Raw genomic sequence first — 144179 nt, forward strand, 5'->3', positions numbered from 1 at the left:
GGCTAAATATTATTCAGAGATCGTTAAAAAAAAGGAACAGTGAAGAATATATTTAATTATATCGCAGTATCCAGTGCAGGAAAATACACTTGCATCTGCATATTATACAGCTTTCATATTTGTTCCATTTTGCAACAATAGACACACACACACACACACACACACGACGACCTCAAGCAATTAGGGCTCATGTCCACGGGGAAAAGAAGAATTAAAATCCGCAGCGGATTTTAACTCTTCTCCCGCGCGCGGATCCGCACCCCATAGGGATGCATTGACCACCCGCGGGTAGATAAATACCCGCGGATCGTCAATAAAAGTGATTTAAAAAAAAATGGAGCATGAAAAAATCTGGACCATGCTCCATTTTCATGCGGGTCTCCCGCGGGGACGGCTCCCGCGGGCTTCTATTGAAGCCTATGGAAGCCGTCCGGATCCGCGGGACACAAAAATCATATTTTACTTACCCGCTCCGTTTCTTCTCTTCGGCGCCGCGCCATCCTCTCTCAGCCGCGGCCGGATCATTTTGCTTCGGCCCGGCGCATGCGCGGGGCACGTCACCGACGTCATCGTGCACATCCGCCGAGCCGAAGAATGAAGATCCGGCCGCGACGAGAGAAGATGACGCCGCCGCGAAGAGAAGAAACGGAGCGGATCGGAGGTAAGTTTATTCTCATTTATTCTCCTTTTCGGCGCTCATGTCCGCGGGGCAGGAGGGACCCGCTGCAGATTCTACATGTAGAATCCGTAGCGGGCCCGATTTTCCCCGTGGACATGAGGCCTTAGTCCATGTCTCATACAATTATTAGCAGTCTTCACAAATCAACAATATGCTGAATAAAAGTATTTTTGTGCATTCCATTAATAGTGTCTTTGTATACGTGACATCTAATTCACTGATAGTTCAGGTTCTGTATAGGGCAAGCCCCCCGGGTGACTGGTCTGATGTTCTAAGAACTTAGAATAGTCCCTGAAGTTTTTCCTGCATGCCATGCACTTAAAACACTCTGTTCTGTGAGTCCTTGTGTGTCGGACCAGTGAAGACTTCAGTCCAAACCTCTTGCCGCACTCTGTGCACATGAAGAGCTTCTCTCCGGTATGTATTCTCTGGTGTACAATAAGAGACGACTTCCGAGTGAAGTTTTTCCCACACTCTGAGCACAAAAAGCACTTTTCTCTGGACTGAGATCTCCTTAGTATATGATCAGATCCACCCAAAACGCCTCTTCCTAAAATGTGAGTTTTCATCACATCTAACATGGGTTGCTCTGAATAGTTTTTTGTTGTAAGCCTTTTTCCAGAACATTCTTCAATGAAAGATTCTGAAATGTTAGTCTTATTTCTCCCATAAACAGTAGAAGGATCTGTGCATGCATGTTCATTCTTCTGGCTGCTAGTGGGCTCACCATCTACAAAACAAAAAACAGTTCATATGATTGTAAATCACTATACAATCTAGTGCTAAATCCTGAAAGCAAATTACTTATTTGGGCATTTATAACATATATAAAAATATACAGCCTTAGCATTAATGTACGATTACAATATTGATTCTATTTTAATAGTGAACTTTACCAAATGCCATTTCTATTGTGCCAAAAATTGAGACCATTGTCCTTTATGGCAAAGCACTGCAGTTAAACAAGAAGTATGTTTTTTAAGAAACTGAAGAACATTCAGGTTTCAGATGAGGCCGGACTTGCTCTGCAATGGGTTATCTGGGCAGAAGTATAATGTTTGACATCAGCTCAGAATTCTGCATAAACATAAAAGACAACATATTCCCCATCACCCAATCCCTCCTGTTCCACCGATGCCTGGTCCTACACTGCTATGTACTTCCGACTGCAGAGAGCCAGCAATAACATTACCGGCACCAGGAAACATGACCACTGTAGCCAATCTTCAGCTCACTCTGGGCAGTTACTAGATTCAGCTGTCACACGTCCCCATGTCGGGCGTCATCGCTACTGCAGCCGGCAGTGAAGAGAAGCACCGATGGAACAGGAGCAGCAGAGGGAATCAGGTGCGTTGAGCAGGTCTTCTTTTATGTTTCTTCAGAACTCTGAGCCAATTTCCAAGATTTTATTTTTCTGCCTGAATAATCCCTCTAAAGTGTAAGTCCGTGTTCAGTCTCTCAACACCGTACAGGTTTTAACTAGAGATGAGCGAGCATTGCCCTTAGCGAGTACCTGCCCGCTCGGGAGCAAAGATTCGGCTGCCGGCGGCGGGAGGGAGCTGCGGGGAGGAACGGAGGGGAGATCTCTCTCTCCCTCTCTCCCCCCCCGCTCACTGCCACAACTCACCTGTCACCCGCACCGGCAGCCGAACCTTTTCTCCCAAGCGGGGAGATACTCGCTAAGGACAATGCTCGCTCGAGTAATTGTCCTTAGCGAGTATGCTCGCTCATCTCTAGTATTAACAGTTACTCACCTGCAGAGAGATTTTCAGAAGTCTCTTCTTTTATATTCAGCGTCTCTTGCTGTATTTTATCTTCATGATGTGGATCAGAACAATCATTTCTGGATGATGCAATCGGCAGTACATATCCGGTATCACGAGATCGGCCTGACTCTTCTTCATTTATTAAAGGCTCTGTCACAACACCTTTTTGTGCATTCAGAGATTCATCTCTCATCTTCATCTTTGACAATTCATTGTGAGTAAACTGCAATTCACCTAAAAATTATGAAGATAAAGATAGCTTGTTAATTAAGAAGACAACACCTGTGATATAATCTGGAAGGTGGAGAACTGTGTGTATGTCTTGTGCGGCTGCAGAAGACTCCCTTATTGTTAGGCCTCATGTCCACGGGGAAAATCGGGCCCGCTACGGATTCTACATGTAGAATCTGCAGCGGGTCCCTCCTGCCCCGCGGACATGAGCGCTGAAAATACAAATAAATGAGAATAAACTCACCTCCCATCCGCTCCGTTTCTTCTCTTCGCGGCGGCGTCATCTTCTCTCGTCGCGGCCGGATCTTCATTCTTCGGCTCGGCGGATGTGCATGATGACGTCGGTGACGTGCCCCGCGCATGCGCCGGGCCGAAGCAAAATGATCCGGCCGCGTCGGAGAGAAGATGGCGCGGCGCCGAAGAGAAGAACCGGAGCGTGTAAGTAAAATATGATTTTTGTGTCCCGCGGATCCGGACGGCTTCCATAGGCTTCAATAGAAGCCCGCGGGAGCCGTCCCCGCGGGAGACCCGCATGAAAATGGAGCATGGTCCAGATTTTTTCATGCTCCATTTTTTTTAAATCACTTTTATTGACGATCCGCTGGTATTTATCTACCCGCGGGTGGTCAATGCATCCCTATGGGGTGCGGATCCGCGCGCGGGAGAAGAGTTAAAATCCGCTGCGGATTTTAATTCTTATTTTCCCCGTGGACATGAGCCCTTAGGGTGGTTATCCAGGCAGCGACCACCGGGATACATGAGGGTCAGAGCAGAAGAATCGTTCCAACCCATGTAGCGTCCGGCACTCGAGATTGCAAGCACAGCTATCTTTGAAATGAATGGAGGCTGTGCTTGAGGCTGGAGTCTCATTGATTTGAATGAAAGCTGTGCCTGCAATTACAAGCGCCACCCACTAAGAAGGGGTAGCAGCAGTGCTTCTGCTCCGACCCCAGTGTATGGCCTGCATAACACCTTTAAGTGGCCATATATAGTAGATGCAAGACATCTGGACTCGTCAATTTTCGTGAAATCAGAAAATTGTGTATGGGGGTGTCTTGCGTAATGGGGGGGTCTAACAGTTGCTTATTTTCCTTTCCCCATAGAAAGACATACATGCATGGCCGAGCATACATGTCTATGGGATGAACTATTTTCAACCAAATGAACATTTAGCCAAGAGGTATCTAAAGTTTATTGCCACAGTAAGACATCACCTTCACAGACACATAGGGACATAAAGATGTACTACAGGCAAGTCTGTAGGACAGGACTCTGGGTTCTCCCTCCAACAACCCTTCTGTGGCTGATGGATGGAGACCTCACTGTTCCATCTAGCCTTTTTAAATTAGCTGACTCCAAAACTAGTAGATTAGCCAATTTACTCATTTACCATCATCTACTCTTTCAAGCCCTCTTACACCAACTCTTCCAAATTCTCAATTACCTGCAAACGCCCTCAGAACACATATCTTAAGCCAAATAGGAACGATTGTCTCCGTATGGTATTATTTACAAGTTAACATATAGTAACAAGGCTTAAAAAAGACAAAAAAATGGCAGTCATGGGAAAATGACATGCCCTTCCTATCAGTGCACGGTCGCAGTGAGTCTGCATTGGATTTAGGATGTTGGAATTAATATTTATTATGTAAAGTTATGTATATCATATTATCAGTCCTGTTTTGCTTGAAAGACGTGTCCGCTGTTGAACTATTAAAAGGGGAAATGGTTTTTATATATGCTGTGACCATACAAACACACAGGACCTAGTAAAGCAGCTAATAAAGACCAACCCAATAAGAATTCTGCTGCTTGGCCCACAACAAACTGGAGAGACATAGGATGCCGACATCATGCAGCTTAGGGAAATACAGCATGGTCCAAAGACCATTCTGTGTGGGGCATGTTGATAAGGAGAAGGGGTCAAATCTGAGAAGGGTTGGTGCCCATGTTAAAAGCTGCCATTGTGGAACGGAGTCAATATTTTGAAATAGGAAGGGGTGCATGTGATTATATATATGAGAGAATGTGATGAGAAATCCAAATCTGTGCTTAAATACCATGTACTTTTATTTCTGCCAGAGCTATTAACAATTTTTCCGTCACATGGAACATGACAACAATCCACTACAGGGTATGCTTAATGTGCTCCTCGTTTTTTTTTATCGCCAAGGCTATCCTCTTCTCACGGAGAGCAACATCTCAGTACAGGCGTCTGGCTTTTCACTGCGTAAACCCTGGACTTGATATCATCCCACAGGTAGAAGTCCTAGGGAGTGAGAATCGGCGAATGCTGGGGCCACTTCACTGAGCCAAGACACCCACTCCACTTCCTCGGAAACTGCTGATCCAAAAGCACCTGGACATCATGTCCATATTGTGGTGGTGGTGGGGGATGGGGGGGCACCATCCTACTGATAGAACACAGGGAATGTGCCATCTTCGTTGCACAGTGATGGGAACACCTCATCACGTAACAATTGCAGATACTTGGAGGCAGTAAGGGTAAAGTCGATCAAAAATGGGCCAACTATCTTCGTACCGCAGACACTGCACCATAACATTCTGTGTTCCGGTCATTTTAGAGGGATCTATGTGATTGTGACAGACCAGCAGCGAAGGTGTTTTGGTTTTTTTAATTCATTCATACAGAAGTTTTCTCCATGAATGAACAATACGGTCTCTGTGAAATGTGGGTCTCATTGCAATTGCTGTGACACCCATTCCACAAATAGAACTAAGTGATCAGGATCATCCTCATTAAGATGCAGCAGCAACTGAATTTTGTACAGGTGCCATTTGGGCGTAGCCAGTATCCACCTGATCGACTCACCCTGCTCTCCTGTGACAGACACCATGTGGGCTCTTGCAGAACAGCCATTGTTACTGCTTCATCTATAACAGTTTTGTTGTGTCCACTTTTTGGTAAGTCCAACACAAAAGCTTTTTGGCGAAATTCGACAAGCAATTTGCCAACTGTGCTATGGTAGATGGGTGGTCTGTGCCAACTGTTGAAATCTACTGCAATGACCCAGGTGCTACACAATTTCTGTACTCTCCTCGTGTGTTAACTTCACAGCCATATCTGTGTCTATAACCATGAAAAAATTAATAATAACGTTGTCAGGAATAGAGGTATTTAAACACCAATTTGGATTCTTCATTAAAAGGTCTATCAGATGCATATGTAACATGCACCCCTTCCATTTCAAAAATATGGACTTTGGTCCAAGATGGCGACTTCCAAATTTGCTGCCGTGTTGAAAACTGTATCTCACAGATTTGTCCTCTTCCCCTTAGGAACATGCCACACACAGAATGGCGTTCCCAACCACAGTTTTTAATTTATTCAGGTGGACCACCCTGCATAACATCATGAAAGGCAGAGATTGTGTACACACTGACTGCAGATCTGAGAGCTGTGTGACTGAAGGGAAAATGAGCCTGTCAAGATAGCTGTTGGGGAGATGCTAAGAAACTTCCTAAGAACCTACTTGCTGGAAGCTGAATGACTAACAGACAGTTGATTGCACTTCAACCTTGATTTACATCAGTAAAATAAAACAAAAAAAAAACAATTATAAAAGGGTTCTTTTAGAATTTTAAGTTATTCCCCCTCCATACGATTGTGAATAACTTACTGATCAGTGGGGGTCTCAGCTGAGACCCCATCAATCTGAAGAATGGGACTCCTATGTCCGGCTTTCCTGTCACTGCGGGGTCATCACTGTGAATGGAGTGCTGGCCACACATGTGCGATCGGTGCTTCATTCATTTCAATGGGGCTGACAGAAGTACCCGAGCAGCTGATGCTCATGTATCTCAGCAGTCCCACTGAAAGTGAGCAAAGAGCTGGTGCACTTGCTCAAGGAGTAATTTATTCAGCCTCCTCCTCACTGTGGGGGGGTGCAGTAACCTTGTAGTGAGGTGGACTGGGACACAGGATCCACGTTCTTGAGATCTGTGGATAGGGGATAACTTGTAATTGTGGTACAACCCCTTTAATTAAAGTACATTACAAAACTGATAAGACACACACAGGCTATTAAAAAAGGCATAGGTTGTCGGAAAAGGGACTGTAATTACTAGGGACTTTTAAAGGTGTAACAGGGTTAGGTACCCCTGATGTAAGGACAGGTGCTCCGTCATTTATCAGGGAATATAGGGATATAATCAAGGGGTGTTTATTGCTTCCCCTATCCCTATACTCATTATAAGTCAATCCCCTATTTATTCTTTTCATTTGTGCCTTTCTCCCTCCCGTTTACACCCCTCTCAGCTTTCGTATATTCCCCTTTTGGGTGGCTTGACTGAGCAGTTACTTTTTGATATAATTAATTGATTAAAGTTATGTTTTAGGTCTGGCTGTTTTCAGCGATAGGTAGATCAATGTATATTTTCTAGGCGTGATAGTTGGTACATCCTTTAACCTTTTACTGACTTTGTGCCGCTAGATCTCAGCGGGTGTCCATTACATTATTGGGATAGAGATTTAAAAGTGTCTTTAATCTTTCTGCCTTTGCCAGTGATCTCACTGTTTAGCACTCTAGGTACCTATTATTATCCTGTACGTCTGGTTATGACATATTAATTCCTTTATCCTACGTATGTTGTGACACCGACACCCACTAATTTGGCTGATTATGTCTGCTCTGCATATTCACTACAATTCTCAGCCTGTTCAGGCACCCCGCAGCAGTCCGGGCTCCCATCAATCTGTGACTGTGGACAGGTCTTACTGCTGTTCCACGTCTGTGTGTGGAAGGAGTACACCATCACAAGCCAATTCCTTCATGTCACCCTTCCTCCCTAATTCAATTCCCCACCATTTATACTCTCCACGCTAGGGGCTCACTTGCGTGGCTGTATGTGTCGCACGTATTTGTCACGCGTAAGGGCTCTCTCACACAACAGTATTGTAATTGCGTATTACCCGTGCATAATACGCTGTAGCAAGCGGCCATAAACTTACATTGTGCTTCTCACACATATTGCGAGAAATACGCGTGCAAGACAAATCGCAGCATGTTCTATCTTGTCGCACTATGTGGGCATATACACCATGATAATTCATGAGATTGGCTGCCTGCAGCAAGCACGCAATGCTCATTGCATACTTGCTGCATATGTGAAACTCGCGGGCAGTGCACAGCAAATTACGGCCATCTGAGCCAGGCCTAAAATACACAGTACACAGCAAATGCGCATGTATTCATATTTGCTGCATATGCTATATCGCCATTGCCTATATTGGTGCCTATTATGCAACAAAATAGGACAGGCTGCATTTTTTTCACGCATGTAATACACGGGTGTGAGTAGCCCAATAGAAGTCAATGGACTTTTAGCACCGCGTAATACGCCCGTGTGAGTGAGCCCTAAAAGAAATACCCTTTTCTAACCTGCTGTACCACATAATGGTCACTTACCCACATGATTCTCTAAGTGTAGTAGCAGATCACAGTATCGACTAAAATATATGCCACATTCCGAGCAGATATTGAACATCTTCCCAGTGTGGGTCCTCAGATGTCGGACCAGAGAGGACTTAAAGCCAAACCTTTTCCCACATTCTGTACATGTAAAGAGTTTCTCCCCAGTGTGAATACTCTGATGGACGATAAGAGAGGACTTGCGAGTAAAGTTTTTCCCGCACTGGATACAGTGGTAGGACCGTCTGCTGCTGGACAATCTCGGCTTACAAATGGAGTTATCTAGTGCACAATCGCGTTTCACCGTTTTCTCAGATTCCGTGTCTGTGGACACCACATTACATTGGTCTTGTGACTTGACGTTTTTCATATCGACTTCTGCTAGAGATTTGCAATGGCTTTCTGCTTGTAAATGTGGAATATTAGAATCTGCATTGTGCTTCGGATCTGCAAAACTGGAAGATTCACTGTTATCTGAAAAGTAAGCACAAAATTCTCCATTAATTCTTTGCTTCCATAAAATACAGATGACTACGCATACACTTGATGGACATGACCACACCGACAACTAGCATCACCTTTTACCATGTCCCTGTATTTACAGAACAGCTGATCGCTGGGCCAGCTTCATTTATAAAAAAGGTTTCCAGAAGTTTCAAAAGCCAGCTCCTCAAATCCCCTGCGAACACTAGCTGCTATGGTTCAAGTCCCCTACAGCGATATAAATAGTGTAAAAAATATATAAAAAACGTGTAAAAAGAAATCATGTTAAGAAAATAAAAAAATACAAATAACAACCAGTTTTCCACTCTTTTCCCTATTTGTATATTAAAAAAAAGGAAAATCTCACATATTTGGTATCATTGTATCTGTAACTACCAGTATAATAAATGGAACACACTTTTATTCTGCACAGCAAAAAATGTAAACAAAAAAGAAAAAAGCTTGAAAAACAGAGGCAAAATGCTTATTTTCTTTATTTTGTCTCCCAAAAAAAAGAAAGAGTGATCAAAAAAGCTGTATATATTCAAAAATGGTATCAATAAAAACTACAGCTCTACACAAAAAAACAAGTTCTAACAGAGCTGCGTCCGTGGAAAATTTTTTAAAAAATTATAGGAATTTTAATGAAGCGATGTAGAAAAACAATAACTTCTAAAGAGAAGGGTTTTTATTGTATAAAAGTGGAATAACCTAAAAAAAATAAGAAGAATTTTGGTATCTTCATAAACGAAGTGACCCACAGAAAAAAATGTATCATGTAATTTATGCTGCATGATTAATGCTGTAAAAAAACAACTAAAGAAACAGTAGCAGAATCGATGTGCTTGCTCTCCCTGCTCTCAAAAAAAAAAAAGAATTACTAAGTTTTACAATATAGTCTATGTACCCAAAAATGATACCAATAAAAATTACAGTTCGCAACGCAAAAATTAAGCCCTTATATGGCCGTGTTGACAGAAAAATTAAAAAGTTGTGGCTTTTGAAAAGTGATGATGAAAATTCCCCCAAAAATCGTTGCGTCCTTATGGCCAAAATGGGCCATGTCCTTAAGGGGTTAAAGGAGCTTTCCTATGAAGAATACTGTTGTTAGTTAAAGTGAGATCCGGGAAAATAAAGCTTCTGTAGAGAGCGCCAAGTTGGCATAGGGAGAGGCTCCCTGAGAAAAAACTGTGCCAACAGCAGATGGAAAATTACCTCCAGAGTGCCACCTACTGGAAGGAGGCTTCCCTATAATCCAAAGTCTCGCTTTTCAAATTCTGAAAATCTTCTGTATTTGAAGGCATTAACAAAATGATTCAATCACAAGAAATTAAAAATACTAAAAACTTAGTAAAGCGCTAACTACTGCCTCCACTTTTGTAAATGTGGGCACCCACGGGCTGTTTCATCAGCATCTCGTCTCATTGGCGGAGGGATCACTATTCTGGTCAGCAGGCAGCTCTGAGGTTGTAGCGTGTTCTCTGCTTGTCAGAGGAGATACTAAGCAGGCGCAATGGCAAGAAACCGCATGGAGCTGTCAGCGGGATGGACATGCTGCATAAGCAGGGGTTGAGGAGGTCTGATTATTTGCAGCTTGAGGGAGAGATACTATTAAGTGGCACGGTGCTGCGTCATGCCTAAACTACAGCAACGACGCCAAGAAACCGACTGAAAGAAATTATTATGTTTTTAATTACAAGCATTAAACTCCGTTGAATAACCCCTTTGACACTACCCAATAAATGAAGGCTATTTTGTCCACCACGCTACATCCGCACTCACCTACATGTGCTATCTGGTGTCTGATCATTAGATGTCGTTCCGTGAAGCGGTTCCCACATTCCACTCCTCCATGAGGCTCTTCTACACGGTTGTCTATTACATAGTAGTTGACTTTGTGTTGGCCATCAGTATCTTCTCGGGGCTCTGACTTGGGATAGGACTGCTCTACCTGATGTGTCCTCTGATGAAAGAAGAGTTGTGAAGCTTGAGAGAAGCTCCTCTCACACAGAGGACATTTATAGGGTTTCTGCCTCCTGTGGACCTTCTGGTGCTGGAAGAAGCTGGAGTAGCGACTGAAGCACTTGCCACATTCTGTGCAGATATTGAGGATCTTTGGGGAGTGAGTCCTGGTGTGTCTGACCAGCGAAGACTTCAGGCTAAACCTCTTACCACAATCTGCGCACATGAACAGCTTCTCCCCGGTGTGTATTCTCTGATGTACAATAAGGGAGGACTTCCGCGTGAAGCATTTTCCACAGTCCATACACAAGACGTTTTTTGCCTCTTGGCTGCTTTTCCAGTCTGTATTATCTCCAAACTTAATAACAATATAACTCTTCTTTGGATTTACTTGCTGTGTGACATCAGGTTGTACTTTCTTGGGTGCTTCGGTGCCATCTTTATATACTGCTTCAGACGTGCTACAGTTTGTTCCAGATTCAGTGTCCGGGTGAAAAATACTATTCTGCGTATTAACTAAACAACTATTACCTAATGGGGCAGAAAAAAAAACATAGAGTTTAGTAAATGCTAGCCAAGATCACATAAGTATATATACATAAGTACATAATACATGTGAGAGATATGCCATATTTTTGAAAAATGTAAAGCTCCATTAAAGGGGTTGTCTCGCGAAATCAAGTGGGGTTATACATTTCTGTATGGCCATATTAATGCACTTTGTAATATACATCGTGCATTAAATATGAGCCATACAGAAGTTATTCACTTACCTGCTCCGTTGCTAGCGTCCCCGTTGCCATGGTTCCGTCTAACTTCGGTGTCTTCTTGCTTTTTTAGACGCGCTTACGCAGATGGATCTTCTCCCTTCGGCTGGTCTTGGAAGCATCGGCGTTTTGGCTCCGCCCCCTTGTACGCGTCATCGCGTAGCTCCGCCCCCATGACGTGTCCCGGTTCCAGCCTCCTGATTGGCTGGAATCGGCACGTGATGGGGCGGAGCTACGCGATGACGCGTAGAAGGGCGTCGGAGCCAAAACGCCGATGCTTCCAAGACCAGCCGAAGGGAGAAGATCCATCTGCGTAAGCGCGTCTAAAAAAGCAAGAAGACACCGAAGTTAGACGGAACCATGGAGACGAGGACGCTAGCAACGGAGCAGGTAAGTGAATAACTTCTGTATGGCTCATATTTAATGCACGATGTATATTACAAAGTGCATTAATATGGCCATACAGAAGTGTATAGACCCACTTGCTTTCGCGAGACAACCCCTTTAACTGTTTGTTGAGTACAGTATATCATGGTGAAAAAAGGAAAGTTTGGCGTGAGCAAAAGCAGTCAACATTTAGTAACACTACCTCTCGAAAATTGCAGCCTTCAAAAGTTTTTTGTTGCCATCTAACAGCCTTTAGGAATAGGGGATCAGTATCCCCTGAGAGGAGAGACTCTACATTTCGGCAAGACGAAAAAAAAAAAAAAGAGAGAAAAAGGGAGGAGGCTGAGGAACGATTCTCTAAGGTACTAGACCTAAAAAAAGGATATTCAGCTATTGTCTAAGGGGCACTTTACATGGAACGATTATTATGAGGATCGGATGAACAGATGAAAGCGCAAGATCACGGAATTGGTGAAAAAAAAAGACACCTTCCCTGCCACAGCTGGCAAGTCACAGAAAGCCCGGACGTGGACCAGGCTGTCGGCCAGGTCATGCCCACAGGCCGTGGCATGAAAGCCCTGATTGGCTAAAGAGAAATAGCTGGCCTAGGAGATCAGGGGGGCCAAGAAGCCCTTGAGACAAGGCAAAACAGAAAGGTACAACGGTCACCAAGGCTACAAGAAATTTGGAGGAGGGCGAATGCAGACAAACCCAGGACACCCAGAAAAGCCAGTAAGGGAGGTTGAGACCACACAGAATATTGCCCAAGGAAGATCCAGGGAGAACAGAAGACCCCAGGGAAGGAGCAGCATACTTATCTAATGCACATACAAAGAGGAAGAAATAAAATAAGAAAGGACAGAAGATCCGCAGAGCAGGAGGTCTGCCTCTTATGGACAGTAAACTAATGGCAACAGATATACCTGGTCTTGCAGTGTTCCCCACTGACACAGACAAGAAAATAAGTTTAACACAAAAAATTGATTTAATATACAAGGTTATCCACCGTATAGGAGATAACTTGCTGATCATGGGGCTGAGACCCCTGCCGTTCTCTAGAATGGGGGTGCCATGTCCCTCATGCTCCCCACTGTTAGGTTACTGCACCCCCATCAGTGAGGAAGACACTGAATGGAGTGCACCATTAACTTTCAATAGGGCTGCCGAATACCCGAGCAGAAACCCGCTCCTCAGGTAATTCCTTCATTACCATTGAAATGCATGGAGCGCTGACTGTGCTTGATTGGCCTGCTCTTCATTTAGAGTGACGGCCCATATTTGCATTCAGTGACATCACTGCAGGGGAAGAAGTGACCTCCACAGTGACAGGAGAGCAGGGCATGGGCATACCATTCTCCAGATCAGCAGAGGTTTCAGCAGTGAGATCCACCAATCCTGTGGATAGGGGATAACTTGATATTCTGGTCCAACCCCTTTAAGGCAGTACAGATGTGCTGCTTAGAGTTGTATCTATTCCTGGGCCACTGCCTGGTATCTTCCTAAGAAAAAGTTCCTCTGTGTGATCCTGTACTATCAGGCAGAAAGAGTCATTCTTGTGCGTACGTTCACATGGCCAACGAGATGGCTGTTCAGTTTTGCTTGGATAAGAGAGAATGACAGATTTCTCTGCTGTATAAGAAACCAGAAAAGAGGAACTTTAATCCTTTCCAATCCACTGTCTGACGTCTAAAGACATTTTGACTGAAGGCTGTACAGCTTCCAATGTCGGAAGACGTCCGGAGGTGGCGACATTGTATAATGGCAGAAAGAGAAAAAAACCCTAGGAAACCCTGAATCCAAAATTGGATTGCAAAGGGTTAAAGGGGTTGTCCCGCGCCGAAACGGGATTTTTTTTTTTCAATAGCCCCCCCGTTCGGCGCGAGACAAACCCGATGCAGGGATAAAAAAAACAAAACGGGTAGTACTTACCCGAATCCCCGCGCTCCGGTGACTTCTTACTTACCTTGTGAAGATGGCCGCCGGGATCTTCACCCTCGGTGGACCGCAGGTCTTCTGTGCGTTCCATTGCCGATTCCAGCCTCCTGATTGGCTGGAATCGGCACACGTGACGGGGCGGAGCCACGAGGAGCAGCTCTCCAGCACGAGCGCCCCATTCAACACAGAGAAGACCGGACTGCGCAAGCGCGTCTAATCGGGAGATTAGACGCTGAAAATTAGACGGCACCATGGAGACGAGGACGCCAGCAACGGAACAGGTAAGTGAATAACTTCTGTATGGCTCATATTTAATGCACGATGTACATTACAAAGTGCATTAATATGGCCATACAGAAGTGTATAACCCCACTTGCTGCCGCGGGACAACCCCTTTAAGGGGCAAGAAAATGGATTAACTCTGGCTAAGAGTCGCTTAAATTCACTCATAGGATATATATATATAAAATAAACATTTCATTTACTAGATTATGATCAAATACTTAACCTTTATGTATACGCTGGTGACTTTTAAGTGCAGTTTGCCGTGTGAAGCACTTTCCACATTCAAGACACATATGGGATTTTTCAGCATTTTTATCTTCATAACGGTCATTCTCTTTACCTAGAAGGTTGGAGTCTTCAGGTTCTGATTTTGGGTAAAATGTTTCTATTTTGTGGTTTTTCTCATGAACTATAAGTTGTGAAGGCCGGGAGAAGCTCTTCTGACACTGAGGGCATTTATAGGGTTTCTCCCTCCTGTGGAGCTTTTGGTGTTTGGCAAGTATTTTTGGAGTGTGAGTCCTCATGTGTCGGACCATAGAAGACTTCAGTCCAAACCTCTTGCCGCACTCTGAGCACATGAACAGCTTCTCCCCGGTGTGTATTCTCTGATGCACAATTAGGGATGATTTCCGTGTGAAGCTTTTTCCGCAGTCCATACACAGAACACGTTTCTCTACTTCACAAGTTTTTTTCCCAGCATAAAATGTCCCATCTCTCATTTGGTCTAAACGGTTTGTGGGTTGCAAAGCTTGTGGCACATTACAATCCTTGTTTAACAGGGTGTTGTGGGCATCATTGACGCTATTGGGGGCAGTTGTAGTAGATTCTGCTGCAAAAAGAGAGAGGAGGAAATAAGTAAAAATATCTAAAAGACAACATATAAGGCAAAAAAGTCACACAATCTAGACAACTTCCGTAGAACTTTACAAACCATACATAACTCAAAGCTGGTTTTGAAGTGGACTTTCTTCTAGGAGAGTACACAAAGCACCGACCTCTGAATTTCAGCATTAGAGGAGTTCTTTAAAGCGACCCTCTGGTTTTGGGACATATATATTCGCTCCAATCCCGGGAAATAAATCTCCCGCTATTGTTTTTCTCTGCCGTACCTCCAATCCATTGGTTCAGGATCCTGTTTTCAGCTGTCCAAGATCGCACTTGCAATTTTCTAGTTATCTAATGCATGGCTCTCCGACTAGCCAGCACTGGTCACGTGAGCAGTGCTGGCCAATCAGAGAGCTGGTATAGTGGACTTGTAGTCTAACACTACTGTGAAGATTGGGTAGTCGGAAGATTGTGTCAGCTATCCTGGATGGCTAAAAATGGGACCCAGAACCAGAAGACCAGTGGGTGTCAGTACTAAAGTCCAACAAGAGGTAGTATAACTGCCTCCTCCAGTCCCAGGACAAGCTTTGGATTAAAATTGAAGGGTCGCTTTAATAATTTTTGCTCTATAAGCAGATTAGGCGACACTTAGATACAATGGCATAATCAAACTAACAACGACAACCTGTCTGTGTGTAAGTGGATTTGTGAGTGACTTACATGCTCCGCCCCGATCACATGACCGTGACATCATCAAAGTTTCTTTATCCCCAGTGAGAGAGTTACATGCTCCACCCCATATCACATGACGGTGACATCATCACAGGTCCTGTAAGCACACAGTTGCTGTCCGGTTAGGTGTTCATTAGTATTCCATATTAACTGAGGCCGCAGGGGGTTTGTAGTCCGCCCGTAATCTGCACAAGGATGCAGGACCTTTGATGGCATCACCATCATGTGATAGGGGGTGGAGCATGTAATTCCCTCACTGACAATGAAAGACCTTTGATAACGTTCCCGTCATGTGATCAGGGGCGAAGCATGTAAGTCATTCCCTCAGGATGAGTGTCACCATCATGTGATCAGGGGGAAGAGCATGATGATGAAGTTATCACAGGTCCTTCATCTCCAGTGCTATGCTGCTTCTGATCCCTGTTGTATGTAGCAGAGCTGTGTGTGTGACGTGCATGTATCAGAGCTGTGCGGCACATTTCACCACTAGAAACACTGGTACTATAATTTTCTAATAATTACTAGTGAGATCATGCTGGTGTGTCAAAGGCTGTTTAGGATGCAATCTGAAGTAATGTATTATCTTTCCTTACCTTTGTGCATTCTCTGATGTCTCATTAGAGATGTAGGACCTCTAAAATGTTCCCCACACTCCGAGCATACAATATTCTGAGAGGTGCGTTTGTCCAGGTTTTTCATGCTTTCCTCACATTCTGCCCTTTGAAGCAGTGGCCTTCGTTTATGAATTCTTTGATGAACTACTAATTGCGATGCCCGAGTAAAGCTTTTCTCACAGTATGGACATCTATAAGGTCTGTCCTTTCTATGAACTTTCTGGTGCTGGAAAAGACTAGAACAGCGATTGAAACATTTGCCACAGTCCGGGCAGATTTTTAGCGTCTTTGGAGTGTGAGTCCTCATGTGTCGGACCATAGAAGACTTGAGACCAAACCTCTTCCCACACTCTGTGCACATGAAGAGCTTCTCCCCGGTGTGTATTCTCTGGTGTACAATAAGGGAGGACTTCCGTGTGAAGCTTTTCCCACAGTCCATACAGTGACATAGTTTGGGCACAGTGTACGTTTTCTTACCATTCTCAATAGTTCGCTGCCTAGTGTCAACATTTGCTTCTGGCTCTTGTACAATATCAGTCGTAGCTTTATCCATTTCCAGCCGCTCGTAGTACTTCTACTTACAGTTGTGAGCACGTGACTTCCCGTTCCCGGTACTTTACTCCTACGCTGTTCATTCTCTTTACCTTTGTCTGCAGACTATTCTTCTGTTTAAAGATTACACAAAAATAATTATTAGAATGAGAATAATCAAACAAAATCTGACGACTATAAATCTCAGTCTCATACCATGTATATGATGGATGAGTAGACTCAGCAAACACAAAGGCGCTGCTCATAGGTGTCCAGTAAAGTCCACTATGAAGGACTTTAAGAAAAAATATAACTATACGTTTGACCCCAGATTGGAGTCTTCATCAGACAAACAAATACATGGATAAAAACACTCTTTATATATTAGTACACAATATGTATGTAGGAGTGAGGATTGGTGATAGAAGTCTGCTAAGTGGGGAACTCACTGCTGAGACCCTGAATGATCCTGAGAATGGGGAGTCCCTTATCCCTTCTCTAACTTACTGCACCCCTTTTTGCAGTGAAGAGGAAATTTAATGGAACGGTAGTTGAGCATGCACAATGCTGCTCCATTCACTTTCAATGAGACAGACAGAAATATCTGAGCGGTCTTTTACTCGGCCATTTCCGTCAGACCCATTGAAATGAATAGAACAGCCCCATACATGTGCAACACCTGCTTCATTCACTGGGGGATACAATGGGGAGAAGAACGGGACATGGGAACCCTGCTTTCAGGATTGGTTGGGGACTCAGTGGTGAGACCTCCACCAATCAGGCTTAGATAGGTGATAAAGAGGTTGTACGAAAACCAATTTTAAGTGTTAACTGAATTGTTAATGGCCACACAGTTTAAAGGTACGTTCAGGCACAAAGCAGAATTAATGAAGATTTTCCACAGTGAATGTGGGTTTTGACGTGGATCCACAGCATACGCCATTGTTTAATTGAAGGCAAAAAATCTGCTGTAAATCCATATCAAAATATATCCACTCTGCCAAAAAAGAAATCACGCATCTGGAGGGAGTTGTCGTTTTGCTGCAAACTCAGCATGCAGTTCCATCTCTGGCAGATATGCAAATGATTAGAGTTGTGGTGTGATTAGAGGAACGCTCTTGTCACCTGAGGCACTAATAGTGACCACCCTTGGCCTATAAAGGCTCTCAAGGGGCTGATTGTAATAGTATAGTAAGAACCAGAGCTGCAGGTGGGGCGAGTAGAATTCCTGCTAGGTTTGAGGCATGGCCGGTCGGCCACATAAAATGCTTTTTTTTCCCTACTGCGATTCAAAAGTGCAGCAAAAGAGCCAAGTTGAGGACGCAGCCTCAGGCCAAACATGTGGCTACATGGTTAGCACAACTCATCTGCAAGCCACACTGGCACAGGGCTTGCAGCCGCATCTCTGTTGCATGGTGGCCACTATCTGAGACCCTACCCCTCTACCCCTGCAAGACCCACACAAATACTCGGGACATGTGATATATCAACATGCCTTTAAGAACTGTACATACAAGTAACAAGGTGAAATACAGAGCCAGAATATTATATACCCAGGTTATTCCCAGTATACTTGTACTGCTAAAACTGAAGATTTCCCTCTGATCTTGGGGCGGACTAACACAGGACGACGGCTGGACGCACAGGTGCCTGACAGTCGTCCAACGCTAACTGCTCCTCTGCTTTCACACAGGGATAGTGGTTCAGTGAATGGCGGTGGAGCGCCGCTGATCTCTACTGGCCAGCGGCCTCCATTCACAGTGAACAGGCAGCCGGTCATAGACGAGTGCCTCCCTGTTCACACTGTGCAGGAAGCCGTTCATTAGTCACTTCGTTCAGTGAGATCAAACAAAGCAACTAATGAGTGATCTCTCGCCTAGCACCCTGCTGGGAGAACTATTACTGGACATGGCGTGTTTCAATGATTTTTCAGCCACTAGTTGCCCAGTGTTAGTGGCAGGCAGTACATGAAGGGGTCATCCTCAGAATACGTCATCAGTAGTTAAATGCCAGGGGCGCACCACTTGGGATCCCGGGGGTGAGCTGATGGTCTGGTCAGTACAGCTGGCTGGATGTATGCAATACGGGACAGGAGAGGAAGCCCTCTGGCTGGCCTCACTGCCATTGGAATCAATAGGAGCTGAAGCCGCTATTGCACTTCTGCCTCCGACACCCATGTGATAGCAGCGCAGCAGCACCCCCACCCCTGGTAATGAACTACTGATGTCCTATGCTGAGGTTAGGTCTTCTGTGGAGTTTGCCTGGAAACCCCCTTTACTCTCGCTGATCAGTCCTCTCCTCTCAGCCCTTACAGTATGCAGCCTGTCTCCCTCCATACATGTTGTCCACCAGGGCAGTACTACTGCAGTACACCTACAGAGAGAAGGGAGGCGCTGCACTATTACAGGTGGTGTGTCCTGCCGGAACACGTCAGTGCTCTGTGCACGCATACCCTTATAATATGATTTACCACAAACCTTCACGTCTCCTACAGCAGCACCCATGGCCGGATGTTTCTCTTCCGGGTGTTACCCCAAGGCCTGCTGGGAGATGTAGTTTAGTAACACATACAGGCAGCAGGGACTCCGCAGGCCAACACATTACGTGTACAACTACAGCGTGGTGCTGTAGAGGGCAGTCGAGAGCCGCGCTATCCTGTTACTAGGTAACAGCAAGGACTCGCTGTGAGAAGCTTCCGGGGCGTGTCATGCTATCCACTAATCATAACGCTGCATCTCTAGTGGAGCACGTGAGCGGAAGTGTGGTCATGTGACCGCTGATAGCGCCTGCTTCTCACCCCGTCACTACTGTCGTCGCGATAGACCGCAGCACTATGATAGCGGTGACCGCCAGGATGTCTGTGTCGCGGAGACTCGGCGCAGCGCTGCGACAGGTCAGTAACTGGCGGCACCGCTCCATAGTACCTGCTATCAGTCACCCGGTGCCCAGCATACCACAGCCCCCTCTGAGGCCCGCTCACCAGCGCCAATGTCCGCTCGCATAACGGCGCCGGTACATGATTGTCATTGTTCAGCTCACAGCTGCGTATATTTATTGGTGTGGTCCGCAGGTAAACCCCCCCCCCCCCCTTCCAAAAAAAAAACAAGGCAGCGTGTTCGAGTATCCCTGTGGAGCGCCTATTCATGCTGGGTATGTCGGAAGGGCAGTGTGTGCGCGGCTCCATGGCGTAGGGTGACATGTATCTTATGTGTATGCTGCCAGGAGACATGAGAAGGAAACCAGGAAGACCGAGCGCAGGTGAAGTATGGCGTACCTCTGCAGGCACATGTGCGGAAAAGGGGGTTCCATACGCCAGTACCACGCTGCGATTTATATACAAAGTATTGCTGTACGGCCGCGTGAGCCGCCTGAGGGTGCGTTTACACGCAGTGAGAAATCCTTCGCCTGCGCAAACCATATACTGGCGCACTCGGGGGTCAGGTTAAGCACGAAGATTAATTGTTTTGGCTTTTTTACCGTCTGGTTGAGTTCATGGCTGCACAGGTGCCTGAGAGCGGCTGAGCGATGGCTGTTTACACCGGAGGATCAGCCAGCGGCATGAGCCAAGTTCAAACAATCTGGAGCTTTGGGTTTTTTTATGGTAATTGATCCATGTTAAAGCCCCCATATTCCATCTGCAGCAGCTGGCCGCCCCGCGGGGGTCACCCACACACCTGTGTCACTCCTCCCTGCTTCTTCACTTCGTTGTGAGGCTCCCGCCCGTCTTCTAGCGGGTTTATGCCTGGGCTATGCCGAACGTAAGACCTCCTCACCCACTGTTGTCTACGTTTGTGCTGAAGAAAGATGCGCCGCACTTATAAACAGCCGCCCGCCTTTTAACCCTTTCCAATAGAATTTGTATCCTGCTTTTCCTAGGCGGCTTACACTTTTTTTGCTGTTATGGCGCTATTTGCTGGCTAAACCCAGTACTGCATGAGGTGACACATTGGATAGGCTCTGACAGCAGCGAGGCTGGCAATATACAGTAAGAGAACCCGGACGGACGTCTTTCAACATCGGAGCTGTACAGCCTTAAATCATAATGTCTTAAGACGTCAGACAGTGGATTCGAAAGGGTTAATAAATTTGTCGTATTCAACATCAGTTTGTCCACAATAAACCAAATCTGCGTTGTCTAGGAGCTGCCGTAGATTTACGCCGTTATTTGCAACAGTTTCTGCAATAATCGGGTCGTCTCACCAAAGATGAGGGCAAGAATGCAGCTCCAATGTGGAGGTAGTCACAGATGTGATTATAAACCTCTGTGCACAACCGCGGAGCTCTCTGATTGGCTGCAGTAGGCTGACTGCAGTGCTGCGGCACTAGAGCTGCAGGGACCCGGGAGAGGGGAGTATGGTGGCTTCTATTATGCTTGAGATGGGGAATATGGATTTTTTTTTACTTGGCCCTTTAAAGTGTTTGTCCAGAGAGGCTGAATGCTTACATGATTTTACTGCATCAGAACTCCCAGTCTGGTTCTGACCCAGAATCGCATGGTTTGCCTCCGTTCTCCGTGCACATCATGAATATGGGGGCCGAGTGTTAGGCCTCATGTCCATGGGGAAATTATATTTAGCAAATCCGCATCCCATAGGAAAGCATTGACCAGCTGCAGTTAATTAAATAGCCACGGATGGTATTTTAAGTGATTTGCGGATTTCACGCACGCTCCATTTTAGTGTGGATCACGCGTGCCGGAGCTCAGAGAGGTCATATCTCAATTGATCTCCCGCATGAAAAAAAAGAGAATTACATAGTGTATCCGCAGCAGAAATCCATGCAGGCCTGATTTTCCCTGTGAACATGAGGCCTTAGGCTCATCTTATTAACCAATCCGGATTTATCTGCATTGGCTGTAATTAGTACAAGCGCTCGGCAATCTCTGACAGATGAAGGGAGCATTGCCGCACATGTGCGACCTCAGAGACCGCCAGCATGCTTGTTCTTGGTATCGGTGGGATTCCCATCAGTCAGAACACCTCTCTACACATATTCCGTAGTTGGGTACAAAACTATTTGGACAGTGGTGCCATTTCCATAATTCGTCCTCTGTACATCACAACATCGGATTTTAAATAAAGCTAGCGAGATATGATTGAAGTGTAGACTGCCAGCCTAAAGGGGTTGTCTGGTTACCGGCCAGCATTTCAGTGACTTGTCAGACTGGCGTAAAATACCAAACAGAGCTGTACTTGCCCGTCCTCAGCCTCGATGTTGCCTCACCGTCTGCCTGGTGATTGTCATGGAAGATGGTGTCAGCAGAAGTCATGTGACCGCTGTAGCACCTCTGTTCTGAACCTTCGGCATTGTGGTGCCCAGGATGTTGGCACTGATGCCAGAAGAACGAGTGGTGGCGCTGCAGCGGTCACCTGACTACTGCTGACATCAGCTTTCACAACAATCACCAGGCGGACAGCAGGGCAGCATCACTGGACTCCTGTGGCTGAGGACGGGTACAGCTCAGCTTATTACACCAATTGGGCCTATTGCTGAAATGCTGTCCGGTAACCGGAACACCCATCTAATCCAACAATTAACGGTTTAGGAATAACAGGCATTTCTCTTACAGGAGTGCCTCCCTTTTTACAGACTCAAAGTAATTGAATAAATTATTATAATTTATAAGGATTATTTATAACACCTCGATGCAAATACGTTATAGTCAATAACCGGCTGAAGCCTAGAACTGGAACAGAGGAGTGTGATTAGAGTGGTGCTCACGCTGTACTTCACTATGTTCATCATCCAATAGACTTTGAGTAGAGCAGCGGGGGGCATGTGTGACCCCCACTCCTTTCATATACCTCCAGAATGGTGGCGGACCCAGCAGTGAGGCCCACAGCAATCCTACGTTTATAACCTATGGGTTGTTGATGGATATGGTTCATGGGTTAACCAATAAAATGATGGTGTTCTCTGTACACGTAGAGGAGCCGCTGACGGGTCTCTTAAATGCTCTGTTAGACCTGGTGTGCCTGTATGGGCAGCAGTATAATGCCAGCACTTTACTAATGACGCTCTTCTATTTGACAGGTCAGCTCTTTGCCAAACTATTCTTACCCTAAAGAGGTGAAAATTGTGGAAGTGGGACCTAGGGACGGACTGCAGAATGAAAAGGTATTTGCCGTGTCCTTCATGCTTCATTATTTTTTCTTATGTGGTGCGGATCTTTAAATCACATCATGTCAAATTCTGCTGTGGATTTTGACAATGGATTTCACTCGTTTTAGTGTGGAAGGATGAAATCTGCATGTTTGGTGCTAATTTGCCATGAAATCCACGTCATGTGCATCCACCCGTAGGCCACTCTCACACGGGGGCTTGTAAAACGTTGCTTTTACAGCATGTTAGAAAGGCGTTTTCAAATGCGTTCTACGGCGGTTTTAACGCACCCTATCATTGCAATGGGTGACGTGGTGCGTTAAAAAGTGCTGCAATGTACTGAAATAGATCAGACAGCATCTCTTTAGCGCGGCATTAGAAGCGCTATACTAAAGCGCTCGTCTGGGAAGCCCCATTGAAATCAATAGAGGTTCAGTACAGCGTTTTTAGCGGGTGTTTCAAATGCCCACTAAAACGCTGTAAAAGGCGCCTGTGTGAGAGCGGCCTTAGACTTCAGCGGATATTTGTTCATATTTTGCAGAATATTGTTCCAGCAGAAGTTAAAATCCAGCTGATTAACATGTTATCAGAGTCTGGGCTACAAGCAATAGAAGCTACCAGCTTCGTGTCACCAAAATGGGTTCCACAGGTATGTAGAAAAGGTAATCAAGAGAGCATCTCAACTCCTGTGTGGTACCATGGGAGCTATTTGTCCCCAGCCTTGTTTATTGCAGGCCTGCACTTTGAAGCTGGTGCCACACGAGGGCTAAAGGGATCCTCTCTGGAGTAGTCCCTCCAATAACTAGCTGGCATAGTGAAATCATTGGATGTGTATGTATTCCACGGATGGCATTTATCATCCAGAGTGAAAGCAGATGTTTGAGACAACCCGAAGATTTCCGTTATCCCCAACCTTATAACCGTATCTCTTAATGGTAAGATAAAGAAGATATTTTGCTTCACCGTCATGTGACTTTACCGGACAACCTGAAGTGCATTACAATGTTGTTGCAACATAAATAAAAATAATTTATTTTTGTTCATGTATTTTTTTTTCTTTTCTCTTTGTGTTTAAAGAAAAAAAAAAACTTGCAACCCTCCCCTCCAACATGCACCTCTGTACCCTAATAATGCAAACATGCCATTACATTCCAGCACCAATAAAGCCGCAAGTCTTCCTAGTCTCAAGCAGTAAGAAAGTAAAGAAAATTATTATGAATTGGTCAAAAATAAATCTAATTTTATGGAACCACCACATTCTATGGGCTGAAAACAGATTATGGCATCAGAACAGTGCCTTAAGTCTCAAATGTAGGAGATATTTAAAATAGTGATGATATCACACTCGCCTGGTGCACGGTGGGAAGTCCCACATGGAGTGCGAGCCCACCTGCACCTTGTGTCCTAGTTCCCCCTGTCACAGAATCCCCGTCCGGTATCCAAAATCACTGGAGAGACGTCTCGGCGTAAAAAGCCCTCTGGGTTTTAGAGAACTTCAAGTGTGGAACCAAATATAGGGGGAAAAAAACTCCACGCTTCAAGGATCGGGGGTTGTAATTAATATGATCCAATGGCCCGATGGTTATGATGACCGTTTTTTATTTAATCTCATAACACTTTTTCAAGTATTAAATCTAAAAGCACACTTTGACATATATATAGAAATAGATGTACACTCACTTTCGGAAAGTTTTTACGTGGATAAAAAATATTTTTTGGACTATAAAATGTGGTTATTTGCTAGAATAAAAAACCTGCTAAAAAGTCGTCATTTTGAAGCGGTCTAACCACTTCCTTAATAAACAGGGAAAGCACTGACAGTGCTGTGGCTGATCCTCAGGGCTGTAGGGGGTTAGTGATGACTGGGTGTGAGCAGGAAGGGTACTGCCACTTCCCCGAGGCTGAGGGCTGTCAGCTGGGTAGCAGGAGCCACTGGATCTGCAGGGATTATCTATACAGACACCATGAAAGACACCCTGCAGAGTGTTCTTCTAAGTTGGTGCTAATGAATGTAATAGAAGATTAGTTGGCTTCAGTGTGTAACCAGCATGCATCCTCCTAGCAATAGGAAAAAGAATACCACTCCAATACTAACATACTGACCAGGAGATCAATCAACAGCAGCAGTTATTCTCAGTGTGAGCAGCGTGCTTTCAACACCGCATTAGGCGCTGCAGCCCAACTCCGTGTTCCTCTGATTACTAAGCGTCATACAAAACACTATGATCACAGCTACATAGCACCGAAGTAAGAGCAATATCTCACTGATCATTGGGTCAGTCTTTATCGAAACTTGGGTTCATCTTGTAGTTTGAAAAATACATTGAAAGGGTTTTCCAATTTATTTTTTTTATCCCTTTAAACATTTCCTGCCCAAAACAATTTATTTACCAATTAATGCATCACATCATGGGACCCATGATGTAACTGGATCACCTGACCCTAGATAGATAGATATAGTTATAAGGAGTGAGCCCAGAACACAGGAGCAGATGATCCGCCTGTTAGGTGGTTTGTTGTCGTTTACATACTATGAGGTAAGCGGGATATATGGGTCATTCTAGGACAAAACACTGAAGGGGTAACACCCCACTGTTTCTGATTTTTATGAAACTTGGCACATTTTTTTTAGTTACTAGAATGTATATAAAATACCAATTTTTAGATCCATCAGCTCATGAGGCCACTCCAGTGAGAAAGATGCAAACTATTAATATATAATTATATATATAATATTTTATGCACCCCATGCACTGAAGTTTCTTATCACAAAGCTTCAGGAAGGTGGTGTTTGTAGCTTTTGAGAAAAAAAAATTCTTGCTGGTGACCAAGTCTATAATGACAATCATTTTAGTGGTATCAGATATGGCCAAATACACCTGAATATGCTTCATATCATGAACTGGGAGAGAAATCTGATTTTTGGACTTACAGTTCGTTCAGCTAAACAATCATTAATTAAATAGAAATTATGTTAATGTAATTTCTAATCTTTAATATAATTCAATATCTTATTCTTCTGCTTTCTCTATGGAGTGGCTCAGTTCCAAAAAGAATTTGAACATTTTCAGTGTTCCTAATATGTAGTTTTATAACCTATTTTTCCTAAGAGAATGACACTTTGCACATTACCAGAAACTATGGTTCTCAGTGACCTTCAAAAATAGACCCCCTGTATTTCTTGACCCCATGGGTCTGAAAATTGAGATTTTTATATACATTTTAGTTGTGAACAAATATGCAAAGTTTTGTAAAAATCGGAGATGGTGGCGTGTTACCACTTGGGCGATTTGTTATGGAATGACCCATTTCAATATGAGAGTATCAGATGAAAAAATTAAAGGCACCACTATTGTCACCCACCTGTGGTACATCTTCTAAGACAGTTAGCTGAACCTGGTAAAATCAAGTGACAGGCTTCCTTTTAATGGGCTGGTGCAGGGGGAAAAAACGGCTAATAGCAGTGAATGTGATAAAATAGATAACCAGTTCTCCCCTCTTCAATCCCCCATTGCTCTGGAGGTCCACCCTGGTCTTGGTTTACTTTTCTGCAGAGATGATGCGCCAAACGTTCTACTTGACTGCTGCAGCTAATCACTGGCCTCAGCAGTCTCATGTATATGGGCAAGAATCACCGCAGAGGACAGTCATTGGCTGCAGCAGTTATGTGGGTGAACGGCACCAAAATAAAATCTATTGGGGGTGACGTCACTGAAATGGTGGCATTTACAGGTGGGTAATTGTTTTCAATTTTATTTACTACTGTTAGCCAAACTATTTTAATATCGCAGGCAACAATTAACTGTGTCTGGGCAGCACAGTGACCTAACCATTAGCACTGTTTTCTTGTGGCTCTGGGTTCCTGGGGTGAATCCGATGGAGATAAACCACTGCATGTAGTATATCTGCTCTGACTGTGTTTGTGTGGGGATCTCTAGGTACTCCAGGTTCCTCCAAAAACCATGATGAGTTCAGATGGAACTTAGATTGTGAGCCCCAATCAGGGACTGATGTGAGTGACAATAAGCTCTGCAGTGCACTGCGGAATGTATATAATATACCATAAAATCATCGTACAGTTGTATTAAGTTATTCTCTTCTTTCCCACTTAGATGGCAGATCACATCAATGTAATGCATGGAATAAAGAGGTTCCCCAATGTCAGCTACCCTGTGTTAGCCCCAAATCTCACAGGATTCCAGAAGGCGGTAAGTTGCTGGGTTGAACAGACTAGCATTAGAGCTAGACCTTGTTGCTGGAGTAAAATGACCGTGTGCACCAGATGGACATACAGAATGTTGTTAGAGCCCTATCCACAACAGCCTGAAATTCTTGTGCTTCTAATTCTAACTGAAAATGTATGTTTTAGACATATCAGGACCTGATGGGTGGCACTTGGCATGGGCATTTTGGCTTGCCATGCAGAAAGATGGTTAGACAGGCTCTTGTCACTTTTTTGATAAATTGGTAATTCTGATATGTATGAATGCATTGGCTGGGAAACAGCTTTCAGGCGACACCTGCCTGGAATAAGCTTAAGCTCTCATATTAACGAAGTCCGTAATACAGAAGGAGTAAACCCTGTTGAAATACATTCAGGTATACAGACAAGCATATTTTTTTCACACAACTTTGGGTAGCGCAATTAAACTCGCAGCATGTCCTATTTTTGTGTGTGTTCACATACCAAAAGCTTCGGTTAAAGCCTGTCAGATCATGTACATACACAGCAAAGGCACAGTTGCATGTGTACTGACTGCATTTTTACGCATGTTGGCAGGAGACGTTGTTTAACGCTCGAGGATGTACATTTTTGTCACAGAGGTTCGGGGTCTTTATGGAGGTTGAATTGAAGGTCAATCCTGCTCCATACAATGCGGGTGCCAGCTGTTTCTTCTAGCTGACACAACAGCTTCTGTCAACACCACTGCTGATCGCAACTGTCAATCGTTTAAATGCCACTGTCAATTCTGAGAGCTTCATTTAAATGCACCATTCAATGTTTGAAGCCCCAAACAGCCCCCCTCACCCCAGATTGCCGTGGCAACTTGACTGCCATTGCAGATTGTCTGTGCTGTGGCTTGATAGATTGACTTGTCAGATTGTAGTGTAATGTAATGCGATTGTATTACATTATGTTGCTTGAGTGAGCAAACCATCGCAAGTTCATTTTCCCTATGGGCACCAAAAAAAAAAATGTATATATCAGTTTTTGTATCACTCCATTCATTTTGGTATTGCTCCATCGATAAAAGTAACGCGTTATTTACCTCGCACAATAAACGCCGTCAGAATTGGGGGGAAAAAACAAACAGAATTGCCCTTTTTTGGTCACCCAGTCTCCAGGAAATAACGAAATAAAATAAGTCATATGTACTGCAAAATGGTACCAATAGAAACTACAGGACATCCCCCCCAAAAAATGAATCCCCAGAATATGGCAGAAGAAAATCATTTTCTTTTTTTCCAAAGATATATTACATTTTGAAAGTCTAGCAAAAAAAAAAACTATTATAAACTTGATATCATGATTATCATACCGACCCACTGACTAAAGTTACATCATTATTGCTGCAGACCACTTCTCCTTCCTCTTTCTCTTTCCAAAGATGCTGGAATTTTCAGTACATTATACGGTACATTAAATAGTACCATTGAAAAATACAACTCGTCCTGCAAAAAGCAAGCCCTCCCACATCTACGTTAAGAATTATGATTTTTTTTTTTTAATTGGGGAGGAAAAATCGAAAGTGTGTGTGTGGGGAAGGGGGGGATCAAAACGTCCTTATCGTGAAATCAATTGGGTCTTGCGTTTGGTTTTTCTGCAGACTTAAAAACCCTCAGTGCATATGCAGGAAACGTGCGCAAAAATATGCATGCACAGCAAATATGCTGCAAAAACAGTACACTGGAAGTAAATACACAGTGTTTCAGTGACCGAATACGCATACACCGTATGAGTGAGCGCTAACCATGGGTGTGATAATGCTGATGCTGTAATGCTATTCATCACTTATGATCATAACTGCTTATACAGCAGTTATATATTCTAGTATACAGTAAATCCTGGCCAATTACCCCATATAATATTTGTGTAAGATCTGCTCACACTTGGATAAATAAGCTAGATTCAGGATTAGTTTAGCATTAGCAGATAAACCAGAGGCATGCATACTTCTTTTCCTGACTCACTAAGACCTAACCTCTCCAGATTGAGACGTAGAATTAAGTCTTCGCATGTGTACGATATATTACTTTCTAGTTTATTATCATCCTTCTTTTTCAGGTTGAATGTGGTGCCAAAGAAGTAGCCATATTTGGTGCAGCTTCTGAGCTTTTCAGTAAAAAAAATATTAACTGCACCATAGAAGAAAGTCTACAGAGGTTTAAGGAAGTTACAGAGGCCGCTAAAGAAGCAAATATACCTGTGCGAGGGTAAGTCTTAAAACACGTGGGGGAAGATTTCTTAAAGAGTAGTTGTTTCCATTATTCTTTCCTCAGATGTTCAGAATAGGTAACTCTAAACCTGTTTTATCAGCCTATTCTGTACATTTATTGTACAAAACCCCTATTCAGCTATGCAGCTGCTGTAGGTCAAGACAGTGCTGAGAAATCCATCCAGCTCACTGCATAGCTGGACAGTGAGCTCCAGCTGTGCCTACATTGTTCTCTTTGGTGCAGGCATTAAAATCATCATAGGATCGTTCGCTAATCGTTCAGTTCTTAAATGCAGATCATTCAGTCATTCTCCTACACTGGTTCAGTGAATATGAAAGATTTAGCAAGCAAACTATTTATCTGCCTGTATGAACAGGTTGCACGAGCTAGCTCTGACACTTGCTTGTGCAAATGATAAATTGCTACATTTAAAAGTATCCTAAGGCCCAATGTACACAGACGGACTTTTGCTGCGTAAACCGGAGTGGGCGTTCGCCTCTGGATTTTCAGAAATAATCCTCCATAGCATGCAATGCAAAAGAGATTCTTCATGCATACGAGTGGAAACAAATTGCAGTTTCCACTCATGAATGAAAAATCGCAGCATGCTCTCTTTTCCTGCAGTTCCTGCATGGACTGCTTCCATTGAATGTCAATTATGGATGGGCCGTGGGAAATGCAGGAGTTTAAAAAAATATATAAAAAATCTGTACTGCGCATGCCCGACAGCGAGGCGTGCCGACCATCGCAGTACAGAGAACCCGCAAGAAGAGAGCTCCGTGCGGATGCCGCCGCCTGCACACGCAGGTATGCACTGTCACCCACTGCGGTCACGGCGGGATTCCCCACTCAGAATCCGTGCGTGCCATGTGCATGAGGCCTTACAAAGATAAACTTTGTTTTGGCTATAAAGCAACTGATACGAACTTTCACGAGAGGGGACATGAAGGCTAAAAACCAAGCAGTTAATGGAGCTCACTGTGAGATCTGAAGTATATACAGCAGTATGTAGAAGCTGCATAACTCAAACCGTAAAAAAGTTTTAATTAAACCCTATTGCAAAAAAAATTTTCAGCCGAAGGTCCGTGCATTTAAGTAGAAGAAAAAAATTCTTGTTCGTACCATTGGGGAACACAGCTGAAGACCGTGGATATATGTTTTGCTGCAAGGAGGAAGACTTAGGTTCTGATATAGCTTTAGAGTAAGACAATATGGAAGGTCTAACAATAGTTTATTCAAATTAAGTGAGAATAGAGCATAGTGATGAATAATTGTCCTTCTTTTGTAAATTATCTAAAAATGATAAAAGTTGAACTTGCATCACCTGACAAAGTATAAAAAGTGCAAATTTAATCACATTATCTATATATAAAAGTTACATCACATCATTGGGGAGGTAGCATCATCTGACTTGACAGAGAACCTTTACCAGGAACTTGCATCACATTTCTGGGAGGCAGCATCATCTAACTATCTAACTTGTATAACAGCAGCTGGGAAGCCCACTTTCTAACAGAGACAAGACAGAGAACCTTTCTCTGGGAAACTGGACCAACAGGTAGCGCATCCACTCACTTGTCTGAATGGCTTCTGACTTCGCTCCGGAATGTAAAACACTTATACTATGTTAGCACAGTATGCCTACGTGTCGATTTCCTTGTGCTCATGACAGCATGACACTAGCATATTCTGTAATGAGACAGAAAAAAAAAAGTATTGTGTGCAAACCTACTTAAACATACAGCTACATCTTATTGTACAACCATTAATGCTAATCCTCCTCCTAGATGCACAATACTTTGTGTGCAATCTTTATCTAAAACCTACACAGCTGATCTTCCTCCCAGACGCATGATATCATGACTCTTCATTTTGTGCTAACTTATGTCCTAGTTACACGGGACAACAGACATCTAAACGACTGCACGAGTGCTGATGTAGCCGCTTAGGCCGCTAGCGCTCGTGCAGAGCGTTTAGGCAGGCGACTTCACCGCTGGATTGTGGGCTTCTCACTCTGCGCTTCACTTCTATTTTGAATTGGGAACTGTTTGCACGGAATGAGAAGGCCGTGATCCATCAATAGTTTCTATGCTGACTGAAAGTCAGCAATAACTTGCATTTACACTGGACGATTATCACTCAAATTTGTTCATATAAACGAATTTTGAGTGATAGTCGTCCCGTGTAAGTGGCCCTTTACCCATATGCATCTACACTTTATTATACAACCATAAATACCTCTTCCCAGACATACCATAAGTATGGACTTTAGTTCTCTGTCCAGGACAGAAGATAACTCAAAGTTCATACATGGCTGAGGGATGCTAAATGAAGTCTAAATAATCACACAATCAGCATATTCCTCACAGTATAGCCACAGCCATTAGGAGGTGGACACTAAGCAAAAAAAAAACGTTAATTCCTCCTACTAGCTATATCTTCCCTGCAGGCACCAAGCTAACCAGTTTTAGCTTTGTGTCTGTAGGAGGCAGATCTGTTTTTCATTGCCAGTCTTTCAGTAACACATGGACTCAGGGAATACAGGGAGGCAGGACTCTCGCTTGTACCCCACCAAGGAGGGTGAATAAATCAGAGTTAACCAGTCTGTTGTCTGCCCCAACCTTGGAAGAAAAGAAAGCAAGTTCAAGCGTTAACTTAATCGTAATCTGCCAGTCGTAGTGTCTGTCTTCCTCCTTAAAGGCTGGGTGAGTTCAGGGGCATAAAGTGCTGGAGTTATGGAGCCCCCATTTTTGTCTTGGGAAAAGGGTAAGTATATCCTACAAAGATAAGTGTTTATCTTCCACTACATTTCCCTTAGCAGGAGCAGGACTAAATTCCTGCTCCAAGAGGATTCCCTACGGTGTTTTAGCCCTATTTCCTGGTACTGAGGCCAGCAGGAGACTGCTGTTCAGACTTGCGTGGTGACTGCCACACGGCCTGCAATGTGCCTGTATGCAGTTTCTTTATCCCATAGCCTGTCCTTCCTACGGGAGAGTCTGGATATCTGCTTGAGCCCTGGTTTCCTGAAATATCAAGTATCCATACTTTTCCTACGACCACCGTCCTCTAAGTCAGCCATCCGTAATTTTCTACAAGGGGTCACCCACACTGCCCTTCCATACCATTCTCCTGTCCCCTTAAACTCTCGTACTAGATGCGCTGCAGTCTAATCCCGTTGAAAAGTTGAGTGAGATTCCAGCTCACCTTTTGATCTGGAAGGTGTCAGTTTTGTTAGCAGTCACCTCAATCCACCAGGTTCCATGCTTGCAGCTTTGTCGGTTGAACCTCCGATCGCTGCTTTTTTTATCAGAACAAGTTTGTCCTACATCTTGTCCACTTTTTTCTTACTAAGGCGGTGTTGACAAAATGTGCCCTTCATAAACTGGATCTAGTGCGCGTTTTATCGACTTGTCTCTCTCAGATGGACTTTTTCAGATGCTCTGACTATGTTCATAATCCCCGATGGCCCAATACGTGGCCGTATAGCTTCCAATGTTGTGGTATCTCACTGGATCCATGCAACAGTGGTAAAGCTGTACCGGGCCAAGCGAAAACTGCCTCCATTTCATGTTGCGGCTCATTCTACTCCGGCAGTGGATACCTCGTGGGCAGTACGCAATGGCCTTTCGCTATGCAGGTATGTGAGGCTGCTACATGAATCTCTTTGCACACCTTTTTCAAAGTTTTCTGGAAGCATGGCTTTGCGTCTACAGCCGCCTCACTCAGTCGGTGAGTTTTACAGTCAGCCATAAACTGACCGCATCGTTAAAATTTTCCCCACCCCTGAGGGACTTCTGGAATGCCCCACAGACTTCAACAGTGTCCCCTAATGATACAGACAAGAAAACAAGGTTTTTGTACTTGCTGTAAATACTTTTTCTCGTCTAGTTCATTGGGGGACGCAGAACCTACTACAGTCTGTTAGTATTTTCACACATAGTCCTCCTTAGTGGAGTGTTCTCTTTGCAGTTGCACATGGTGCTACTCAGTTAGTTTTAACTGTTTGCTTTTTTCATATCTTACGTCGCTGCTCTTACTGCTTGCATACAAACTGGTTACCTTGGTGCCTGCAAGAGAGATAGTTAGTAGGAGGAGCTAACACTTTTTCTGCTTAGTGTCTGCCTCCTAGTGGCAGTAGCTGTACCTGCAGGCTTCAGCTGTGTCCCCCAATGAACAAGATGAGAAAGTACAAAAATCTTATTATATGCCCCCAAACGTGTCTATAGCCGTTAAATATAACACTTTTCACTGTATGGACTCATGCACAGATTCGGTCAATATTTTGTATCAATATGTTGAAGCCAAAATCTGGAGTGGATGATGAGGAGAGGGATATAAAACTTTCTATTATATTTCCAGTGTGTTTAGGTTGTAGTTCTGATTTTAGTTTCCAAATATTGTCCAAATCTGTAGTGTGTAAATGAGGCCTAACAATCACAATGCCTTAAATTGCAACGTTTCAGAGGCAGTATTATGCTTTGTCTTGGAGAAATGAGTTTCCTAGATATCTCTCTCTAATAACCAATGGAAATGCTATGTGGTAAAGAAGGCATCTGTGATTTAATTGTTGGATCCAGTGATAAATGCAGCATCTTTTCTCACCTGATTTAGCCAACCAAGCATATTAGCCGCAGATATTAAGCCCCTTTTACATGGGACAATTATCGTGCAAATTGCTCATTAAGTCAAGCGATTTGCACAATCATTGTACAGTGTGAACGTGTGCAGTGAAAGAAGGAACAGCACTAAATCGCTGATCGGATCTTTCATGTAGACCATAAAATCATTGGTCTGCAGCTGCATAGTTCACTTTAAACAAGCCGATCATATGTGAATGACTGCCTGTTTAAACTGAACAAAGCAGCGGCAGACCCACCGTTTACTGTGAATGGAGACAGGCAGGCTTGCGTAAAAGCACAGGAGCAATCGTCAGCTGCTACAGCAACCAATAATCATCCCATTAAAAAGGGACTTGAGAGTTCACAACTTTAATTTTTAATGTTTGCTTTCATGCGCTAAGATGTATTCACCCGACACCTATTGATATTTCAGGTATGTCTCTTGTGTTCTTGGATGTCCATATGAAGGGAAAGTTTCTCCTAGTAAAGTGGCTGAGGTGAGTGGTTGCATCTCCTCACAGCTGATTAAGCTGACCTAGTATTGTAGCCGCACAGCTTGGAGCTTACCGGATGATGCTGCATCCACTGGGTATGTCATAAGTCCATTGGGTAGTGCTCCGACACCTGGGGCCCCGCTGAGAGTGCCTCTTCCCTGTCCAGAGCTCCAACCCCTGTTTTTAGAACCTCCTGATCAAAATAAACTGTAAAATTCCATCCCCAAATCCTCACCTCAGGGTGCCACAGGCTGCAGCGGTGCTCATGCATCATTTATTTGACATTGCTAGGTAAGAGCACAACAACGTGTAAATGAGGAGACTTCAGGAATCTGTTTTTATACTCTTGACTTGCTGAATGCCATACCCAGGAGACTCACTGATGCATGGCATTAACATGTTGGGCTGAATTCTCCTCTCTGAAGGTTTTGAACGTTTTCTGCAAAAGGTAGTTGGTATTAAAGATTATATGCCATGCAGTAATTTGTAGTATGGAGTTTAAAGTCTGACAGCCACTGTTTTATTTGATCTTCACATTGGTGGCTATTAAAGCTCCGCCTAATCATTATATTGGGGAACTGCATGATAAAGAATTGTTACATTGCATGTCAGTTATATGACACAATCAATTCCTTTAACAATGTGACCTATTGAAGCAGTAGTACAGGACTGCCCTCTTGGAGCAAGCAAAAGGGAAGTCACAGACTTCATTAACTGTGCCAAGATCTTTTTAAGCGTACTGAAACAGCCCTTCTGTTCTCTCCAATCACATAATCTATATTCTGCTGACTGCTTCCTCTAGCTGCCCTGCACTTTCACCAGAATCATTCCAGTTACTTAATAAGCTGTTAAGAGTAACGGCACTTTTTTAAAAAACTTTTGGCATTTCTAAACTGCATGTCGTTTAGTTTTGATCAGTGGTGGTTCAGGTGCTGAGACCCCTGCTGATCTCTAAAACGAATGAGCTGCAGTGTTCATCTGAGCGCTGTGCCCCTTCAGCTGTCTTGATTGCCTGCCTGCACCTTTTAGCAACCAAGCGAACCAAGGGCATAGATATCTATAGAAGTCTACGAGTCTACAACTGCTAAGAGGAGCCAACAGGTAAAGTAAACAGTCGAAGGGGCACATCGCTTATATATGCACTTCAGCTCCTTTATTTCAGCGATCAGCAGGCGTCTCAGTATCCAGATCCCCACTGATCCAAACTTTTGACATGTCAAAAGCTTTTAAAATGTGCAGTTACTCTTTAAAGTACATCCACTTTAGTGAGATAACATATGATATACAAAGGTCACTGGCAAATAATAAAAAATGTACCTGACACTAAGAACACAACTGCATTCTACATAACTAAAGTACTGTATTTATTTATTGTCAGGTGGCACACAAGATGTTTTTAATGGGCTGCTATGAGATCTCCTTAGGGGACACTATTGGAGTGGGGACACCAGGCAGCATGCGAGAAATGTTGACAGCGGTTCTGGATGTAATTCCTGCCAAGGCCCTAGCTGTTCACTGCCATGATACATATGGACAGGCTCTGGCAAACATACTCGTGGCTCTGCAGGTAATGTGTGCACTAAAACTGCTTAATACAGGTCAATGATATTTGCTCCTTTTTTTTGAAAAAAACGCATATTTTCTTACACATAAAAAAATGAGGAGAAACAGTTTTTGCATATTCTCCTGTGCAGAGGCGAAGTTCCATATTGTACTCAAGCACTCTATGCATTTCTGTATTTATAATAAAGACCACTACTTTAGTGATATTTAATTGTGTTCCTTCTGTAAGGGCATGCTTGAAATTATGTAGCCCTCTGTCTTGATCCACTCCACATTTATATATCAGAAATACTAAAGCACATTAAAGGAAACAAATGCAACTTGCTACTAAATTCTACTGCAATAACAGCACATGGCATTGCACAGATGTAGTAAGTTCATCAACAGCATGTTATATATTCTTTCCTTATGTCTGTTCAGCATCACACTGACTTATCTTAAAGGGGTTTCCTGTAATAATTTAAATATCCCATAGATGTCTTATTGGTGGTTGTCCAACTGCTGGCACAATGCTACAGAAGCTAGATAGCCGAATCAATGCACTCAGCTTTTTACTTCCCTCACATGGGTGTTACAGGAACAGCTGAATCAGCACTCTTGACTGTTTCCTGTTTACTGAAGAATAAACTCATGTGCAGCCAAATCTCTGCTAGAAGCAAGGGCTGCTGTAAGGTCCATGAGCGTGCCAGTGGCAGATTCCAACCAATAACACTTTATAGCATATCGCCCTCCTAACTAATGGAGCTACGCAAAAGAAATGGCAAATTTAGCTATATTTTTTATATATTTTTTTAAATTTATTTGTACTGTTTCTCATCTACTCAAGTGTTAAATGGTCAACAACATTGTGTCTCCTCTTCTCCTTTGTGACAGATGGGAGTGCGGGTGGTAGATTCCTCTATTGCTGGTTTAGGTGGGTGTCCTTATGCGCAAGGAGCTTCTGGGAATGTAGCCACAGAAGATGTCGTCTACATGCTACAAGGCCTTGGCATTCACACAGTATGTACAAGCCTCTTTGTCTGATTGTCTTATTTACAATACATGAGATGATGGCGATGTCTTGATTTGAATTCCATGTATTCTTACTTTTCTAGGGCGTTGATTTAAAGAAGCTTACAGAAGCTGGGGCCTTTATCTGCAAAGCTCTCGGAAGGAAAAGCAGTTCTAAAGTAGCTCAAGCAATGTGCAAACTGTGACATTAAACCTATGGGGGTGCACAATGTCCTCTCTAAATACCAGGACCCTTCTGGATTTCATGAGATCTGTTTCTAGTGGATCACTTGATGGCTTTCCAAAAGGATTGAACTTAACTTGGTTCAGAACTCCACGTGTGATTACAGGAGTGGTTCTTGCTCGGTTAAGGATCTGTGCTGGGACTTAGTTTCACAACAGTTAAAGGCCCACAGTATCGCTTTCATGGTACAATATGAATAAATACATGAATTAATCAGGCAGGCTCTTGACCACGATGTATATGGATTTTGTAATACGATTCAGGTTTTATTTGTTAAGTGAACTTAATAGCAAACGCTACAAAATCATGACAGATGAGGAGAAAAAAGTTAACAATGAAGCGTTGATCACACTTTTAGACATTCATACAGTGGATTAGTCCTGCTTTTGGACGGCTGCAGGAATAATCAGTTATTTTTATACCTGCTGCTCAGATTTTTAAAATGTTTCTCCAATGTTTTTCCAAGCAATACAAAGTGGAAAAGGTCGTCTGACACGAGGTTCAGTGCATAACTCTGTAAAATAAAAAATATATGATAAAGGTGGGGAATCTGAACTCCAGTACCACGTGTATTATTAAGAAGTCCCTCTCTATTAAAGCAGCAATTGTGGTCCAGAGATATATTGAGGGATTGATTTTTATGCACTTCTGCCATAGCGGTGTAGCTATACCAATAGTATTAAAAAAAAAAGCTGGTAGCATGGCCAAACACTAAAATGCATCTAAACTTGACTTTTATGAATAATTAGTATGATGAGCTTTACCTGTAGCGAGTGTGAGAGACATCCACTAGTTCTTTCTGTGTATCCAACTGTGTTCAAAGCTTCACGGGCAAATGCATCAGCAGATTTCACAAAAATGTTTGTTTTCATTTTATTGGTCATGTCCGTTGAAACAAACAAAGGCATCACACACTGTGGATGGAAAAAAGGAAGCTTGAAAAGGAGTCGTCTGGGTCTTTTACTCCTTGTACTACTGATAACATATCCTCAATGGGAGCTAAGCCTACTATTACACTTCCAGCTACAACCAAAATGAGAATGGAGCTGTCAACAGCTGGTGCGGCTGCAATGAGTGTGGGGGCTAAAAATCGGCTTATCAGAGGGGGCTCCTGAGCAGTGAACCCCTGCCAATCAACTACTGACGATCTATCCTGATGATAGGTTATCAATAGTGCAAGGGGTAGAAAGAAAGGCTGTAAATGTACATGGCCAATTTCTCTAAATTTGTCAGGTGTTTAGAAAATACCACACCACCTGTGTTATCTACTGTATGATTCTGCGACAGTATTGTATTTCCCTGACAGTTCCATTTACCATAATAATGTTTTATAATCATGTAAAAAGTCCATCTAAAAGAGACCACTATGTAGTAGTAACCTCTTGTCTCCATGTAAGCCAAATATGGCACACATTTCTGAATAAATTTCTCATCTCCAAATAATTAAGTACAGATACTACCGGTAATATCACTTCTGAGAGAGGCTTCCAAACCAATTTGAAAAAATGTAAGAAAATGACATCATAATGACCAACACATTTTAGGCCCTAAAGACAAACTGCTTTTTCGTAGTGGTCCGTTTTGAATGTGGCATCTAAGGGGATAAATGGCTGGGCTTTAAAGCAAGAGTCTGGCTGTCATCAGGCAGGCAAGAGCCCACTATTCCTGACACGTGTAGTGGCTATGCCTGGTACTGCAGCTTAGTTGCATTCACTTGAATGGAAATTTATAGGGTCCTGCTAATGTGAAATATGCAGGTTTGGTTTATGATAGTCTTCAGGTTGGAGATCAGCTCAGCCAAAGAACAAAATATATCTAACCTACTACCTAACCTATCCAACCTACTAAAATTGTGACAACATTCACAAAAGTTGCTACGAACAGGACAATGTTAGAAGAAATGCTGAAATAAAGGCGGGTTTTCTCATGAAATGAAACCCAAAACACATGAACGCTTTGCTCACAGGAACATTTTGAAAGAACTTGTATACTTTTTAGAAGAGTATTTTGTACTGTATGGGACTGAAGTAAGATTCAAACCTGCACTGTTATTCCTTGTGACTTGTATTCTGTATGCAAACCACGAGAAAAGAAATCCACAAAGACCTGGCAGAATAAATAAAAATGATATGATTATTTTGTTCTCTGTAACTCAGAGTTTCCATGTAGCAAGGGATGAGACGACCATCTGAAAATGAAAAGTGATGATAATGGTATTTCTATATAGAAAAGTTTGGAAGGAGAGTTTACTGCAACGGCGCTTCAGGCATATATATGTCCAGCTAATCATGAATGGTGTGCAAGGAGCAGCTGTATGCAACCAGCCCAGGAAATACTGAAAAAGCAGGTAATCCAGCACCCCTGTAAATTAAAATACTTCTTTATTTAATAATTAAAATAGCATAGATCAAGGTCCACATGGACAGTGAAAACAATATACCCTATAAATTCTGTTTTGGTCACTTTGTTTATATTGAGTGCAGTGGTCACGTTGTTATTTACCCACATGACCTTTGCAGCCAATAGGGACCACCTGTCCCATAATACTGCCAGGGCTTTTACATTTAAGGCAAAGTCCTACATCTGGACAAGAAAAATGAAGAAAGCACATACAGAATGGGAGGAATTGTTCTAAGCAGCAGCACATGTGAAAAAGATTTGGGTATAGCAATAGATCATAGACTGAATATGAGCCAACCATGTGATGCAGCAGCCAAAAAGACAAACACAATTCTGGGATGTATTAAGAGAAGCATAGATTCTAGATCACGAGAGGTCATTATTCCACTCTACTTTTCCTTATTCAGACCACATCTGGAATACGGTGTCCAGTTCTGGGCACCCCACTTTAAAAAAGACATAGGCAAACTGGAGCAAGTTCAGAGAAGACTTACTATGATTATGAGCGGTTTGCAAATGAATGTCCTATGAAGAACGGTTAAAGAATCTGGGAATGTTTAGCTTGCAAAAAAGAAGGCCAAGAGGAGACTTAATAGCTGTCTACAAATATCTGAAGGGCTGTCACACTGCAGAGGGATCAGTCCTATTTTCATTTGCACAAGGAAAGATGAAGCAATGGGATGAAACAAAGGGAGGAGACACAAATTAGATAATCGGAAAAAACTTTGACAGTGAGTGTAATCAATGAGTGGAACAAAGTTATTCTCTAGCTATAGGTTGGAGATAACTAGCTTATCGTACAGATTCTGAGATGCTAAGACCCCCTCTGATCCAGTAACAGAGGTCTTAAAGGTCTCCACGTAAATGGAGGGGCAGTAGAGCATGCACACCATTGCACTATTCTTTTCAGTGGGACTACCAGAGATAGCCAAGCACTTGAACTGCCCCCCTTAAGGAGACTCATCTTTGCACCCCCATGTGAGGGCAACACAAGGTAGATACAATGATATGTGTAATGTGTGGATCTGTGCAGTCGTTTTGGAGAAACTTACATTTTATAAATGGCAGCACATACATAGATGACTAAAGTAGTCCTGGATATTCATGAACTGCAGGCTAGCTACACCCACCCTGCCCTCCATTAGCCATTGTACTGTCACTGCGCTGTCAGGCACTGTGAGTACCGTGTCCTGTGTGGTCCTTCACCCCAGTGGTTCAGTTGGTTCATCTAGTGCCATGACTCTAACTATGGTCATCAGGGCTCATAGTGGTCTGCTGTGCCTGTATTACGGCCACCGCCACTACTACTCGGCTGTTGTGTCACTTTGTAGGCTCCTCTTTCACATACACTGCTCTTTCCTGCTGTGAGCTATGGCCCAGTTTTATTCACTTTTATATCTGGCCACTCAACAGTGTGCGAGACCCATCCATTCCCCACTGCAAACCAAGGGGGCTTGAATTCCCATCCTACAGCACTTCTTAATTAGCACTGACCAGTGCTGTTATTAATGCTACAGTGTGCCTCTCTGACCTTCCCTCCCCTGCACTAGCTGGCAGAGGGGCTTTACACGGCGCTGTCTGGCAAATTATGCACCATAATTCAGACGCACATCCTCTTCAGCCAGTCAGTGTGCCAATTTTCTGATATGCACCAGCTGGACTCTTCCCCTGACAGGAGTCCCTGCAGGGGGTGGAGCTTGAATGCAGTACTCGGGCCATTGTCTTGTGTAAGGGGGTGCAGGGCCCCGCTCACCCTCTTATACATGGATGATAATCATCCAAGCACATAAAATGTTTTAGTGACAGCCCAAATGTGGGTACTTTAGGATCGGTGTAGAACAGACTAATATAGTGGCCAAGGATAATTATTTTATGCTCAGGGCATTGTTTTACAGGAATGTATTAATGCCAGAGTATCTGATGGCTATGCAAAATAAGTTATCATGTAGGATGTCTACAATCTGTGTGTGTGGATTTGGGGGAGGGCTTTTTTTTCTCTCATTATGTTTATTAAATTCTTTTCAGATTGTACTATTTCTCACTATGGGGGCAAAGGTTAGCAGGAAGGGAAGACATTATCTGTGTTGGAACCCTGCCGTTAGCCTGTTAATTTACTTGGGGTGGGAAAGGTTTAATAAATCTTGTAAATTTATGGGGGTACATTTACTTGCACTGGGGCTTCATATGTCAGTGTAAATGCAAATATGTTGGAGTAAGATGCATCAAATTTATCAAGAAGCCTATACCTCTTAATAAATGTGTCACATCTTTGGCTGACCATGTACCACAAATTAAAATCTAGATCTGCTAAATTATGTAGTAAAGGAGTTGGTCCATGGGAGACTGCCCCTTTCATTAAACCCCACCCACTTCATTGACCCTTTTTAAAAGTGGCGAGAGAAGCATAAGAAAGCAAAATGTTATTACTAGGCAAATGTGGCATATGCTATAATTTGCTACTTTTAACCTCAAAATTGTGGTGAAAATTCTATAATAAACTTCCGCTATGCTATAGACCCCCAGAGATTATACTGCACGAATACTGCTGTCAGGTTGAGGCCTGATTCTTACTCTTAATACGATGTCATTCCATTTCATTATTTTACTAGCTGTTAGTCTGGCAGTTTCATTATCCCAAATAAATTAATCTCTAGTTTCTATGTTAGTAGATGTACTTTAAAGTTTCGTCTATACCTTGGAAGCACTATAGATGAGTGCCATGGGATAAGGACGATTTCCAGTTTCTGAAGAAATATTAATAACCAATCCTTTCTTCCTAAGAAATAATAGTGATATTTTGGATTAAAATGTTACATAGTTCATTAGTATTTCATGTATTATTCCTAATACCTTTTAAAAAGTTATTTCAGAGTTAGGGGCATTTAGACGAGCGTGCTAATGTGTGTACATACCTGTGCACATAATCACACCTCTATTAGAACCATTGGTCCCCTATGATGTATTCATATGTCCGTGTTTTACAGGTGTGCAAACGCACGTACCTGCAGAACATTGGACATGTGTGCACCATAGGTTCGTGGTGCACGTCAATATTCCCCGCGGGGAGTCCCTTAATCACTGAACACTGTGACAGCACTGTCACAGTGTTCAGTGACAAAGGGACTCCCTGCGGGGAGTAGAGAATCCCCTATCTGCCCCTTTGGCAGAGGATCGCAAAGCTCTCCCATTGATTTTAATGGCGGCGCCGCTGCTCGCGGCCCCATTGAAAGCAATAGGATGCCGGCACCCCCACAGTGATTTTCGGGAAGAGGCTTTAAATATAAGCCCTTCCCTGAAAATCATGCCTATCTGGTGTAAAAATATAAACTCACCTCTCCACCGCTGCCGGGGCTCAGGCGCGTCTAGCTGCTTGGGTGCTGTCACTGTAATGAAGTTCTTTCAGCAGGCGGGGATTGTAAATCCCCGCCTGCTGAAAAAGCTGTGCCTGATTGGCCTAGCGCTCAGCCATTCCTTAAATGACAGCTGAGCGCTGCCTGTGATTGGTCACAGAGCTCAGCCAATCACAGGCAGCGCTCGGCCATTCAATGAATTTATTGAAAGCAATGCTGCACGGACCTGCATTCATGCATGTTTGGGCAGGTAAGTGGGTGTACCGGTTTTGTGCGCACCTATGTATGCACCAGCACACGCTCGTCTGAATGCACCCTTAGACATTGATGGCCTATCCTTAGAATAGGTCATCAATATCAAATCTTTGTTTGTCTGACTCCCAGTACTTCTCTTGATCAGCTGTTTGAAGGGCTGCAGCATCTTACTTGGCATCGGCTATCATATTCATTGCCCATATGGCCTTTCAGGTTCAGTCCCATTCAAGTGAATGGGATTGAGCTACCATACCAGAAACAACAGTCACAAAATCTACTGCACTGTGCCTGTTATACAATGAAGAGACCACAATGTTCCCACGAAGGCCGCGCCCTTTCAAACAATTGATTAGTAGGGTGTCAGGAGTCAGACTTCCATCCATCTGATTTGATAACTTCTCCTAAGGATAGGTCATCACTATCTAAGTCCTAGAAAACCCCGTTATGTTTTTACCAATAAAAACACCAATATTTAAAATTACCTCTGTACCATTTGAGGAAGAACAATCCGAGTCATCTGAAAGAAACAAATACTTTTTTTATAAGCTGCATGGTAATCGTAGAGACATGTAGCATGTTAAAATCAGCATTGGCCATCGTACATGTTCTGAGTCAGTGTGGCCCACTAACACTAATCACATTATAGATTCCATTTTTTCAGAGCACGATAGCTGTGTATCAGATGTACTGTCTTTTGGTCCCTAAACTCCGTTCTCGGTTATCACTATTAGAAGTAAATATAATAAAGTTTTAATATAATTATATTACAAAAAACCTTAGAGCACATTTAGTTCCCAGATAAATGAGCTTTGGTTACAAGCTAATTGATCGGCTAAAAAAATTTTGAACAATCCTGGTCATTGGCCTATATAAACACATATAGCCAAACAATTGAGTTTGCTCTTGTTCACATCTTTTATGCGGCTGTAAAACTCGCTTAGCAGCACATCCACTCATGTAATCCCCTCCTGCTGTGCTGCTGCCAAAGATGCAAGCTCACAATGATCGCACCATTTAAATGGGCTAAATAAGTGCTAATCAGCACGCTTACTGTATTGTCCAATGCCAATTGTTTACAGGCAGGAAATCTGGCAATGTAAAAAGATACAATCTATTTGAAAACTCTGAACAAGGGATCCTATGACTACATAGGATGTAGTCCCATAGCAACAGCACAGATGTGCCTGTGATGTTGAGGGACACTATCCGATGCTGCATTATCCCATTGTATCACAGGCGCTACATGGGATAACAAAATAAGGATCTATGCTGTTAGTGTTTCTGGGTCCAAAGTAAAAGTTTGGAACAGTGTTAAGGCTCATTGACATAAGTGTATATGTTCAGGGCATGTCACTACCGCCATCTGATTTGTGGAAACTACAAAAAAACTATTCTGCCTGCATAGGCCAATATTCCTGCACGACAAAAGGAAGTCCCATAGGCAACTAAATGGGTGTCTCTCATAAAGTGTCCCTTCAGTGTCTACAGTGTCAGGCTACCATTTTTGGTTTGCTGTCCATTAGGCCAACAGTTTAAATTGAACACTTGGTTTCAATTGTTGAAAGCCTGCACCACATATATAAAGCATGTGCAACATTTTATATTCCTAAAAATTATTGACCAATGCCTTCTCAATGTTAGTTTAGGGCAGACATATAGTATAGAATAGGGATGTTAAACGCATTTTGGACCAAGTCAGCATTATGGTTACCTTCAAAGGGCTGATTGTAAGACTGTATAGTAATAGTGACCTCCATAGTGGCTGCAGGAATAATAGTGTCTCCCATAGTGGACCCAGTAATAATAGTGAACCCCATAGTAGCCCCAGTAGTAGTAGTGTCCCCAGTAATAATAGTGACCCCCATAGTAGCCCAGGTAATAAGTGTCCTCTATATTGGTGAACCCAATAGTAATAGTGCCCCCCACAGTGGCTCCAATAGTAATAACAACCCCCCTTCCCCTATTGGCCTCCTGGCCATCGAGGGCAGAGGTTAGGGGTCAGATTCTGCACTACAGTCACCACCAGACCAAAGCTACAGGCTGGGTGAGCGGAATGCCTGTTAGGTTGTTGCACGGCTGGTGTGTCACATAAAAAGAGGTGGTAGGCAGCATTTGACCCACAGGCCTTGTGCTATAGAAGGTATTTTCTAAAACCATTAGTTCCCATCATGCTTATTAGGACATTAGTTTCCAGATTGTGCAATGCTCTATATCTCAATTCATTTTTCAGCTGATAAGCTGTAATGCAGTACTTGCACAAGATTCAAGTTTGCATGCGTCATTTTTGTGAATATGTTGCTGCTTTGATAAAAATTCTGCCTCTTAACCCATAAAAAAAGTATAACAAATGTGTTCTGATATATATGTATAATGTAAAAGAATGCAGTCTTACAATCTAATGTCACTATTCATACAATACTGATATTTACCTGCACAGCCGACAGTATGTTGCAATTTATTGTACTGTCCAGCATCTACAAAAGACAGAAATGAATGTCACAAGTCTTACAAATTATAAGGTATTTTCAAAGCAAAAAACTGTGTACAAAAAGGAGTTTATATTTTCAGTTATATACCGGGCCATTCCAAGACATAGAACTGCTTCCCCTTAAAGCGTACCTAACTATTCAGGCAACTTATGCTTATTTAATAGCTTGTGTGTGTCTTATTGATCTTGTAATATACTTTTTAAAACATTTTTTGTTTACCACTGTAAATCAAGAACGAATTGCAGCTCCTCTGTAGTCCACTGCTTGTTGTTAGACATTCAGCTTCTGTAGTAACTGGGGCATTAGAGCATTTTCTTAGCTATGGGGCGGTGGGGCTATCTTCATAGGCTTAGCTTTCTTGCAGTCACAGAGCTCATAGACTTGAATTAGTTTGTACATAATCTTTGCCTCTTATTTACCTAACCTGTTATGTGCATTTATCTTTATGTTGTATACATTATATGTGTCTCCAGTTTGCTGTGGCCAAAGCAGCATAATTCTTATTGAACTTACTTATGGGCATACATTTAGGTTTCCTGCACACGAGCTGATTTATACTGCGGAATCAGCAGTCGGAGGATCCACAGCAAATACTTGTCAAAGCATGCTATGTAAATTCACTTTTTCCTTCACATTCGCGGAAATGAATAGCAATTTCCACCAGTGGAAGAAAATTTGCAGTATGCTCTATTTTACCGATTTTTCTATTGTTGATTGATTCATTGTTCCATTGTTTTAACCATTGTTTCATGACTGAACATGGCTAAATGATTGTTTCTTCGCTCCACTGTTCAACAATGGAACTATCATTCAATAATCAGTTTGTTCTAAAATTGTTCAACAATTGTTCCTTTGTTGACTAGTCGCTCCATTGATGAATAATTGGCCCATTGTTCCATGGTTGAACAATTGTTCCACTGCTGAAAGATTGTTCTGTGTTTTAACAGTTGAAAGATTGTCCCATGTCTCCATTAGGTAATGATCGATCCATTGTTGAACCATTGTCAAATGATTGTTCCTTTGTCCCATTGGAGACCCATTGTTAAGTAATTGCTCGATTCTTCAACAATTGTTTCACTGTTGAATAATTACCTAATTGTTGACTGATTTCACCATTGTTAAACCAATGGAACAATAGCTTAAGAATGGAACACTGGAACAATCCTTTATCAAAGTAACCAACATTCAACTTTGGAACTGTTGCTTAACAATCGTTCACCCAATGAACAATCAATAATCACTCAGCATTAGAAAAATGGAAGAAGCACTGAACAATGTTACGATCATTCAACAATAGAATAATGGAACAATCTTTTAGCAATTTAACAATTAATCAACAAAGGAACCATACACCAATCGTTCAACAATAGAGCATCGGAGCAATCAATTGACAATTCTTCCGCACTGGATCAATGGTTGAACAATGGAAGAATAGTTCAACAATGGAAATATCCTTCAACAGTGGACCATTTGTTTTGTATCTATGGTGCATTTGGCAGCAGCACAGAAGAGGAAGTGTCAGGTTATTATTAGGGTTAGTAACCAGAGTTAAAACTGTATACTTTTTCTCCACTCCTTGTTTTGGCTCACAAAAAAATGAACCTAAAAACTGTCATGTGAAAGCGCCCTAACTCGGAGTGTAGTAAAAAAAAAAAGTGAAAACAAAGCTGAACTTCTGCATTACTAACCCTACACTCCCATTAAACTGGTGCCCAATGTCCCATCCACTTCTAGCTGCAAATGACAATGGGAGATATGAATACTGCATTAATCACTGGCCGAAGCGAGCTAGTGATTGCCTGCGGGTGATCACATCGTTGGTGTTCGTTTTGTCATTGTTGGTTTACTGAACCTAAAAGTAGAGAGCAGTGGGTGACTGGGGACAAGTAGAACAGGGGTGGCTGGGTAGCAAGGCAGGCGAGTATGACTTCTTTTAATTTGCTACAGCAATCTGAGCAACTTTGATTTCTTTTGCACTATAAAAGCTTGGTTTGAAATAATAGATCATTAAGTCTAGTGTATGAAGTGTAGTCAAAAATACAGTAGTGGTTTATATTAATCGTTGTTCTATGCACGTATGGAAGATAAATTGAGTGATATATTTTTTTCATTTCAACACCTATTGAATGGCAGGCACATGAAAGTCTGTACTTTCAGAATCAGCAGAAGATACCTTTTCAAGGTTCGGTGCATCCAAAAATTTAGAGGATATTTCCGATATTTTCATACCTACGTTGTTTACTGGAAAGACAAAAAAGTTATAATTTCAGTAGGGGTCTATACACACTACATTGGCAGTGTAGGACTCTTTGATGCTCAGTGTTTTCGTCAGGAGACCCACAGTCAGGCCGCCTACACGTGGGCGTCCGCAGCAAATACTGTCCATAGGATGCTATGGGAAATAGCACAGGAGCGTACATTGATTGCGATGTCCACCCGCGGAGGAAAAATCGCAGCATGTTCTATTTTTGCATGGACGGCTTCCACAATGACATCGTGGAAAGGTCACAGGTACCCATGTCATCACCTAGCAATGGCACAGCAAAAATAAACATTTGTAAAAAAAAAAAAAAAAATCAGTACAGCGCATGTCTGACAGCAAGCCACCGGGTCTAGCCACAGTACAGATGAAGAGAGAAAATACAGGTATGGGGGGTGGGTCGCTGGCTGCGGTCAGAGACAGAATCCATATTATGGAGCTGTTGTAGTTCATATCCTATATGTTCATATATTAACAGTATATGATGAAGAAATCAGGCCCGTAATAAACTATTTTAACTCCAAATTTGCCCAGGCGTATACCCCAGAAATAAATATAGCTGTAGATGAGGCCCTGGTACACTTCAAAGGGAGGCTAAAATTCCGCCAGTAGCTGCCCAGTAAGCGGGCATGGTATGGCGTGAAATTGTACAAGCTGTGCGAAAGTACATCGGGGTTCTGCATTTATGAGGGGACGGACACTAAAACAGCCCCCAAAATGCCCCCCCCCCCCCCCACCGTGCTGGGAGTAACAGGGAAAATTGTGTGGGAACTGGTGCACCCACTATTAGACCAGGGTTACCATGTGTACCTGGATAACATTTATACCAGTGTCCCCCTGTTTCAGTGCCTCGCTTCCAGAGGAACAGTGGCATGTGGCACTGTTCGGAAAAATCAGAAAAGCCTCCCTAAGACGCTGCTTGGGCAACTGCTTAGAAGGGGTGAGAACTGGGCCCAATGCAGCGACAATGTATTGTGTGTCAAGTATAAGGACAAGAGGGATGTCCTTATATTGACCACAATACATGGCCACAGCAGTGCCCCCTGCCCAGTACGAGGTACTAGTGCAGAGACCCCCAAACCAGACTGCGTCCTCGACTATAATAAGTACATGAGAGGGGTTGATCTATCAGACCAGGTACTGGAGCCGTATACTGCCATGCCGAAAACACAAGTGTGGTACAAAAAACTGTCCGTGCACCTCGTACAGATGGCACTGTATAATGCCTACGTGCTGTTCCGAGGTGCAGGCCAGAGGGGGACATTCCTTGAATTTTAGGAAGAAGTAATCAAGGACCTAATATTTTGGGACCAGGAGGTGGGGGGCAGCCCAGTACTTCTGGAAGCGAGGCCACGAGGATTGTACCAGGGCAGCATTTTCCCAGTGAAATTCCCTCCACTGCGACGAAGGGAAGGACCCAAAAGAGGTGCAGAGTCTGCTATAAACAGGGGATAAGAAAGGACACCATATACGACTGTGAAACGTGCCCCACACAAGCCGGCCTGTGCATAAATAATTGTTTTAAAATCTACCACACGTCCCCGAAATTTTTGCTTTATTATTGCTCTGACGTTTTACCCTGATGTACTTCGCACAGCTTGTACATAACCCACATGCCAAGTCCTTCCCTTCTGAGCCCTGTGGCCAAACAACAGTTTTCACCCATATATGGGGAATTTCCGTGTTGGGTAACACATCATGGGGTACTTTATCTCCTTTGGCCCTGGTAAAAAAATAAATATCTAGGCCTAAAGCTAAGCATTATTGGTAAAATGTGAATTTTTCTTTCTCAACTGAAATTGTTAAAAAAATTCCTAAAACACCTGTGGGTTTAAAATGCTCACAACACCCCTTAACAAAATTCCTTGAGAGGTCTAGTTTCCAAAATGGGGTCAGTTGTTGGGGGTCTCAAATGCACTGGTACCTCAGTGGCACTGCAAACACTACACGGGGTCTGAAAATTATTCCAGCAAAATCTGCATTCAAAAATTGCTCCTTTCCTTCTGAGCCCTGCCATGTGCCCAAACAACAGTTTACGTCCACATATGGGGCATTTCCCAGCTCGAGAGCAATTAAGTAACACATCATGGGGTAGGTTTTCTCCTTCTGCCCCTGGTAAAAAAAAAAATTAAAATCTGGGCCTAAAGCTAAACCTTATTGAAAAAATTAGAATTTTTCTTTCTCAACTCAAATTGTTAAAAAAATTCCTCAAACACCTGTGGGTTTAAACCGCTCACAACACCCCTTAATAAATTCCCTGAGAGGTCTAGTTTCCAAAATGGGGTCAGTTGTTGGGGGTTTCAAATGTACTGGCACCTCAGGAGCTGCAAACACTACATGGGGTCTAAAAATTATTCCAGCAAAATCTGCATTCGAAAAGCCAAGAAGCGCTCCTTTCCTTCTGAGTCCTGCCATGTGCCCATACAACAGTTTACGTCCACATATGGGGCATTTCTAAAAACTACGGAATCTGAGTAATACATTCCAAGTTTTGTTTCCTTGCTAACTTCTGCTGTTTTATAGAAAAAAATGGTTTTATATTGAAAATCTGTAAAAAAAATTGTACTGTTCTAATTTTTGATGCACTTTCCTTTAATTTCTGTAAAACATCTAAAGGGTTAATAAACTTTCTAAATGTCATTTTGAATACTTTGAAGGGTGCAGATTTTAAAATGGGGCAAGACTTTCTGTCTTACAAAGAGAAAAATTCAAAGTTTGGAAATTTTCAGTAAATTTGGATTTTTTTTCCTAACAAAGACAAAATTGATTGATACACTTTTTACACTAATATGGAGTACAATATGTCATGAAAAACAATCTCAGAATGACATCAATAAGTAAAAGGATTCAAAAGTTATTACCACATAATGTGACAGATGTCAGATTTGAAAAATAAGGCTTGCTCCTTAAGCCCAAAATAGGCCATGTCCTTAAGGGGTTAAAGGAGTTCTCTCACAAAAACATTGTTTATGGTTATAAACTTTTTTTGTATTTACACTCATTAAAAACGTTTCTATCCCAATACATCCCAGAACTAATATTAAAAGAGCGCCACCTGCTGTTTGTGTTGAAGAGCCTTTGTGTCCAGTCCGCCTCAGTAATGGCTCATGTCCACGACCGTGCATTATGCGTGCGTTGCAAGGCCACATGATATGCAGTGAATGAAGTCAATAAAAGTAAATGGGCTTTCACTGATCCATGCACACCGGCTTGTGTAGACACTGTGCATCGATACACATGAGAAATAGATCGCAGCATGCTCTATTTCTCTGCTTACCACGCAGCATGAGTTCTACACATTTGTATAGGCTGTGTATGAATTGCTGTTCATACGCAATACATTGTGTATGGGCAGTGTTTTTATTTAAAAAAAAAAAAAAGAATGACACTGTGCATGACTGTGCATCACACGTGCTCAGTGGTATTTCTCTACAGTAATGCTGTCTCACGCTGTCATCATTTGCTCAGCATCTCTTCTCACATCAGAGAAGATGCAGCAACTTCAGAAGCAGTCGCTCACCACCCCAGGGATCCCCCTACATACCCAGTGGAGCAAAGAAAGAAGCAAGACTGAGCATGTGTGACCACCTTGGCGCAATTACTGAAGTGGATACAGAATAGAAACAGCAGGTGGCGCTATTCTAACATAAGTACTGAAATATCTGGAGCTGGAAACATTTTTTTTATACATGTAAAAGCAAAAAGGTTTGTAATTATCAGTTGGATTTAACTAGAAACAATATTTGGGGTACTTGTGGGTTACCTGTCCCCACTTTTTAAATTAATTTTAGAAATGTTACACCAATACATATGCGTGGGAAAAAAACAAACCGCTATTTATTTCTTATACTCTTTTTATTTCTCCAAAACATAAATATTTTATAATATTACTCAGGTGTAGAGATGAGCGAGTACCAAAATGCTCGGGTGCTCGTTACTCGAGTCGCACTTCCCGCGATGCTCGAGGATTCGTTTCGAGTAACGAATCCCATTGAAGTCAATGGGTGACTCGAGCATTTTTGTATATCGCCGATGCTCGGTAAGGTTTTCATTTGTGAAAATCTGGGAAATTCAAGAAAGTGATGGGAACGACACAGAAACGGATAGGGCAGGCGAGTGGCTACATGTTGGGCTGCATCTCAAGTTCCCAGGTCCCACAATTAAGCCACAATAGCGGCAAGAGTGCCCCCCCCCCCACTAAGCTAAGCACCACACTACCTCCAACAAAGCACAATCACTGCCTGCATGACACTCCGCTGCCACTTCTCCTGGGTTACATGCTGCCCAACCCCCCCCCCCCCCCCCCGCAGGACCCAGTGTCCACAGCACACACCAAAGTGTCCCTGCGCAGCCTTCAGCTGCCCTCATGCCACACGCTGGCTTCATAGCCACACCACCCTCATGTCTATTTATAAGTGCGTCTGCCATGAGGAGGAACCGGAGGCACACACTGCAGAGGGTTGGCAGGGCCAGGCAGCGACCCTCTTTAAAAGGAGCGGGGCGATAGCCCACAATGCTGTACAGAAGCAATGAGAACTCCAATCCTGTGCCACCTCCGTCAGGAGCTGCAAACGTGGGCATAGCAATGGGGAATCCATGTGCCACACAGTATTCATTCTGTCAAGGTGTCGCATAGCTCAATCCACACTGCAAGGGGAAAGCCGTCAGTGCTCTGCCCTCTACCCAAGTCAGTCAGTGCCTTCGTGCCAGACAGGTCAAACACTGCAATGGGAACAAAGTTTGCACCAACAGCATAGGTGAGTCCTAGGAAACCCAAGACATGAACAAAAAATTGATCTGAGCGGCCAAACGTGGCAGACTTGCACCGCGCCCACAGCATAGGCCTCGGCCCGCAGATTCAGCAATCCTAGGCTGGAAGCAGACTTTCACTGCACCCAGGACATAGGCCTCTGCACAAACCCTTAGCAATCGCGTGCCTACAGCGGACTCCAATGCTAGCGTAGCTGTGCACGTCTCATTCGCGCTGTATTGCTCCTGTAGTTTGTCCCAATGCAGTGCCCCGGATAGTAGAACTAACGTCAGATTAAATACAGGTGGGCTTCGGCCCACACTGCATGCCACAGTCAGACTGGGGTTCTTTATAAGTAGACACAGGCAGATACAACTCCGTGTGGACCGACAGCATGGGTGGGTCCCAGGAAGCCACCGGCGTTACATAAATAAATCCCATTGCATAGCCCAGCATGGCTGAGGTAACGTCAGATTAAACGCAGGTGGGCTTCGGCCCACACTGCATGCCCCTCAGACTGTTTTTTTTTTATAAGTAGACACAGGCAGGTACAACTCCCTAATGTGAAGTCCGTGTGGACCCAAAGCATGAGTGGCTCCCTGGAACCCACCGGCGGTACATAAACAAATCCCATTGCAGTACCCAGCACAGCTGAGGTAACGTCAGATTTAATGCAGGTGGGCTTCGGCCCACACTGCATGCCCCAGTCTGACCGGGGTTTTTAATACATAGACACTGGCAGGTACAAATCCGTAATGTGAAGTCCCTGTGGACCTACAGCATGGGTGGCTCCCTGGAACCCTTCGGCGGTACATAAATGTATCCCATTGCAGTGCCCTGCTCAGCAGAGCTAACGTCAGATACAATACAGGTGGGCTTCAGGCCACAGTGCATGCCCCAGTCAGACTGGTAATATGTACCTTAACAGTAACCGCGTTGGTGGGAATGTGGTCGCGACTGTGGACCTAGTAGCGCGGTTTTATTTAGTTGGTTTTCGGAATGTGGCAATGATTAAGTGGGCCGTGGCGGAGGGATGGTGGGGGGGCTCTCTTGTTGTGTCGTTAAAGGTGAAATTCTTGGACTGCCATCAGATGGACCAATGCAAAGGTATTTGCCAAGAATGTTTTCATTGTTGGAGGAGGAGGGGGATGTTTTTGAGGCACTACGTGTCCTCTCCACGTGTCCGTGGTTATATGCACCTTAACAGTAACCGCGTTGGTGGGAAATGGCCTCGCCGCCATCATGTCTTTTTGAAGCCTCCGTTTCCACACCCCAGTGACATAGCATTAGCAGCGGTATAGTCAGAGCCCAGAATTAGTATCATTTCAGCGGTAGCATTAGGGACAGGCCCCAGTAACATATCACTAGCAGCAGTATAGGGGGAGCACAGTATTAGTTCCATTTCAGTAATAGTAGCAGTCAAGACAGGCCCCAGTAACATATCACTAGCAGCAGTATAGGGGGAGCACAGTATTAGTTCCATTTCAGTAGTAGTAGCAGTCAAGACAGGACCCAGTAACAATTCCGAAGCAGCAGTATAGGGGGAGCACAGTCTTAGTTCCATTTCAGTAGTAGTAGCAGTCTGGACAGGCCCCAGTAACAATTTCGAAGCAGCAGTATAGGGGGAGCACAGTATTGGTTCCATTTCAGTAGTAGTAGCAGTCAAGACAGGCCCCAGTAACATATCACTAGCAGCAGTATAGGGGGAGCACAGTATTAGTTCCATTTCAGTAGTAGTAGCAGTCAAGACAGGCCCCAGTAACATATCACTAGATGTAGTATAGGGGTAGCACAGTCTTAGTTCCATTTCAGTAGTAGTAGCAGTCAAGACAGGCCACAGTAACATTCCCGTTGCAGCAGTTTAGGGAGATAACAGTCTCTTTCACATTTCAGTAGTTGCAGTATAGACAAGGCCCCAGTTACATTTATGTAGCAAAAGTGTAGGCCAACCCCACACACCTTGCTGTACCATGAGTGCAGGCGAAGCCCATAAAAATTACTAGGATTACACTGTAGGCGATGGCCCCAAAAAATTGGTGTACCAACAGTACTAATGTACCTCAGAAAAATTGCCCATGCCCAACCAAGAGGGCAGGTGAAACCCATTAATCGCTTTGGTTACTGTGGCTTAATTTGTAACTAGGCCTGGAGGCAGCCCAGTTAAAATAAAAATTGGTTCAGGTGCAAGTTTCAACGCTTTAATGAGAATTGAAACGTAAAAACATTGTTTACAAAATTAATATGACTGAGCCTTGTGGGCCTAAGAAAAATTGCCTGTTCGGCGTGATTATGTGAGGTTTCAGGAGGAGGAGCAGGAGGAGTAGGATGAATATAATACACAGATTGATGAAGCTAAAAGGTCCCCGTTTTTGATGGTGATAGAGAACGATGCTTCCATCCGCGGGTGCAGCCTATGCATTGTTTAGGTACCGCTGCTGTCCGCTGGTGGAGAAGAGAAGTCTGGGGAAATCCAGGCTTTGTTCATCTTTATGAGTGTAAGCCTGTCGGCACTGTCAGTTGACAGGCGGGTACGCTTATCCGTGAGGATTCCCCCAGCCGCACTAAACACCCTCTCTGACAAGACGCTAGCCGCAGGACAAGCAAGCACCTCCAGGGCATACAGCGCGAGTTCAGGCCACGTGTCCAGCTTCGACACTCAGTAGTTGTAGGGAGCAGAGGCGTCACGGAGGACGGTCGTGCGATTGGCTACGTACTCCCTCACCATCCTTTTACAGTGCTCCCGCCGACTCAGCCTTGACTGGGGAGCGGTGACACAGTCTTGCTGGGGAGCCATAAAGCTGGCAAAGGCCTTGGAGAGTGTTCCGTTCCCCTGCCTGCGCTATACATGCTGCCTGATCTCCGCGCCTCCCCTGCTACCTGGCCCTCGGAACTGCGCCTTCTGCCACTAGCGCTGTCGGATGGGAATTTTACCATCAGTTTGTCCACCAGGATCCTGTGGTATAGCATCACTCTCGAACCCCTTTCCTCTTTGGGTATGAGAGTGGAAAGGTTCTCCTTATACCGTGGGTCGAGCAGTGTGTACACCCAGTAATCCGTAGTGGCCAGAATGCGTGTAACGCGAGGGTCACGAGAAAGGCATCCTAACATGATGTCCACCATGTGTGCCAAGGTACCTGTACGCAACATATGGCTGTCCTCACTAGGAAGATCACTTTCAGGATCCTCCTCCTCCTCAGGCCATACACGCTGAAAGGATGACAGGCAAGCAGCATGGGTACCCTCAGCAGTGGGCCAAGCTGTCTCTTCCCCCTCCTCCTCATGCTCCTCCCCCTCCTCCTCCTCCAAAACGCGCTGAGATATAGACATGAGGGTGCTCTGACTATCCAGTGACATACTGTCTTCCCCCGCCTCCGTTTCCGAGCGCAAAGCGTCTTCCTTTATGCTTTGCAGGGAACTTCTCAAGAGGCATAGCAGAGGAATGGTGACGCTTATGATTGCAGCATCGCCGCTCACCATCTGGGTAGACTCCTCAAAGTTTCCAAGGACCTGACAGATGTCTGCAAACCAGGCCCACTCTTCTGTAAAGAATTGAGGAGGCTGACTCCCACTACGCCGCCCATGTTGGAGTTGGTATTCCACTATAGCTCTACGCTGCTCATAGAGCCTGGCCAACATGTGGAGCGTAGAGTTCCACCGTGTGGGCACGTCGCACAGCAGTCGGTGCACTGGCAGATTAAACCGATGTTGCAGGGTCCGCAGGGTGGCAGCGTCCGTGTTGGACTTGCGGAAATGTGCGCTGAGCCGGCGCACTTTTCCGAGCAGGTCTGACAAGCGTGGGTAGCTTTTCAGAAACCGCTGAACCACCAAATTAAAGACATGGGCCAGGCATGGCACGTGCGTGAGGTTGCCGAGCTGCAGAGCCGCCACCAGGTTACGGCCGCTGTCACACACGACCATGCCCGGTTGGAGGCTCAGCGGCGCAAGCCAGCGGTCGGTCTGCTCTGTCAGACCCTGCAGCAGTTCGTGGGCCGTGTGCCTCTTCTCTCTTAAGCTGAGTAGTTTCAGCACGGCCTGCTGACGCTTGGCCACCGCTGTGCTGCCACGCCGTGCGACACCGACTGCTGGAGACGTGCTGCTGCTGACACATCTTGATTGCGAGACAGAGGTTGCGTAGGAGGAGGAGGAGGAGGAGTAGAGTGGTTTAGTGGAGGAAGCATACACCGCCGCAGATACCAGCACCGAGCTGGGGCCCGCAATTCTGGGGGTGGGTAGGACGTGAGCGGACCCAGGCTCTGACTCGGTCCCAGCCTCCACTAAATTCACCCAATGTGCCGTCAGGGAGATATAGTGGCCCTGCCCGCCTGTGCTTGTCGACGTGTCCGTTGTTAAGTGGACCTTGCCAGTAACCGCGTTGGTGAGGGTGCGTACAATGTTGCGGGAGACGTGGTCGTGCAGGGCTGGGACGGCACATCAGGAAAAGTAGTGGTGACTGGGAAGCGAGTAGCGCGGGGCCGCCGCCGCCATCATGCTTTTGAAAGCCTCCGTTTCCACAAGCCTATACGGCAGCATCTCTAGGCTGATCAATTTGGCTATGTGCACGTTTAACACTTGAGCGTGCAGGAGCGTGGTGGCGTACTTGCGCTTGCACTCAAACAGTTGCGCTAGCGACGGCTGGACGCTGCGCTAAGAGACATTGCTGGATGGGGCCGAGGACAGCGGAGGTGAGCGTGTGGGTGCAGGCCGGGAGACGGTCGTGCCTGCGTCCTGAGAGGGGGGTTGGATCTCAGTGGCAGGTTGGGGCACAGGGGGAGAGGCAGTGGTGCAAACCGGAGGCGGTGAACGGCCTTCGTCCCACCATGTGGGGTGCTTGGCCATCATATGCCTGCGCATGCTGGTGGTGGTGAGGCTGGTGGTGGTGGCTCCCCGGCTGATCTTGGCGCGACAAACCTTGCACACCACAGTTCGTCAGTCGTCTGCACTCTCAGTGAAAAACTGCCACACCTTTGAGCACTTCGGCCTCTGTAGGGTGGCATGGCGCGAGGGGGCGCTTTGGGAAAGAGTTGGTGGATTATTCGGTCTGGCCCTGCCTCTACCCCTGGCCACCGCACTGCCTCTTCCAACCTGCCCTGCTGCTGCAGTTGCCTCCCCCTCTGAAGACCTGTCCTCAGTAGGCTTAGCAAACCAGGTGGGGTCAGTCACCTCATCGTCCAGCTGCTCTTCCTCCGAATCCTCTGTGCGCTCCTCCCTCGGACTTACTGCCCTTACTACTACCTCACTGATAGACAACTGTGTCTCATCGTCATCGTCCTCCTCACCCACTGAAAGCTCTTGAGACAGTTGCCGGAAGTCCCCAGCCTCATCCCCCGGACCCCAGAAACTTTCCAAAGGTTGGGCATCGGTCACGACAAACTCCTCCGGTGGGAGAGGAACCATTGCTGTCCAATCTCGGCAGGGGCCCGAGAACTGTTCCTGGGACTCTGCCTGCTCCTCAGAATGTGTCATTTTCATGGAGTGAGGAGGCTGGGAGGAAGGAGGAGCAGCAGCCAGAGGATTCAGAGTTGCAGCTGTGGACGGCGTAGAAGACTGGGTGGTCGATAGATTGCTGGATGCACTTTCTGCCATCCACAACAGGACCTGCTCACACTGCTCAGTTTCTAATAAAGGTCTACCGCGTGGACCCATTAATTGTGAGATGAATCTGGGGACCCCAGAAACTTGCCTCTCTCCTAATCCCGCAGCAGTCAGCTGCGATACACCTGGACCAGGAGCTCGGCCTGTGCCCACACCCTGACTTGGGCCTCCGCGTCCTCGCCCGCGTCCACGTCCTCTAGGCCTACCCCTACTTCTCAGCATGGTGTATTACGTGTAGAGCAGAAACTGAATGCTGTAATTAAATGTGCCGCTTATTGGCCTGTGGTTGGAGGCTGACTTCGCTTACGGAACGCACAGCAGAGCCAGGAAAAAATTATGCGCAAGGCTGGGTATTAATGAGCGACTACTAGTACCCCCAGCAGACACGCAGTAAACTGAAGACGGTCACAGGCAGCCCAAATATAGTATTTTTTTCCCACTTTTGGGGAAAAAGCCTACTGCCTATATAGTCTGTATATGGATTTCCCTGTTGGAGGATGACTGTGGTTATTGAAAGCACAGTGCAGCCAGAAAAAATTGGGTATTAATGAGCAACTACTAGTACCCCCAGCAGACACGCAGTAAACTGAAGACGGTCACAGGCAGCCCAAATATAGTATTTTTTTACAATTTTTGGGAAAAAGCCCACTGCCTGTGATATAGCCTGTATATGGATTTCCCTGTTGGAGGATGACTGTGGTTATTGAAAGCACAGTGCAGCCAGAAAAAATTATGCGCAAGGCTGGGTATTAATGAGCGACTACTAGTACCCCCAGCAGACACGCAGTGAACTGAAGACGGTCACAGGCAGCCCAAATGTAGTATTTTTTTTCCCAATTTTGGGGAAAAAGCCCACTGCCTATATAGCCTGTATATGGTTTTCCCTGTTGGAGGATGACTGTGGTTATTGAAAGCACAGTGCAGCCAGAAAAAATTATGCGCAAGGCTGGGTATTAATGAGCGACTACTAGTACCCCCAGCAGACACGCAGTAAACTGAAGACGGTCACACGCAGGCAAATATAGTATTTTTTTCCCCAATTTAGGGGAAAAAGCCCACTGCCTATATAGCCAGTATATCTTTTTCCCTGTACCACTGTCCCTGCCTCACCAGTACTGCCCCTATACTCTGTAAAATGACTGCAGACTGAGGACGCTATGGTCTGCACGCCCAATATACAAAAAAAAAATTGCGCAAAACTGCTAAAAGCAGCCTCAACAGTACTGCACACGGTCAGATGTGGCCCTAAGAAGGACCGTTGGGGTTCTTGAAGACTAAAATAACACCTAACACTCTCCCTATAGCAGCTACACCAGCAACAGCACTTTCCCTGATCTCTCTTAGCTTGTGTCTGTGGCGAGCCGCGGGCGGGGCAGATTTAAATACTCAGGTGTCACCTGATCTCCCCAGCCACTCACTGCAGGGGGGTGGGATAGGGCTGGAATGTCACAGGAGGAAGTTGTAATGCCTTCCCTGTGTTTCTATTGGCCAGAAAAGCGCGCAAATTTCTCAGAGAAGGAAATGTAATGGAGTCGCTCTTCTCGAGTAACGAGCATCTCGAACACCCTAAGGCTGGGGTCACACAGGGCGGATTTGCCGCGGTTTTGCCGCAGCAGATCCGCCCGCGGCAAAACTGCCCGCGGCCGCTAAGCCCGGGATTAGCCAGCCATGTGGACGAGGTTTCTCCGAAACCTCGTGCACACGGGACGGCTAATCCGCTGCGGTAAATCCGGGTGAAACCGCGGCTCCTCTATGGGAGCGCCGGCCGCAACGGAAGAGCAAGCGGCCGGACCGCTTCAAAGCCGCCGCGGCTTAAACCGCGGCGGCTCTGCCGGCGGAGATCTCGCGGTTTTTGCTGCGGCCAAACCGTGAGATTTCCGACGGCAATCCGCCCCGTGTGACCCTAGGCTAATACTTGAACGAGTATCAAGCTCGGACGAGTACGCTCGCTCATTTCTACTCAGGTGGTATAAACAAAGCAATAGCCTGCAAGATGGCGTTGAATGGTATATATTAAAAAAGTGGTGACAGATAACCCACAAGTACCCTTGTTTGCTATTCTGAGGAGGCTGGACTGTTTATGCTATACCTCAAGTAAAGTTGAAGGGGTTTTCCAGTTACATAAAGTTGCTGTCAAATTATGCTAAGAAAATGTTATTAAAGTTTGCAATGTCATTCTGCTTTGGATTTTGTGGCTGTAGGTCTATAAACCATCACATTCTCCTGGCACTTCAGAAGTGTTTATTTATTGGTTGCCATGGATACGACCTGTAGATATTCCAGCGCTACAGGTCGGCCATGCTCAGTGGGAATGATAAGGGATTCAACTCTCAGGGCCGGATTACTGACCAATAGCAGGGCAGTGCTTAATGGGGACAGGAAGGAAGTACAGAGTGGGAAATTGGGGTAAATGTAGTTTCAAGCAGTATGCCAGTGGAGATGCAGGGGGCATCTTAGAAAATAAAAATGTGAGGAAACATCAGAAATGGAAGGCAGGATAAGAGATAAATAGATGTACGTAAACATGTCATATCTGGAATTTTTGAAAATTCGTTTCACAACCGGAACACCCCATAAACTTGTTGTAAGTCAACTGTGTCTGTACCACTTTGTACCAGTGATTCCACTGCACCACACTACATACTATGCTTAAGAAAAATCCCCCTCTTGGCCAGGATCTTACACACACAGCCCTGGTGATTCCAGCATTTTCCACTACACAGCCACAATGATCCTTTAAATTAATAATTTGGTATCTGCAGTTAAAGTGTCTGCTAGGCTATCACATTATAATGTAGTGAGCATGCCAATTACCTAGAACTCCAATGTCCAAGCCTTTCAGTTCCTCTTGAACCTTACGGTAGATATGTGATCCATTTGTAAAGTCTGCTTGAATACATTTAATCTTGCATCCAGACTCTTTCTCTGCAAATAAATATTATAACATTGTATAGAAAAATATTAACAACAGTAATATCTGCATGACATAGGTATGCTGTAATGGGAGAAGCAGGCAATCGGTCACTGACACACAGAACATGGAAGCAGAAAGTTAGCAGCAGCACGAAAATACACTATATGTATATCAGGAACCAAAGCCTAGTTTTTCCAACGGGTTGGTGACTGACCTACTAACCAAAAAGAATTGTATCACAAATTGCACCAGAAATGGAGTACAGGGCATGTGTAAAACATCCATTTGTTTTTGATACTTTTAAACCTATCTATAGGCTGCCTGCACATGGGCGGATTTTTGCTTCGTCCGCACCGCAGATCCGCTGCAAATACCGTCCATAACATGCTATGGGAAATTGATTCTTTCTGCACATGAACGGAAATCAATTGTGACTTCTGCTCGCGGAGGAAAAATCATAGCATTTTTGCATGGCTTCCACACGGACGGCTTCCATTGAAATCAATGGAAGCTGTCCGACCCACGGTCCGTCCGCAAATAACATTGCAGACAGGTCACGGATACCACGTCATCGCCTAGTGACTGAGCAAAAAAAAAAAAAAACATTTGAAAAAGAAATCTGTACCGTGCATGACTGACGGCGGCTCGCCGCGACCATCCGCAGTACAGATGAAGAGAGAAAATACAGGTAAGTGGGTTCGTTGGCCGCAGTCAGAGCCAGAACCCACTGCGGATTCTGGCTCTGCCATGTGCAGGCAGCCTGAGAGTTTGAAAAAGTGTTGAAAAAAGGCTATGGCTAATCTGAGTTGTAAAATGCAAAAATGATGTGTGTATATGTACACCAGCTCTGAGGGGGTGAAAGATGAAAAAATATGTCTAAGGCCGCCTTCTGCTAGCGCAATCACAGCGTAAATTCCACAGCGTTTACATTATAAGCCATGTGGAAAGGATTTTAAAAATCCCCTTCACTTAGTGTTAATTCCCGTAACGAATTCTAATTCCCCAACATGACTATTTCTGCTGCAGAGTTTAACCCTTCAAATACAATGGTTGAATTCCACAGCTGTTCCACAAGTAAAAACAGGGCCACTGCTGAATTCTTGTGGAATTACAACAGATATTCCAGTGTTTAATGCTCACAGCGATTCCAGCACGTGATCGAGTGAGTTGTGCTAAGTGTAAAATGTGCTCCATGTTAAACTCTAAATTTACCTATCTCAGCCGCCACTCTTTCCAGTTTCTCCATGGTTCTACTTATCAGGACAACATCCATGCCTCGCTTTGCAAGCTGAAAATTAAACCAGTCATTGTTAATAAAGAAGATAAATATTTATGGCCACACTATACATGTGATAGTTCATTTTTATCACACACTCGGTGAAATGATTGATTTGAGTCAAGAGAATACGAGGATGTCATGGACAGATAACTAAATGGATCCCATTTTTCTACACTTACAATGTTCACAGGTGGATCAAGGAATACATGGGCGTCCGCATATGAATTAAAGCATGCGGATTTGTTTTGCGGACCTTTCGGTCCAGAAAACAAATTGCAGAATGCTCCATTTCAGTGCAGTTCTCGCAGGGATGGCTTCCATTGAAGTCAATGGAAGCCGTCCTATCTGCGGCCCATCTGCAATTGAATTGCGGACAGCACAGGGTTCCGTGGGAAGCAGAAATTTAAAAACTCTACTGCGCATGTCCGGCGCCGCTCTGGATGGCGCTTCCGCATTTATCCACAGTGAAGAAAATAGAAGACCTGGACAGGCACACAGAAGACCTGATTGGTAAGCAGGGTCCTCGGCCGCAGGCATGGTCTGATTATGCTGCAGGCTCCCGTATGCAGAATCCAATCCGCCCGTGAACAAGAGGCCTTAAAAAAATAAATGTTATAGAGATTATGCCCCATTAAAAAGGTCTTCTGGGACTTGCATATTAATGACCTATCCTCAGGTTAAGATTATCAATATCATATTGGCAGGTCTCCACTGCTCAGGAGCCTTGTCAATCACCTAATTGAAGTGAGTGCCGCAGTGAAGTGACTGCAGCATTCATCCAAGCGCCATGGCCACTTCAAACCGTTGGTCAGCAGGGATCCTGAGTGGCAGACACCTGCCGATCAGATATTGATCACCTAACCAGAGAATAGGTCATTAATAAACTAGTTCTAGTAATCCCCTGGCAGATTGAATTTCGATATGTAGAGTGCTGCAGAGTATATTAGCACTTTACACTAAATGATCACTGCATTAGCATTGCTGTATATTAGTGAATTACACTAAATGATCACTGCATTAGCATTGCTGTATATTAGTGCATTACACTGAATGATCACAACATTGGCATTGCTGTATATTAGTGCTTTACACTGAATGATCACTGCATTAGCATTGCTGTATATTAGTGCTTTACACTAAATGATCATTGCATTAGCATTGCTGTATATTAGTGCTTTACACTGAATGATCACTGCATTAACATTGCTGTATATTAGTGCTTTACACTGAATGATCACTGCATTAACATTGCTGTATATTAGTGCTTTACACTGAATGATCACTGCATTAGCATTGCTGTATATTAGTGCTTTACCCTGAATGATCACTGTATTAGCATTGCTGTATATTAGTGCTTTACCCTGAATGATCACTGTATTAGCATTGCTGTATATTAGTGCTTTACCCTGAATGATCACTGTATTAGCATTGCTGTATATTAGTGCTTTACACTGAATGATCACTGCATTGGCATTGCTGTATATTAGTGCTTTACACTGAATGATCACTGCATTAGCATTGCTGTATATTAGTGCTTTACACTGAATGATCACTGCATTAGCATTGCTGTATATTAGTGCTTTACACTGAATGATCACAACATTAGCATTGCTGTATATTAGTGCTTTACACTGAATGATCACTGGATTGCCATTGCTGTATATTAGTGCTTTACACTGAATGATCACTGCATTAGCATTGCTGTATATTAGTGCTTTACACTGAATGATCACTGCATTAGCATTGCTGTATATTAGTGCTTTACACTGAATGATCACTGCATTAGCATTGCTGTATATTAGTGCTTTACACTGAATGATCACTGCATTAACATTGCTGTATGTTAGTGCTTTACACTGAATGATCACCGCATTAGCATTGCTGTATATTAGTGCTTTACACTGAATGATCACTGCATTGGCATTGCTGTATATTAGTGCTTTACACTGAATGATCACAACATTAGCATTGCTGTATATTAGTGCTTTACACTGAATGATCACTGCATTAGCATTGCTGTATATTAGTGCTTTACACTGAATGATCACCGCATTAGCATTGCTGTATATTAGTGCTTTACACTGAATGATCACTGGATTGGCATTGCTGTATATTAGTGCTTTACACTGAATAATCACTGCATTGGCATTGCTGTATATTAGTGCTTTACACTGAATGATCACAACATTAGCATTGCTGTATATTAGTGCTTTACACTGAATGATCACTGCATTAGCATTGCTGTATATTAGTGCTTTACACTGAATGATCACTGCATTAGCATTGCTGTATATTAGTGCTTTACACTGAATGATCACTGCATTAGCATTGCTGTATATTAGTGCTTTACACTGAATGATCACTGCATTAGCATTGCTGTATATTAGTGCTTTACACTGAATGATCACTGCATTAACATTGCTGTATGTTAGTGCTTTACACTGAATGATCACCGCATTAGCATTGCTGTATATTAGTGCTTTACACTGAATGATCACTGCATTGGCATTGCTGTATATTAGTGCTTTACACTGAATGATCACTGCATTGGCATTGCTGTATATTAGTGCTTTACACTGAATGATCACTGCATTAGCATTGCTGTATATTAGTGCTTTACCCTGAATGATCACTGCATTAGCATTGCTGTATATTAGTGCTTTACACTGAATGATCACTGCATTAGCATTGCTGTATATTAGTGCTTTACACTGAATGATCACTGTATTAGCATTGCTGTATATTAGTGCTTTACCCTGAATGATCACTGCATTAGCATTGCTGTATATTAGTGCTTTACACTGAATGATCACTGCATTAGCATTGCTGTATATTAGTGCTTTACACTGAATGATCACTGCATTAGCATTGCAGATCTCACAGCCTTTTCGTGCACATCCCAAACATGTTCATTGGGTTACAGCCCAGTGAGTTTGGGGGCCAATGCAGTGTGGAGAATTCATTGTCATGTTCTTCCAACCACTACCTAATGACCCGAGCTCAATGACACCAAGCGCTGTCATGGCTTCAGATTGTTTTGTTGTTTGTTGCCTTTTTGCTTTAGTTTTTTTATATTCTCACAGTGCTGGCAAGGGGGTAAAGACTCTGTCGTCTATTTTGAGCCCTATAGGCTAAGCTTATGGGCTCAAAGTAACTGACCAGCTGAGTCCAGGGATGTAAGTTTTATATTTACCCTCCTTACTGTTCAGTGCTGAAAGCTGCCACTGAATGCATTGAGCAGCACACGAAGTAGTCCTCCCAAGTTTACAATAGAATGACTACTTAGTATAAAATGTACATTACCAGACTCAACAAGACAGCTGCTTTGAGTTCATAGGCTTAGCTTTATGGCTCAAATTAACTGACAGATTCCCATTGGGTTCTTGTACTACGCTAAATCTCATACCAGTGGTAACTTCCTTCAGTGACAACCAATCACTGCTTACACTTTTTGGTGACATATACATATACTTGTTGTAGTAATGATATTTGTATGCTATATATCATTCATTATCTTGTCATGTGTTTCTTATATCAGCTTAGGTATATATATATATATATATATTTATTGTTATATCCACTCTTTTACTGCTTAGGTAGCAGTTAAACGGTTAAACGTGTTCATATACAAACTTCTTCAGAATGTCTTAGGCCCTTGCATCTTCCTCCCCCTCATGTTTCTCACAGAGTAGTTGTACATTCTGATTGGATAAGCTTCTCATTTACTGATAACGCTATATGCTTTCTCCAAATTTCTTTCACTTTTGATACTTAACTAACGTGTGAATTATCCTATCCTGGCTTCATACAGAGCATTGTGTCAATCTGTTACCTTTTGTGCACAAAACTTCTCAATATCAATTTGGCCCATGCAGTGAACGTAAGAGGAGTTCTATTGGCTCCCATAACATACTGTATATACTTGGTTTCTTTTTTTTCTCTTTCCTTTTTTTCTCCACTCCTCCTGTGAGTCACTGGGAGAGTATCTCATAATGATCATGATTGCATGAAGTACCACAAGCCAATGCAACTGAGAATACAGTATGTGATTTGCACTTTTACTAGTTATCACACTGGCTGTAATACAAGCCTGTTTGTTAGTGCCAATTAAATCCTGATGTCACTTGTATTGTAGTAAGGACATTTTGCATTGTGATTCTGTTGTGTCCTGTTCTCCATGTTTCATTTCCCTCCTTGTTTCTATTGATGAAGGTCAATGAAACAAAATATATATCGCCACATGTACCATTATAATTTAATGCCCAATGAAGACTTATTTGAGACCAAAACCCATTGCATCTCTTCACAGTCTGTACACATTTTTTATAGTTCAAATAAACTTAACGGTTTGCATCCAGTTTGTTTTGAACTGTAGTCTGAAAAAGGTGTAATACCTCGGGGTAGTTTTCTATTCCTTTATGTTTTGCCTTACAACGATAAATGCCCCACCTATATTATCAGTTCTTGCAACTCGGATTCTGTTACCAGAACCAATAGGCTGTAGGTTAGGGTTCCTTCACATGGACGTATTGCTACAGCATATTGTGTGCTCGGGTTTTGAGCGTGGAGTATGCTGCATTAGTATGCCATAGGTTCCCATGCTCCCAATCACACACATTGCATGAAATACACGCACCATAAAGATTGCAGCATGTTGTATCTTGACGTGTATTACGTGCGCAAACATGCCAAGATGGTGTATGAGAATTGGCGCCTCACAGCAAGTACGCAGTGTCATTGCATACTTGCTATACTTGCTGTTAGATTGAATTGCTGTGATTGGTTCATCGAGCACTGACATTGATTGGCTGAGGCGGTGTTCCTGAACCAATCAGAGCAATCGCTTGCTGGAGCTGGGGTATTCAAGAGAAAATAAGACCCCGTGCCTCTTTTGAGGCAAAAATTAATACAACAGGGTCTTATTTTTAATGGAAACAAGGTACCTCAATCACTTACCTCTAAAGCATAGGCTTTCCCTATCCCATCAGTAGCACCCGTCACTACTGCAAAACAAAAGGTGGAAATGAGACAGTGAACACAACCTTAAATTATGTCACTCCTATCATTCTGTGGTGGAAGTCCAGTATTCCTATATTTTGGATCGGTGGGCCTTGGCAGTAGACAGTTGTCAATTTAACATTCTGTATACATATTCTGCTTTCTGTCTTGCTACAAATATAGTTCATGACAGTTGTGCAATAAGTACTTCCTACATATGAAAGTATCTGTTTTATAACTCTGCTGACATGAAACTTCTGTACTCAAAACGCTGACAAGATAATATATAGTATAAACACGTTACATTTTCCATCTGTTTCGCAATTTTGGAGGACAGTTAACTCAGACATGGACAACCGCAGCTACCGCAGAAATTACCCAAGCAATTTTACTGGAAACGTATGCAAATAACATGGGAGGTTTGTGCAATTTATAGTTCATGATGTACCATCCAATCATATCGAAGGAACCCCACGTGGCTCCAAGACAACCCACTCATTTCATCCACCACCTGATGGCCAATCACAGATGACCGGAGGATGGAAGAATTGCAAGATGCTTATCCAATAATTAAACAATACGTTGTATCTATGTAATCTTTGACCTGCCCAGATGGGCAGATGTGTTAAACTCTTAAAATAGGCTACACGCCGATCATTAAAGTTAGAATTGAGGAAGCTATGCATGCTGAACTTCGTGTCAGTGTGGGAACTTCTTATGCGCATTATCAATTCAGAAATAATATGGAAGGGTGTAAACATTCCAAATTGAGTAAGCCGTGATTCCGCAAAGGAATTCTACGACAGTGGCGCCCAACGTGGGGCTGTGATCGATAGGCTCCGAAGAAATCGGACACAAGGCACGGACATGGACAACCTTGGACTTGGCGGGCCCACCAAATACACGGTAAGATAAATTAATTATCTATACCTGTGTGGCTAACTCCGGGCTTGCCTATGTGCCGTGCCAGGCCGATAGATTTGGAGACGCACGACGACAGGTACTTCTTTAAGTCTCGATCACATGATAAGAACCTGTCATAAGATATAAAGGAATGTTTACATGCCTGTTGTGTTGAGAGTACTGGTCGAGTGGCGAGGTCAGTAGCTGCCTTAAGGGGGGGTTGACCCTGCGCAGGTGTCCCGATTACTCGGTCCAGGTTTGGTTACAAAACCTAAGAGTAAGGGACCTGTGAGGGTAGTTTGACTAAAAGGCTGTCCTGCTCTGGTCTGGTTTGGTTACAAAGCCTAAGAGTAAGGAAGCCGTCAAACGTCTGGGCAGGTATCGCTACTTCGGTAAAGTCTGGTAAAAGGCTTCCGAAGAAAGGGAACTGACAGACCGGATCCCGAGGGGCAGTAAGACTAAAGCCAGCCGTACTGGTGCTCTGTCTATTTGTGTGTGTCCACAAATATTTGTTTATTGTTTAAATGTCCACGAGTAGATCCCTCCGTCTGAGGGTAGATTGATAAACTGTGTAGCGACAGAAATGCTAGAGACTCTAGGGCGGGGCATACTGTGTCCGGCGTCTGAGGAGACTTCTATAATCATGAATTTGGCAGCCATGATTGAAATTGAAAGGCAGCAAACAATGAGCCAAGGTTAATTCTTACACCCTCCAGAAAAGTGTGGAAGGGGTGGAGAGTCAAGTTATCATTGATTAATCAAGCAATCTTTCTGTGTGTCCTATCGGTCTTTTATATAAAGTTAGTGTGCTTGTTTGTTGTGTAGAGCTAATCCTGCTGAGTTGTTATATAGAATTAGTATCAGTCCTGCTCAACTGTAAGAAGGGATTGTTCATTGGCTGGGTTGTAGCCAAGATAATGCACCGTACACAGCGGCGCGCTGTGGGTTTGGACTTTATAGGTTAGGTTGCATTATTGGATCCCTTCTAGTAAAAGACAGACTACTAAACTATATTGCCTTTGAATTGTTAAACGTTAATAATAGCATAGAAGTATAGGCTTGTGCCCGTAAGTGTGTTTGGAGGAAGAAAAAAAAAGCGGAGCAATTCTTGTGCTGTAACATTTGTTAGTTATTTAACTAATATTGGATGTTAAAACTACTAGTATGTCTTGTTATGTAATCTAATCTAATCTTTGTCATACGCCCGTCATAAATGTAAAAAGTTATATGCCACTCACATCCTGAGGGGGCTCTTAAGAATACAGACTGCGTAGCCCACCATGCCCACAAGAAAATACATCTATGTTTGCCAAGTCCCCAACAGCGTACATGTTAGCAGTCCCCAATTCAATTGTAACCACATACAATGTTAGGTGGTCACCGATGTGACAGTAAAGTTACAACATAAGATTTATGCATTAGACGTTAGAATTTCCCTGAGTGTCAGAAAAGAGGAAGTTACTTGCCCTGTAGTCCCAGCACAAGTAACGTATATTCACAGACAATATAAAATAAATAAATAAACTACAGGGAGAAAGAGAGACGGTAGAGAAGCCAAGGAATAGGAAACAAGCAGGTAACGATAAGGCCAGGTATCCACAGGAGGAACGGGGCAGATTGACCCGTAATTTGTAAAATGTAAATTGTGTGGTGCATAAGACTTTATCTTTATTGAGTTGTGATGTGTACCCAAGGACTGCCAAACATTGAATGAGAGAATAAGGAAGTAAGTGATTAGCCACACTCAGAGGGGTGGAGCTAGATGATGCAAGAACACGTCTCTTGTCCAAGGAGGGGGTAAGAATCATAGATAGCCAGAAGAAAAAGTTTTGTTTTTTTCTCCTGTCCCAAACTCAGCTTTCCACGGTTCCTGACAAATTATGGGACACCTACAAGACAGGCATAGGGAAATTGAATGTATCGACCATGATAATATATACGAGACCCAGATACACACCCCTGGGTCAAACAGACCCCCAGTATCCCCCTAGTTAAAAAAAAAAAAAGGGGTGAAGGGTCAGCCACACATGTTAGGTGCTGTGTGCTGATGCTTTGGAAAAACTGCCAACCGGCCACAATTTCACTGTTAATTTCTCTTGCAGAAGGCTGTAAGGCCTGGAGGCCTCCAAGGACTAACCAAGTTCTGCAGGCCATACCTGTACATACACCCGTTGCCAAATTCCGCACCTTTCTGGACCTTGTTTCATACTGCCGCCTATACGACAGTATTGACACAAAAGCACGGAGGACAAACACAGCAATGAGGTTAGATCCAGGGACTTGAGGAGCTCCCTCATCTGCTTTTGCGGTGGCAGCAGTACAGGCAATGGTTGACAAATCTTCTAAGTTGGTATTGGACTACCCCCTAGTGGTCCACACCCCAAATGACACCCAGAGCATACTCATGCAAGTGCAACCCGAGCACTTATCTCTGGCCTATTAGATCCGACTACAATGTGCTCTTTCCATGCCTCCCCCAATATTTCTTCCCAATGTTGTAATACCTTGAATCCGGCTACTCTTCTTTTAATCAGGTATTCCTGGGGGGAGGGGAGGCATAGGTGATTTGAGTATGGCGGATCGGCTATTTTTTAAATAGCATTATTGTAGTGATGTACACACTGTTAATGATGCATATTTTGAGTTTTCTTTTGTAGATGGTATCAGGGTGAGGATTGATGATTCCGAACCAGATATGCAGAGGTCACACAACAAGATGTCCTAAACGCAGAAGCTCTGCCTCCGCATGTCTCAGGGCAAGAAGCGGAACCGGAGGCCCTCACTGGGGCGTGTGGAGTGGTAGAAGGTAAGTCGGCAACTTTTTACACTGACTCCTGGAATGCATTTGGCATAGCTCATGATTATGGCCCAATATGGAAGGCCAGACAGCTTGTTATCTCAGTAGGACAGCCAATTAAGAATGGTGCAGCGGTGCAGAGTCTCATGGAAACCCTACTACTACTACCTGGCAATGGAGAATCCACACCGATTTCTACAACGGAGAAGCGAGAGATGACACCCTCGCCGACAACACAGCAAAGGCAGCGGCCCTCAAGCCGTGGAAGAAAGAAGAATAGATACTGACAGCATGAGTCAGTGATAAGACTTTGGACTTTGATAAAACCTTTGGACTTTGATAAGACTTTGGACTTTGATATGTCAAGGACTTTACAGTTACAAGTCAACGAGGAAAGAAAGCAGATGGGCTAAAATACGGGAGCGACAGCACAGGACGGCGTATGGCGAACAATCAACAGAACTTGCCTACAGAGGTCCCTGTTCCCCATGATGGCCCAGCTGGTACACAGAATCAAAAGCAGCAATGACGGCGACACTGAACAAGAATGGGTGACACCTGGGTTCTCTGTAGCTGCTGCATCATTTGTCCAGTTAGCATGATCTTTGCCATATGCGAGTCCGGACAGAAGTAAGGTGGCCATATAACACTTGTCTTGACCACTCTACCCATTTCAGGGATTGCCAATTTGACCACATTCAGCTCACACCTGTTGGGGAGTATGAATATGTGCTTGTTGTTGCTCGAGTCTTTTTCAGGTTAGAGGCCCACCCGGATACTAAGGTAAATGAGCAGATAACCACACAGAAGCTCATGAATGAGGTAATCTGCAGATACAGGGTACCGGAAGGGAATGAGGTAAACGAAGGTACACAGGTGTTCTCTTCCAGACTCAGAGGCAGACACTGGGACACATATCTTGTAGCCTGGGGATTGGGTGCGCATCAAGAAGTTCCCCAGGAAGCACCCTCCTGAGCCCCGATTTGATGGCCCCTACCAGGTGCTTCTGACTACTGCCACAGCTGTGAAACTAGCCGAAAGACTTACATGGATCCATCCATGCTTCATACTGTAAGAAAGCTTCAGATCCGGGAGACCAGTCTTAGTTGTGCCAAGGACATTACTCTGGATAGGGCTAGTGAGAGAGGAGGGTGGCAACTGGAATCCTTAGTCGGAAGGATATGGGAGTATGGTTACCTTCTAGTATAACTCGTTCAATGCTCAAGTAGCCGCATATTCCTTCGACTATTGTACTGTGGTCCCGTGTCTTGAACTTAGAATGTTGCTTGGTTTTAATGCGGTTTTTACATTAACCATGGGAGATCCAAGCCCGGGGGACGGGGGGACTTACAGTCTGGGGACATACCGGCACGGGAGGACAGGTCCCTTAGGGAAGTTAAAAATAAGGGGTATGGTAGATGCAGCCGAATGGAAGCCTTCACTTAGTCCCATGCCCATAATTAACCCCCTCCGCCGTAAGATAAAGACCTTGACGAACATGATGATCATAGCCGACCCTACCTTTTGAGGACACCTTGACAGTAGCAACTGGCTACTCTGACCAGAATCTCTGGTTGGAGTTGATGAGGTACAATGCTAACAGGAGCAACAAGTCTAACTGTTGCGTGTGCGGTAGTGCCCGACTACACTCGGGGATGGTCCCCCTAGATCTCCCTGTAGATGCTGAAGAGTGGTTTATTAGTCTCTTCACGAACATTTCCGCTAATTACACTGTCCGTGAGAAATGGAAGAAGGAATACTCTATAACTACTTAAGTGTTTTGCACCGGAGAGAGTATTACTGACTACCCTGGAAACTACACCTGCCAGGCAATTAGGCAGGGTAGAGGGAGATTTTTGGGGAACTCATCAATATTTCCCTTGTTTAAAAAAGATGAAGAGCCAGTTCCGATAATGCCAACCACATACGCTACCAAAGAAAAGGAGAAATGTACTAGTACTGTGCCTGCCCCGATCTCCTAAGATGGATTGTCAGTGGAATTCCCATTTGCCAAGGGATAGTGCAGAAGACCTTAGGTTCCGGCGAGGGCACACCCTGTGGGGTGTTAACTTGTACAGATAGAGGGTATGGATGCCCGGAAATGAGCCCAGGGAATCCATGGCCTCCCTCTGAGGTGAGGTAGGGATCCCCCCTCCTAGGAGTAGGGACTTACGGGCAGTGGGAAAACCCTGACGCAAGGGTGAGGCGACCTGGACGTGTTCACCATTAGGACTATCTCCAGGAGGGACATTGGTGTGGGTGAAGACTAGGGAGTCCCACGCCGTGCGTACCTGTGCACGCTACTAGTATTGTAACATTATGCTAGAGCGAAAAGAGAGGCTCCTGGTGATAGTTTTGACCCACACATGTACGTTGACGTCATAAGACAGCCAAGGGGGGTACCTGACGAGTTTTTTAAAATTTTCCTGATTCATTATGGTAAATAAAATGTTGACCAGATTAATTATGTTTATTATAATTAACAGCGGTTTATAAATTATACTAGAGACGCCTTATAGGGACTAGTCGACCAATAGGACCTACCTCGACTATGACTTTTCAAAATAGAATGGCACTAGGTACGATTTTAGCCAAAAAAGGGAGTGTCTGCAAGATGATAGGGGAGAGTTGTACCTACATTCCAAACAAAACGTGACCCGCAGGTAAAAACGCAGTTGCCATTAAGAAGCTGACCGCACTAACTAAAAAGAGCTAACCTTAGTCTGGTTTCCTCAGTAAGGTACCTAACAGGAGAAGGGAAAAATATATGTAAAATAAGTTTTGAAGCATTGTGTATTTAGAACACTGTGATAGGTTTTTGCTAAGATTTTGCTTTATTTTATCTGCAGTGCACTCTGCTTATGTCCACGCAACATGCCGGTGTTACAACGCCCCTGGTCCTGTTACCTTGCCGCCTCTGGAAAAGGGAAGTGGGAATAATCAGCTTGTAGCTCTTTCCTTCCAGACTAATATATATGATCATGCACTTACTAATGAGACAGGGATTCAGTCATGTTGATCAGTCATTAGATAGTCCTGACTTTGCACTCTTGTTGATGAATCGAGGTAACGTCAAGAAGGCGGGGTTCTATACAAGTTATGCAGTGGTTACCTGAAATAGTGAAAAGTCGCACCTCTCCTAACCTAATTATGTTTGTCACCTTTATAGTCATCCTAATTTCTGTTTGTTGTTGCATACAGTGTATTCCGACCCTGATGACTGCCTGGTCCACCTGTCCCACTACGACGTCCAACAAAAAGCCCACTGTCAGCGCAACCATCGTCATCATGGATCCAGAATGTGATGATGTCGAACCATCCTATACCCCCATGGCAGTAGTAGGCCCAGTCGTCTACAACACAATGCGAGTCTAGGGTCAGCGGTGGGGGATTGGGGTGGGACGGAGCAGGGCGAGTTTAGTGAAACAGATAGTTTCAAGGGGGGTCTGTGGTGGAAGTCCAGTATTCCTATATTTTGGATCGGTGGGCCTTGGCAGTAGACAGTTGTCAATTTAACATTCTGTATACATATTCTGCTTTCTGTCTTGCTACAAATATAGTTCATGACAGTTGTGCAATAAGTACTTCCTACATATGAAAGTATCTGTTTTATAACTCTGCTGACATGAAACTTCTGTACTCAAAACGCTGACAAGATAATATATAGTATAAACACGTTACATTTTCCATCTGTTTCGCAATTTTGGAGGACAGTTAACTCAGACATGGACAACCGCAGCTACCGCAGAAATTACCCAAGCAATTTTACTGGAAACGTATGCAAATAACATGGGAGGTTTGTGCAATTTATAGTTCATGATGTACCATCCAATCATATCGAAGGAACCCCATGTGGCTCCAAGACAACCCACTCATTTCATCCACCACCTGATGGCCAATCACAGATGACCGGAGGATGGAAGAATTGCAAGATGCTTATCCAATAATTAAACAATACGTTGTATCTATGTAATCTTTGACCTGCCCAGATGGGCGGATGTGTTAAACTCTTAAAATAGGCTACACGCCGATCATTAAAGTTAGAATTGAGGAAGCTATGCATGCTGAACTTCGTGTCAGTGTGGGAACTTCTTATGCGCATTATCAATTCAGAAATAATATGGAAGGGTGTAAACATTCCAAATTGAGTAAGCCGTGATTCCGCAAAGGAATTCTACGACAATTCAGTCTAGTGACAGAACAATGGAGGCAGATACTGATGTAGAGACGATTGAGGTCTGTGCACTGGGTATCATTTCATCAAGCTTTATGGCTACAGACATGGTAATAACTGATGAAATAGATTTCATTGTGACAGTATTTAACCAATAAAAGAAAGCCCAAACCATAGCCTTCCTTTGGGCTGGTTTCACTGGCAAGTGCGATACTGGGCCGATAAACTCAGCCCGATATCACTCTTATCAAAGTGCGTTTTACCGGTGGAATCAATGCCTCACATTGTTTCTGAGAAATTCTGATCCTATTGTGCATGCTTCACGCTGCATAGAGGATTGGAAGTGTTTCCCTTTGATTTCCATGGGAAACCTCGCATCACACTCGCATGCCATGTGATGTATTAAAGGTCCCATTGAAATCAATCAGAGGAACGTGAAAAAGCATGCAGTGATTTTTTTTCCCCTCGTATGTATGACTCCATTCAAAAGAATAGAGGTCATATTTGTGTGAGTTTTGTGCATCTCGCAACGCACAAAACCCATGCGAGATTTATGCTCATATGAAAGTAGCCTCCATTTTATTTTGTATAAAAAGGTTATTCATTTCATTCATTTTTACAAGCTTTTTAACATGCCTTTTTTCATTAGTTTTTCCAGGCTTAAAGAAGCCTAAGGGAAAAATGCGTGGAAAAAATGCCTCACCTACAGTAAGCCATGTTTTGGAAAAATATTAATTCACCCCCCAAAAAAAATTAGGGCTTCTTTATATGGGCGCTGCAATTTTCAGCTGGCTGCGTCACGGCTGAAAATCGCATGAACGAGAAGCAGCTGTCACCAAGTCACGGCTGCATCTCCCATTTATGTGCTCATTCAGACAGACGAGGTGTGGCGAGTATATGCTGCACCCAATATACCCTTGGGGTGGGGCAAAAGAGTTTAGCTCTGCTAAACTCCTTCCCCCTTCCCTCCCTCTCTCCACCCCTTGCTGTCTGTCAGCAATGGGAGGGGGCATGACAGGGCAGTAGCTAGTGTGCTAATTTCCCGCCCCGTGCCATTCCCAAAAGCTGGCTGTTACGTGTGCTGCTGAGACATGTTGTACTATTGTGATTCCAGCAGCACAGCACTCTCAGGGTTAATGATTGAGCTGGCTGGGTGTGGTACTGTCTGCTAGCCAATCCCCTGGATCTGTGCTCACATATAAATCCAGCCCCTGGTCAGTCTGTATGGCCCCTCAGGTGAGCAGTCATGAATGCTTGTCTGGTGGAGTTTGCAGTGTGATCTGGTTTATGACCGTTTGCACATTTAAATTCTGTCAGTTTTGTGTCAACGTGCTGTGTGTCCTGCAATCTGTGTCCTGTCCTGTTGCAGTGTGCGGTGTGAATGGTGTCCGGTTCTGCTGGACTCCTGGTTAGTGTAGGGACTAGCAGTATAACCAGGAGCCATGAAGTGGCCTGCTAGCTTTCAACATATTGTACAACATGTCAACTAATACCTGGTATTTATATTCAGCTTCCAATCTGTTACTAGTCGTTGCATGTTGTATGCAGTGTATTCTGGGTTTGTCATGTGGCATGTGAATGCATCCTGTTCTGGTGCGTGGCTCCTAGGATCAGCTAGGGCCCAGATCCGAAGACCGCTGGGCTGCCCTTATTGGGGCAATGTCCCCTCTCAGGTAGGGCCACTCTCATTCCTCCTTGTAGCACAGGGTCAGTTGCCTGAAACCGGTGTGAGTCCCGTGTGACCCTGGTGATACCCGTGTGCATCCCCTTTGGTCACGATTGTGTACGTCCTGTGCTTTGCCTGCCCACACGATCGTAACACCGGCAAGGGGAGGATAGGGGGAGGGAGTTTAGCAGAGACTAAAGAGTTTAGGAGTCTATGGGACCGGCTGTCGTATTTTGGACAAAGAGATTGGTCCATAAGTATCTTTTCCAGCTGGTGTAAAAACAGCCGGCTGGAATGCGCACCGTATGCACTATCTTTTCCGGCTGGCCGTTTTTATGCACCGGAAAACCAGCCATCTGAACTGATGCATTGGAATCCAATGCATCAGATGGTCGCAAATATCAACCGGCTGTGAAAACGCGGCCAATATAGACTCGCGTGAATAAGCCCTTAAAGTGACGAAAAATGTCAAAAAAATGCATAGCTTGTAGTATGCTTTATATTTCCGAGTTTCCTTACAGTAGGGATCCCCTACCTTTTGTATCTTCAGAAGCCACATTCAACTGAGTGATGCTCAATAGCCATATTTAATTCAAGAAAAGGGGGGAGACATTTTTAGGTTATGGCAACTTTGACTGTGACACACCTCCTACAGCTTTAGGGCTTATTCACATGGCCGTATTTATGCAGGTATTTCTGCTCGTTAAAAAAAAAAACACCTAATATACGACCATGCAAAGCATTGGATTTCATTGGCTTCATTCAGGCAAATAGTTTTTTCTGCGTAAAATATATGCGCATGAAAAAGATAGGTCATATGCAACCATTTTCGGCCATATATTTTATATGGCGCGTTAAAAGATAGGTCTTTACCTATCTTTTCCCGTGTAATATACATGTATATGCTTTTTTTTAATCTCCCATGCATCTCCGTTTTATCACACCACAACGCAACAAGCAAGTCCCATTGACTTTTGCTATATAAAAACATGCAATTTTAGTGCGAACGGCAGCAATGCGATGCGAGATTATTCTCTAAAAAAGCATTGCTGACGCTCAAAAAACCTGGTGAACAAAGACGTGATTTTGCCAGCAAAACGCCAGTATGGATTTAGCCCAAATGTAATAACACTTTAGCATGCTGCATTTTTTTTGCGAGACTAAAACGCGTAGTTAATACATGCATGTGAACAAACCCATTTAAATCAATTGGTTCTATTCACTGCGTACTGCAAATACACACTCAAATACGCCCGTGTGAAGCCGGCATTTGACTCCTGGCTCTAGCGTAGCCTGCACCAAGTCAACTGCGGTGTCTAGTCATCTTAGGTGAGAAAAATTAAAATGCAGCTCGTGCATCCATACAGAATTCACAGAGGCAGAGGGAACTGATTTACGTAAAAGCCCAATTCACAGAAGATCCCTTAAAGGCTAATATTTTATTTGAACATTCTAAAAAACATACACACGTTGGGCTTCACCATCAACCGATGAAAAGACAAAAGACAAGACAACGGATAGAACACACACATGTACGTGCTCGTGTGGGACAGAATGCAGCCGTCCACCGGAGATTTCAAATCGCAGCTAGATTAATATAGAATATTGCTGCATGAATCTCCAGGTGTAAAGAGTGGATATTTTTGCTTATTCCACATATATAGCTGGGGTGACTTAGATGTAGTGATTTATGGTTATGTCTTATCACCCTATCTCATACCAATCTCTTTACTTTTCCGAGCACTGTAGATTTTCTTTTCATTGCTTTATTGGTTCAACTTATGGAATTATTTAATCGATCAACGACTAGATCAGATTAAAATATAAGGTATAGGGTTCGATGCATTTCTGTCGGACCTGCGACTTTTCAAGAACCTTATGGTCAATAGTCTGATAAACATAAATATGTCTGTCTGTATATATACCCAACAGACATATAACTGATACCATCAAAAAAAGATTGAAATAACCAGTTGATCTTTGAGTGAACCGCAAACACTAGCTAGTATCGCCTGGTTTTGTATTAATGAGAGATTAAAGAATGCGATACTAGATAGTGATAGTAACTCCCTCACTTAGTGGTAACCAGCCAGACAAGTTATTAAAGTAGCCCTTTGCAAGCAAGGGTTAACTTAGCTGCCCAAGTTGCCTTGATAATAAAGTATATCACTTGCAAAGTTCAGCATAAGAAGAGGATAATACCCCTTAATCTAAATCTCAGTTGATACAGACACTCTTATCTAGGTGCCCATATTCAGAGTATAGAAGCTGAATGAACAGCGTTTCTATTTAGGCTAAAGGTTGAACAGGGCAGGAGGCTATATAACTCTCTCTCTCTGTTCAACCTTTAGCCTAAACAGAAACGCTGTTCATTCAGCTTCTATACTCTGAATATGGGCACCTTTATAATGGACTACAAGGGTACAAAGGTTCAAACAGTTAGGCTGCTCTCCCACGTGCATTCAAAAAACGCTGCGTTTGAAATCGTGGCATTTTACTGCAATTTTGAGCTGCGTTTTCGAGCGCATCTCATAGCTTTTGACAGCGTTTTTTAACACACTCCATCATTGTGATGGGTGATGAGATGCGTTAAAAAATGCGAAGACGCACAAACATAGAACAGACAGCTCTTTAAATTGCGGCGTTGGAGCGCTGGTCTGCGAGGCCCCATTGAAATCAGTGTGTGTGAGAGCACCCTTAAAGGGGTTGTCCCGAGGCAGCAAGTGGGTCTATACACTTCTGTATGGCCATAATAATGCACTTTGTAATGTACATTGTGCATTAATTATGAGCCATACAGAAGTTATAAAAAGTTTTATACTTACCTGCTCCGTTGCTGGCGTCCTCGTCTCCATGGTGCCGACTAATTTTCGCCCTCCGATGGCCAAATTAGCCGCGCTTGCGCAGTCCGGGTCTTCTCCTCTTCTCTATGGGGCTCCGTGTAGCTCCGTGTAGCTCCGCCCCGTCACGTGCCGATTCCAGCCAATCAGGAGGCTGGAATCGGCAATGGACCGCACAGAAGCCCTGCGGTCCATGAAGACAGAGGATCCCGGCGGCCATCTTCAGCAGGTGAGTATGAAGACGCCGGACCGCCGGGATTCAGGTAAGCGCTGTGCGAGTGGGTTTTTTAACCCCTGCATCGGGGTTGTCTCGCGCCGAACGGGGGGGGGGGTTTAAAAAAAAAAAAAAAAACGTTTCGGCGCGGGACATCTCCTTTAAATGTAGCAGCCTACAGTGTAGCTGGTTGTATTACTGTTATTAGAAAGCTCTATAGAAGAAGGACAAGTGATACATTTGTAATAACAGAATGTTACACCAACTACTCCACACACTGCAAGCAAACTCTAGCATGCTTCCGGATCAAAGAATCTACCATAAACTAGATACATACAAAACCACAGGTCATCACCAAATAACTGCCATGTACCCCCGAGTGACAGACTACAGCAACTGCTCATTACCTGCCCACTGTCCATACTGTGTGACGTCCGTTCTCCACCACCGGGATAGAAGGTGGCACCTCAGCCCCCGTATCGCCCTCCATGCCTGTGTTATTACTATATAACTTGCTGCCAGTACCCCAAACAGGGTGAAACCCTCCGTGCCCAGACAGAACTCCTCTCCTGCCATGCTGCCAGCGACTGTACGGAAGAGACAGGCTGGTAAATGTGGGCTGTGTTCTCTCTCTCTCTGTACTAAGCACTACATTACACAGCGATCTGAAATCTCTGTCATTGCACAATATTATATCACATTCTAGACCAATATACCCCACACAGACACCTCCAGGCACAAGGTGCATGATGCATATAATTAGGGGTATACTTAGATGTTAATCACATGGTGGTTAGAATGGAACACCACATGCGTTCCAAGTCCAAGTTAGGGCTCCTTTCCACTGGCGAGATAATCGCGCGTTTTCGCTGCGATGCGAGAGTGCGAGCTCTCACAGGAAAGTCCTGCACATGTTGTTCTATGACAACCTTTCCACTAGTGATGTTTAAGGGCAAGCTGCGATGCGAGGATTAAAAATCGCAGCAGGGGGATTGTTTCAGCGATTTGCATTTTTCTGTCGCCCATACAGTGTAATGGCAAAAAAGATTCTCGCATCGCAACGCAAAAGCTTGCGATTTTTCCAGCGTTGCGATGCGATTTAAACGTCGCGATTTTCTCGCAGCGATATTGCTATCGCCAGTGGAAAGGAGCCCTTACAGTTGTGAGAGGAGCGCACTGTGCGCTTCAGGATTGCGGGAGGACTACAGAGAATAAAAACTTCAATCATACAGTGCTAGTGATAATAAAAAACCCTCTATCCTTTACTCTTATTTGAATAATTCATTTTTGATTACATGTGTGTATAGTATTACGGGTGGTAGGTATTCATTATGTTTTTTCACGCAATATTGCTGCGTTTTTTCAAGCGATTGTCAATGGGATTTTTTAATGTTAAAAACGCATCACAAGTTGGTGCTTTGCAGTTTTTGTGCGATGCGTTTTTAACAGTAGACAATCGCGTGAAAAAAAGGCAGCGATATCCCGTGAAAAAACGCACAAGAAAAACGCAAGTGTGCAGGAGCCCTTAATCCCACTCAGAGCTGGTGGTTGCATGCTTGTTTGAAGTGTCTCTCGGTATTAGTGTATCTTGTTGCCATCGGAAGTAGGGTTTGACAGGAGTAATGCCCCTCTCACATCCCCAGCTCTCGATTGGCGCAAGTATGGAAAGTCCTATCAGCCTGTATGCAGGCAAAGGATACTGATAGGAGCTTGCTTGCCAGCAGTGTTACGCTATCTGCCCTGGAGGATTGAATTCCCCAGAGCGAACACTTTTTCCAGGACCTCGGCCTTCCAGGCATCTGTGTCGCGTAACATCATGGCTCTATTCCTTGCGATGCAGACAGCGTGGTCTGCTGCAGCACACCCCTCAGCTGAAAGCGCCTTCCCCCGCAGCCGGCCCAGAACAGGTTCCCCCGCTGCCTTTTACCACGGAGGGGTGTCGGCAGCAGGGAGAAGACAGTAGCATGAAGCGACTTCCCCGGCGCCGGACGAAACCCGCGCCACACCCTCCCCCCCCAATGCAATGCAGGAGGACACTGTGGACCCAGGGGGGGGGGGGGGCATGCACAGTCACATGAGCAGCGGGGGGCAGCTTCCTTGAGGGCCGGGAGTCGGTAGTGCAGGGAGCCCATACTGCAGCAATACAGTAGCCAGCCAGCAACCAACACCGGGAACAGCAGCGGGGAAGGGCCACTGATAATTACAGCAGCTGCGGGGATACTTTCATCAGCGGCGCGAGCAGCAACATCACAAGAATAGTGGGCTGCCAGGACCTGGAGAGGAGCGTTGTCTGCAGCCAATCAGGTACAGGAGGTGTCACTCCCCTGTCAGTCTTGTCTCCACCAGGAGTTCCTGGTGGCGTCAAGATACACTAATACCGTGTCCCTCTCCTCCCCAGAAGATGGTCTGGCCATCTGCTGTCCCTCCCCTCCTTGCAGGTTTTGGGGTGCGTACACTCTGTAGTGTGTGGTACTTGGACCACACAGGTGCAGGCGAGCTGCAGGTTCTCCCTATCCCTGGGCAGGTGCAGCCCCCAGACGTCTAATGTCCTATGTGTGTGTGAGATGGGTGATGCCTGACACTGTTTCCTATGTCAGCACAGTTGCTGACTCTCTCTATTTCCCTGGTGTGAGGACACTTGGACTGCTTTGGTTTGCCATCGGTATGCATGTGAACTCTGGGTGGGGTCCGTGTTGTATGCGCTACCTGTTGTATGTTGGTGTGAACAGTAACTTGTGTTTGTATGTCTGTGCAAGTGGCCAGACATGAGGTGTGTACAGTCCTGTACTATGTGGTATACTGTATGTTGGTGTGAACAGTGACGTATGTTAGGTCTGTGCAGAGGGCCAGAAGTGCTTTATGTGCAGTCCTGTTCTGTGTACAGTGTGTGTTTGAACAGTGCAGTGTCCTGTGTGTTTAGTGCATCTCTCCAGCTCCCTAATCAGGGATAGCTAGGCCCTAGAAGACCGTGGGGCCGACCCTAGCAGGACGATGACCTTACTTTTAGGCAGGGGTACCCCACTTTCTCTGGTTGGTAAGGGACAGGGGTCCTCCCAGGAGTAATTGGTCTATACAACACATGAGAATATTTGCAGGTTTTAAATGGACACGCTTGCTTCCATTCTGTGGAGTGGTGCTTTTGTGCACCAAGCGGACGTAACACTAATGTTCTAAAATTTAACGGTAGTAAAAAAAAATACACAGGTAATAAAATTATGTATATAGAGTGGGAAAACAAATTAATTAATCATGGGGTATATATCCATTAGAATAGATAGTAAAAGTTATAAATATACAGTATTATAAATAGGTTTATCCTGCTAAAATATATACAAGTGGAGTGAAATGGAAAAAAAATGAAATTCCGCCATCTCTGGGTGCGTCTAGTTTCTATGGCGTACAGCTGCAACAAAAATGACTGGATAACTTTATTCTGTGGGTCAATGTGATTACTATGATATCCAATTTATATAGTTTGTTTTTTTTCAAAGATATTTCATTTTTTTAAAAATTATTTTCTGCTGCTATTTTATGACAGCCAAAACTCTTATTTTTCAATCGACATAGTTGTGTAAGGGCTCATTTTTTGCAGGATGTCCTGTAGTTTCTATTGGTACCATCTTGGAATACATATTACTTTTTGATCGCTTTTTATTGCATTTTTTTCTTGGAGACAAGGTGATCAAAAATTCTGTCTTCATTATTTTCTTTTCTCTGACGTTGTTCATCATGTAGAGTAAATAATGCCTTACTTTAATAGATGAGACTTTTATGGACGTAGGGATACCAAATATGTATTTTTGTTTTAAAAATTGGATTGATAGGCACTCTGCAATGGCACCCTTGGGTCTTTTCAGAAGGCTCCTGGCAGCCATGACAACCACAGAGCAACCCAAGATCTCATTGCAGAGTCCGTACGGGGCCCCTAAACATCGGTCGGGGCATTTAGATGCCACTGTCAGAATTGACAACGGCATTAAAAGGGTTAACAGCTCTGATGAGTGGCATGGCTTATCATAACTGTTGCGGGCAGGTGTCGGCTGTAAGAAACAGCTGGCACCTGCATTGCATGGAGCGGAATCAACCTGCGATCCTCCTCCATACATACACCAAAGCTGCAGGATGTAACTTATGTCCTGTAGCATTTAGGTCTCATGTCCATTGCCATACCGGTAAAACGCTGGTCCCCCCCCCCCCCCCCCCCCCGCAGCGTTTTACAGGTATTTGTAAATAACAGCTCTGTCGGCAGATAGCCGGTAGAGACCGCCTATCACCACGAGAATGGAATCTGATCCCACTCCATAAATGGCGGGGCTGGCTGTCTTCGACAGCTTACACCAGCCTGCAACAGCTGCGATCAGCGCTCAATAAATTGTTACATTCCACCTCCCCTTTGCTTTAATTCGTATGAAACACCCAAAGGGCTATGCACTTGTGAGATAACAAGAGTAGTTACAGTACATGAGTTCTGGGGTGTAGCTAAAGGCCCATGGGCACGGGTGCCAAAAGTTCAGCTTGGCCTCATGTCCCTACTGCTCTTTTTGACTAGTGGCTGTGGTCTGCTGAAAGATTCTGCTACATCACTGGGTCTCTGCCACGTTTTAAAAGATTAGTCCCTTAAGCATAAAAGAAGCACAAGTACACCCACTGGGTGGATTCAGACTACTGTATATCGGCTCGGTTTTCACGCCGAGCCGATAAACGGTGTCATCATCTGCAGGTGGGGGAGATGGAACAGCCAGGAGCAGGAACTGAGCTCCCACCCCCTCTCTGCCTCCTCTCTGCCCCTCTGCACTATTTGCAATGAAAGGAGGTGGGACAGGGGCAGGGCTAAGTTCTATGAATTAGCCCCGCCCCCTGTCCCGCCTCTCCCCAGGCTCTTCCAGGCTCCCCCTCTGCACAGAGAGATGACGTATATCGTCTGAATCCAGCCTCTGGGTGTAAGATTTGTATGAAGCGAGAATGGAATCTGATCCCATGCCATACATGGCGGGGCTGGCTGTCCTTGACAGCTTACACCAGTCTGCAACAGCTGCGATCAGCGCTCATGCTGATTGTGGCTATTAACCATTTAAATGATGGCGTCAATTTTGAGAGTGGCACTTAAATGTGTCAATCATATTTTAATACTTGCCCCTTTTGTACCCTCTCATTCTAATAGTGGCCCTCTCTGTGTCCTCATTAATCACCGAGGCAGAAAATTCTTCAAATCATTTCAAACGATTCTCTGAGGAAGAATGTATTATTAAAACCAACTAACTTTATTAGAAAATGTATTAAAAAATTGACAGAACAAAAACATATAGCAAAAAAATGGGAACTACTGGGTATGAAGTATTCCTTCGTTCCTCACAGAAAACCCAAAGTCACACAGGGGGCAGCCAAAAGTCTCCGAAAACTATTAAACCCTATCACAGAGGGGACTTAAAATAAAAAATAAACTTTATTGAATAATTTATTTAAAAAGATTTCACACTAGGGGACAACAAATAACACAAAAAACAAAAATAGCGTGTGTCGCAACCACCGCGGCACATCCAATTATTTTAGGACAGACATTGATTGAGCATTTGCCTTTGTAGTGTAGGTGTTCTGTTATGTGAACACAGGATGTTTTCATTTAATTGTTCTAGAGTAACCGTACTCCTACTAGTCGGTCCGCTTAATGGATATAAGAAAAAGGGCTTAGATTGCCAGATGGCAGTAAGTCCTTACTTGGGCTGCGGATCTTTGTTCGAAAGGTTGTGTCTTAGTCAATTGATAAACTACTGGTTGGTCTGTGGTGTTATATTTTCTACACCATCAGAGGTATTGAGCTACACAACCGATCGATTTATGTAGTGCTTATCATTGCACTTTTTATAATACATGGTTCAGACAACTCTTCAGTTATTGTCATTAGTACTAGATTCTTCAAAACTCAACGCATTTCACCACTCCATTGAGTGGATTCTCAGTAGTATTATAGTACTTAAGTTAGACTCTCTAGGAGTATGCCTCAATTTTGGACTGGTTATTGCCAAGATGGAATTAGTCCAAAAAGCATAAAACAACTACGCTTCCAAGCGCAAGGAGAGTGATAAGGATAAATCAAATGCTCATGTGTGTGCAGAGGGTATGTTAGAACTCATTTGTTCTTAGAGTTATTTCTATTTGCCGGCTTAACCTGGGAAACCAAGTGGGTCCCGGGTTAATTTTTAAACCTCACAAGTTTATCTAGATGGTAACTAGATCAGAGGTATTCCGGTTACTAAGCTGATTAAATAGTTTGTAGCTTCACTATGAGGTGTGGCGATTAAGCCCAGATAGTAGAAGCCAAGCCCCAAGAGGTTATGACAGGCAAGGTTGGAGCCAATCCTCCTATATCTCGCCTGCCTATTTTACAAGGGACTCTGTCAGATGTCCCGGAGCATATCTGATAACAGCTTAGTCAGTTTGTCTAGATGGTAGCTAGATCAAAGATTCGCTGGTTACTAAGCTGATTAGATGGTTATGGCTTCACTATAAAGTATGGCGATTAAGCCAAAAATAGTGGAAGCCAAGCTCAAGGGTTTATGTCAGGCCCAAGATATTAGGAGCCAAGGCCAAAGGGTTATATCAGGCAGGGATGGAGCCAATCCTCCTATATCTCGCCTGCCTGTTCTGCAAGGGACTCTGTTAAGTGTCCCAGAGCATATCTAATAGCAGCTTAGTCCATAGAAATAAACCCAAAGGTTCCCCCTTAGTTGCTAAATAGTTTCAACAGAGCATTAAATAAAAAATGGTGTCCATAGCCCGGATGGTAGGCTACAAAGGGTTAACTGCTTCATTAGTGATCACTACTGGAATTCCGCCAGCTATCATGACCGCTCCCGATTCGCATTCCATCCTGATGAAGCAGTTAACCCTTTGTTAATCTGCAGAAACGCGTCGATAGGGATGCAGTAATTAGTGAGATAAATTTATCTTCTTAGTCAGTCAGACTTAGTGTTAGCCGGCTGCCCGGTGCCATCCGCCGTGCGGCTACATCGATGCCGAGACAGCCGACCACCTTATAACAGTGTTCATTACTGTTTGGGACAGTTAGGACTCTTACACCATAGAGATCAGCAATCTGGGGGAAGTCTGGAGGGTAATAGAAGTGATGAGAAACTGCTAGCACAAGCGCAGGCACTCGAGAAAAATTAACCCCTGGTGTGCTACAGTTCAGCGTTATAACGCATATAGGATTGTATCCCTGGGACTGAAAGTGACATCATACAATGAGCCCCAGTGGGATCACTGGTGTGTGAGGGACACAGGTCTATGCACACACATTTAACCCTTTCAGCGCTGGAGTATTGTATAATCTCTGCTGAATAGGTATAAAGTGGGAACTTGTTAATATATTAGTGTTCCTAACAAATCCTAGTAGTACAAGTTCGTATACCCGGTCAACGTGCACACACTTAAAGGGGTGGTCTCGCGAAACCAAGTGGGGTTATACACTTCCGTATGGCCATATTAATGCACTTTGTAATATACATTGTGCATTAAATATGAGCCATACAGAAGTTATTCCACTTACCTGCTCCGTTGCTAGCGTCCTCGTCTCCATGGTTCCGTCTAAATTCGCTGGCAGCTTGCTTTTTTAGACGCGCTTGCGCAGTCCGGTCTTCTCCTTTCAGCACGAGCCGCTTCAGTGTGCTCGCCGCTACAGCTCTTCTGCGCATGCGCAGACGAGCTGTCACTGCTCGGGAGCGCACTGGAGCGGTCATTCTGTACCTTCCTCTGTTAGAGGAAGGTGCAGAGCTGCCGAGCTGTCCGGAGAAGCCGCCCAGCTGTCCCGCCGTCCAGCTGTCCTGGTAAGTGATGGGCCGGGGGGGGCTGCCGCTGCGCCGGGGGGGGCTGCCGCTGCGCCGGGGGGGGGGCTGTCGCTGCGCCGGGGGAACTAGCGCTGGGCCGGGGGGGGGGCTGTCGCTGCGCCGGGGAAACTAGCGCTGGGCCGGGGGAACTAGCGCTGGGCCGGGGGGGGGGGGCTGTCGCTGCGCCGGGGGAATTAGCGCTGGGCCGGGGGGGGCTGTCGCTGCGCCGGGGGAACTAGCGCTGGGCCGGGGGGGCTGTCGCTGCGCCGGGGGAACTAGCGCTGGGCCGGGGGGGGGCTGCCGCTGTGATGGGGGGGGGGGGGGGCTGCGCCGGTTACCTGCTGCCTGGCGGTGGGTGACTGGTCGGCCGTGTTCACTCCAGGGGTCCGGTCGGCGGCTGCGGGGCGTCGTGTTGCCATGGAGACACAGCTGGCAGCGTCTCGGGAGCGCGCACGTCGGGCTGCAGCGAGCGACGGGAAAAGAGCCGGCGGCCATCTTGGGGAAACTTTTATAAGTTGCTGAAACGCTGGAACGGTAAGTACGAACCAGCTAGAAATGTCATTTACAGGGGGGCTTAGTAATGTGTACTTAATGGGGGGGACTGGGCAAAAAAAAAAAATTCACTGCTTCCTCGAGACATCTCCTTTAACCCTTCATACGCTGGAGTGTTATATATCCTCTTATAAAGAAGGATAAAGTGGGAACTCTCTATCTTATCGGTGTTCCTGACTAATCCGATTAGTACAGGTTGATGTATTGAACATTGACCAAGTTGTGTATATTTAACCTCCTTAGCGCTGAAATACTGCATCACTTCTGAGTAATCACGGAAGTGGGCAGTCCCTACTCTGGAAAAATCAATTCAAAAGAGGTAATGAGCAGCACCAGAGGTGGTTAAATTTTCCTTTAAAAGTGCATCAGTAGATGCCTCTTTATTATGTCCAAAACATCCAGTAAAACGCACAACGTTTCGACCCGACAGAGGGTCTTTTTCAAGTGCACTTTTAAAGGAAAATTTAACCACCTCTGGCGCTGCTCATTACCTCTTTTGAATTGATGACTTCTTGAGGATCCAAGGGAGTCGGGTTCTCATATATGAGCTTTTGCGCACTACCTCTTCTCCCCTCCCATTATAGTAGTTGGATCTAACGGAGTGCTGCTGCAGTTCTGATTATTCCTACTCTGGAAAAATCCCTGCCAGCAACCCCAATCTGTCCATGACAATAAAGAAGGACTTAACCCCCTACGGTCTGAACACTGATGTTTTATAATCACTTTAAAGAAGTGAAGTGATTATTTCTCAAACATAGCACAGAGCATCATCCTGTATTTGTACACAAGTGATATCTACTTTATACGATACCCGAAAAACAAGGGTGGGGGGGGATTCTTCCTTGGGAAAGGGACAGGACTAGATGTTGAATGCTCACTTTTTATCTCCCTCTATATTTAATATCCTATAGGGGAGAACTTTGTTGATAACCCAGGGATTATATACTGGGGCGGCTGTGTACAGCAAACACATTATCTATCTGACTTTCTAAAAAAAAAAAAAAAAATTTTTCTTGTTGCAATCTAATTCCTCCACCTGCTATGGTGGATCTTTCACGAGATTGTAACAAAAAGGAACTTTCCTTCCCGAACACTGAACTACACTTGATCAATTAGTAGGAGAGCAGTATCTAACCTCCTGACTATAGGTCCCATAAGTGACTTAGTGTTTAGTATCTGCAACATTGCATGGTTCTTTTGTACGGGTTTTCTGTGAGGAACGAAGGAATACTTCATACTCAGTAGTTCCCATTTTTTTGCTATATATGTTTTTGTTCTGTCAATTTTTTAATAAATTTTCTAATAAACTCTCTGTGTCCTCACACCTAATAGTGGCTGGGCCACTATTAGGGTGTGAAGGCATAGAAGAGACCACAATTAGGAAATGAGAGCACAGAGGGGACCATTTATTCATAATAGCATGCAATTTCTTTCTTTTTGACTGTAAACTCTACCACCAGCTCAAAGGTGCAACAATAAGGAGCCTATTGTGCCTCCACTTATGCCAGCCTTTACCTGGACTGTTGAAAAGAGTTTTTTTGTGTTTTCCACGTTGGGGTAATGGTGGTCCTGGAATGTGATGTTGTGGCTTTGCTATATAAACGATGTCTTTATATTATGGTCCAGCTCAATACTATCTATTAAGGATTTTGTTAGCTTCCTCAATCAGAATAATTTAGATCTAAAGTTTTGTCACAGCTTGTCAGTTGCAATGGCGTCATGGCATGGTGGCTATGACATAGGGTCTGACCTGTCACCCTGCTACTATGCAGGGCAAGGGTTAATGCACATAGTGCAAAGATTGTTAGTTGCTCTACCTATCAGCTGGTGTGGAGAGCGTTATATTCCTACCACGCCCTCTTCCCCTTACTGTTGATTTCAGTTCACTAGAGGAGAGGTTGGAGCTGGTGAGATCCTCTAGCCTGGGTGATAGCACCCATTACAGATGAGTACTGCTTTATTCTTTTCTGCTGTTTTTGGTTACTTTTGTTGTTTGTGTTGCAGTGTCAGTCCATCTCTCCAGGGGTTCCTATAGGAATAGTTAGGTCCCAGAGGAAGACAGCAGGGCTATCCTTATCAGGACAATAACTCTGCTTGCAGACATGGACTCCTCACTTCCCTGTTTGGTAGGGACAGGTTCTTTCCATCTACCTAGAGTGGTGCTCACTGTCCCGCATTGTGTGGTGTTTTATACTTGCGTTCAATGTGAACGTCACCTTGCATCCGTGCTGTGGCAAGGTGCATAAGTAACAAGTTTACATTGGAAATTCAGGAGTCTTGTATTATCTTTCTGATATATATATATATATTAGGAGAGGTGTGAATGCTACCCTAGAGACCACTGTGTTTCGAAAGCCAACAGCGACAAGTAGTCTTTTGAGTTGGTACAGCTTCTACCCAACTACACTTAAAAGAGGGATCCCTAATGGGGTTAGGTTTGCTCAACTGGGTTACCAAGAGGAGGTTATTGAGAATATCCATAATTATGCAAATACAGTACTCAAAACAGGGCAAATCTTTTGTTTCCTTGAGCCCAGTCAACACAAATGTAAAAGATCAGAATGACTGGTACCTATGATGTGAGGGCAGCTAAAGTCTATACAATTCTAAAGCATTACTAGCACATCTTACACAGTTGTAGTGACCTAAGGAATGTTCTAGAACAGAGACCCCCTGTAACTTACAGAAGGGGTAGGAATCTGAAGGATAGGCTGGTACATAGCCATCTCGGACCTAGTCCCGGTCAGGAGATGTGGCTACATCGTGACATCTTGAAGGGCTTTTTTAAGTGTGGTGATTGTAAGGACTGTAGAAGTGTGATCAATCTATTAGTGCATCTATTGGAAGGAAATACTTTAGCAGGAAATTTAATTGCAAGTTAAGAAATATTGTTTATCTGGCAACCTGCCCTTGTACCCTCAATTACGTAGGCAAAACAGTCCAGCAGTTCAGGCAACGCATCCTGGCTCACGTAGCCAATGTTCAAAGAGGTGAAGAAACACCATTGGCCTCTCATGAGATTCACGCCCCGATATCACACTCGCCCGTGTGAAGTGATACACAGATCAGAGACTGAGTATGAGATTTCCAGTTATATGTAATGCTGTAAATGCTGGAAAGTACAACATATAATCAGCCTAAAAGACCACAACTTGAGATATAGAAATATTATTTATTTCAAAATATTGCAGCAATATAAAGAGCCCTTTGCTTTATAGAATGTGGATTGATTTACATCAATATCAAGCATTATCTGAAATATTTGCCACTTTATATCCTCTATATTACTTTCAATTTATTTTTTAGGTTGAATTGATACCCATTAATCATTTGATTATGGGGGCACTTTGCATTGATATTCATTCATATCTTTTATTATTTACATAGACAATCTGCAATCATTTTTGCGCGTGGTTTTCAACTCTGCATTTCACCTATTAAAGGGAACCTGGGACATCCCCATAGTATCATAAACTAAGTTGTGGTGCTGTTAAGGAAGGTGACAGGGAGCCTGTCGGTATATTTTTTATTCTCCTACGATCCAGTTGTCACCCCGTGAGGTTGGTGCATAGAATACAAATCTTACTCTTTTTAGAGCCTCATGCATGTGCTCTCTCAAAGTCCCATAGACTTGTACAGAAGAGCGTGTGCATGGGACTCTGAAAAGACTCAGATTTTGCATGGTGTGCAGATTTCACCGCGTGACACTGCTGGATTGCAGTAGCAGGTGAGTATAGAAAATTCTTCACCCAGCTCCCTGTCACGTTCCCTGAAACTTATGGTGCTGTGGGGACATGACAGGTTCCCTTTAAAGTAAATGGGACACAACCATAGCAAATTCCAGACAAAACCACAATGGATAGGCGATGAGGTGGTTTTACCTACAGTATTAAAGACAATAAAGAAACACCACAGCAAATGTGCAACAAAATTACAATGGATTCAGCATTCTGTACCTTAAAAAAACACACATCTTAAGAGCGTATTCAGACGAGCGTAGTTTTTCCCCCTAATGCAGTCGTGATAATCCGGGTGCGTAACGGAACAAAAGAAACCATTCATATCCATTAATTTCAGTGATTTCATTTTCACTAGCGGGATCCTTGCCTGTTAACCCTTTCCAATCCAATTGCATCCAGATTTTCCTAGGGGGCTTACTCTTTTTCTGCCGTTATACAGTGGTGCTGTCTGCTGGCTAAAGCCAGTACTGCATGAGGGGACACATTGGATAGCCTCCGACTGCAGAGAGGCTGGCAATATACAGTAAGAGAACCCCAACGGACGTCTTACAACATCGGAGCTGTACAGCCTTAAATCATAATGTCTTTAGACGTCAGACAGTGGATTGGAAAGGGTTAATTGTGCGGGTGAGAAAAGATAGGACCTGCCCTATCTTTCTGGTATGTAGTGAACACATTGTGCAGGAAAGATCGGGTGACACCTATCTTCCCGCCTCTTTTTTTCAAACTTCTGCGCTCTGGTGCGGAGTTTGCAAAAGCCAGCAAAGAGGAAGAAATCCCCCCAACAGGGGCAACTACATTCCATGCTGGAGGGGTAGTTGAACCTACAGCAGTAGTAATAAGCCCTCACAGGCATGGGGTTTTAAACTACAATGTGTGAAAGCTCTTTTTACATATTCCACAGCAGAAATAATTCAGGAAATAACACTGTATGTGAATGTAGCCTTAGGCTACAATCACACGAGTGCTAAACCTGGGCATTGTAATACTTCATTCTTTTGAATGGAGTTATACACATGAGTGATTTTAATTTTTTTTTTCCCCTTCACAGCAATGCTATGAGTTTAAAAAAAAGCATTGCATCTCTTATTTTTTTCACGGCCCTCGGAACACATCGCACATTGTTTTCAATGGGACAGTCAAACACATTGCATGCCATGTGATGTGCACGCGGATGCGATGTAATGTTTTCTACTGAAAACAATGGGAAACACTTGCTGATCCTCTGACGCGCATGAAAGTAGCGCCAGAAGATCTGAATTTCAGAGAAGTGATGTGAGGTGTTTTTGCAAGAAAAACAGAGTTGACAAGCGCAATAACGGGCAGGGTTTCTCAGCCCCGTATCACGCTCGCCCGTGTGAATGCAGCCTTACATGTCTTTTATTGTGTATTGCTGCAGCTTGCAGTTTATGTATGAAATCTATCACTTATTAGTTAACAATCCTTTGAGCATCAATAAAAAGCACATCACACAGATACAATGTAGCAATGTTCTGGCACCACATATAAGGAAGAGTTAACAGTGTTCTATTTTTACAATTATTACATTCTAGGGTTCTTCTCTTCATGCAGCAGCCTGTTATTTATACATATTTATTGTATGCTCACTTAACGGCATTAGCAGAAAGAATATTTTTTGCGTTTTTAATCTTTCTTCAGTCAGCAAACATTAATGGTTGCAAGAACAGTCCAGCAGTGCCCAGAATGCAGACCAGTACAAACACCCAGAGGAAGATGCGATCAATTACCATGGCAACATATTTCCAGTCATTTTGGATCTAGAAATGAGAGAAACGTCAAAATCATTATTACTTTATCCAAATGTACAATTTAGAAGTAACGTTTCCTGAAGGTTTTGTCCAACTCTATTATGGAGCATTCCAAGCCATCTTAATTAGTTTTTTTTTTAATATCATTTAACCCCTTGAGTGGCGGGTTTCCTACCACCCTGTCGTGCCCACCAAGGCAGGTTTTTTAAAATGGTCTAATCATTGAATTTCAACTAATTTTGCAGTTGCGTCTCAAGAGCCATAACTTTTTCATTTTTCCATTGACACAGCCATATGAGGGCTTGTTTTTTTGCGGGACAAGTTGTGATTTTTTAAACAGGGGGGAGGAAAAAAAGAAATGGGGAAAAAAGAAAAAAAGGGGCCATGTCATTAAGGGGTTAAATAATGCATTAACTTCCTTCTCTGGGTCATTACGACGCATGGATACCACATGTGTGATTGTATTTTTGATTTTTTTTTTTACAAAGTAAAGGGAGACAAGTGTTTTTATAATTTTTTTTAATAATTTTTTAACTTTTTTTTTTAAATTTTTTTTTTTTGTCCCTTTAGGGGACTTCCACAGGGACCCATCAGGACCCCTGATCACATTCCGGGGGTCCGATGGTGACAGCCCTTTACATGCTGCAGTGACAGCCCTTTACATGCTGCAGTCACATAGACTGCAGCATGTAAAGGGTTGACACAGCAGAGATCGGAGGTTTTCTCTGATCTCTGCTGTAAGAGCTAGAACCTAGCTGTCCTCTGACAGCTAACAACCAGCTCTCCCTGCCACAGAGACCATCGGCTTGCTTCTGACAAGCCGATGGTCTCTATGGCAACCTGTAAACAAACCAGGAGGTTGCCGGCATATCGGCAATATCTTCTGCTGGTTTTTCAAAGCCCTTGCTTTGTTCTCTGTGGGTCTGTGCAGGCAGAGCACACTGCCACAGCTTGTGGCATTGTGCTCTGCAGCTCCCATAGTGATACATAGCCCGGAAATCTTCTGGGCTATGTTGCTATGAGCAGTGGAGCTCGTCCCGGAAATTTTCCGGGCGTGCCACTCAAGGGGTTAAAGGGAACCTGTCAGGTCCTATGAACACTCTTGGTTTGGGAGCTTGTAGAACTGCGGCCTCCGAGGTTAGGGGTGTGTTTTTTATACTCATCTGATTCCCAATTCATGAGCCCATAAACTTAGTTAATGGTGTTCATACGACCTGACAGGTTTACTTTAATGTTATTTAGTTTGGGAAAATATATTTTAAGTGTAACCTGTTCATTACAAATTAATATATGAATGGACAGCACAACGATCTGTTCAATGGCTGATTTATACCAAGGCCTGTAACCATGGCAAGTTAGCACTCACTACATCTAGAGGGAGAAAAGAAAGTTTTATCATCATCCTAGAAGGGCTCTGGTGTTTTGTCTTCTTTTGGATCAACAGTGCTACTTAGAGCAGTTGGTTGTAGTAATAGTACTGCAATAAGTCAATCTTTGGGAAAACTAACTTTGTAGCTTCACCAATTATGTATGTTTGCATATCTCCAAATGTAGATATATGGCTCAGATATGAATCGGTAGTTTGAATTGCTCCAGAAAAAGCATAGCACGGTATATTATTGTATCTACAGTAGCTACACTATAAGCATTTATTTGCACAATTTTCTAGTGGTAGGAGATATAGTAACTATGTTTCTAAGTTTCAGTTCCTAATTAAAGGGAATTTGTGGTGTTGACCTCCTCAAGCCACTATCACTGCCATATAGGGAATATGGTGACCTTTCTGAATATATGTGTGTGTCATCAGCAATATAGCATACCTTAGAAAAAGCACTTTTAACAACTCGTGCACCACATGTAAATTAATATTCATGTGTCCATTGGGTGTTTGTTCAGCAGGCAAGTGTTAGGCCTCCTTCCCACGAACGGATTTACGCCGCGTAAATTCGCGGCAAAAATCCGCTGCGTGGCCCCCTGCTATTAGGTTCTATTGAACCTAATAGCACAATGCTCACGATGCGTAATTCCACCGCGAAATTACGCACCGCGATTTCTCCCGTCCTCACCCGCAGCATGCTCTATTTGCTGCGGGTGAGGACGGGCTGTACGCGCTGACGGCTTCCATTGCAGTCAATGGAAGCCGTCCGTTCACGCTATCTCCCGCTGTAACCAGCGGGAGATAGCGTGAAAAAACGCTTCCCCGCCTACCGCCGCAGCGTCATTTGACGCGGCCGGCGCGTCACGTGACACTGCTGGCCGCATCACGTGACGCGGTGGGCGTGTCACACGACGCGACGGCGGTGGGCGGGGAAGCGTCTTCACGCTATCGTCCGCTGGTAAGTATAGGGGCTCTGGGGGCGCCGTGACGGGCTTCACTGCGTAATATTACGCGGCGGAGCCCGTCACGCTCGTGGGAAGGAGGCCTAACTGGTCGGTGGTACTAGGGCACAGCAATGACAGGATGGAGGCAGAGGCAGCACTCAAATTTGTAAACAACAAACTTTACTTTAAGAACAATTATAAATGCTTTCACTCCACGGGAGGGTATGAAATACTTAAACCTTACGTGAACGTCACATGGTATAATCAACATAAGAATACATAGTCCTTAACTGCACCGATCAAGGCGGCAATAATTCACCTGCTCATTGTCTTCAAATGGCCGTTGGCTGTAATTAACTCTGTTCCATGAAACCTAGACCTTTTATTCCTCAGTGAACCGCACCACATCATAGACGTCAACTATAACCATGCGCCAAAGGTCTATCCACGGCTATGTCACGCTCTCTCAGCAATACAGATGGATTAGTTGTGTCCTTACATCATACATGTTAGAAACAAACACATAAACAATCCATTCCTTCCCATCGAAGGCCTGTGCATAACTTCAAAGTCATGTGGTGTGCACACTAAACTGGGGCCAAGCCTCATTTATGTTCCGATGTGACAGCAATGCCTGTAGTCAAAGAACAAGAGTAGGTCGCTGCTGTTCTGTGAGAAACTTCAAAAGCTTTTATTAACAAGATTCATTCTTGAATCGAAACCCATCCTGTGCACTGTTCTTTATGTGTCACACTTGTTAATAAAGGCTTTTGAAGTTTCTCAAAGAACAGCAGCAACCTACTCTTGTTCTTTTGTATATAACCTCTGGAATGCCGAGAAGGACTGTACAGCAAGGTTGCTGACCGGGGACTTAGCCTACGGATACAAAGGTGCCAGACGGAGTGAGGCGGTGAGCTTTTTTCTCCTTTTCCTTCTTATCTCATGCAATGCCTGTAGTCCTCTGGCAGCCTGACCCATCACCTTTGCAATGCTGCTCAAAACACTCTTGCACGCCCTTGCATCCTGGCTTGCTCTTTGGTCCCCAGTCACTTTTGTTGGACTTTAGCCCCTGGTTATTAGGCTCTTTGAGTCCTGGTTTTTCATATGCTGGGCTCTCCTGTCTGCTTCCCGCAGCACAAGGAATCAATTGCACATGTGGCTTGTGCCACTGTCAGTTCACCACGGCCTATGGACCGCTTTCCAGTCTGGGGACAAGGCCACCATCACGTTAGCCCTGCTACTCTGTCTCTAACTGCTGCTGCCACTTTATAGTACAGTGTTGCTCCAGTAGCACTTCCAGCTGTCACGTGACCTGGGGATGGGTCTTGGCCCTCGAACATAGTCCCAGCACATAGGGGTTGTTCTTTATTCCTGACATCATATATGCGGGGGGGGGGGGAGGGAGTTGGGGGCGTAACCCTTCCCAGCAGAGTAACAAAACCCTTTGAACATGGGGAGCTGTGACAAAGGGACCGAGCCCTTGAGTGCTGGATCTGAGAGACTGTCGCCAGATATACGGTCGATGTTGAGATCTTGCTTTGAGACTATTTGAAGTAATATAGTCTGGGTGTGGTTTCTGTGACACCTGCAGAAGAACGTTATGTGACTGTTCAGTAATTTCATTACATTGCAACATTGAGAAATTGTGCCGCATTGTGAGTACTGAAACCACCAAGAATTGGGACCTTATATAAGTTTTAAAACCATTAAGCATATTGTGCCTCTTAAAATAACAGTAACCAGAATGTTTTGGGTAGGATAACATTAAGGCCTCATGTCCACTCAAAAAATACAATCCGCGCAGAATCTGCCGTGGATTTCCGCAGCGGATTACGCGCGGATTTGCTTTAAATGGCATTTTATTGCATGCAGATATCCGCACACATTGCTATCAATGTGATAGCAATGTTGCCGATCCGCGCGGAATCCACGGCAAATGGAGCATGCCGTGTTTTTTCTCCTGCGCATGAAAAACGCAATTCTTTTAAAATGCCATCCGCGGGTGCAAAAATCTATTTAATGGACCCGCGGATAGCCAATGATTCTCTATGGGCAAAATCCACTGCGGATTCCGCAATTCCATTTACCCAGTGGACATGAGGCCTTAAAGTTGTTTTCAGTAAAGTTGAACTGTTTGAATTTTATTTGGTCCTTGACTCTCTTCTTTTATAGGGGGACCTCATGTCAGAGTATACCCCATGTTACATGCCAGCTGAAAAAAACCCTATTGGACACCTGGAGAATAATTTGGATGCAATGTAGGCTTTATTCAAAGTACTTTTTCTAAGCTATTCTGAATTACTGATGTCTTTAGAAAGGTTTCCATTGCCCCTATATAGTGATGATACCGGTTTTTAGTTGTCAAAACTGCTGATGGGTTCCCTTTCTGTAGATTTGTAGAGTAAAGATGCATGTGTATTTTGAGAAAATCACTCTTACCTCTTTAGCTTCATTCTGTATCCTCATGTTCCCTGCGATAAAATGTACATTTTCAATGGCCTCTTTTATTTCTGAAGATAACACTGAATTTGAGAGGAGATTGTCCACCGATTCCAAGCTGGACCCATGGGTAAGGTTGCATGCCATATCAGAAGTATATAATTTTTTCATCTGCCCACAAGGACAAGAGGTATCCTGGCAGAAGAACTGGTCAGTACAGCTTCTGATCTCAGAACTGCTGATGCTACTTATGTTGAAGCTGTCCCCAATTAGGTTAGGTTTTGTTGCATTTATATCTTCTTTCGATGGTCTAGTCATGAATATTATTTTGGGGAGTTTCTCCAAGAAGATTTTCTTGACCCATTGAGGCATCGTGTGAGTTTTGGGAGTTCTATAGTGCACATTCAGTACAAATACAGTTATAACAATAGAGAGAGTTACAAATATCATTGTAAACAGTAAATATTCACCAATCAGAGGGATCACCAAGGAGGTTGAAGGAATAATTTCAGTAATAACTAATAGAAATACAGTTAGTGATAAAAGGACAGACATGCACAATGTAACCTTTTCCCCACAATCTGATGGCAAATAGAAAACCAAGATTGTTAAGCAGGAAATGAGAAGGCAAGGGATGATCATGTAAATGGTGTAGAACAATGGCAGACGTCTGATGTATAAAGAATATGTGATATCCTGGTAGATTTCTGAACAGCAGTTGTATTTTATTTCATGCTTGTGTGCTTGGGCACTGATAATGACCCACTCGCCACTCTCCCAGAATTCTTTCAGGTTCATTTCTGTGCCAATCATAACGAGATCAATATGTGCTTTATCATATGTCCAGGAGCCAAACTTCATGGTACAATTCTGGTAGTCAAATGGGAAGTATGTTACATCTATCCAACAGGAGCTCTTAAATATACTTGGTGGTATCCATGTTATTTCTCCAGTGTGTTTTAATATTGCCTTTGCTTTATCATCCACCTGAAAGACGCCAACTGCACTGAAAGCATAAAACATTTAATCAGTGGAAATAAATTAAAGATATTTGTATATAAGTAGGCAAAGATGTCTCAATAGCTCTACACCTCGTTCTAGTGTTGTTACATAATAGACATACTTTGTATTTCAGAGTGGGACACTTATGTTTCACTCTGCGAGAGATCCATTTTCCAAGCATATCTATAAGCTTGAATAGTTTTAATTTAAATACTGAACTGGCACAAATCAATAAAATGTATACATTTTTTAAGATCAAACTTTCACCATATGATGGAATAACATGCAAATGTGAGTCTTATATATATTTAGGAAGCATATATATAGTTTATAGAGCAGTAGAGTAAGTTTTTAATGCAAATCTATTTCCCAGGCCAAAAAGGACATTTAAGAGCCAAAGAGGGATAGAGTGACTTTGGTTAAAAGTAGGGACTGTCTGTCTAAGGGCTCTTTCACACGAGCGTATATCAGCCACCGTTTTCACGGCCGGCTGATATACACTATGATCTGATGCATTGGATTTCAATGCATCAGATCACATGGCCGTATTCCCGCAGTGTAAAAGTGCCTAGCTGGGTCAATATAGCGCCAAGCACTTTTATGCCAGGCTGAAAAGATTGTCCTAAAACTATCTTTCCATCCAGAATACGTTGGCCGCTGCATGGGCTCCTATGGGAGCCAGTCACAGCAGCCGGAGAAGGGAGGTGGGAGGGAGTTTAGCAGCGTGATTGCCAAACTCCCTCCCTCTTCTCTCCCCCTCTCCCCTCCCCTCTGGCTGTTTGCAATGGGAAGGGATGGGACAGGGCGAAGCTAAGCTCCCCCTCCCATTGCTGGCTGCAGACAAAGAGCAGGGAGGGGGCGAGTACTTAGCTCTGCCCCGTCTCGCCCACTCCAATTGCAAACAGCCAGAGGGAAGAAGAGAGGAGTTGAGCCAGCGAGGGAGAGGGAAGGGGAGGCAACTGCATTGCTGCCTCGGTGTATATACGTCAGGGCTTGTGCCGTCTGAACAGGCGCACAAACATCAGGTTTGTGCACCCATTCGTGCGTTTTTAAAAACGCCTACGGCCATGTAAAAACGCCTACGGCCATGTGAAAGAGGGCTAAAAGAGAGACACTTGAGAACATTGATTTCACATTACTGACCCAACCCTCTCTCTTCACACACACACTTTTATAGAAGCAGAAAGGCAGCACATTACTTCTGTTAAAAGAAGTCTGTTACTAGATTTTGGGCAACCAACTGAATACACAGGTGCTTGTCCAATGATATGAAGAGTATAATGGTACTTTTTTATTATTCAGTATGACTCAATTCACCTGATATAACCTGATCTTTGGTCTGCTCGCTATATGCAAATGAGGGTAGCACTGTCCAATGAGCGTTCCCACTGTGCCTGCAGTCTGGCTTTATCATTGCCTATCGCAGATGAAACCCCATTTATTCAGTACTATGTGAAGTCTCCAGCTGCACCTCCTGGAGATATCATGCATTCATTATACTCTTTATATTATTAGGCAGCCACCTGAATATAAACAGGTAGTTGCCCAATGACATGGAGGGTATAAAATTGGAAAAGTGGAAATGTTACTTTTTATTGTTGATTTTGAATTTATGTCTAACTAGCTTATTACCCACGACTTCACCTACGTGGTAATTTGTATTTTGTTTTAATCTAATCTATGTTTTGCTGTATATTTTGCTGTATATTGAAATCTAAAAAGTTGAAATAGTAAAAGGAATGTAACTGCGATATGCTATGTTTACTACATTTTTGGTCTTGTCATCTTTTGCTAGGATATAAAGGTTTTGTGATCTGTATACATGTTAGCACGCCACATACAGTAGCCTATTAGAAAAACAAGTTTTTTTTTAAATGTACACCTGCTACCTTAAGTGTTTGCCCTTGAGCCTTATTGATCGTCATTGCAAATGCTTTTTTTGGATGGAATTTTGAATTGAAAAGGCAAATCTGTCAGTATTATCAAAATGCGTGGAATTAAACCTCTTTTTGCTATTCCAGTCATATGAATGGCTCTTACAATATTTTGCCCCTGGTGTTTAATTTGTAATCGTGTGCCATTGCTCAGTTTTCGCGCCTCAATATTACGCATTAATAGGACTTGAAGACCAACTTTTAACCTCAGCTTATGGAAAGGCACTCCTGACCATTTCAAAGAGCTAAGAAACTCTTCAGGGTATGAGGTGACTTGTTCAGTGTCCATAACATTATCCACCAACAGATACTCTACGATTTCTCCATTGAAATATTTTTTTCATTCATCTGTCCTACATTAGTTGTTGCCAAAATAGCCTTTTTTGACACAATCATTCTTTATTCCCCATATTAGGTTGCAGTTGAGAATAATGCCGCTTTCACACAGACGACAAAGTTGCACGATTTTTTTCATGGTGCAACAGTGCTACAAATTGCATGTATGTGAAGCCCATGCTTTCCAATGGGTTCCTTTACATTAGCGATGTTCTGTAAGCTGCTACATTGCAAGGAAAAAATCACAGCATGCTGAATATTGCCATCATTTGCAATATTTTGTAGCCCATGATTCCCTAGGGCTAGGGCTTATTTTCAGGGTGGGGCTTATATTTCAAAATATAAGCCCTATCCTTCTGAAAATTCAGGACTTTGTTGCGTAATTAAATTGTGATATCGCTGCGAGAAAACACAGCGAATTTGCACAAAAATTGCGGGAACACAGCTGCGCTATCACTGCAATTTTCTGGCGGCGATAACACTGTCGCCTATGTGAAAGAGGCCTAAATATTGCTTATCAGTTCCACTGTACTATGAACAACATTGCAGAATTTACGATTTGATGTAATCGTATACTGCTGAGGTAAAATGAAAGCTGCGCTGTGATTGGTTGCTGTGGGCAACACAGAGTTTCTTTGAAATCTCAATTCATGCTAATGTGCCTTTCGTTCAAGTTTTAATCCCGGGCAATGCCGGATTTTCCTGCTATCTTAATAATCGTATACATGTGGCAATGACATGTGCGCTCACGTGTCTGCCGTTTGTGTAGGCACAGCTTATAATGTGCGCCCCCTACCTCTTCACCTCGCCACAAGGCGCGGCGGCGGAGCAGAGGTGCGCCTCCGCATCACCAAATAAATCTGCCTTGTTGCATTTCCTAGATAACTCTACAAATTTTCGGAATAAAACGCAGCATATGTCCTTTCTCAAGATGCAAGCTATCTCCCTGCCAAATTTCATCAAAATCAGCGGTTTAGCCGTGAAAAGGTAACAAACCGGCAGACAGACAGAATTACTTATGCGTTTATAATGTTAGTATGGATGTAACTATAGTTGACATATAACTCAATGGCCATAAACAGTAACTGCACTATTAACTAACCTTTGACATGTCATAGATGACTAGATTGAGAGAGCTGCAGCGCTCACCCAAACAATGTGCCTCGTCTGATATGTTCACTCATTTTTGGCTGCTTTTGTAGTTAATCTTTAAGTCCATTTTTAACCTCTTTTTCAAACAGTGGAATTTTCCGCATTTTACACTGCAAGTCATGGTAAATTTCACACCAAAATCTGCAGGGTTAACTGGATTTTGGCGCAGATTGAAAATGGCTTAACCCTTTGCAATAAAAATTTTAGATTCAGGGTTTCCTTTCTCTTTCTGCCAATATACAATGGCGCTATCTGCTGGCTAGAGCTAGTACTGCAGTATGTGACATGCTGAAGAGGCCCCCCGACAACACAGGGGCCAGTAATCTACAGTAGGAATGCCCTGCCAGACGTCTTCCGACATCTGAGCTGTACAGCCCTCAATTAGAATGTCTTTAGATATCAGACAGTGGATTGGAAAGGGTTAAATCGGCCTTCAAATCTGCATGAAAATCTGCAGTTGGCACTCTGGATTTTGATGCAGAATTTACCGCGACTTGGAGCGTAGAATGCAGAAAATTTCGCCTGTGTTAAAGGGCCCTTAGTCGCAAACTTAAAGGGGTTGTCCCGCGCTGAAACGGGGTTTTTTTTTTTTTTTGCATAGGCCCCCCGTTCAGCGCAGGACAAACCCAAGGGATGTGTTGAAATTAAAAAAAAAAAATTTTACTTACCCGAATCCCCTCTCTGCAACTTCTTCCTTCTTTTCCTCCAAGATGGCCGCCGGGATCTTCACCCATGGTGCACCGTGGGCTCTGTGCGGTCCATTGCTGATTCCAGCCTCCTGATTGGCTGGAATCGGCACACGTGATGGGGCGGAGCTACGCAATGACGTGTAGAAGGGGGCGGAGCCAGAACGTCGCTCGTGCCCGGACAGACCAGAAGGGAGAAGACCCTTCTGCGCAAGCGCGTCTAATCGGGCGATTAGATGCTGAAATTAGACGGCACCATGGAGACGGGGACGCCAGCGCAGGGAAGGTGAGTATATAACTTCTGTATGGTTCATATTTCATGCACGATGTATATTACAAAGTGCATGTATATGGCCATACAGAAGTGTTTAACTTAACTTGTCATCGCGGGACAACCCCTTTAACTTTAGCCTTAAGAATTATTAAATTGTTTCCCCTTTATGGTCCAGCAGTCACAACTTTTTTTTTGTGAATAGGAGACCTTGTGTTTTGCAAGATGACTTCTAGTTTTTATAGGAACCAACTTCGGGTACATATGATGCATTGAATAACTTGTATTAACTTTTTGAGGGGGGCATTATATGAACTACGTGAAAAATTGCAACATGTTCTATCTTGGCACATAATACCCACATGTACATGCCAAGTACATGGCGACTGGCAGCACAAAACAAGTACGCAATATCCTATCCGTTCTTGCTGTGTGCCACGCGTGTGGTTTTTTTGTAGTCGGCACACTGAGAGATAAGCTCATGTGAGCTGGCTTTATTTTTATAGCATTCATCATGTGGTATAAGTATTATGTTAATTTTATTCTACAGGTCGATATGGTTATGAGAACACCATATTTATATAGGTTTTATTATGTTTTGCACAACATAAACACTTTTTTTTTACAAAAAGATTTGAAGACTATAACATTTATAGCAATTTTGTTTCTCTGGTGACAGAGCTGTATGAGGGCTTATTTTTTGCAGGATAACCTGTAGTTTTTATTGGTACCATTTTGAGGTATATAAGACTTTTTCATTGATTTTTATTCCTGTTTTGGGGAAGCACATTGAACAGAAAACATCTATTATGGCATTTTTTAATAGAGAATTTACCATGCTGCATAAATAAGCAATTATTTTATAGTATGGGTTGTTATGGATGTGGCGATACCAATTATGTGTACTTTTTTGGCTTTTTTATTTTCTCCATCTTTAAAGAATTGTGTAAGGGGAAATAACTTTTTAAAACATTTTTTTTCTATAAAAAGACTTGGCTATAAGGGCAATGTAGGTATGGCTACATTATATGATATTTAATGTGAGATAAAAACCGCTTACATATGTGTATTTTCATTTAAGTATAGTATTTATTGGTTTGGAAAATTAATGTTGCTGCGAATGAATAATATGTAGCCCCATCTGTTAGTGCTGTTATTCTCTAGTTCACTGATTCACAGCCAATATGCCAAAATACAACTATGAATCACAAAGCCAATCTGGATGGTAAAAAAGGTATTAAATATGTTAAGTTCTTGCAACAGAAAGTACATGTGAATAATTTAAAATAGCTGGTTATTTATAGCAACATATCATAATTTATATGTGCAGTTCCTAGCTTTGGTTGATGTTAATAGACACCAATCTAAGCCATTTTTCTAGTTAATATCCTTCCAACAATTGTGATCATACCCTGCTAAGCCTTATAAAACTACTGACGACCACTTGACCATGAGTATGTATGTTTGTGTGTGGGTGCTTCTCATGCCCCCCCCCCCCCCCCGGTGATGTCATCACTCCACCCCCTGGTGACGTCATCACAGGTCCTACAGCGTATATAAAACACAGAGCCTGACCGACAGAAGAACAGCAAAGTTAGGGCTCTTGGAAGGGGAGGACAAAAATAACAAAATGAGAATACAACTAAGCCATTATTATCTCAGACACAGTCCTGACAGAAGGACTGGCAGCATGTCAAGATGCAGAAAAATCGAAGTTTTTTATTCTCCTATTACAAAGAAAGACAGCAGCGTTTCGGCTAAAAAGCCTTCCTCAAGCTTGAGGAAGGCTTTTTAGCTGAAACGTTGCTGTCTTTCCTTGTGATGGGAGAATAAAAAACTTCAATTTTTCTGCATCTTGACATGCTGCCAGTCCTTCTTTACATGGCTGAATTTATTGGAGGCGTTAGTTTGAAGCTTCCCACTGGCGACTGCATGCAGCTCTGACCCTAAATAGGGTAATACATTGTTTTTTTTGCTGCTGATACAATTCTATTGCTGTACAGTCCTGACAGAAGACACCCACCTACCGCCATCACAGAGATCCGGTGGGCTGAAGGACCTGCGGTGACATCCCTGCTGTTGGAGGAGCCATTGTGCAGTTTGGTAAAAGAGATCAGGTGGGCTGACCTGCGTGATGGCACTGCTGTGGGAGGAGCAATTGTGCAGTTTGGTAGAAAGTACTGTATACTGGATAGCTGACAGCAGCCACCAGGACCTGGATATGCCTCCCCAGACCATCACTGACTCTTTGCCAGTTCAGTGGATGATGTTGCAGGCAGCATACTGTTCACCATTGTGTCTCCAGACTCTTTCATGTATGTTACTGGTTTTCAGTATGAATCTGCTCTCATCTGCGAAGAGAATAGGGTGCCAATTGAGGACCTGCCAATTCTGGGGCTTTCTGGCAAATACTAATCAAGCTGCATGGCTCTAGGCAGTGAGTACAGGTCCTATTACAGCATATCAGACCCTCATGTCACCCTTATGGAGTCTGTTTCTAGAAGTTTGGCCAGACACATGAGAGCTATTAGTCCACTGGAGGTCATTTTGTAGGTCTCTGACATTGCTCCTCCTGTTCCTTCTCGGACAAAGGAGCAGATCCCGGGATTGTGCCCTTCTACAGCCCTTTCCAGCTGTCCTCATGTATCAGTCCATGCCTTGGTATCTGCTCTATGTTCTGGAGACTGTGAGGATACACAAAGCAAATTTTGCAATGGAATATACAGATAGTCCCCTACTTGCGAACATTCGACTTACGAATTTCGCAAGATACAAACTATCTGTCCTGCACAGTATGATGTAATGCTATGGCATTACATCATACTGTGCAGGGACCGGGCAGGCTTCTATCAAGCCTGATAGAAGCCTGTCCGGTCAGATCGCGGGACACTATGGTTGCTAGGCAGCAGGGGGCCTTCTGAAAGGCCCTAGGGCTGTCTATGCAGAGCGCCTATCAAGCCGTGCGCTTGATGGGCACTCTGCATAGGCAGCCCTGGGGCCTTTCAGGAGGTCCCCGGCTGCCTAGCAACCACACAGCGTCCCGCGATCTCATCGTGGGACGCTGTACGGGCCCCCTGAAAGTCGGGTGCAGGCTGTTTCTTACAGCGGGCACCCAGCGGCAGCAGTTCCGACAAGCCGCGCCGCTCATCAGAACTGTTAACACTTTAAATACCGCTGTCAGAGCGGTATTTAAAGTGTTAACAGTTCTGACAAACGGCGCGGCTCGTCGGAACTGCTGCCGCCGGGTGCCCGCTGTAAGAACAGCCGCAACCCACGTTGTATGGAGCGGGATCCACCCGCGATCCCGCTCCATACTACCATTTGTTCGACTTACGAACAAAATGGACTTGCGAACAGGCTCCTGGAACGGAACCTGTGCGCAAGTCGGGGACCACCTGTATTCAATAAATACTACCCTGCAGGAGCAGGACTACCTGTGCAACCTGATTGAGCTGCAGGTACAGCCTAATGCTTCCAGTGAGGACAAGAACACTAGCAAAATAAAAAAGCAAAACTAGAGAAGAATCTGTCAGGAAGGATAAGGAGGGAGCAATTGTCTATGGGCGCCACCTGCAAAACCGTTCCCTTTTTGGAGGTTATCTTGTGCACCTGCTATCACTTTCATTTACACCAAAGCAGGTGCAATTGATTTACAGTCATTTATGCTTCCTAACTAGATAGATTGATATCACTGAAGTGTAAGTGACTTGGGGTTATACAGTGATGCCTAAATGTTCCCTTAATTTTTTTGAGCAGTGTATATATAGGAATATAAATAAAATATAAATAACAGCCCAGGGGTGTGGTGGGTTGGTGAGTTAGAGAAAGAGAGTAAGGCTAGTCTAAACCTAGACTAAGTTGAGGTGAGCTGTGGAAGGGGAATGAGAACCCCGGGAACAGAGAGTGTAGTTCAAACCCTACTGGAAAGTGCATTCCCAGATGGGGCAAGACCTCAAAAGGAAAACGGCCATTATTAACTGTGAGTAAAGACCCATTTAGACCCAACAATTATTGCTCAAAAGTCGTCTTTTGAGCAATAATCGTTGTGCCTAAATGTGCCCATCTTTCACTGTTCAGCTTAACAATGGTTTTCAGTTCTGTTGAAAACCATCATTCAGCAGAACAGCTGATAAGCAGGACCACATGCTGTGTCTGCTGTTCATGGTGCTAAATTCTCCATGGGCAGCCGGTTGCTGAGCAATGGAGCTAATTACAGAGCTCAGACCTCCTGCTGAGTTCTGTAACCGCTACCAGAAGCTCATTTGCGTGCAAATGAAGCTAATAAAGTACTAATAGCAATTAGTGCCTATTACTACTTTATGCAAAAAGATCGCTGATCTCTCAATCTTTTTAAAGATATCTGTGTGTCTAAATGGGCCTTAAGCTACCTCCGCCCAAGCAGAAGATTAGTGTCCACAGCTATGCCAGTTTAGTTCCCTCCATTCCTCCATGAATAATGCCTCCATAAAGTAGCGCATACCGGCAGTACAACATCTTTATCCCTTCGGATAGCAAGAGGAAGAATCAGCGGAGAAAGGCTGTAAAATGTTCCCTTTACCTGAGAAGTTGTAATTGCAAGTAATTTGTACAAGCACTGAAGTTTGTATGTTGCATTAAACTTATGAAAGTGCTAAAGTGTTGAGTAAACTTCATATCCGTGGTTTACTACATCATCCCCGGTTTGGATTCTTTCGTCAGTCGCTACCAGTACGCTTAACCTAAAGGATATTGGCGTCAACTTTTATTATCACTGTAACTATTACCACTGCAAGTAGCCAAGCCAGGCCGCAGCAGAGCCACTGGTGAAAACCATCTTATTCCCCGCTGTCTCCCTTGAAACGCCTGTGCTGGGCTACCCCTTCCCTCTTCATCCCACCATCAGGCCTCTGCTCCACTAACTCGACTTTGTTCTGTAGCAGCTGCAGTAGTCGTCGTTTTCCCCGTCACACATTAGTCCTAGTCAACTTGGCTCTGTATGCAGCATCACCTGACTCTTCCCCAGAGGTGATGCTGCATACAAATCTGTGTGACCAGGAATAAAGTGTATGGGGGAGGAGGACAGCTAGGGCAGATAATGCTGAACTAAGTTACAGGAGTGGAGATATTGCAGTGGGATAGGAGGCAATATTAGGTGGCAGCACTACAACTAAGTTGGCACACTTTTATATAGTGGGACTACAGAGGGGGCGCTACAACTAAGTGGGACTGCATTATTTAGAGGTGTCCTGGAGCTGAGCTGCTGTATCTGAGACTGCTGTGTTATAAAAGTTATTACATATGGGGTTTTTTGGGTGGGGGAGGGGGGCAGAGCAGACCTGCCATCAATTCTGAGTTTTCCTATGAGGCTCCACAAGTTCTATGTACACCCCTGTTGTGGCCCCTGCCATCCACAGCATGTGGGCCTATGATGACATCAGTGGAAAACATATACACTAAGACCCCAGAGCTAAAAGAACAGGATGGGATGGCGGCCTTCAGCACAGCGTGCACCTCAGCTCCCAACCCCTGGACGCTGCCACAAGCAAGAACTCACCAAGTATGGCGCGGCACTGAAGAGGGAAGGCGTGCTGAGCCTCAGTTTAATCCCTTTCTACTCAGCCTGGTCAGAGAGGTGGGTGAGAGGTCAAGGGATGGGAGGCACTACACATGGGAGGTATCAGAGGCATCGGTACAGTGAGGGGATCATAAATGGGCACTATTACTGAGGGAGTCAATAACATGCACATTAACACAGCAGTATTTGGGTCAGTATTTTGCATCAGTGATTGTAAGCTAAAACCAAGAATACAATCTACACAATAAAAGTATTGCCCTGGCACACTGCATGTGCCAGAGGACCTGCCACTTCTCATTTTTGGAAAGTTGGGAGGCATGCAGCAGCCCTATTACCAGTGCTGATTCACTGGCAACATTTCCACACTTCACTAGTTGCTGAAAATGCCAGAAGCACGCTACTGTACTGCAGTTTGGAGAGGTAGTTTACTGGGCAACCCTTATAGGACATCCATATGTCCATAACAGACATTGCACTTCCACCACTTTGCAATTATCTTTATAATAATACATAGCGAAAAATGTGCACATTTTTGAGCCATTTCCCATTTATACACAATTGACTGAATTTTTGTAAATAAATCAAATTAAAAACCACTCATGTACAACGGCAGTTAGGAAGTGATTACTTGTTATAGAGAACTATGTCTGGCCTCCAGATCTGTGCAGAAGGAACTCGAATAAATTCAATTCCTCCAAATTTTCTTGGATCCCATTTCAGTTTGTAATCATTCCATATCTGTAAAAATATAAAAAGTTGTAAAGCCATTTGTTCTAAAGAATCAGAATTTACTTTATTCTCCATGGTTAACATTTCTATTACTTAAAGGGTTAGTTCAGAACTCCAGCGCTGTAGTGCCAAATATGGGACTAGATCCTGAGATGTGCAAGAAGGAAACCTTTTGTCGTATTCAGGTCATAGGATAAGCAGGAGAGGCAGCCCCTAGTGCACATACAGTGCTACAACCATGGTGGGCACTTCCATGGGATCATTGTATTTGGCAGTGCTATGGGGGCAATCAGTATGAATCACATCCAGCCACTGCTTGTAAATAACATGTCATAATTGCTTTTAATTGTTAATAATTGCTATTATAGTCATTAAGAAATAGCTTGACATGGAGCATTTTGTGTAAAAGTTAGAGATGAGCGAACGTACTATTCCGAGCTTGATACTCGTTCGAGTATTAGCATGTTCGAGATGCTCGTTACTCGAGACGAGTACCACGCGATGTTCGAGTTACTTTCACTTTCATCTCTGAGATGTTAGCGCGCTTTTCTGGCCAATAGAAAGACAGGGAAGGCATTACAACTTCCCCCTGCGACGTTCAAGCCCTATACCACCCCCCTGCAGTGAGTGGCTGGCGAGATCAGGTGTCACCCGAGTATATAAATCGGCCCCTCCCGCGGCTGGCCACAGATGCATTCTGACATAGTTCAGGGACAGTGCTGCTGGTGCCGGAGCTGCTATAGGGAGAGCGTTAGGAGTTATTTTAGGCTTCAAGAACCCCAACGGTCCTTCTTGGGGCCACATCTAACCGTGTGCAGTAGTGTGGAGGCTGCTTTTTGCAGTGTTGCACTTTTTTTTTTTTTGTATATCGGCCGTGCAGAGCATTGCGTCCTGCAGTAATTTTACATTGTCCAGGGCCAGTAGTGGTGAGGCAGGGACAGAAGACATATTTAGTGTATATAGGCAGTGGGCCTTTCCAAAAACATTTGGGAAAAAAAATCTATTTGGGCTGCCTGTGACCGTCCTCAGTGTACTGGGTCTCTGCTGGGGGTAGTTGTCCTAATTCATACGCAGCCAGCTAAGTGTTACAGCAGGCTTGCGCAAAATTCTTTCCTACCTCTGTGTTGCCTCTTACATCACCGCTGTATTTCTGTCCACAAGTGTACTGGGTCTCTGCTGGGGGTAGTTGTCCTAATTCATACGCAGCCAGCTAAGTGTTACAGCAGGCTTGCGCAAAATTCTTTCCTGCCTCTGTGTTGCCTCTTACATCACCGCTGTATTCCTGTCCACAAGTGTACTGGGTCTCTGCTGGGGGTAGTTGTCCTAATTCATACGCAGCCAGCTAAGTGTTACAGCAGGCTTACGCAAAATTCTTTCTTGCCTCTGTGTTGCCTCTTACATCACCGCTGTATTCCTGTCCACAAGTGTACTGGGTCTCTGCTGGGGGTAGTTGTCCTAATTCATACGCAGCCAGCTAAGTGTTACAGCAGGCTTGCGCAAAATTCTTTCCTGCCTCTGTGTTGCCTCTTACATCACCGCTGTATTCCTGTCCACAAGTGTACTGGGTCTCTGCTGGGGGTAGTTGTCCTAATTCATACGCAGCCAGCTAAGTGTTACAGCAGGCTTGCGCAAAATTCTTTCCTGCCTCTGTGTTGCCTCTTACATCACCGCTGTATTCCTGTCCACAAGTGTACTGGGTCTCTGCTGGGGGTAGTTGTCCTAATTCATATGCAGCCAGCTAAGTGTTACAGCAGGCTTGCGCAAAATTCTTTCCTGCCTCTGTGTTGCCTCTTACATCACCGCTGTATTCCTGTCCACAAGTGTACTGGGTCTCTGCTGGGGGTAGTTGTCCTAATTCATACGCAGCCAGCTAAGTGTTACAGCAGGCTTGCGCAAAACTCTTTCCTGCCTCTGTGTTGCCTCTTACATCACCACTGTATTCCTGTCCACAAGTGTACTGGGTCTCTGCTGGGGGTAGTTGTCCTAATTCATACGCAGCCAGCTAAGTGTTACAGCAGGCTTGCGCAAAATTCTTTCCTGCCTCTGTGTTGCCTCTTACTTCACCGCTGTATTCCTGTCCACAAGTGTACTGGGTCTCTGCTGGGGGTAGTTGTCCAAATTCATACGCAGCCAGCTAAGTGTTACAGCAGGCTTGAGCAAAATTCTTTCCTGCCTCTGTGTTGCCTCTTACATCACCGCTGTATTCCTGTCCACAAGTGTACTGGGTCTCTGCTGGGGGTAGTTGTCCTAATTCATACGCAGCCAGCTAAGTGTTACAGCACGCTTGCGCAAAATTCTTTCCTGCCTCTGTGTTGCCTCTTACATCACCGCTGTATTCCTGTCCACAAGTGTACTGGGTCTCTGCTGGGGGTAGTTGTCCTAATTCATACGCAGCCAGCTAAGTGTTACAGCAGGCTTGCGCAAAATTCTTTCCTGCCTCTGTGTTGCCTCTTACATCACCGCTGTATTCCTGTCCACAAGTGTACTGGGTCTCTGCTGGGGGTAGTTGTCCTAATTCATACGCAGCCAGCTAAGTGTTACAGCAGGCTTACGCAAAATTCTTTCCTGCCTCTGCTGTGCGTTCCGTAAGCGAAGTCAGCCTCCAACCACAGGCCAATAAGCGGCACATTTAATTACAGCGTTCTGTTTCTGCACTACTGGTAATACACCATGTTGAGGGGTAGGGGTAGGCCTAGAGGACGCGGGCAAGGACGCGGAGGCCCAAGTCAGGGTGTGGGCACAGGCCGAGCTCCTGATCCAGGTGTATCGCAGCCGACTGCTGCGGGATTAGGAGAGACGCACGTTTCTGGCGTCCCCACATTCATCCCAAATTTATCAGCCTGAAGATGCTGCTGTATAGGGTTGTGGAAACGGAGGCTTTCAAAGGTATGATGGCGGTGGCGGCCCCGCGCTACTCAGTTCCCAGTCGCCACTACTTTTCCCGATGTGCCGTCCCAGCCCTGCACGACCACGTCTCCCGCAACATTGTACGCGCCCTCACGAACGTGGTTACTGCCAAGGTCCACTTAACACTGGACACGTGGACAAGCACAGGCGGGCAGGGCCACTATATCTCCCTGACGGCACATTGGGTGAATTTAGTGGAGGCTGGGACAGAGTCAGAGCCTGGGACCGCTCACGTCCTACCCACCCCCAGAATTGCAGGCCCCAGCTCGGTGGTGGTATCTGCGGCGGTGTATGCTTCCTCCACTAAACCACCCTCCTCCTCCTCCTACGCAACCTCTGTCTCGCAATCAAGATGTGTCAGCAGCAGCACGTCGCCAGCAGTCGGTGTCACGCGGCACGGCAGCACAGCGGTGGGCAAGCGTCAGCAGGCCGTGCTGAAACTACTCAGCTTAGGAGAGAAGAGGCACACGGCCCACGAACTGCTGCAGGGTCTGACAGAGCAGACCGACCGCTGGCTTGCGCCGCTGAGCCTCCAACCGGGCATGGTCGTGTGTGACAACAGCCGTAACCTGGTGGCGGCTCTGCAGCTCGGCAGCCTCACGCACGTGCCATGCCTGGCCCACGTCTTTAATTTGGTGGTTCAGCGCTTTCTGAAAAGCTACCCACGCTTGTCAGACCTGCTCGGAAAGGTGCGCCGGCTCTGCGCACATTTCCGCAAGTCCCACACGGACGCTGCCACCCTGCGCACCCTGCAACATCGGTTTAATCTGCCAGTGCACCGACTGCTGTGCGACGTGCCCACACGGTGGAACTCTACGCTCCACATGTTGGCCAGGCTCTATGAGCAGCGTAGAGCTATAGTGGAATACCAACTCCAACATGGGCGGCGCAGTGGGAGTCAGCCTCCTCAATTCTTTACAGAAGAGTGGGCCTGGTTGGCAGACATCTGCCAGGTCCTTGGAAACTTTGAGGAGTCTACCCAGATGGTGAGCGGCGATGCTGCAATCATTAGCGTCACCATTCCTCTGCTATGCCTCTTGAGAAGTTCCCTGCAAAGCATAAAGGCAGACGCTTTGCGCTCGGAAACAGAGCCGGGGGAAGACAGTATGTCGCTGGATAGTCAGAGCACCCTCTCTATATCTCAGCGCATTTAGGAGGAGGAGGAGCATGAGGAGGATGAGGAGGAGGGGAAGAGACAGCTTGGCCCACTGCTGAGGGTACCCATGCTGCTTGCCTGTCATCTTTTCAGCGTGTATGGCCTGAGGAGGAGGAGGAGGAGGATCCTGAAAGTGATCTTCCTAGTGAGGACAGCCATGTGTTGCGCACAGGTACCCTGGCACACATGGCTTACTTCATGTTAGGATGCCTTTCTCGTGACCCTCACGTTACACGCATTCTGGCCACTACGGATTACTGGGTGTACACACTGCTCGACCCACGGTATAAGGAGAACCTTTCCACTCTCATACCCGAAGAGGAAAGGGGTTCAAGAGTGATACTATACCACAGGACCCTGGCGGACAAACTGATGGTAAAATTCCCATCCGACAGTGCTAGTGGCCGAAGGCGCATTTCCGAGGGCCAGGTAGCAGGGGAGGCGCAGAGATCAGGCAGCATGTACAGCACAGGCAGGGGAACACTCTCTAAGGCCTTTGACAGTTTTCTGGCTCCCCAGCAAGACTGTGTCACCGCTCCCCAGTCAAGGCTGAGTCGGCGGGAGCACTGTAAAAGGATGGTGAGGGAGTACGTAGCCGATCGCACGACCGTCCTCCGTGACGCCTCTGCCCCCTACAACTACTGGGTGTCGAAGCTGGACACGTGGCCTGAACTCGCGCTGTATGCCCTGGAGGTGCTTGCTTGTCCTGCGGCTAGCGTCTTGTCAGAGAGGGTGTTTAGTGCGGCTGGGGGAATCATCACAGATAAGCGTACCCGCCTGTCAACCGACAGTGCCGACAGGCTTACACTCATCAAGATGAACAAAGCCTGGATTTCACCAGACTTCTCTTCTCCACCAGCGGACAGCAGCGATACCTAAACAATACGTAGGCTGCACCCGCGGATGGAAGCATTGTTCTCTATCACCATCAAAAACGTGGACCTTTTAGCTTCATCAATCTGTGTATAATATTCATCCTCCTCCTCCTGCTCCTCCTCCTGAAACCTAACGTAATCACGCCGAACGGGCAATTTTTCTTAGGCCCACAAGGCTCAGTCATATAATTTTTGTAAACAATTTTTATACGTTTCAATGATCATTAAAGCGTTGAAACTTTCACCTGAACCAATTTTTATTTTAACTGGGCTGCCTCCAGGCCTAGTTACAAATTAAGCCACATTAACCAAAGCGATTAATGGGTTTCACCTGCCCTCTTGGTTGGGCATGGGCAATTTTTCTGACATACATTAGTACTGTTGGTACACCAATTTTTTGGGGCCCTCGCCTACAGTGTAATCCAATTAATTTTTTGCCCACCTGCATTAAAGCTGACGTTACATCAGCTGTGCTGGGCAATGCAATGGGATATATTTATGTACCGCCGGTGGCTTCCTGGCACCCACCCATGCTGTCGGTCCACAGGGAGTTGTAACTGCATGTGTCCACTTCTAAAGAACCCCAGTGTGACTGGGGCATGCAGTGTGGGCCGAAGCCCACCTGCATTAAACATGACATTATTACCTCAGCTGTGATGGGCACTGCAATGGGATACATTTATGTACAGCCGGTGGGTTCCAGGGAGCCACCCATGCTGTGGGTGCACACGGAATTCCCATTGCGGAGTTGTACCTGCCTGTGACTATTTATAAAAAAACGCGGTCTGACTGGGGCATGCAGACACCTTGATAGAATGAATAGTGTGTGGCACATAGGTTCCCCATTGCTATGCCCACGTGTGCAGCTCCTGATGGCGGTGGCACAGGATTATATTTCTCATTGCTTCTGTACAGCATTGTGGGCTATCGCCCCGCCCCTTTTAAAGAGGGTCGCTGCCTAGCCGTGCCAACCCTCTGCAGTCTGTGCCTGCGGTTCCTCCTCATGGCAGACGCACTTATAAATAGACATGAGGGTGGTGTGGCATGAGGGCAGCTGAAGGCTGCGCAGGGAGACTATTTGGTGTGCGCTGTGGACACTGGGTCGTGCAGTGGGGGGTTGGGCAGCATGTAACCCAGGAGAAGTGGCAGCGGAGTGTCATGCAGGCAGTGATTGTGCTTTGTTGGAGGTAGTGTGGTGCTTAGCTAAGGTATGCATTGCTAATGAGGGCTTTTCAGAAGTAAAAGTTGTTGGGAGGGGGGGGGGGCCCACTCTTGCCACTATTGTGGCTTAATAGTGGGACCTGGGAACTTAAGATGCAGCCCAACATGTAGCCCCTCGCCTGCCCTATCCGTTGCTGTGTCGTTCCCATCACTTTCTTGAATTGCCCAGATTTTCACAAATAAAAACCTTAGCGAGCATCGGCGATATACAAAAATGCTCGGGTCGCCCATTGACTTCAATGGGGTTCGTTACTCGAAACGAACCCTCGAGCATCGTGATAATTTCGTCCCGAGTAACGAGCACCCGAGCATTTTGGTGCTCGCTCATCTCTAGTAAAAGTACCCTTTACAGTTTTGCTGTTGTCAGAGAAGCAAAATTGTGATTAATCTATATGTAAACAGGGATCAGCATAGGAATGTATCACCTCCCGTATCAGCCTGCAATTAATGCTATAAAGGGATAATTCATATACTTGAAAACTGACATTTGTACAATCATCTTTAAAATCACAATTTGGATCGTTGTAGAATGTTACTGTATAAATCAAGCCTTCCATTTTTCAGTTCACTACTTTCTCCTGTAGAGGGAGCCCCAGCACTGCATAGAATCAGTGGTCTCGCAGCCTTTTGGCTTTATCATAAATCGACTTGACATTCTAGAAATGGAAGATGCTGAAAGATCATTTTCTTTCATTAAATATAAAGTTTTTGAAACATGTATTTGAAATTGCATTTGACGTTTTTCAGTGCTGAAAATGTTTCTGATATGTACTCCCATTTCCCAAGCACTTCAATTTTATTACCCTTTTATTCCGAAACAAGTAATGCTTTGTAATGGAATAATGTACCAACAGATGTATCCGCCTCCTTCAGCGCATGTATAGAAACATTCTTCCTATAACTGGGCAACATTTTATCAGGAAATACACAAACAAGGGCATATTAATGTAAAAATAATGTCAATATTGTTAAAGTCTTGTCATCAATTCTTCCAAAAAAACTGAAACCTGACGGAATGGAAGCAAACACAAGCCTTTCCCTTTTTTGAAACACCATTAAAATTAACGAGGAAAAAAAAAAGATAATTTTTTTTATCCCCGTTTCATATGGTTTTTTCTCCTCCCAAAACGGAGCAGAAAGACGGAAACCCAGAACTCAGCCCTAACAGGTGTGACAGCAGCTTAACAATACCCGTATTAGCATTGTAATGAAAACTCATGAATACATGTATACGATCTACTTATTTGTGCAGTATTTTTTGCGATAGACACTTACATGTTTCAGCCAAAGGTTGGTTTCCATAATCTGATTAACTTCATCCTACAAAGATACAGAAAGCCATTTACCAGTACAGTATCAATATATGTCTATACATTATACTATTTCCTATTGAAGTGAGCATCAATACAACTCAGAAACCCTATTTAGAGGTTCAGTGTCAGCGCACCCCCACAGTTTTATCGCAAGTGTAGAAAGTGTATTATCAAAAAAAACACTGCCACATAGCCTTGTACTACTTCACCGGCCACTACACAGAGGTCGGCGCGGAGACTTCCGCTGCTTCTGCTCCGACCTCTGTGTTATTGCATTGCTGACAGCATGCGCCCGCTGAGCTGATCAGTCTGGGCCCTAAGCGATGAACCCCAGCCGATCAACTATTGATGACCGATCCTGATGATGGGTCAATAGTATTTCCCTGGAAAAACTCTTTAATTCTATTAATTTGGTATACTGTTGGATTATATCCTAATCAAATTGCATTGTACTTAGCATATATCCCCTTACTACAAATCTCAAAATGTATTTAATAAAAAATATTGTTTAAAAATAAAGTGTATTAATTTATCAAGTGTATAAAAAAAAGTGAAAAATAGCTCACCTACTGGAAATCAGTGAGCAGCTAATAAGTTGCTCATTCTCTATCCTACATGAACACAAGCAAAACCGCTCCCTGTCTGTCCCCTCTGGATCCTACTATTATTTTTAGATCCTTTAACCCTTTCAAATCCAGTTTTTGATTCAGGGTTTCCTAAAAGGCTTTCTCTTCTTGAGGTTATACAACAGTGCCATCTGCTGGCTAAAGCCAGTGTGTGTGCGCCACAGAGGCTCCGACAGCAGAGTGGCTGGCAATAGACTGTAAGAATACCCTGTTAGACGTCTTCTGACACTGGAGTGGTACAAGCTTCAATCAGAATGTAGGAAGACGTCAGACAGTGGATTGGAAAGGGTTAATGCACACATAGTAGAATAGATGGTCTGTTCACAGGTTTCCTTATAAACATAAAACATTAACATAACTGCCAATATTCAAGGCCAACCCAATGTGAATGAAGCTTTAAAATGTTTGTCTGCCCCTATAAATCAAGAAAATTGACAGGAATATGAGGCTCAGACTCATTGGGGAACATACAAAGGATAATTTGATTTAGCTACAATTCTCAATTTAGAACTAAATATGACATCTATGAATGTCAATGAATAATATATTACAGGTTAGGGTAATGCAATAATCTTTGCAGCCATGTTCTGGGCTCTTGATGCTATTATGGCACAAATGTAATACATTTCTAAGTAACCTCAGGCACACCGTTAATAACAGGGAAAATGATATAATAAGCTGCTATTTGACGTAGGAGAGAGTAATGGCAGGACTGCTGCTTCTATATTGGTTGTTTTATTTTTAAGGGGGTCATAAACATGAGTATGATTAGCTTCTTAAACTTGTTGTTACTGCATTAAAGTCAAAGAAACTAATTTCCTGCAAATTTCTTGGCCTTCTTATTCATCCACCTGGCAGTATGTTAAACAGGTGAGGGCAAATTACAGCTGAAGTCCACTCAAATCCTGCTACTGGGCAGGTTATCATACTGGAAAACTGCTTTGACTGTCCCTTTGTCTTCCTGGGAAGCTTGGGTCAAAATAGTATCACTGTAGAATGAAAAAGGCACTGTTTCCTCATCTGAGCAGAGAAAGAAAATCAAAAGTGACCACAATTTTCTACCATGTTACAAACAAAAAGGGACAGTGAAACCAGCAATATACCGGTAATATGAGGACCACAACAAATAGCTCCCCATATCTCATCTTCCTGGATGTTTAGGAATGGAAAATATTGGGATTATCCATAGAGATGAGGGAGCATACTCGATAAGGCAAATTAGTCGAGCGAGTAGTGCCTTATTCGAGTACCTGCCCGCTCGTCTCTAAAGATTCGGGTGCCGGTGGGGAGCGGTAGGGAAGAGCGGGGAGAAACGGAGGGGAGATCTTTCTCTCCCTCTCTCTCCCGCCCTGCTTCCCTCTGCTCACCGCCACAACTCACCTGTCACCGGCAGCCGAATCTTTAGAGACGAGCGGGCAGGTACTCGAATAAGGCACTACTCACTCGAGCAGTTAGCCTTAGCGAGTATACTCGCTCATCTCTAATTATCCACAATCACACTTGCATTTCTGTTAAAGTGGAGAGAAGCTCTTATTTTACTATGTGTGGCAAATTATTCAAAAATAGGAATTCTCTCTAATAGACCATTATACTCAAATAATAAAAAAAAAAACTTGTTTCTTTTTCACCAACGTGTAGTCAATAATAGTATCTTGTCATATTTTCATAGAAAGTGTCTATTGTGTATAGAAGGTCCAGGTTTGTTGGCTTGATTAATGATATTGTCTAAAAATCTCAAACCTAAAAAGGCTGCTAATGTATATGGGTGCCATATGATGTATATGGGGTCATCAAGGCAATGGCTGAATCATTTAAAGTTGGCCAGCAACTTTGTATTTGCCATGTGATTCCTATATAAAATATTCAAAGTAAATGAATTCAGCACATATAGATATAGAGAATGGTTGAAATATGAATAATAAATGACAGTGTAAAAAATAGCAGTCAATAATGTAACAAAGCTTACCACTTTAACAAGCTGAGACATTGACACTTCAAACTGTACAGTTACAGGATCAGACACGTTTTTCACTGGTCGGATATATGGATTGTAGTTGTCAAATAAAGTTTTATAGAGTTTGTGTTCTGCATTGAAGCAAATGCACTCTAGAAGTGAATCAATGGACATCATTATTACATGGGTGCGCACAAAGAGAACAAGCTAAGCTTCACCAATGATGTGTTATTTAATGTACATATAATGAAGCCCTTGACAGGCTCTATTTGTCTGATTTAAAATGGATAATAATGCAATATTAAAGAGAACAATAGCCAGCTTTCCTGGGGTTTCCAGTGAGTGATAATTCCCTGAGATTGTAGACACTGTATAGTCATCGTTACAGTTTGTTCATTTCAGAATAATTGTAATACCACTTTCCCATTTTCAATGCACAAAAGATTAGCGATAAATGCTAAACCTATTGTATATCATTGCTATATGTTGATTGTGCATACCTTATGGTGGATTATAATAGGGGTGTCTGCCCTGAGCGCGAGGCCCAAAGGGGGCACGCGGACATTCAAATTGCCTCTATTATTAATGCATCAGAATTGGTAGTGTGCTACAGTAAAAATTAAAAAATCAGCTATATTCATCTCACCTGAGTCACTCCTCCCTCACCTGAGATCTCCATTCCGTGTTACTGGTCTCTATCTGGCTTTCACGTAGATCGGTCAGCAATGGGAGGAGCCAGGACTGGGTGGCACTTAGCTCCGCCCCGGTCTCCCCGTATCCCATTGCAAAGAACGAGTGGGGAGGAGAGCAGAGGTGAGCCTGCGCGGGGCAGGGAGGGGAAAGGGGCGACAGCATGGTGACCTCGGTGTATATGCGCCAGGGCTCATGCCATGTGAACGGGCGCACAAACGTTAGATTTGTGCGCCCATTCACAAGCTTCTACGCCCCAGATGGTAGCGTATATCATCCAGCCGATATACGCTCATGAGAAAGAAGCCTTATTCAGACGTGCGTATATCGGCCGGGTTTTTACGCCCGGTGGCTGATATATGCTGCCCCTCTCTGCAGTGGGAGGATGCGGGATGGTCCGGGAGCAGTGCACTAAGCTCCCGCCCCCTCTCTACCCTTGCCATTATTTGCAATGTGAGGGTGCTGACGGGGCGGAACTTAGCTCCTCCCCATCCCGCCCCTCCCATTGTAAACAGTGGTGAGGGCCAGGAGCTCAGTGCACTGCTCCCAGCTCGGCCCGCCTCCTCCCCCTGCAGAGAGGGACAGCGTATATCTGCTGAGTTTTCACGCCTGTCTGAATAAGCCCTAAGTGCAAGTGATACCATAGCCTCATCACCTCATATGTCATTAACTCCTTAAGGCCAAGGCTCTTTTTTAAATTATTATTTATGGCTTCTCCTACCAACATTCAAAAAAATCATAGCTCTTTTATTTTCTCTTCGCTGTAACTGTCTGAGCGCTTGTTTTTTGTGGAATGAGTTGTATTTCTCAATGGTACTATTCAATGTACCATATAAAGTACTGAAAAACGCAATTCAACTATCTTTTGGAGGGGGTTGTTTTACTACTCATATACACTGCTGCAAAAATGACATGATAACTTTACTCTGTGGGTCAGTATGATTATAACAATACCAGATTTTAACATAGTAACATAGTTCGTAAGGCTGAATGAAGACAATGTCCATCTAGTCCAGCCTGTCTAGCCCCCTGTTTTGTTGATACAGAGGAAGGCAAAAAAAACCAAGAGCAGAAGCCAATTAGCCCTTTTGGGGAAAAAATTCCGTCCCGACTCCCTAATGGCAGTCAGACTGTTTCCTGGATCAACCGCTAATAGTTCCTACCTGCCTATATACCCGGATTAACAAATAATCTTAGATTTATAGCCTATAATATCCTTCCTCTCCAGAAAGACATCAAGTTCCCTTTTAAACTCCTCTAAGGATTTTGCCATCACTACGTCCTCAGGCAGAGAGTTCCACAGTCTAACTGCTCTAACAGTAAAGAATCCCTTTCTATGTTGGTGATGAAACCTGCTTTCCTCTAAACGTAACGGATGCCCTCTTGTTACCGTTGCAGTCCTGGGTATAAACAGATCCTGGGAGAGATCCTTGTATTGTCCCCTCATGTACTTATACATGGTTATTTGGTCGCCTCTTAACCTTCTTTTTTCTAGAGTAAATAATCCCAATTTTGATAGCCTCTCTGGGTATTCCAGTCCAGTCATTCCATGTATTAGTTTAGTTGCCCTTCTTTGAACCCCCTCCAGTACTGTAGCATCTTTCCTGAGCACCGGTGACCAGAACTGTACGCAGTATTCCATGTGAGGCCTGGCAAGTGCCTTATATAATGGAAGGATAATGTTCTCGTCCTTCGCCCCTATACCTTTTTTAATGCATCCCAAAACTTTATTTGCCTTTGCAGCAGCTGGCTGGCATTGGTTACTTCAGTTAAATCGACAGTCCACTAGTACCCCCAGGTCTTTTTCCATATCACTTTTCCCTAGCGGTACCCCATTAAGCGAATATTGGTAACATCCATTCTTGCTGCCCATGTGCATAACCTTACATTTATCAACATTGAACTTCATTTGCCATTTTTCTGCCCAAGCCCCCAGCTTATCTAGGTCCGTTTGTAGCTGCACATTGTCCTCCGTTGCATTAATTATATTGTATAGTTTTGTGTCATCTGCAAATATTGAAATTTTGCTGTGCAGCCCCTCTATCTGGTCGTTGATAAATATATTGAACAGAATGGGGCCCAATACTGAACCTTGTGGCACCCCACTAGTGACTGTGGCCCAATCGGAGTATGAGCCATTTATTACCACCCTCTGCTTTCTATCATTGAGCCAATTTTTAACCCAATTACACACGTTTTCACCCAATCTGAGCTGTCTCATTTTGTATATTAGCCTATTATGTGGCACGGTGTCAAACGCTTTAGAGAAGTCCAGATATACGAGATCAATAGACTCTCCCAGGTCCAGCTTGGAGCTTACTTCATCGTAGAAACTGATCAGATTTGTCTGACATGAGCGACCCTTCATGAATCCATGCTGGTGAGTTGTTATTCCCTTGTTCTCCTTGAGGTGCTCATCGATGGCGTCTCTCAGAATCCCCTTGAAAATTTTTCCCGTTACTGAAGTGAGACTTACCGGCCTGTAGTTGCCAGGCTCACTTTTGGTCCCCTTTTTATAAATTAACCACGTTGGCAATGCGCCAATCCAATGGTACAACACCGGTCTTGATAGTGTCTAGAAATATTAGGTATAGCGGCCTAGCTAATTCATCATTTAGTTCCCTTAGTATCCTTGGGTGTATTCCATCTGGGCCTGGCGATTTTATCGATTTTAATCTTCTTTAACCTGTTCCGCACTTCCTCCTGCATTAGGTATGACATATTTTGCGAGGAGTTTATTTTATTCCCCTGCATCTCGTGTGGCATTTCCTTTTCGTTTGTGAATACGCTTGAAAAGAAACTATTAAATAGATTTGCCTTCCCTCCATCATCTTCAATGATTTCCCCTGCATTATTTGTTAAAGGGCCAGTGCTCTCCCTGCAAATCCTTTTGCTGTTAATATAGTTGAAAAATAGTTTCGGGTTGTTTTTGCTCTCTTTGGCGATCAGTCTTTCCGCCTCCTCCTTGGCAATTTTGATCGTATCTTTGCATATTTTGTTTTTTTCCCTGTACGATTTTAGCGCTTCTTCACTGCCTTCTTGTTTTAGTAGTTTGAACGCTTTCTTTTTTTCGTTTATTGCCCCCCTTACCGTCTTGCTGAGCCACATTGGTTTCCTTTTAGTTGAGATTCTTTTATTTTTAAAGGGAATAAACTGTTCACATGAAGTGATTAGAATCCTTTTGAACTTTTCCCATTTGTCCTCTGTACTGTTATTTTTGAGGATGTTGTCCCATTCAATGTTACCGATAGTAGTTCTAAGCTCATCAAATTTTGCTTTACTAAAGTTTAGTTTGTTTGTCGCTCCCTGATAAGGCTTCTTATTGAATGACAGCTGGAAGTTGATTATATTGTGGTCACTGTTCCCCAAGTGCCCCTCAACCTGTACCCCCTTTATTCGGTCCGGTTTGTTAGTTAGTACTAGGTCCAGAATGGCCCTCCCTCTTGTTGGTTCCTGCACCAGTTGGTTCAAATAATTATCTTTAATTACTCTCAAGAACTTATCACCCCTGTGAGATTTGCAGGTCTCATTTTCCCATATTATATCTGGATAATTAAAGTCCCCCATTATAATTACTTCATTGCCGTTTGACACCTCTTCTATCTGCCTTAATAGTAAATTTTCAGTTTCTTCTGTTGCTTTTGGTGGTCTACAGAAGACCCCTATCAGGATTTTGTTATTTTTTCTTCCCTGTATTTCTACCCACAGAGATTCCACCTGTTCTTCTCCTACCCCTATGTCCTCCCGTAGTCTCGGATTTAAGTTCGATTTGATGTACAGACATACCCCTCCCCCTTTCTGGTTACTTCGGTCTCTTCTGAAGAGATTGTACCTCTGTAAATTCGCCGCCCAATCACACTTATCATCAAGCCATGTTTCCGTTATTCCAACTATATCATAACTCTCATTAGTCATTCTTGCTTCAAGCTCACCCACTTTACCAATCAGACTTCGTGCATTTGTGGTCATACAATTGATATCGTTATTTTTGTTTTTTAAATTCGTTTTGTTGCTATTCGTACTAATGGCTGACCTCACATTTCTAACTGTACTAACCCCCCCCCCCCGGCTCGACCCCCATTCCCATTTCTTTGACCCAGGTCGCTATCTACACTGGCTACCCCACTTTTTCTCATTTTGCCCTCCCCCCAGTCCCTAGTTGAAACACTCCTCCAGCCTTCTAGCCATCTTCTCCCCCAGCACAGCTGCACCCTCCCCATTAAGATGCAGCCCGTCCCTACCGTAGAGCCGGTAGCCGACAGCAAAGTCAGCCCAGTTCTCCAGGAACCCAAATCCCTCCTTCTTACACCAACTCCGGAGCCACTTGTTTACCTCCCTAAGATCCTGCTGCCCTTCTAGTGTGGCTTTAGGTGCAGGTAGTATTTCCGAGAAAACTACCCTGGAGGTCCGTGCCCTAAGCTTGGACCCTAGGTCCCTGAAATCATTTTTGAGGGCCCTCCATTGACCTCTAATTTGTTCATTGGTGCCAACGTGCACCATGACCGCTGGATCCTCACCAGCCCCTCCCAGTAATCTGTCAATTAAGTTTGCTGTACTATTTAAAAAAAAAAAAAAAAAAGCTTCTGCTGCTATCTTCTAACCCCCATAACTTTTTTATATTTCTATCAATATAGTTATCTCAGGGCTAATTTTTGCAGAATGTCCTGTAATTTCTATTGGTACTATTTTGGGGTGCGTAAAACTTCTTGATCACTTTGTATTAAATTTTTTCTCTTGCAGATGGGGTGACCAAAAAACTACAATTCGTTTATTCTGTATTTTTTTCTGATGACGTTCAGCTTGAGGGGTAAATAATGTGTTACTTTGATAGATTTTACAGACGTGACAATAACAAATACATTTATGTTTTTCTGTTTTGATTTTTTTTTTATTATAAATATGGAAAAAGAGTTTCTTTTAACACTTAATATTCTTTATTTTTTATAATACTTTTTTTTTCACTTATTTTTACTCTTCCTTGGTCCCCTTAGGGGACTTGAACTTGCGATTGTTTTGATTGCTTATACAGCAATCATACAGTATAATACAATACCATATCATTGCACTATACTGTATTCTGACAGGCAGTCTATCAAGACATGCCACAGGCCCGATCCTGCTCTATACAAACCTCATGCTCCTATTATGTAAATATATGCACTAAGGGGTTATATACAGCCATGAGGGGTAATGTGGCATTATTAAATAGGGTCATGAGGGGCATTATCACTTAATGGAGACCATGAGATACATTATTTCTTAATGGAGACCATGAGGTGCATTAGTATTGAGTAAAGGCATTATTACTGATTGGGGCAATTTTCCTGTGTGTGTATAGTGCACAAAAATTGGCACTTACTATGTGGGGCCTACATGGAGCACAAAATGTGAATACTATTATTTTGTGGGGCATCATGGTTGGCATTAATATTACCTTGGGCATTATGGAGTTGTTCACTTTTCTTATTCTTGTCCATCCGGCCCAGATCAACATGTCAACTTCTACTGGTCACAACTAGTCTCTGCAGAATTTTATACATAGACAGTTTTGTCTCCTCAATCTCCCAGTCACTTGACTTATATTTCAAGCGCTTCCCTGAGAATCCCTGTGGGGGTTGCCTTCATCCTATAGCTTTCAACTGGGGGGGGGGGCGGCAGCAGTGCCAGCCCCATTGAAAGCAATAGGCTATCATTGCAGTCCTCTGCCACAACTGTGACAGCTGTAGCAGTGGATTGTTTCATCCCTGCGGGGAGTCCCCTCATCACAGTGCTGTCACAGTGTTCAGTGATGAGGGGACCTTAATGGAGCAGCTGCTCCATTGAACGGGCAAAGTTTCATGCACTGCGCACATGAAACTTTACCCGTTCACACGTTTTACCCGCTTATGCGAGGAGCACATTTTTTTCGCGCATATAGGTGTGCAAAAAAAACACTCTCGTCTGATCGCGGCCTTAAGCCTCAACCTGGTTATCAGGTATTTCTTGATAAAAAATGATAACCTGCTTTATAACAGAAAGTCAGACTTAAATGACTTCTCCATATCACTTCCTTTTTCAACATAACATTAAGCGAGAGCACAGAATGACAAAAGGCTGGTAGATATCAAAGGAAGACTTCTTAGACAGGAGAATTTAAGGGGCTTTTGATGTCTATCGAAATGTTGTTCTTGATGAATTTTCAGCTTTTGCATGGAGTTATTCTTCATCAGGTTTTGAAATGAAGTAGTACTACTGCAACTCGCTACTCATCGGCCTCCCCCGCACTAGACTCGCTCCACTCCAATCCATACTAAATGCAGCAGCTAAGCTCATTTTTCTATCCAGTCGTTATTCAGATGCCTCTGCATTATGCCAGTCGCTGCATTGGCTGCCCATTCACTGCAGAACTAAATTTAAACTCCTCTACCTCACTCACAAAGCTCTGCATGGCGCTGCGGCACCATACATCGCCTCCCTGTCAGTAAACCAGCCAGCCCGCTCACTCCGATCGGCTAACACACTCAGACTAAACACCTTTGTAATACGAACCTCACATGCTCGCCTACAGGACTTCACCAGAGCAGCACCCATCCTCTGGAATGCTCTACCCCAAGGCATACGGACAATTCCCGATGCACGAAATTTCAGACGTGCCTTAAAACGCACCTCTTCAGGGAAGCATACCAACTCTCCTGACCTAGTCCCTCGCCCCTTCCTATGGTGCCCCACCCTGTTTGCTTTCTAATAAATGATCTGTACATGAAATTTCCTATTGCCTGTGTTCCCCACCCCTTGCACCTCCTGTACCACCCCCAACCCATTTGTCTAACCCAATGTATCTCATATTGTAATTGTAGTAATTGTTGTATTGTTTTGCATTTATCCATGCCTGAAAGCGCTGCGGAATAAGTTGGCGCTATACAAATAAAGATTATTATAAGTAGTAAATAGAATAAAATTAATTGTCAATAATCTATACTACAAGTCTGCTTATTTGTTAGCGTAACACCTAGGTCATACGTTCAACTTGAAATTATTACATGGTTTAGAATTCTAATTTGTTTTACATGAATAAAAATGCAATTCTGCTGCGTTGCCAAGAAGAGTTTGGAAAGGGTAGAGCATGATTGTAAAATGCATCACAATGTTTTTACCCCTGTGGCATTTTCTGATTGACCTTTTTATATGCCAAACATTTCCATGAATCAACGTGGGTTCACATATTTATAAGCATACATTATTAACATAAATATGTTTATGTTATTTTAATAATACAGTAACATCTTGTGACATAAGCTTAGTGCAAGTGCAAAGAGTTGGAGTTAGTTTTCAATTTTGGGATGCCATTATTGGCCTAGTTAGACTACAATAGATTGTGCTTTCGAGGCAAATCATTGTGTTTAATAAGGTTTCTTCTATGCTTACCTTCCTTAGATATTTATTATGAATTACAACAGTTTTAGGAATGTACCACATTTTTATTAATTTGCCACATACTTTTCATGAACTAAACCATGTCCCAAATTGAAAAAATTGTTGACAACATACAAAAAATGCTATAAGTATAGTGATATATTTCAAAAGTGTTTACACTTATTATAAATGTAACCTTATGTGTCCAGTTGTGCTTTTCTCTATGTAATGTAATGCCACTGTTCTTTGCATACTAATAACCTGCAATGCACATGGCAACAGTTAAAGTGCCCACATATATCACATGAGAGGAGAATGGAGGAAAGACAACCTGTCACATTATGGGAGTGGTATTATTGAAATAATTTCATCCAATACAGTTGGACAATGACCCCATATATATTAAAACCTTTCTAAAATTATTGCCCATTCTATGATCATTGTCATTATGCACAAGTTGATTACATGAGTAAAGTCTAAAAATTCTTGAATTATCTGACCATCTTTGGCAGGTATTTGCTGGGTATTGAATATCATGAATGATTTAAAGTGAAATTGGGTATCATTTCCAAACCACAATTGGCCAATGTGTCAAACTTTTATCTAAAAAGTATATGATCTTTCATTCATTAATAAACATGCTGTAAATATCAACCAAAATCAGTGACCCCCCCCCCCCCCTCATTAATGTACATGTTTCTACTGGCCAGTCACGCGTCTTAATTCCTATTGAGGCAGAACTGAACTGCCTAATTTTAGGTAAAACATTTGTATTTGCTAATACATATAAACTTTAGCCCTTCAGCAGCATGTGTGCAAAGTGTAATATCTAGGGGCTTTAGTTTTCATGTTTAATGGCACACTTTAAAAAAAAATGCTATTTGTAAAAGGCCAATTGCGCTCATAGCAAACAGATATAGCTTCTGATTTAGCATTTAACCAAGCTCTGAATTGCCTATTCAATAATTGATGCCACAACATCAGTTATAGATGGTTTTGACAATATAAATTTACATACATACATAGAGAACAATGAACAGGCACTCTGAAGGGGGACAAACATCATACCATAACTATAGTGATAACATGCTTTGTTAACAAATACAGGAATCATTCTCTATACATGTGGCATAGAACACATAAGGAATTTGGGTTCTGCTTTACAGAACATAGGCAGACATGGGTGTCTACAGTTAGAGCAGACACACCCTATACTGAAACTTTTCAGCATGCACATAATAATACAGAAATATCATCATTTTCGAGTGATACAATAGGGTACTTCAGTGTACAGTTTCCACTCTTTTATCTATATATCAATACACAGAAATGCAAGAATATGACAAATAAATTCCACATTTGCTGAAGCATGATCGGAGTATTATAATGTTTACTTACCATCACATAGTGCCAGGAGAGTAATGCAGAGCCATTTCATGGTTTTGGTCATACAGAAGGTTTAACTGGCGTTAGACTCTGGTAGATTGTGTGTGAGAAGGGTCTGCACTACAATATCAGACCTACTGACAATAAAACAGCTCAGCTCATAATGATCTTCTCCTCCCCCAGACAAACAGCTGTATGAGTGCAGGCGACTGGGAAATAGATATTACACTAACAACCGAAAGGCACAATTCTAAGCTATAATATAATGGCCCTCATTTATTAATACAAACTTTATCAGAGCTGTATGTTTAAATCTATCTAATCTATTAAAGTTGTCCTTATAGATTGCACTTAAGCACCAAATTTGTGTATAGTCCCAGCCTAACCTATCTCTTCATCATTACCTAAAACAGAGATATAAGTATGATTTTATGTATTATCCAAATAATCCACTGAAAAGGGGTTACATATAATGTGTTATATATATATATATACTATGACCACTGCTTCCTCTTATGACTCCATTTTGGGTAACCAGAAACTTTTAAAGGGAACGTTACCAGTTTAGATAGAAGATGCTACTGCATGCGCAGAATGGCTGCCAAAATAAAAAGTCTACCCCATGCTAACTTACATTTCTTTTCATAGGCTGCTCATAGTACAAACTGTTCCATTTGTGTGAATGAAGTCTCCAGAAATCCATGTGCTTGTCACCAACGAACCCCATTCAGATAAATGAAATTGATTTCCAGTTGCAGAAATTTCTGCAACAAATCTATCATATATGAATACTCTCTAAAAGATAAGGCTTTTTTAAGCTGACCGGCTAGGATTGTGTAGACCAATTATTTAACGGAGATACAATAACCATACCTTAGAATACAGATGTAATGCTGCTAACACACCTCACATTAGCGGATTGCAGGTGTAATAAAGTCACGGCTCAGCGTAATTTGCTGTCGCTACGCTAATTGCAAAGCATGGCTGCTGTTCAAAGTAAATGGCAGCAGCCACGCTATGCAATTAGCGTAGCATGGCTGTCAAGTGCCATTCAGTTTTTTTGTTTTTAGACTTCTTTAAATATACTCAACTCTATTATACAGGGTGTTTCTCTCAAAGCCCAATGCAGTAATTTGGCAGTATTTGTGCTCAGGACAATGATATCTGACAAGAGTGATTACTGATGCCCTCCTTGGTTCTTTGTGAACTCAGAGTCAACACAGATGTTGAAAGTGGTCGCTGCCAACTTCCGAGCACTTCTGAACTTGATTCTTAGACAGTTTTGATAAATGAACCCAATCTTTTCCAGAAAGTCAAACTGCATGCCAGCAGGTGCTGCTCTTGACAAACATATCCATGGCAGGAAACAGGATATGAGTCATCGATAAATAATAGACTCCTGAAAATTAGTTCAGTTCTATACAAATCACAAACCGAAATAAGGGTTGCACTTCGAGGGAGACACCCTGTATAAGATTAATTTGTCTTTCTGGCTTGTATGTTCCATGAAATAAAACATAATAATATAGATTTTGTAAATGTCATCATATATTAGCGGAAGTAAAAGGCACAGTTCTAAATCCATAATCTCGTTAGATAAATAATAATGGTTCCAGCCAATGAAACCTCTTGGTATCCGCTTAATATTGCATGGGAAAGCTACAGACTCCTATACAAACGTAGAATTACATAGCATTTATTGAAATAAAATGGATTGTCCCACCAAAGTAAATTATCACCTATGCATAAGGAATAACTTAGTGATTAGTGGAAATCCAACCACTGGGACCTCTACTGATCCCAAGAACAACCATTCGGAGCGTCTCTAAATGAATGGAGTGGCAATTACACATGTACACTGCAGCTCCATTCATTTCAGTTGGACCGCTGGAGGTATCTGAGGTCAGATGTTCGATGTAAGATCGTCACTCCATTCATTTAGGGATGCTATGGACTGCTGTTCTAAGGATCAGAGGGGGTCCTAGTAGTTGGACTCCTATAATAAGTGAGTTATCCCCTATCTTGTGAATAGGGCATAACTGATTTCTTTGGGAACAATTCCCTTTAAGTTTTCCTGGTATACTTTGGTTGGACAACTCCTTTAATGGGTGACCATGTTAGGCTAGGGCTACATGTCAGCACATGTCACACGACACATAGATTGCAGTTGTGCACTGTAAGTTATATACAATGGTTGTCAATGGTTTTGAGTTGCAACCTGTAATTTAATGTAACTGTGACATCAGAATCACAAAAATGCTAGGGCTACACATGACAAATATATTACAGTGTCACACTCTAAGGTTGTATACAAGAGCTGTCAATAGTGTTGTGCTGCAATCTAACGCCACTGTGACATCACAGTTGCAAAAAATCCAACTTGGTTGGATTTTCATCGCAGGTCACAATCGACTTTTTCACCATTAACATCAATGGAAGTCACAACTGCGACGTTTTTTAACAACCAAACTGCTGCTCTGAAACAGTCGCACCACAGCAAGTACAGACAGGTCACACATTTTTATGTTGCAAAATAGAGATGAGCGAGCGTACTCGTCCGAGCTTGATACTCGTTCGAGTATTAGGGTGTTCGAGATGCTCGTTACTGGAGACGAGTACCACGCGGTGTTTGAGTCACTTTCATTTTCTTCCCTGAGAAATTTGCGCGCTTTTCTGGACAATAGAAAGACAGGGAAGGCATTACAACTTCCTCCTGTGATGTTCCAGCCCTATACCACCCCCCTGCAGTGAGCGGCTGGCGAGATCAGGTGTCACCCGAGTATTAAAATCTGCCCGCCCGCGGCTCGCCACAGATGCATTCTGACAGAGATCAGGGACAGTGTTGTTGATGCCGGAGCTGCTATAGGGAGAGCGTTAGGAGTTATTTTAGGCTTCAAGAACCCCAACGGTCCTTCTTAGGCCATAGTCAGAAATCGCAGATCGCACCTATCTGCGATCTGCGATTCCTGTTCTCTTCTCTATATGCGCTCAATGGGGCCGGCGGCAGCAGCGCCGACCCCATTGAGAACATATAGAAGACAAATCATTCTTCTCTGCCACAGCTATAACAGCTGTGGCAGAGAAGAAGGATGTTTGCCCATTGAATTCAATGGAGCCGGCAATACAGCAGGTTCCACTGAAAGAAATGCAATTCATCTGGAAATGTGTTAAAATAAAAAATATATATATACTTACCTTGTCCCGGCAGACGGAGTTCAGCGCGGCCGGCAGTGGGTGTGAAGGGGGTGTGAGTCAGACCTGCCTCTGATTGGCTCAGGCTGAGCCAATCAGAGGCAAGTCTGACTCACACCCCCTTCACACCCCTTGCAGGCCGGCCGCTCTGAACTCCGTCTGCCGGGACAAGGTAAGTATATAATTTTTTTTTATTTTTACACATTTCTGGATGAATTGCAGGGAAGGGCTTCTATATTTAAGCCCTTCCTGACAATTCATCCCGCGCACGCCGGCAGCCCATTGCTTTCAGTGGAACCGGCTATAAGCATGTAACCCAGGAGAAGTGGCAGTGGAGTGTCATGCAGGCAGTGATTGTGCTTTGTTGGAGGTAGTGTGGTGCTTAGCTAAGGTATGCATTGCTAATGAGGGTTTTGCAGAAGTAAAAATTGTTGGGAGGGGGGGGGCCCACTCTTGCCGCTATTGTGGCTTAATAGTGGGACCTGGGAACTTGAGATGCAGCCCAACATGTAGCCCCTCGCCTGCTCTATCCGTTGCTGTGTCGTTCCCATCACTTTCTTGAATTGCCCAGATTTTCACAAATGAAAACCTTAGCGAGCATCGGCGATATACAAAAATGCTCAGGTCGCCCATTGACTTCAATGGGGTTTGTTACTCGAAACGAACCCTCGAGCATCGCGATAATTTCGTCCCGAGTAACGAGCACCCGAGCATTTTGGTGCTCGCTCATCTCTATTGCAAAACTTTTTTACAACTTGCTGTCACTGTGTAGGACCTACCACTAGTTGTATGTAAGACAATCTTTTCAGTGGCCCTCCAGTTTGGCTTACAGAGGGGGTCCCAAGCAGAGTTCCTTTATGACTTTAATATGCCCTAAAAGAGAATATTAATTCCTCTCTCTTAGCAGCTATCTCAATGATTCCCAAACCAGATAAAGACCCATTAGATAAGCAAAATTATCGCCCCATTTCTCTTATCAATGTGGATTTAAAATTGCTCACCAAAATCTTAGCCTCACGTCTAAATACAGCCCTCCCGTTATCACTCGAGACCAGGTCGGGTTGGTTCTGGATCGTCAAGCCTCAGATAATATTCGCTGAATTACTCATCTTACACATATCTGTCAGTCCCGGGGCATTCCTGCCATGTTACTTTCTCTGAATGTATACAAAGCCTTTGACACTTTGAATTGGTCGTATCTATTCTCAGTGCTCAAGTACTATAAGTTCCCTACTGAATTTCTTACATGGCTAAAAGTACTATATACATCCCCTAAGGCTTTGTCCGCTACAAAGGCTTTGGCTCAGATACCATAACAATCTACCGAGGAACTCGGCAGGGATGCCCTTTATCCCCTTTACTCTTCATTTTAGCTGTGCAACCCCTTGCAGTCAAAATTCGCAATAACCCGGATATTAAGAGAATTGAGATTGCATCGGTCATCAGAAGATCTGCATGTTTGCGGATGATATTCTAATGATGGTATCTGCTTCCCTCACACAATCCCTAATCTACTGGTGGAACGGTCCAGGTTCGGGTCTCTCTCTGGATTGACAATAAATAATGCAAAATCTAAAGCCTTTAATCTCCCCCTACCCCCAAATCTGGTCGCTCAACTTCAATCTCATTTTCCCTTTCAATGGTTTACGGGATCATTAGACTACCTGTGCATAAGATTAACTAATTCTTATACATCTCTGTATACCCCAAATTACATTCCTCTCCTCCATAAGCTCAGGCTGCTCCTAGAAAGTTGGAGCTGCTACCATATCTCATGGATAGGAAGAGTAAATTCTTTGAAGATCACACTCCTTCCTAAACTCCTATATTTCTTTACAACTCTTTCAGTTCATGTGCCAGGGCACATTTTGAAAACATTCCAACAAATGTCCCTTTGCTTTATTTGGAAAGACTCTATTCCTAGAGTTGCGCACTCTACCTTATATAGGCACAGACTGAAAGGAGGATTGGGTGTACTAAAGATATTCAAATATTATCAGGCAGCACAGATAGCCCAGTTAGCACTCCTTCACACAACTAATAATGCCCCACTTTGGCTGTCCTTAGAGGCAACCAAAGTCTACCCACTTACTATCGATTCAATTCTATAGACCCCAACAATACACAGACCCAATATCACCAACCCTATTACAAAACACTCCGCTAAGGTCTGGGACTCAACAAAATACTCCAGAAACCTAATCGCTCCCCATTTACCCCTCCTGCTATTTCTTCAAAACCCGTTATTTTCTCCAGGAAATGATTCACCTCAATCCTTTAAAGCCCGGGCCGACAATGGTGTCACTAAAATATATCATTTGCTTTTGCTGGAGGGCGTTACCTTGTTTCCTAGCCTTCAGAGAAAGTATAATCTGCCATCCTCTGAAATATTCCGATACCTACAATTAAAGCACTTTGTATCCTCTTACCTTAAAAATACAAAATCCCCTTTGACTTTAACCCCTTTTGAATCCTATTGCCTCAGGTACCCACAGGCCAAGGGCCTTATCTCACAGATATACTCTGGATTTATCCATTCATCATATCGTGCACAATTAACATATGTATCGTGCTGGGAAAAGAATATTGATAGCACCCAGATGAAGACTTGTACTGGATCTGTAAATCCACAAATACAAGTGCCCGTAACATACTAATGCTGGAAACCTCATTTAAAGTTTTATAACGTTGGTACTTGTTTCCCACCCGAATAGCTCATGCCGTGCCAGGCTACTCTCCAAACTGCTTTCGTGGTTGTATATCCCCAGGTGACACACTCTACATTTGGTGGTCCTGCCTCAGAGTTAAGAAACTTTGGATCAGAGTCTACTCATTAATATACACAGTAACCTACTGCAATATATATAAGAATCCCTGGGAGGCTTTACTGAATAAGCGTATTGAGAACATCCACTCAGCCTCCAGGAAACTAATATCATTTTTTTTCCTAGCTACAAAACAAATCATCGCCCAATCGTGGAAACGGGCTTCACTGGATTTCTCGGCAGTGAAACGTAGAATGAATTGGTATTTAATTAATGAAACATTAACATCAATAGTCGAAGATAGACATGAAGGGTTTCTAAAAATTTGGACCCCATGGATAAACTACACCCTCCCTTCCTAAAATAGTGGCCCCAAACACCACATAAGTTCTCATTTATAAACACAACCACATAGCCCTATACTCCTCCTCCGGAGACTGACCCCACAAGATTGTTTCTAAGGTGTACACACTGCAGCAAAATTGACATAATAACTTTATTATGGGTCAGTGATACCATGATACAATGAAACTACACTTATATACTGTAGTTTTGTTGTTTGTTTTTTTTTTTGCTGTACTGCTTTAAAAAAATAAAATATCTTTGGAAAAAATAAAATTGTTTTCTGCCACCATCTTCTTGCAGCCATAACTTTTTTTACTCTTATGTAGACAATAGCAATGCGAGGGCTTATTATTTGTGGGACATCCTATAGTTTCTATTGGTACCATTTTGGAATATATATAACTTTTTGATCGCTTTTTATTACATTTTTTCTTAGATACGAGGTGACCAAAAAGGCGCAATTCTCGTGTAATTTATTTTTTTTCTGACAACGTTCATCATGCAGGGTAAATAATGCATTACTTTGATATATCAGACTTTTATGAACACTGATACCAAATATGTTTTTTTTTATTTAGATTATTTTATTGTAAATATGGCAAAAGGGCTTTTTATAGATCACCGAGGGAACCACTAAATAATATAGTATAAAATATAACCTTTATTTTTTAAAAATTAAAATATTTTATGCAAAAGGGCGTGATAAATCTATGATATATATCGTGCCTGTCACGACCAAATGGCACCGTACCATACGTTTGATATCTAGGACCTATGTGATATTATGGTTACCATGCGATGTTGTATTTAACACTGCATTTAACACTTATTTATGACCAGATCCAGAAACGTGATTTTGAGCGGATCAATTTCGGCTGTAAAATACAATCCCAGATCATTATTGTTTAGATGGCTGACAAAAGTATGAAAGTCATCTATTTCACCAGTCCAGAGGATAAGCACATCATCGATAAACCTGACCCAAAGATCAATAAATGGGGTCCAGGTCTCATTGTTCTCACTAAATACGGTGGTCTCCTCCCACCAGCCCAGGTATAGGTTGGCATAGCTGGGGGCACACGGGCTCCCCATAGCCGTACCCCTGAGCTGGTGGAAGTACCTCCCCTCGAAGAGGAAGTAATTTTTTGTGAGAACAAAGGACAACAAGGTCATTAGCAAGTTGTTATGCTGTTTCAAATGTGTGCCCCTCTGGTTCAGATAATATTCTACGGCTTTAAGGCCCCCACTATGCGGTATTGAACTGTACAGAGCCTCTACATCGAGGCTTGCCAGTTTAGCATACCCAAAGGACAGTTAATTCGCAATAATGACCCAGATTGCATTCAGTTTCAAGGCATTGAGATAATTAGACCGAATGGAAGACGGGGCAATTTGGACAGAATGCTGCTACAAAAAGAGACACGGTGGATTCACCGATTGGATTGCTGTAGTCCTAAGGGCTTAAATGATCAGCTATCCTTTGCAGCATTTATATAATTTTGTCCTGGCGAGATAGTGATACTACCCGACAATATCATCAAGCACCAATGGAACTGATTGATACTATGGCTCTAAACGTTCATGTGCTATCTGGATGATGTTGATAGATATATATATAAAAACATATGATCATGCCTTTTATGTTGGATGTTGGACGCTATTTGAGAAAATATATGTTTATGCGTCCTAGATATACCATCATTACTGAATATCTTTGAACCATCATCTGTATATTGGGACAGCTATTAAGGATGATGGCTGCTATGTGCGCTATATATTGCCTTTAAATGTATTACTACCTTCGTTACGAGGGCAACTGCCGTATTTCTATCTATGCAGTAATCCAATTGCCCCAATACTTACTCTTTTTCCATCTTTGTAGTAAGTAACTGCCTTTACACTTACCTGTTTCCTTGCATGAGTATGTGTCTAATAACTTGGACAGAGAAATATACATTTACTTCTATTTCATCTTTATTCATTTCCCATAGTTATAATCTTTATCACACCAGTATGATTATCGCCCTGGTTTGGGCTTTATTGAGCCCCGCTTCACCTGCACATTACGTGCGCTAGGTCTGCAGAGTGCCCCGATGCCGCCGCGTCCTCCATTTCCTGGTTGGCGCTGGTTGGCATCCACGGACGCTGTGTGTGTCTGCGCATGCGCGGGATCTCAATTATCGCGAGATCTCGGTACTGGCAGTGCTGAGTGAAGGAGTGAAGCAGATTGGCTGAACGGGGACGAGCCCCTTACTCAGGGAGGTGTGGTTTGTTCTTTTTAAAGCCCTGTCATCGGGCTACTGACCATTGCTGCTCAGTTGTATACAGCCGGTCAGGCTGTTCACATCTCTATCCGTTCAATACTAGCTATTCTTACTGCACAGTCTTACATCCATGACTGTTGCAGTATTGAGCTGATTTATAGATGCAATCGCTCCATCTGGATTGCAACTAAGTTTACCATCCCTAATATTAGCTAAGTGTGCTGCACGGTCTTATATCTATGACTGCGCAGCACTTAGCAATTTTTGATGCAATCTCCTTATTTTTGCCTGCATCAATCCATACCATCCTGATGATACAGCTTTATGATTGAGCTGTTGAAACGCGTAGATGGTTCTATGTTGGTTCTATTGATGGTTCTATGTTGGTTCTATTTGAGATGGTCTCATTTGATTGAGTAATCAGTAGTGAGTCTTTTTATAGACCACTTACTGTTAGTTCATCACTGTGCTATCAAGTGAATTAATAGACTAAGCATCGGGCATGCATGTGCATTAAATCAGTCTTGCCTTAGATGCTGGTTCTATTTGAGCTATCTAAACGGATTTCAGTAGAAGATCAGGTGTTAGGCGACTGTTGGACCATGAATTAGTCCTGCCTTTCACACCAGATCTTTAAGTACTTTATAACTTATGAACAGCTGCACGTTTCTATTTTCCGCTGCCACTGTTATAAGTACTTAGTGCTTATTCAATACAATTGAAATAAGAATAAGCACGTTCTGGCAGCTTGGTGTATTGCTGTTAACAGTACATCTTAGCTAACAGTTATACACCATATCTATTGATACTTGGGACAGTGGTTACATATCCTCCTACCATCCAACGAGTTCGATCCATACCATTTAATGGTGGAACTCTTGCATGTCATAACCATCATATGAGCATGCATATTTTCATCGCTATTCTATCATCAGGGGTGTAGCTCCTGTTTCTATATCACTACCACTTACTGTCATAGGTTGACAGTGACAGGAGTTCAAATATCCTCAAAAAACATCTCTGTGGTAGCTTATGCATCATAGTTTGTGGATCATTGGATCATCCAGTATTAAATTATCTTGTGATTATACTATCAATGTCACAGATACACTAGATCAACCTTAAACTATTGGATGAGATCTAACAGACTGTTGGATATATAGTGGATGTTGTTAAACGGTGAACACACGGTTAGACGGTATCTACTGTGTGGTGAATCTTCACCGTGTTAAATACAACATCGCATGGTAACCATAATATCACATAGGTCCTAGATATCAAACGTATGGTACGGTGCCATTTGGTCGTGACAGGCACGATATATATCATAGATTTATCACGCCCTTTTGCATAAAATATTTTAATTTTTAAAAAATAAAGGTTATATTTTATACTATATTATTTAGTGGTTCCCTCGGTGATCTACTTTTGGTTCCTTAGGGAACTTTTCTGTCTCGGTGACAAAAAAAGGGCTTTTTAGAATAATTAATAACACTTTTTTAAACTGATTTTTACCGTTTTTTCCCCATAGGGGAGAAGAACTTGCAATTGTTTGATCGCTCCTGCAGTATGATGTAATACCATAGTATCAAGTCATGCCATCAGGCAATCTGCAAGGGCAGCCTCGAGGTTTTTAGCAGGCCCCCAGTTGCTATGGCAACGACACGTCATCCCCCGTGATGAGATCCTTCAAAATCGATTGAGCATTTAAATGCAGCAGCATTTAAATGGTTAACAGCTCCAATAAGTGGCACTGCTAATCAGAGCAAGAAATAGCTGGCATCCGCATTGTATGGAGTGGATCCACCCCCAATCTCCCTCCATACATACCCCGAAAGCACAGGATGTAACTGTACGTCCTGTGTCATTAAGGGGTTAAAGGGTTTTTCTGGGACTTAAAAAAAAAAAACAACTATATGCTTAAAATTGTGTAAAATAAAGAAGAAAAAATTCTTGCTTAACTGGCTTCCCATCCAGTTCTGCAACCCAGCACATGATTACTCAGTGGCCATGGAAGAATCACTGCTGAAGCGATTCATAATTTAGCCTTTGAATAATAGAGTATGCCAATATTTGGAGACTTCCCTGAAAACAGATGATAGCTACTTAGGTTACACTCTAGTAACTAGTGCCGTGCTTTGGTTGTTGTAGTATAAATTGTTACTATGTTATTAAACTGTATATCTTATAGTAGTAAATTGAATGTATCCCATGGGTGTCTTCAGTCACAGAGCAGCACTCCCTGATACAATGCTCCGAAGTATTTTATCTTCAGCTCCAGATGTTACTAGAACAATCACACAACTCAAATGACTGCAGTAGTCTATTGGGGCTGTACAAAATGTAAATACAGTGACTACTCTGTTAAGAGAAAGATTTACAATAATATCAGTCCTGGGAATAGAAAGCACAGCCGCAGAGCTAGATATAGTACTTACTAATATAGTGGATTATATGGGTGAACAAACTGAATGAATGTACTGGGGAGCATTGTTATGAAAGATAGACCAAAGGTATGGATACAACTGAATGAATGGAAATCGGTGGTTGGGAACGACATCCTGTGTGTGGCATGTTGCTAAGGGGAACGACAATCTGAGAGGGGCAGTGTCCAACACGGTGGCCATTCTGAAAGCTGTCATCTTGAAACCAAGTCAATGGGAAGGGGTGCATGTGATATATGTGTATGATAGAGAATGTGGGGAAGAATTGAAATCCATACTTAAGTGTGACATATCCTTATTCCTGCCAACCATATTAACGATTTTCTTTGTTACAGACATGGATGTTGCTGTGAGATTAACATGCGAGAAAAGGACAGAGATTGTGCTGACCTCTGGGGAGCGCAGTATCTGAGCCAATGCTGAGAATTTCAACAGCCGACACCCTAACAGACCACCCATCTGCCATGGCACAGTTGGCAAATTGTTTGCCAAATTTTACCAAAAATTTATCTTATAGTCTGAAGTTAGTGGTTAGAGCTTTGGCTTTTGAGACACAACTCCAAATGCCATGCTTAGACAGACACAGATCTAAAATAAAATGTACTAGGAGCCTGCAGCTGCCACAAGAGGGAGCTTACTGCATACAGTCTTATTAAAGGGGTTGTCCCGTGATAGCAAGTGGGGTTAAGCACTTCTGTATGGCCATATTAATGCACTTTGTAATATACATCGTGCATTAAATATTGGCCATACAGAAGTTATACACTTACCCCTTCCGGTGCTGGCGTCCCCGTCTCCATGGCGCCGACCAAAGCCGCCTTCTCCCTGGATTAGACGCGCTTGCGCAGTCTGCCCTCTTCTGTCCGGCTCCAATGTGCTCTCGCCGCAGAGGTCTTCTGCGCATGCGCAGAAGACCTGTGCGGTGCGAGCACGCCGGAGCGACCCCTTCAGCGCAAGTGCATCTAATCCAGGGAGAAGGCAGCTTTGGTCGGCGCCATGGAGACGGGGACGCCAGCACCGGAGGGGGTAAGTGTATAACTTCTGTATGGCCAATATTTAATGCACGATGTATATTACAAAGTGCATTAATATGGCCATACAGAAGTGCTTAACCCCACTTGCTATCACGGGACAACCCCTTTAAGTTCATTGTAGACCAAAATGCAGTTAGCTCCTTCTAGTGGAAGTTGCAGGTATCCTACAAGTTAAGCTAGATCTATGCAGGAATTTGAAACTCTTTATCATAAAAACAATGTTCTAACAGCTATAAAGATATATTTTAAAAAATCAGCTCAGAATTTTGAACCTATTTAAACTTTTTGTTCTCTGTGACATATATGTATGTCACAAAGGTGCAGTGTGGGTATGAAGAAGGCTTGTAAACTCAGCCTGCAGCATATCCAATGCATGCTGATTATATGAAATAGCTGACACCTGCTGCAAACAATTTTGATCACAGCTAGCTCCAATCATGGCCATTTGACACTTACATGTGCAGTCAAGGCTGTCTGTGGCATGTAAATGTCAACTGGATTCCGACTCTCTGTCGCACGCCTGATGATGCAGTCACTAAACGCCAATGGTTGCTTTGAGAGCTCTTGACTAAGTGCAGGCTCTCTGGGCTGCCATGTATTTAAGCCCATTCAAAAATATAGCTCTTGAAAGTCAAGGATACAAACAGACTAAAATAGACCAGACAACATCTGAAAATTGCGGCGTTAGAAGCGTGGTGTTCGAACGTCCATCTGAGAGGTCCCATTGAAATCAATAGAGGCATTTGAAACCTCGTGCTAATTGCTGTAAAAGCCAGTGTGTGTGAAAGTGGCCCAAGAGCTAAACTGTTAGATTGTAGTGTATGTCTGACAGCATTATGTACCATTCAGTAACCAGCCGATCCCACGGCTGCCACCTGCATGGTCGTGAGGAGTTGATCTACTTTCACTCACTCAACCCTGCACATAAATCATAAATCAGCATATATGACTATAGCAGGGTAGATGCCTATATTCTAGTAACATACAGAGTTTAAAAGACATTCTGTAGTTCTTATTTAGGTCATATTATGTGAATGAAGCCCCTAGAGAGATATTTTCACTATTATTTTCTAGAGGACAGTTTTTACAGTCCATAGATATCAAACAAGATGGAGAAATATTAATAACTGGAGCCGGTATTGAGTTCTGGGGTTGCCTCTGCCCCTGCTAATGGCGCTCAAGAGTGAAGCAGACGAATTCCCTAGGCATAAGCACATGACTGGAGTTTCCTAAAAATGCATTATGCTGTGAAATTTTAAATTATTATACTTCTATAGTCATACAAAGACATCTGCTCCGGAATGCTGTGATTGGAGACGAGCAGTCTGCCTTCAGGTCTTATTCTCATTTACAGTATTTACAAATTCTTTACAATTCCAAGAATGCAATTTGCACATGCAATTCCATAGCCATTGTGTGCATGGATGCAATATGGGCTAGCTAGGTCAACTCAGCTCATGCAGGATTTTAACATTTACTAATATGGTCAAAATGTAACTTATGATAAAATGTGGACATATTTTATGACTACATGATAATAATAATAATAATCTTTATTTATATAGCGCCAACACATTCTGCAACGTTTATGAATTATCCATATCACATTACTGTACACAATTCTTAACAGCAACTAAACTGCGGTCTGTTCCAGGGGCAACTTAATGAATTTTAAAAGCAATGACTGTTTTCATGCAGGATTTACTGTAGCCTGCTAGTCATGATAAGCTCAAGCCTTATCCCCCAGCATTGTTTTAGGTAATTTTATGTTTCATATCCTTCCTTTCCTCCCTACTATGAGCTCCTGCAGAAAACGTCCATTTCTGGTTAACGATCAGGCCAAAGGCCACTTAGTAATAAGGTTTGCCCATTATTACTTAAACATTCTTGCATGTCCTTTTCATTCCAGGGTGCATTTCAGCACTCATGGGAAAATGTATACCATCACAGCTGATCAGTACTGGTTACAGCCTAAGGCTGCCTCCCATTGGTAGAGTAATGTAAGTGCAATGCTTTCATTACAGGAGCCCCCTCTGTCATTAATCATGATTTGCATAACTTTAACCATGTAATTAAGGCAGGAGGACATGCCCGCAAGGCAGGGAACGCCCACACACAGCTCAGATCCATGTGCAGAATTCATGGAGCTTAAGATCAACGGATCATAGCAATGATCTATGGAAGATGAGTTTGGTGGGCACAGTAAGGCCTCGTTCACACGAGCGTTGTTTTGCACGCATATATATGCATGCAAAACAGCACTGCACAGATGTGCAAAGAAAGTGCGTGAACGAATCTGCGTGCCCGTTGATTTCAATTGGGCCGCCGCTGCTGCTGGCGGCCCCA

General features: G+C 43.7%; 4 protein-coding genes across 7 annotated transcripts; 1 reads left to right on the plus strand and 3 right to left on the minus strand.

The window, feature by feature from the left end:
- Positions 1 to 366: 366 nt before the first annotated feature.
- LOC136612120 (zinc finger protein 271-like) lies at positions 367 to 19262 on the minus strand. Of its 2 annotated transcripts, none has more exons than XM_066592239.1 (7): positions 19107 to 19262; positions 16078 to 16763; positions 14151 to 14753; positions 10374 to 11084; positions 8106 to 8582; positions 2434 to 2679; positions 367 to 1409 (listed from the first exon to the last, which is right to left on the minus strand). In XM_066592239.1, the coding sequence occupies exons 2-7, from the start codon at positions 16649 to 16651 to the stop codon at positions 889 to 891; spliced, it is 3132 nt and encodes a 1043-aa protein (XP_066448336.1). In that variant the 5' UTR covers positions 16652 to 16763; positions 19107 to 19262; the 3' UTR covers positions 367 to 888. The 2 variants fall into 2 exon arrangements, with proteins under 2 accessions (XP_066448336.1, XP_066448335.1); XM_066592238.1 differs by having other exon boundaries at positions 14151 to 14756.
- Positions 19263 to 19370: 108 nt separating this feature from the next.
- On the plus strand, positions 19371 to 39230 carry LOC136612121 (hydroxymethylglutaryl-CoA lyase, mitochondrial-like). 3 transcript variants are annotated; one of them, XM_066592240.1, is made up of 9 exons: positions 19371 to 19522; positions 22663 to 22746; positions 23273 to 23380; positions 26844 to 26939; positions 29018 to 29166; positions 34222 to 34285; positions 35661 to 35849; positions 36719 to 36844; positions 36940 to 39230. In XM_066592240.1, the coding sequence occupies exons 1-9, from the start codon at positions 19463 to 19465 to the stop codon at positions 37039 to 37041; spliced, it is 978 nt and encodes a 325-aa protein (XP_066448337.1). In that variant the 5' UTR covers positions 19371 to 19462; the 3' UTR covers positions 37042 to 39230. The 3 variants fall into 3 exon arrangements, with proteins under 3 accessions (XP_066448337.1, XP_066448338.1, XP_066448339.1); XM_066592241.1 differs by lacking the exon at positions 19371 to 19522 and adding an exon at positions 19773 to 19887; XM_066592242.1 differs by lacking the exons at positions 19371 to 19522; positions 22663 to 22746; positions 23273 to 23380 and adding an exon at positions 23446 to 23666.
- LOC136610062 (very-long-chain 3-oxoacyl-CoA reductase-like) lies at positions 37486 to 80536 on the minus strand. Its single transcript, XM_066589328.1, has 11 exons — positions 80368 to 80536; positions 67325 to 67371; positions 62302 to 62377; positions 60990 to 61100; positions 47747 to 47814; positions 45514 to 45558; positions 43567 to 43601; positions 42174 to 42255; positions 39120 to 39185; positions 37844 to 37993; positions 37486 to 37593 (listed from the first exon to the last, which is right to left on the minus strand). Exons 1-11 carry the CDS (start codon positions 80534 to 80536, stop codon positions 37486 to 37488), a joined length of 957 nt encoding a protein of 318 aa, XP_066445425.1.
- Positions 80537 to 93683: 13147 nt separating this feature from the next.
- LOC136610724 (neuronal acetylcholine receptor subunit alpha-3-like) lies at positions 93684 to 129856 on the minus strand. The gene is made up of 6 exons (XM_066589935.1): positions 129802 to 129856; positions 120334 to 120473; positions 117704 to 117748; positions 110169 to 110278; positions 98606 to 99611; positions 93684 to 93853 (listed from the first exon to the last, which is right to left on the minus strand). The coding sequence occupies exons 1-6, from the start codon at positions 129851 to 129853 to the stop codon at positions 93731 to 93733; spliced, it is 1476 nt and encodes a 491-aa protein (XP_066446032.1). The 5' UTR covers positions 129854 to 129856; the 3' UTR covers positions 93684 to 93730.
- Positions 129857 to 144179: the final 14323 nt, after the last annotated feature.

The sequence above is a fragment of the Eleutherodactylus coqui genome, chromosome 2 (assembly GCF_035609145.1).
Source record: "Eleutherodactylus coqui strain aEleCoq1 chromosome 2, aEleCoq1.hap1, whole genome shotgun sequence".
In the NCBI taxonomy this organism is placed as follows: domain Eukaryota; kingdom Metazoa; phylum Chordata; class Amphibia; order Anura; family Eleutherodactylidae; genus Eleutherodactylus; species Eleutherodactylus coqui.

Coding starts and splice junctions, on each gene's coding strand:
- LOC136610062 (XM_066589328.1), bottom strand. CDS start 80,536: ATGGCAGGAGAGGAGTTCTGTCTGGGCACGGAGGGTTTCACCCTGTTT. Junction 43,602..45,513: donor ACATACTGTCGGCTGTGCAG/GTAAATATCAGT, acceptor TGTTTCTTTCAG/ATGACTCGGATTGTTCTTCC. Junction 39,186..42,173: donor TCATCTATAGTGCTTCCAAG/GTATAGACGAAA, acceptor TTATTCTGCCAG/GTCTTTGTGGATTTCTTTTC.
- LOC136610724 (XM_066589935.1), bottom strand. CDS start 129,853: ATGACCAAAACCATGAAATGGCTCTGCATTACTCTCCTGGCACTATGT. Junction 120,474..129,801: donor TCTCCTGGCACTATGTGATG/GTAAGTAAACAT, acceptor ATTCACTTCTAG/AGTGCATTTGCTTCAATGCA. Junction 99,612..110,168: donor GACATAGTTCTCTATAACAA/GTAATCACTTCC, acceptor TTATGCTTTCAG/TGCAGTTGGCGTCTTTCAGG.
- LOC136612121 (XM_066592240.1), top strand. CDS start 19,463: ATGATAGCGGTGACCGCCAGGATGTCTGTGTCGCGGAGACTCGGCGCA. Junction 19,523..22,662: donor TCGGCGCAGCGCTGCGACAG/GTCAGTAACTGG, acceptor TCTATTTGACAG/GTCAGCTCTTTGCCAAACTA. Junction 23,381..26,843: donor CACCAAAATGGGTTCCACAG/GTATGTAGAAAA, acceptor TTTCCCACTTAG/ATGGCAGATCACATCAATGT.
- LOC136612120 (XM_066592238.1), bottom strand. CDS start 16,651: ATGGATAAAGCTACGACTGATATTGTACAAGAGCCAGAAGCAAATGTT. Junction 2,680..8,105: donor ACACTTAGAGAATCATGTGG/GTAAGTGACCAT, acceptor CATAATTTTTAG/GTGAATTGCAGTTTACTCAC. Junction 1,410..2,433: donor TTCTGAAAATCTCTCTGCAG/GTGAGTAACTGT, acceptor TTTGTTTTGTAG/ATGGTGAGCCCACTAGCAGC.